At 47.6% G+C, this 144,179-nt stretch overlaps 1 protein-coding gene, 1 long non-coding RNA gene and 2 pseudogenes across 2 annotated transcripts; 2 read left to right on the top strand and 2 right to left on the bottom strand.

The window, feature by feature from the left end:
* Positions 1-63,269: 63,269 nt before the first annotated feature.
* On the bottom strand, positions 63,270-64,316 carry LOC130266093 (uncharacterized). Its single transcript, XR_008842739.1, has 2 exons — positions 64,245-64,316; positions 63,270-64,152 (listed from the first exon to the last, which is right to left on the bottom strand). It is a non-coding gene; the product is annotated as an uncharacterized LOC130266093 (long non-coding RNA).
* A 423-nt stretch (positions 64,317-64,739) lies between these two features.
* On the top strand, positions 64,740-80,794 carry LOC130265964 (uncharacterized). The gene is made up of 9 exons (XM_056515306.1): positions 64,740-64,775; positions 64,932-64,983; positions 67,682-67,720; positions 68,905-69,213; positions 72,627-72,926; positions 73,419-73,733; positions 74,863-75,156; positions 78,580-78,687; positions 80,349-80,794. The coding sequence occupies exons 1-9, from the start codon at positions 64,740-64,742 to the stop codon at positions 80,426-80,428; spliced, it is 1,533 nt and encodes a 510-aa protein (XP_056371281.1). The 3' UTR covers positions 80,429-80,794.
* A 20,880-nt stretch (positions 80,795-101,674) lies between these two features.
* On the bottom strand, positions 101,675-102,739 carry LOC130266089 (olfactory receptor 14J1-like; annotated as a pseudogene).
* A 24,598-nt stretch (positions 102,740-127,337) lies between these two features.
* LOC130265963 (olfactory receptor 14J1-like) lies at positions 127,338-128,269 on the top strand (annotated as a pseudogene).
* The last annotated feature ends 15,910 nt before the right edge of the window (positions 128,270-144,179 follow it).

Genomic DNA, 144,179 nt, shown 5'->3' with positions numbered 1-144,179 from the left:
CAACACATCAGGCTCTCGTAAATCTAAGGAGAACATTGTGATGCAATGGATTTTCATGGAACCAAGGCCCCATTGTGGCAGAGCCTGGCCTGATGGAAACCAGGTGCCACTGGGACATCTCCAGCCTTGGAGGAAGCAAGTGTCCATTGTGACACAGCACAGCCTCATGAATCACAGGAGAGCACAGTGACACAATGGCATCATGGGGAGCCTGAATTGTTAAAACCGATATCTTCATGGACAAAACTCTCTAACAAGTTAAAGTTAGAAAGTGGTCTGTTTATTAAGATGCCAGTGGGTTGCACGGGAGTTGTCCCCTTGAGACATGGCAGCCTCAGACAAGGTTCCTTGCCTTCTAATTTGTTTCTCAAAATCTTACATTCTATGCATATACAGAACCACAGCACCTCTCATCCCCACTCCGTATTAAAGTGAGGCTATTAGTCCTTCACGTGTGCACAATTCTACTCTTGAGTTGGGTAGGTGGTCTCAAATTGGGTCAGTGGTCTTGAAAGATGAAGTAAGAAAAGTCTTCATCAGGTCTCCTTGACCTTTTGGCACAATCTAAGGTCCTCTGCTTCGTGATAGATTGGTATGAAGTTCAGGCGTTAGCCATTGTTCTACTGGTTTCAACCTGTTCTTACAGTGGTTCACTTACTCCAGCTCTTTCTATAAACAAAACTGAAACAAGCTCATAATTGGAAACAATACCTCTATTATCTTTAGTTTAATAATCATTAACCTATCACTTGTTTATCTAACTTACACCCTGATCAATTTGAATTGCTTCTAACTCTCAGCTACAATTTTAACTCTTTAAAATCATGATTCAAACCAAGTGTTAATTGTAAACACAGTGGGTACTCATGAAAGCCAGGAGACCATTATGACACAGTAGAATGTCATGGAATCAAGTCTAAATTGATACAAAGAGGGACCTCATGGAACCCAGGTGTAAATTGATACAAAGAGGGATCTCATGGAACCCAGGAGACCATTGTAACACTGTGGAATCTTATGGATTCAAGTGTCCACAGTTTCACAGCACAGCCTCATAGAGCACTGGAAGCCATTGTGTCACAATGGAGCAATGTGGAACAAAGACCTCATAGTGACAATTCAGGGCCTCATGGAATCTGAGAGACCATTGTGATGGAATAGAAACTCATGGATTCAAGTATCCACTGTTTCACAGTGCGACCTAATGGAACCAAGGAGACCATTGTGGTGGATTAGAATCTCAAGGAAACAAGAGCTAATTGTCAACCTATTACCAATAAGTAAAAGACACAAAATCAGCAAGGTTGGAAAATACCTTGGAGATCATCAAGTCCAACCTGTGCCCTGACACCACCTTGTCTCCCTGAGCCTCTTCATCTCCACGATAAACAGCCCCAGCTCCTTCAGCTGCTTCTCACAGGACTTGTGTTCCAGACCCCTCACCAGCTTTGTTGCCCTTCTCTGGACATGCTCCAGCCCCTCCATGTCCTTCCTAAATTTGGGGCCCCGAACTGGACACAGCACTCAAGGTGCTGCCCAACCAGTGCTGAGCACAGGGGAAGAATCACTGCCCTTCTCCTGCTGGCCACACCATTCCTGATCCAGCCCAGGAGCCATTGACCTTCCTGGCCACCTGGACAAACTGCTGGCTCATGTCCAGCCTGCTGTCCATCAGTGCCCCCAGATCCTTTTCTGCCTGGCTGCTGTCCATTCCCTCTGTCCCCAGCCTGTAATGCTGCAGGGATTGTTGTGGCCAAAGTGCAGGAGCCAAGACTTGGTCTTGTTAAACCTCACCTTGTTGGATTTGGGTCCTGGATCCAGCCTGTCCAGATCCCTCTGCAGAGCCCTCCTACCTTCCAGCACATCTACACTCCCAGGCAACTTGGTGCCACCAAGGTTCCATGAGGCTGTAGAGTGTCACAATGGTCTCCATGATTCCATGAGGCCTCCCAGTGATACCGAAATAATGAGAAAAAGGACTAATGTAGATATAGTACTAGTCATGCTAAGGCTTAGAAAACTGCAGTTCTTGGACAGGCCCTGGGAACCAGCCCTGGGAATGAGCTGGGGACTGTGAAAGCAATAATTAAAGATAATTAAAGAATTTAGTAGAGCATATAGGACATTTGGAAACTTTCAAGATAAGGCTAAAGTATAATAATAAATAAAGGGTTCTGGTGACGGGAAAACATGCAAGGGGGATTAAAGGGGGGTAGCCTATAGTTTTGAATAGACAAGCATGCAGAATTTATAACTTTTAGGAATGATATCTACAAGATTTATGTATCTGTATTGTCTTGAAGAATGTGTACCTCTGCACGTAGACTACTTTGTAAAAAAGGTATAAAAACCTGACGAAAAAGGGAACTGCGGGATCCTGACTTAGGACGCTAGTCCGCAGGTTCCCCGGGCCCTGAATAAAGCACCGCATAAACTAACTCTGTTAGTTTGTTTTCTTTTTGGGGCATCGGGCAACAGTTTTCTGGCGACCCAGATGGGACTCCGGAGGCGGCAGGGGCGGTTCGTGGGCTGATCCACTCCACGCCGGCACCAGGTGATTTCTGGGGAGGACATCAACCCGTGCCCGAACCCGTGCCTGACGGACGACCAGGAGGTAAGCCCGAAGGTGCTTTATTCCTTTTATCGAGGGAAAGGGGGGCCTGCCGATTAAGTCGGAATGGCGTTTCTGCACGGGGGTCACAGACGTCTTTAAGGTTGTGGAAAAGCCTAGGCGCTGACCGTCAGATGCGGCAGTGACCGCGCAGGTTCAGCATTTGCCACTCGCAGAGACGAGAAAGGCAAGGTTTGTGGAAAGGGTGTGAGTGTTGTGTGTGGTGTGTATTGTAAGAGGAAAAAAAAAAAAAAAAAAAAAAAAAAAGGTGTAATGATGCCTTTAAAAACGTTTAAAACTCTAGCAAGTTCCGGGATGGAAATCCCGGACGATTCACCTTTGGGCTGTTTATTACAACATTGGAATGCGGGGAATTTTGCTCAAGAATTAAGTAAAAAGAAGTTGATTGATTTTTGTAATCATGTATGGCCTTTATATGAACCCGATGGTATGCAATGGCCTAGGAACGGTACACTGAATCCTGACATTATTACACCTTTGATGCATTTCTTGCAAAGTAATGAAAAATGGGATGAAATACCGTATCTAGACCTCTTTTATTATTTGAAAGATAAACCGGAGTGGCAAAAGGAGTGTGGGATTATGGTTTTGAAAACATTAAAACTGAATTGTGAAGGATGTAAGGGGTGGCAGAAAAAGAAGGAATGCTCAGTTAAGTTTTCAGAACCTGAAGAGGATGTTTCTTTGCTGATAGCCCCTAGTGCCTCTCCGATGGAAGAACGTGGAGAAAGTATGCTAGAGGTAGAAAGGGAGGATCAAGAAGCAAAAATAGAAACCACAGATATACCACGAACCCCCTTAAGCGAAAGAACTCGGAGAGGGCGGTGGGAGGTAGAAAGGAAGAAAAAGGAGGGAGGTGCTCATTTAATGGTGCTGCTGCGTGAAGCAGTCGGGCCGCAGGGGGAACGGGTCATAGTGAAAGTTCCCTTTTCTCCAAATGATTTGCTAATTTGGAAACAATCAGCAGGGGCCTATTGGCAAGATCCTGAACGGACTGCGCGGGTGGTAAAAATGGTAATTAAGACTCAGAACCCAGATTGGAATGATTTACAAGTTTTGTTAGACACAATAATGGATTCTACTGAGAAGGAAATGGTGTTTAAAGCCATGACAGAGAAAGCACGGGAAATGATTAGGTTGCGGGTTGAGGATGGTACAGTAAATGACTTAGTGCCTAGGGAAGATCCGGAGTGGGATCCAAACTTGACAGGCGGGTCTCGGAGACTTAAAGCTTATCAGGATTTGTTAACAGAAGGAATACGGAATGGAATACCAAAAACTTTGAATTGGTCTAAGTTATATTCGGTCAGACAGGAAAATAATGAGTCTCCATCAACCTTTTTAGAGCGGCTTAAGGAGACAGCTCGTAGATACACTAATTTGGAAGTTGAGGGAGAATCGGGAAAATTACAGCTAGCATTAATTTTTATGGGGCAGTCCCAGGAAGATATTAGAAAGAAATTACAAAAATTGGAGGGAGAAGATACTCGGAATTTAGATAAACTATTGGAAGTTGCATGGAAGGTATATAATAACAGGGAAAAAGAAACAGCCAGGAAACAACAGGCTACTATGTTAGCGGTGTTACAGCAAGTGGCTGGAAATAATATGAGAGGAGGGAGCCGTGGACGTGGACGAGGAAGGGGAAGAGGAATAGCAAAAGGGGAAATGCCAATGGGTGCGGGAGGACTCATGGGTCAATTGAATATGGGAAGAGGAAGAATGCAGCTGGGGATAGACCAATGTGCTCTATGTAAAAATAGAGGACATTGGAAAAATGAGTGTCTTCTCAACCAAGGAATGGGTTTTGGGGGAGGAATTATAGCCAGTGGGGATGGAAATCAGGGACTGATGAATAATACAGGTGCTTTCCCGGGAAATCCACAAGGTGTTGCCCAGGCCTTTATGATGGGGAATTACCAGAATCAGAGCTGACTAGACCAGGATTTAAAGGTAATAATGGAAGTAGATGGGGAACCGTTAGAATTTAGAGTAGATACGGGGGCATCATTCTCAGCTGTCAACACTAAGATAGGACCTTTGAGTGATTCTACTATTCAAGTAGTGGGAGTTACGGGACAAGTTGAAGAATGAACATTTTTGCGGCCATTAGATATAAAATTTGGGGGGAAGGAATTTGACCATCAATTTTTATATATGCCAAATAGCCCAGAATCACTATTTGGGAGGGATCTATTGTCAATGCTAGAAGCAAAGATAATATTTGAAAAAGGTAGAGTAAGATTGGAATTTCCCGAGGAGAATATTGCTAAGCTGTTTGTAGTGAAAGAAGTAGAAGCAGTAGAAATACCACAAGAAATAGAGCAAGCTATGGTACCATGGGTATGGGAAACAGGAGTACCTGGAAAATCAAAAGCGGCACAACTGGTTGTAATAGAACTAAAAGAAGGAGCCTCCCCAGTAAGGGTAAAACAATATCCTTTGAAATTGGAAGCACAAATAGGAATAGCACCCATGATTGAACAATTCCTTAGCTTAGGAATTTTACAGGAATGTGAGTCAGAATTCAATACTCCGATATTCCCAGTTAGAAAGCCAAATGGTAAGTATAGATTAGTTCAAGATTTAAGAGCAATTAATAATATCACTAAAGATATACACCCAGTAGTAGCTAATCCGTATACATTGTTGACAGCTGTGTCGGAATAGTTTAAGTGGTTCACAGTGATTGATTTGAAAGATGCGTTTTTCTGTATCCCCTTGGCACTTGAAAGTAGGAAATACTTTGCCTTTGAGTGGGAGAACCCAGACACGGGATGCAAGAAGCAGCTCACCTGGACGCGTCTACCACAAAGATTCAAAAACTCACCAACTATTTTTGGAAATCAATTGGCTCGAGAGTTAGAAAAATGGAAGATGACTCAGGTAAAAGAATCACCTTTTTTATATGTTCTCCTACAATATGTTGATGATATCTTTATAGCCTCCGCAGAAAAGGATGTTTGCCTTAGAGTCACCATTGAATTACTTAATATGCTGGGACAAGCTGGATACCGAGTATCGAAAGAGAAAGCCCAGCTGGTAAGAACCCAAGTGATTTACCTAGGCTGCGATATTTCACAAGGGGTGCGAAAGTTAGGAATCAATCGAGTACAAGCAATTTGCACCATACCCACACCACGAAATCCGCAAGAGTTAAGATCCTTTTTGGGCATGATAGGGTGGTGCCGCTTGTGGATTCCGGAATTTGGACTGAAAGCAAAACCCCTGTATGAAGCAGCCAAAGGCCCTGTGTTTCAGTGGGGACAAATGCAAGAAAAGGCATTTCAGAGTTTGAAACAAGCTTTAAAGGAAGCCCCAGCACTAGGATTGCCAGATCTCACAAAACCTTTTCAACTATACATAAATGAGAGACAGAGACTGGCAATAGGGGTTCATGGAAACGCCCGGTGGGGTACTTCTCAAAGCAGCTAGACTGTAAGTACCGGATGGCCCAGTTGTCTTAGGGCTGTGGCAGCAACAGTGCTTCTAATTCGAGAAGCCAGAAAATTGACTTTGGGAAAAAGGATGGAAGTATTTGTTCCCCATATGGTTATTGCAGTTTTGGAACAAAAAGGGGGGCATTGGCTCTCGTCAAGTCGCATGTTACAATACCAGGCACTCCTCCGAGAACAGGATGACATTGAATTAAAAATAACCAATCATCTCAACCCAGCAGAATTTCTTAGGTGCAGCAGCCAGGAAGAAGGAGGCGAATTGACACATGACTGCGTAGAAATCATTGAACAGGTGTATGCCAGCCGGAAAGACCTGAAAGATGAGCCTTTGGAAAATCTGGAATGGGAACTGTTTACAGATGGATCCAGCTTTGTGGAAAACGGAACCAGGTATGCGGGATACGCAGTAGTGACTTTGACACAAATAATAGAAACTCGAGCTTTAACCCCGGGAACTTCAGCCCAGAAAGCCGAGATACAAGCTCTGGTAAGAGCCTTAGAATTGAGTCAAGGGAAAAGAGTAAACATTTGGACTGATTCAAAATATGCCTTTGGAGTAATACATGTACATGGAGCACTGTGGAAAGAAAGAGGACTGTTAAATTCTCAAGGATCAGAAATTAAGCACAAAGAACAAATATTAGCACTATTGGAAGCAGTGCATAAACCTCAGGCAGTAGCAGTGATGCATGTAAAAGGACATCAAAATGAAGAGGGAAAAGCGTTCCAAGGAAACCAGCTGGCTGACAGAGTTGCCAAACAGGTTGCCCGAGAGGTATGGACACAATTAGCTTTATTGCCAGTGCGAATTAACCCTGCCACTTCTTTTCTTGAGCAGAAACCATGGTATACACATGAAGATGAGAAGCTTGCTCAATTTGTTCAGGCCCAGAAGAACGAAAAAGGATGGTATGTCACAGCTGAAGGTCAGGTTGTACTGCCAACAAAAGTAATGAAAACAATTTTAGAAATCGAACATAACAAGTGCCATTGGGGAGCAGACGCATTGGTACAATTTTTAAAACGTGAGGTGATTTCCAATCAGATGTTAACAATGGCAAAACGGATTAACGCCATGTGTCCAGTCTGTATTAAAAATAACCCAGTGACACGAAGGCAAATACAACTAGGAAAGTTACAAGTGGGGCCGCAACCAGGAGACTATTGGCAAATAGATTTCTCAGAGCTACCAAAACCACAAGGGTACCATTATTTACTGGTGTATGTGTGTACCTTTTCAGGGTGGCCAGAAGCCTTCCCATGCAGGACTAACCAAGCAAAGGAAGTAATTAAAACTTTACTACGGGAAATCATCCCTAGATTTGGAATCCCATTAGGAATGTCCTCAGATAGAGGACCTCACTTTGTAGCTAGAGTAGTCCAAGAGGTAGCCAGAGTGTTAGGGATAGTTTGGAATCTCCATATGCCCTGGAGACCACAATCTAGTGGCCAAGTGGAACGGATGAATCAGACATTAAAAGGGCAGATTAAGAAAATTTGTCAGGAAGCGAAGATACAGTGGCCTCAGGCACTACCTCTAGCCTTGCTAAGAATCAGGATTAAACCCAGAGAAAGGATAGGAGTAAGTCCATACGAAATTTTGTATGGCAAACCATATCATGCTACAACCTACAAAGGGGACCCTCACTTAGTAGGAGATCAAGTATTGTTGAGTTACATTTTGTCTTTAAATAAAGTCCTTACAGCGCTGCGAGGAGCATTGCAGTGGAACCGGCCCCTGCCCTTGGAGAATCCTGTCCATGACATACAGCCAGGAGATCAAGTATATGTGAAAAACTGGAATACGGAACCCTTGAAAGAAGTATGGGACGGTCCTCATCAGGTGATCATGACTACCTACACGGCAGTGAAAGTCCAAGGGATCGAAAACTGGATTCACTACACTCGAATCAAGAAGGTCCCGTCAAGATGGGAAGTACAGCCTCTGTCAGCAACAAAGCTGGTGTTCAGGGCAAGGCCTTAGTTCTTTTAACATTAGTCTGTATAATGCAGGTGGGAGAAGCATTTGTTAAAATTACAGTTCCGGAGCCAGATGTAATGGTGCCTGAGGGTGCGGGAGTAAATTTAACCTGTTTGTTTTCTGACAACCAGAGAACTGGATTAAAAGAAGTACATGCAGCCTGGAGACAAATCACCACAGATGAGGTATTTACAGAAGGAATCGTGACACTTTGGGATATGGAACAGCAAAGAGATAACACCACATTGACAATATCTCATATGCAAGCTGATCAGGTAGGACAATTCTCATGCATTGTGCGGATTAGAGAAAGTTTTGATTATGGGGACATAAATGTAGGTATTCTAAAAGAGAATGGGAGAACATGGCAGGTGACAGAAGCTGGAAAAACACAACAAGAATTGGGACCAGAAAATTTAATAGTGGGATTAGTTAGAGATTTTGGACAAGTACAAAATACTACGTCCATCACTGCATGTTTACCTTTACCTAAAGCGGCGGGAGATCCAATACCATGGGGCATCATTCCCATTGGGGAAATGCCTCCAGTAACTATAAATGGGACAAAAAGATGTAATAAAGAAATACGGAATCATACTAAGATGATAGAGGAAACCTATACAATTCGAGGGAAATGGTCAACACCGGGACAAAAGAGTGAGTGCCTAAAATTACTAAATCCAGTTTTTACAAGAATTGGACAGTTCAAGAATGTAGGATGGTGTACTTATGACATAAGACAAAAAAGACAAAAACCAGTCACAGAATTTTCTTATGAGATAGTATGTCAAGAAGGGAAGGAAGAATGGGAACATTGGAAAACGATTTGGGGTCGTAGTTTGTTAGAACCTTACAGTTACATAGGACCAGTACATTGGTGTGTCGAATGGTCAGGCCAGAGAGAGCAAGAACATCTAGGAGTGTTAGGAACTGAAACAGTAAGACGGGATCGAGTGACCCTCACACCTAGCTGGAATTGTAGCAAAATCATCACCTGTGATACCCCTGAATCCCAAATTGGTTTAGTGCCAGTACAGATACTATTAAAATGGGGCTGTGAATGTCAAAGGTATAATCATACAATAACAGGTGAAATAAAAGGGGCACGGAAAGATTGTCAGGCGACTACCATCAGGAGTCCAGGGCATTCAGTGTGGGTAATGGGGCACGGACAGTGGACTACTCATATGCCCATTAACGGCCCGGTCTCGCAGATTACTTTAGGAGTCCCTACACTTTGCCCTTTTTGGAAACAGTCTAAATTAACGCAGAAAGAGATGCAGTCACGAACAAAGAGAGAAACAAATGAAGTGGTAGAAGAACTATGACTGGGAGATGAAGATGAATGGCATGAACCCTCATCAGGAGTTAAATTTGGATGGGTATTGGAATCCTTGTTTGCACCAATTTCTACATATAGAAACCGGGAGATGCTGTACAAATTATTAGGACAAACTGAGAGGCTAGCCGCAGTTACAAAGAAAGGATTTAGGGATCTAAACTTACAGTTGCCGGCAACGACAAGAATGACAATCCAAAATAGAATGGCATTAGATTTGCTTTTATTAAAAGAACATGGAGTCTGTGGGTACCTCCAAGGAAAGGTTGACCATTGCTGCGTACATATCCCAAATGTCACAGAAGAAGTAGAAAAGGACATAAGTCAATTAGAACAAATTGAAACAAAAGTGCATGAAGTCCAGGAGGAAGCTGAACATAACTGGGTAGGAGCACTGTTTAGCTCCCTAGGAATCCAAGTCTCTGGTTGGATATCATCAATTGTACAATATGTAATAATGATTGTATTGATTATTGTAGTATGCATGATTATGTATAGATGTCTTTTAGGAATGATTGCCAGAGAAGGAACTCATACTCGACGTGTTATGAGAGCACTGACCCGGAAAGAAGTAATCCTGCCAACTCGAAAAGAAGACTCACCATCCTACTTAGAAACCATAACCTGAAGAATTGAACATCCTTGCAGAAAATCTGAAGAATGCTCAAAAGGGGGGAGTTGATACCGAAATAATGAGAAAAAGGACTAATGTAGATATAGTAGTAGTCATGCTAAGGCTTAGAAAACTGCAGTTCTCGGACAGGCCCTGGGAACCAGCCCTGGGAATGAGCTGGGGACTGTGAAAACAATAATTAAAGATAATTAAAGAATTTAGTAGAGCATATAGAACATTTAGAGACTTTCAAGATAAGGCTAAAGTATAATAATAAATAAAGGGTTCTGGTGACGGGAAAACATGCAAGGGGGATTAAAGGGGGGTAGCCTATAGTTTTGAATAGACAAGCATGCAGAATTTATAACTTTTAGGAATGATATCTACAAGATTTATGTATCTGTATTGTCTTGAAGAATGTGTACCTCTGCACGTAGACTACTTTGTAAAAAGGTATAAAAACCTGATGAAAAAGGGAACTGTGGGATCCTGACTTTGGACGCTAGTCCGCAGATTCCCCGGGCCCTGAATAAAGCACCACATAAACTAACTCTGTTAGTTTGTGTTCTGTTTGGGGCATCGGGCAACAATTGTGACACTGTGGAACCAAGGAGAGCATTGCTGCACTACGAGACTTCATGGAACCAAGGATTCATTGTGACACTGCAGGGCCTGCAGGACCTTAGGGTACCAGGGCACCATTGTGACACTGCAGGGCCCAAGGATCCAGGGGACATTGTGACACATCAGGCTCCAATGGAACCAAAGGGACATTGTGACACTGGGAGGCCTCCTGGAATCATGGAGATCCTTGTGACACTCTACAGCCTCATGAAACCTTGGTGGCACCAAGTTGCCTGGGAGTGTAGATGTGCTGGAAGGTAGGAGGGCTCTGCAGAGGGATCTGGACAGGCTGGATCCAGGACCCAAATCCAACAAGGTGAGGTTTAACAAGACCAAGTCTTGGCTCCTGCACTTTGGCCACAACAATCCCTGCAGCATTACAGGCTGGGGACAGAGGGAATGGACAGCAGCCAGGCAGAAAAGGATCTGGGGGCACTGATGGACAGCAGGCTGGACATGAGCCAGCAGTTTGTCCAGGTGGCCAGGAAGGTCAATGGCTCCTGGGCTGGATCAGGAATGGTGTGGCCAGCAGGAGAAGGGCAGTGATTCTTCCCCTGTGCTCAGCACTGGTTGGGCAGCACCTTGAGTGCTGTGTCCAGTTCGGGGCCCCAAATTTAGGAAGGACATGGAGGGGCTGGAGCATGTCCAGAGAAGGGCAACAAAGCTGGTGAGGGGTCTGGAACACAAGTCCTGTGAGAAGCAGCTGAAGGAGCTGGGGCTGTTTATCGTGGAGATGAAGAGGCTCAGGGAGACAAGGTGGTGTCAGGGCACAGGTTGGACTTGATGATCTCCAAGGTATTTTCCAACCTTGCTGATTTTGTGTCTTTTACTTATTGGTAATAGGTTGACAATTAGCTCTTGTTTCCTTGAGATTCTAATCCACCACAATGGTCTCCTTGGTTCCATTAGGTCGCACTGTGAAACAGTGGATACTTGAATCCATGAGTTTCTATTCCATCACAATGGTCTCTCAGATTCCATGAGGCCCTGAATTGTCACTATGAGGTCTTTGTTCCACATTGCTCCATTGTGACACAATGGCTTCCAGTGCTCTATGAGGCTGTGCTGTGAAACTGTGGACACTTGAATCCATAAGATTCCACAGTGTTACAATGGTCTCCTGGGTTCCATGAGATCCCTCTTTGTATCAATTTACACCTGGGTTCCATGAGGTCCCTCTTTGTATCAATTTAGACTTGATTCCATGACATTCTACTGTGTCATAATGGTCTCCTGGCTTTCATGAGTACCCACTGTGTTTACAATTAACACTTGGTTTGAATCATGATTTTAAAGAGTTAAAATTGTAGCTGAGAGTTAGAAGCAATTCAAATTGATCAGGGTGTAAGTTAGATAAACAAGTGATAGGTTAATGATTATTAAACTAAAGATAATAGAGGTATTGTTTCCAATTATGAGCTTGTTTCAGTTTTGTTTATAGAAAGAGCTGGAGTAAGTGAACCACTGTAAGAACAGGTTGAAACCAGTAGAACAATGGCTAACGCCTGAACTTCATACCAATCTATCACGAAGCAGAGGACCTTAGATTGTGCCAAAAGGTCAAGGAGACCTGATGAAGACTTTTCTTACTTCATCTTTCAAGACCACTGACCCAATTTGAGACCACCTACCCAACTCAAGAGTAGAATTGTGCACACGTGAAGGACTAATAGCCTCACTTTAATACGGAGTGGGGATGAGAGGTGCTGTGGTTCTGTATATGCATAGAATGTAAGATTTTGAGAAACAAATAGAAGGCAAGGAACCTTGTCTGAGGCTGCCATGTCTCAAGGGGACAACTCCCGTGCAACCCACTGGCATCTTAATAAACAGACCACTTTCTAACTTTAACTTGTTAGAGAGTTTTGTCCATGAAGATATCGGTTTTAACAATTCAGGCTCCCCATGATGCCATTGTGTCACTGTGCTCTCCTGTGATTCATGAGGCTGTGCTGTGTCACAATGGACACTTGCTTCCTCCAAGGCTGGAGATGTCCCAGTGGCACCTGGTTTCCATCAGGCCAGGCTCTGCCACAATGGGGCCTTGGTTCCATGAAAATCCATTGCATCACAATGTTCTCCTTAGATTTACGAGAGCCTGATGTGTTGACAATTGACCCTTTGTTCCTTGAGGTTCTATTGCATCACTGTGGTCTCTTGGATTCCATGGAGGCCCTGCTGGGTCAAAGAGGAGCCTTTGTGCCATATGTTTCCATTGCAGCACAATGGTCTCCAGCATTCCATGAGGCCACACTGTAAAACAGTGGGCACTTGGTTCCATGAGTGTCCATTCCGTCAGAATGATCTCGCGCATTCCATGATGCCCTGCTGGGTCACAGTGGAGCCTTTGTTCCATGTCTTCCCATTGTGACACAATGGTCTCCAGTGCTCTATGAGGCTGCACCATGAAACTGTGGACACTTGGTTCCATGAGATTCCATGTTGTCACTGTCAGGAAAATCCACAAATGCCAGAGCTTTATGTCCAAAAATGAGACAGAGGAGTCCTTCCACTTTATTTGAATAAATGGAGAGAGTTCAGTGGATGACATTCCTGCAGGGTTTTCTCTCTCAAGGTTTCAGAGGGTGCAGCCTCCTTTTATCTTAAACTCCTGGCTGCACGTTGCCCTCTTCCTTTCCCCACTGGTCAAGCCACAGGGAAGGTACAGCCTTTCTGACTCACCTGCCCCATATCCCTTTTGAACCTGGCATTTTCCCCTGAAGTTCAGCCTCATGCAGACAATTGTCTGTTTCAGGAGCCAAGCTCTATGTGCCCAGTAATAAACCTGCTGCCCAAAGGCAGTAGAAAAATTATGGCCAATTTCAAAGACCCGGACTCTCATCCCTCACTCATGAAATGATTTGTATAGACATTATCATACATGTCTCCTTTCAGATTGATGTTTTCTGTGCTGGTGACAGTCTTTTAAGCCCAGCCTTCTGCCTGACTTCCCTGCTGTTGTAGTTCCATGGACAGAGGTTGTTGTCTCTTACCCCTTCCATGGGCAGGCTGGTGTTCAGCCATCTCCAGGACAGCAGGGCCCCACCCCACGTCACTGCTACCTGGGAAGATGAAAACCATCATTCCAAATGTCCCCCTCCTCCTTTCTTCCAGGCATTTGGCCCTGCCAGGGGGGGTTGCTGCTGATTGCCATAGGGAAAAGGAAACCCCTGTGACACTGTGCAGCCCCATGGAACCAAAGGGCCAGTATGACACCATGGGGCCCCATAGAACCAAGGACACCCTTATGACACAGCAGGACCTCCTGGAACCAAATCTCCACTGTGACACTACAGAACCTCACAGAGCCAAGGGGCCATGGTGACACAGCAAAGCCTCGTGGAACTGAGGAGTCCAAAGGTCTAAAAGAGTTCTTGCAGGGTTGTGCCTTGGGAAGGGAAAACTCCTTGGTGGCAGCTTGGGCTAGGCATACCCTTAAGGATGGTGTCTGTTTGTAATGGGGGAACTCAGGAGTTTTAGATTGCTTCAAAAAAGAAAAGGGAAAAACCCTGTTTGCCTGAGTGCAGCCAGTTCTCCAAGCAAAGCAGGTCCCAGGTGAGGGAGGACAGACAGGATGGAATTGGGGATAGTGGAGCCAGGTTGTCCACACTGGGTCAGATATCAAGGCACAGCTTCTCTGAGCAGGCCAGACCTCCTGAGGAGACACCCTGGATTATTATCAATCACAGAATGCTGCAATCACCTCTTCCCAAAAGAGAACAGCTATGTCCTAGTTTGGACAAACTTAGGGGAAAAAACCCCCAGAAGAGCTCCCCAGGGAATAAACCCCCAATTCTTTATCCCACTGGACTTAAGAAAAAAAATACTTCACTCAGGGGAAAAGTGGAAAAAACCTATTTATTTACACATACAAGGGAAACACTTCCCAGCACAGATCCAGATGAAAAAAAAATTTCACCGAGGGAGAAACAAAGAGACGTGGACGATTCGATCTTCACCAGAAGGACGAGATGCTTCTCTGGCCGGTGTCCAGAGGCAGGCCGGTGTCCAGAGGCAGGCCGCAGGGTTCCTCTGGAGCGAGCTGGTGCTGATCCTCGGGAGGTGAGGGGGGGGGGGAAGGGAGAGGGAGAGAGAGAGAAAGGAAAGAAAAAAACAGCCAGCAAGCCTTAAACAACAGCGAGCTAAAACAAATAATTCAAGCGATATATAGCCAAAAAAAAAATCAAGGAAAAAAACAGCAAACTAACAAACCAGGCAACGAACTACTACCACAGCAGCGAAAAGCCAGCAGCAGCAGCAGTAGCAGCAGCCAGAGCCAAGCGAGCCACCGCAAGAAGAGAGAGAAAAAAACCAAGGCCAGTCCACAGAGCCGAGCCCAGGCGGCCCCTCCCCCGGGAGCAGACAGCTTCATGGCCAAGGGGGGCAGGGTGAGGAGTCAGTCAAAACACCAACCCAGGACATTCCACCCCTTATCCCATATCGTGATCATTGACACACGATTGGGATATACACTCATTAAACACAATATGAACACTTCCTCTGACTTGCTCAAACCTTCAACATTTACATATTCCTTCTGTCTCATCCCACAGTCAGATCTCCCTGAGGTACACAGCGGGTTGTTCCATCTTTCTGCATTATCCACCAAGTACATCCAGGTCCTTGAGCAAAGGCAATCCCCCGAATGGGTTTGCCTGTACTCGAGGTAGGATTAATCCATACTGTCTTCCCTAGCAATCCTCTGACATGGGCCGCTGGGACTTTGTCTCCATCTACTGTATTAAGGCACTCAGATTGGGCAGGACCTGCTCGGTTGGTGGAACCTCGAGTGTTGACTAACCAAGTGGCCTTTGCCAAATGCTGCTCCCAATTCTTAAAGGATCCCCCACCCAATGCCTTTAAGGTGGTCTTTAACAATCCATTGTACCTCTCCACTTTACCTGCAGCTGGTGCATGTTAAGGGATGTGGTACACCCACTCAATACCGTGTTCCCTAGCCCAGGTGTTGACAAGGTTATTCTTAAAATGAGTCCCATTGTCTGACTCGATCCTCTCAGGAGTACCATGCCTCCAAAGGACCTGTTTTTCCAGGCCCAGGATGGTGTTGCGGGCAGTGGCATGAGATACAGGGTAAGTCTCCAACCATCCGGTGGTGGCTTCCACCATGGTCAGCACATAACGTTTACCCTGGCGGGTCTGAGGCAGTGCGATGTAATCAATCTGCCAAACCTCCCCATACCTGTACTTGGACCACCGTCCTCCATACCAGAGGGGCTTCACCCGCTTGGCCTGCTTGATGGCAGCGCAAGTGTCACAATCATGAATAACTTGAGTAATGCTGTCCATGGTTAGATCCACCCCTCGGTCTCGTGCCCACTTGTAGGTAGCATCCCTCCCCTGATGGCCTGAGGCATCATGGGCCCATCGAGCCAGGAACAACTCTCCCTTATGTTTCCAATCTAAATCTATTTCCAACCCCCCTATTTTTGCTGCTTGATCTACTTGATGGTTATTTTGCTGTTCTTCGTTAGCTCTACTTCTGGGAACATGGGCGTCCACATGGCGAACCTTCACGGGTAGCTTGTCTAACCGAGTAGCGATGTCTTTCCACTCTTCTGCAGCCCAGATTGGTCTTCCTCTGCGCTGCCAGTTCGTCTCTTTCCATCTCTGCAGCCATCCCCACAAAGCGTTGGCTACCATCCAGGAATCAGTGTAAAGATAGAGCTTTGGCCACCTTTCTCTTTCGGCAATATTCAAAGCCAGTTGGACAGCTTTGAGTTCAGCGAATTGACTAGACCCTCCTTCTCCTTCAGTAGCTTCTGCAACCCGTCGTGTAGGGCTCCATACAGCTGCTTTCCATTTCCGATTTGTCCCTACAATGCGACAGGAACCGTCGGTGAACAGGGCATAACGGATTTCCTCTGCCGGTAGCTGGTTGTAAGGTGGTGCTTCTTCAGCCCGGGTCACTGGTTCTTGTTCCTCGTCTGTCACACCAAAACTTTCTCCCTCTGGCCAGTTGGTAATTATTTCTAAGATCCCTGGGCGATTTAATTTCCCGATCCGGGCGCGCTGCGTAATGAGGGCTATCCACTTGCTCCATGTGGCACTGGTGGCATGGTGGGTGGAGGGAACCTTCCCACTGAACATCCACCCCAGCACTGGCAACCGGGGTGCCAGAAAGAGTTGTGCTTCTGTGCCAATCACCTCTGAAGCAGCTTGGACTCCCTCATAAGCAGCCAGGATTTCCTTTTCTGTCAGGGTATAATTACCTTCAGACCCTCTGTAACTTCTGCTCCAGAATCCCAGGGGTCGGCCTCGGGTCTCACCTGACACCTTCTGCCACAGACTCCAAGACAGACCGTGGTTTCCAGCTGCAGAATAGAGCACATTCTTCACATCTGGCCCCGTCCTGACGGGACCAAGAGCTACTGCATGGGCGATCTCTTGTTTAATCTGCATGAAGGCTTGTTGTTGTTCTGGGCCCCAATGAAAATCATTCTTCTTCCGAGTAACCTGGTAAAGAGGGCTCACAATCTGACTGTACTCGGGGATGTGCATTCTCCAAAAGCCTATAGCACCCAAGAAAGCTTGTGTCTCCTTCTTGTTAGTAGGTGGAGACATAGCTGTGATTTTATTAATAACATCAGTAGGAATCTGACGTCTTCCATCTTGCCACTTCACTCCTAGGAACTGGATCTCACGAGCAGGTCCCTTAACTTTATTCTTTTTGATGGCAAAACCGGCTTCCAGGAGAATTCGGATAATTTCCTTTCCTTTCTCAAACACTTCTTCTGCGGTGTTTCCCCACACAATGATGTCATCGATGTACTGCAAATGTTCTGGAGCCTCACCCTTTTCCAGTGCAGCCTGGATCAGCCCATGGCAGATGGTGGGGCTGTGTTTCCACCCCTGGGGCAGTCGGTTCCAAGTGTACTGCACGCCCCTCCAGGTGAAAGCAAACTGCGGCCTGCACTCTGCTGCCAAAGGAATGGAGAAAAACGCATTGGCGATGTCAATGGTGGCATACCACCTTGCTGCCTTGGACTCCAGCTCGTACTGCAGCTCCAGCATGTCCGGCACAGCAGCGCTCAGCGGTGGGGTGACTTCATTCAATGCACGGTAGTCTACTGTCAATCTCCATTCTCCTTCAGACTTGCGCACAGGCCAGATGGGACTGTTGAAGGGTGAGTGGGTTTTGCTCACCACCCCTTGGCGCTCCAGCTCCCGGATCATCTTATGGATCGGGATCACAGCATCCCGAGTTGTCCTATATTGCCGGCGATGTACTATTGAAGTGGCAATCGGTACTCTCTGCTCCTCTACCCTCAGGAGTCCCACGGCAATTGGATTCTCACATAGTCCGGGCAGGGTGTTCAATTGCTGGATTCTCTCCGCCATCACAGCCGCTATCCCAAATGCCCACTTGAAGCCTTTTGGGTCCTTAAAATACCCACTTCGAAGGAAATCTATTCCCAAAATACACGGGGCCTCTGGGCCAGTCACAATCGAGTATCTCTTCCACTCTCCTCCAGTTAGACTCATTTCCGCTTCCACTATGGTAAAGTCCTGTGATCCACCTGTTACACCAGCAATAGAAACGGTCTCTTCTCCGACACATCCTGATGGAAATATAGTACATTGCGATCCAGTGTCCACTAAAGCTTTATACTTCTGTGGTTTCAATGTGCCAGGCCACCGAATCCACACGGTCCAAAACACTCGGTTTTCCCTGGCCTCACCCTGGCTAGAGGCAGGGTCTCCCTAAGCCTGTTTATCCTTTTTGACGGGGGCATAGGTCTTAGAAGTTCCTTCAAGTGAATCAGACATGTCGTCATCATCCTCCTCATACGTGGCACTGTGATTCTGGGCGACTGGAGCTGCTCTCTTTCTGATGGAACCTTTTTGTTGAGCCTTGTCTTTTTTTAAATCACGCACTCGTCGTGCCAGAACAGCTGTGGGCTTTCCATCCCACCTCTTCATGTTTTCTCCGCAGTCACGCAAGAAAAACCACAACTCCGCACGTGGGGTGTACCTTCTCTCCTCAGTAGAGGAGCGTCTGCATTGACTGCCAGGACGTCCGATTTGCACAGCTGAGATCCTCCTTGATTTCCTCTCTCAGCTTCTTATGGTTTTGCTCCAACTTATCCTCCAAGTTCTGTAAACGTGTTTCTACGTCTGCAATCCTGGCATGCGTTGGGCCATGCACAGCATCAGCGTACGCCCGAAGCTTCTTTGCCATATCAAGCACTGTCTCGTATATGTCTTCTCGTTTCATGATTGCAAGAGCTGAGGCATATTCAGATGGTCCAAGCCTCACAAGCTTCCTCCACATAATCGGTGTGCATGGTACCAGATCTGGATTTCTAGTTGTTACGTCATCTGAGAAAATAATTTCTGTCACCGCCATCTCTCTCAAACGTTGGACTCCCTGCTCGATGGTTTTCCATTTGGTCTGCTGCATGTACAGGTCATCAGCACAGAGATATCTTTGTGCCACACTGTCCAATACACGTGACCAGAGGCTCTGAGGATTAGCTCCCCTCATCATACCTTGATCGATGACTGGATCTTGAGACAGGGATCCCAAATGTCTCGCTTCCGTGCCATCCAGGATGGTTGCCTCACCAGCCGCATCCCAAAGCCGGACTAGCCAACTAATTATGGATTCATCAGGTCGCCTTGTATAGTCTTTTCTTAGACCACGAAGATCTTTCAGAGAAAGGGACTCATTATTAGTTTCTGATCTCCCATCAGTCACTTTAGCTTCAGATTTTACATCAGGGGGAGTTGAAGGTCCTTCTCCTGCATCCTCCTCATCCTCATCCTCCCCCGGCCGATCTGTTTTCTTTGTGCACTTCCTACTCCTGGTACTGGTAGCCACAGCCATAGGTTGAAGCTTGCTGTCTAATTTTTCCCCTGTCCTGGAGCCTGAGGAGTTAACTGCAGTCTGAGTAACTGGAATAGTGGCTACGTTATCTCCCTGTTCCCTCTCCTTTGTTTGTTGTCCTGCACTATCTAACAGGGTTCGATAAGCGTACGCCAGAGCCCAGCTCACTGCCGTGATTTTCTTTTCCTTAGAATTGTCCTGACACTTTTCTTTTAAGTACTTTGCAATCTTGACTGGGTCTTGAATTTGTTCAGATGAAAAATCCCAGATTATAGGTTCAGAAAACTCTTTTAGAATTTGGCCCAGTTCCTCCCATTTGCCACACCACTCAGAATTCTTCCTACTCTGCTTTGCTACCAAATCAGGGGTTGTAACACCTGCATCCCTAGAAATCTCAGCTTTCATTCTGTATAAACTGCCCCTCCAGGTGAAAGCAAACTGCGGCCTGCACTCTGCTGCCAAAGGAATGGAGAAAAACGCATTGGCGATGTCAATGGTGGCATACCACCTTGCTGCCTTGGACTCCAGCTCGTACTGCAGCTCCAGCATGTCCGGCACGGCAGCGCTCAGCGGTGGGGTGACTTCATTCAATGCACGGTAGTCTACTGTCAATCTCCATTCTCCTTCAGACTTGCGCACAGGCCAGATGGGACTGTTGAAGGGTGAGTGGGTTTTGCTCACCACCCCTTGGCGCTCCAGCTCCCGGATCATCTTTTCTGCACCAGGGCCTTTAGAATGTAACTCTTTACAATCTCAGCCATTTTCCCCCCTTATTTGTCCATTTTTTTTTCAGTTATTTTTCCTAATGTTGCTCTGGTTTTTAAAAAAATACTGGAACATTACTCTTTTCATTTCTACATTATTATCTACCCTTTGAAACACAAATATGCTCAAGAGGTCTCTTCCATATGCATTTAAATAAAAACAAGCGCATGCCCTAACCTGTGTGTCCAGGATCCTTCCTCAGCCCTTCTCTGTCTCTGCAGGGCGGTGCCTGTGCGCAGAGGCAGAGGTGAAGAGACTCCCAGCACAGCAGCACAGCCAGGGACAATGGCCCTGGCTCTTCCCACATCTGCTCTTCCCAACTCCACCCTCTCCTTGACAGCCCTTCTGTGGCTGTAAGGCTGCAGTGCTCTGGCAGCTTGGTCACTGTCCTGCTGCGTGTCCGTGCTGTGAGCACAGGCAGGGACAGGCCATGGGCACTACTGGGACACAGCTGGGCTCCAGCACAGCAGCTCCATCAGCAACGGGCATCTCCTGAGGGCAGGGCAGGAAGGGTTTCCTCTCCTCCAGAGCTGCTGTCAGCAATGTGCTCCAGGAATGCAAAGCAAAGCCCAGTGCCTGGGGCAGAGGGGCAGTGTGCAGGGGGCACACAGCAGTGTCCTGGCACAGCCAGAGCTCCTGGCATGGACCTGAGGGAGCAGCAGAGCAGGGCCTGGGCTGTGTCTTTGTTCTGGCCACAGCCTGGGAAGGTGCCCCAGGCCAATTGTCCCACACCAGCCCCTCCAACCACCACACCCATCACTGGCCTCTGCCCCACCTGCAGGAGGTTGTTTGTCCCTGCATGGAGGGACACCAAGTGACCAGTGAGCAATCTGAGTTTGCTCTGTACTGAGGAGATTTCAGCAGTGCATCCTGTGTGTGTGTGGGGAGATAAACCCAAGTGAGCACAAACACCATCATCAGCACTCGGGGCTGGCACAGTTCTGGTGGCACAAACGGTGCCTTGAGGCCACAAAACTCTGGGAAGCCACCTGAATTCATTGCTGGGCTGTGGGTAGGATTCCATAGAGAGAAACTTCCTGGGCAAGGAGGCTCCAGGAGAAAATGCTCAGGACAGCCATGGACTGCACAGAGAGACCATTTGGGTGGGGGTTTGTGGGGAGGAATCAGAGCTGCCTCCCTTCTGAAACACCCTGAGCACCTGGACAGGGCTGTGCTGTGTTCTGGGCACTGCCTGGAACTGAGGGATGTGGAAAAGGCCTTTGGTGTCAGGGATGTTGAGAAGGCTGGGCAGTGTCACTGTGAGACCTCTCTCAAAGCCCTTGGAAAGGCCAGAGCCCTCCCAGAGGGTATTGGGCAATTGGGAAGGGCAGACATGGAACCAGTCTGCAAACAGGGCAGGGAGGGGCACTGGGACAGTCACAGACTGGTCAGGCTCAGCAGGGAAGGGCATGTGGCAAATCCTCCTGCAGCCATTCCAGGCACTGGTGGTACAAGGCAAGGATGGCAAAACCCCAATGGGAGGGAAAAGAAGGGAATGTTGTGTGCCCAGATTTTAGCCAGGCCTGGGACATGGTCTGCTGTGCTCTCCTCAGAGCCAGACTGGACAGAGCTGGGCTGCAGGAGTAGAAAAAAAAAAAAGATTTGTGATAATGGGTACCACTATGTCAAATAAAGTCAAAGGAAGTGGGGATAGCTAATGAGGACGTAATCAGCATGTCTGATAAATCACTGTTTACCTGATGACCAATACACACAAATGGATGAAGGATTACCAGAGTGACCACTATGCTGTATTAAAGAATACTCAAAACTGTGTTCAGAAGTTTCTATCCAGCACATTTCAGTATAAGTGCTGTCCTTGACTCCATTATGTCCCTTGTACAGTTCCACAATAGCCCCTTGGTTCTATTTGGGTCCATATTTTCAAAATGGTTCCTTGGTTCTGCACTGCCACAATGCTCTCCGTGGTTCCACGAGGCCTTGGTATGTCACAACTTCCTTGGCTGATGAACTGCCATAGTGTCTCTTGGATCTGCAGTATAGCAATGGACAATTGGTTACAAGCAGCCTCGCTGGGTCACAATGAATATTTGGTTCCATGGGGCCCCAGTGTCCCAATGGCCCCTTGGTTCCATGAGGCCTCGCTGTATAACAATGGCCCCTCAGTTCCATGAGGTTTTGTACTGTCAACAATGGTCTCCATGGTTCTGCAGTGTGAAAATGGCTGCTTGGTTCCGTGGGGTTCCTCAGTGTCACAGTGGTGCCCTTGGTTCCATGAGGCTCTGCAGTGTCACAATGCCCCAGAGTTTCCATGAGCTTTTGTCCCCTTACCATGTCCTTTGTTCCAGTGAGGCTCCTTAGTGTTCCATTGGATCTGTGATTCCATGAGGTTCCATAGTGTACCATGATTGCCTTGATTCCAAGAGGTTCTGCTGTGTCACACTGGACCTTTGGTTCCATGAGGTTCCAAAATGTCACCATGGTCTCCCTGGATCTGCAGTATCACTATGGACCATTGGTTCCATGCAGCCCTGCTGTGTCACAGCTCCTTGGTTCCATGAAGCCCCACTGCATAACAATGGAATCTTGGTCCCGTGAGGTTCTGTACTGTCACAATGCTTTCCTTGGTTCTGGACTGTAACAATGGACCCTTGGCTCCATGAACTTCCAAAATGTCACCATGGTCTCCTGGCATCTGCACTGTCACAATGGACAATTGGTTCCATGGGACCCTGCTGTGTCACAATAAACCCTTAGTGTCATGAGGTTCTGGAGTGTCATAATGGTATCCCTGGTTCACTGAGGCTTTGGAGTGTCACAATGGCTGTTTGGTTCCATGAGCTTCCATAGTGTCACAATGGTCTCCTTGTTTCTGCAGTGCCATAATGGACCCTCGGTTCCATAGGGTTCCTAAATGTCACAGGTCTCCTTGGTTCCATGTGGCCCTGCTGTTTCCCCACGGTCCCTGGGTTCCATGAGTTTCTGTGCTGTCAGCAATGGTTCTCTTGTTCCAAGGAGGCGTCACTATGTCACACTGGACCCTGGGTTCCATGAAGTTCTTGAGTGTCACAATGGCCCCTTGGATCCATGGGGTTCCACAGTGTCACCATGGTCTCCTTGGATCTGCATTGTCACAATGGAACATTGGTTCTATGTGGCCTGGCTGTGTCACAATGGTCTTCTTGATTCCATAATTCCCTCAGTGTCACAATGGAGTCTTGTTTCTGTGAGGCTCTGAACTGTCACAATTGTCTCCTTGGATCCATGAGACCCTGCTGTGTCACAACGGTGTTCTTGGTTCCATGAGGATACAAAAGCTTTGCATGAACATGGAGCAGCAACTGCTTAACACACCTGGGAACATCTGTCTGCATTCAAAAGAGGGGTTAAAGGTGAGAATGGCACCAGCAGCTTCCATCTGCAACAGAGATCCCGGGAAAGGACAGGGACAGAGAATTCAGCTGAAAGACTCAGAGAATTCTGCTTACAGAGATCAGTTCTGGTCACACTGTCCCTTGTAAAAAGGTGCCATCATTCCAGGCAACCTGTACTAAGAATGTGGTTCCTGATTGGTGTTTGTTGTTCAGGAAACCTGCTCAGGCATTTCCATTCTTTCCTCACCAACAGGAAAACTTCTGCTGGGCCTGTGTGCAGGCAGAGCCCTGAGGAGAGCAGGTGGGACATGGTAACAATATGCGTGTCTTTCTATAGAGCTTCTCTTATTCTGCCTCTCTTTCTTGCTCTTCTAATGCTCTTTATATGAAACAGTTTTGGGTACCTCAACTACTTAAGTATTTAAAGGTTTGGAGGTTAAATGGACAAAGTTTATGAAGTTACTGCTATGGGAAGTTTTTTTATGATAATTTGGATTCTATATTAAATAGTTTTCCAAAATTCCTTGACTTTCTATACTTTGCCAGTAAAACTTTTGTGCCATTTTGACCTCTTGAGAATATCTGGCTGGTGTTTCTCCAGTGCACCAAATTCAAGTAAAGGAACCTTTGGTCACCCTCAGCATTTCAGTGTTCTGGGGTGTTACAGCCCCGCAGGCTCACAATGGCCTCTTGTTTCCATGAGGCCCTGCTGTGTCACACTGGCCTTTGGTTCCATGAGCATCTGCAGTGTCACACAGGTTGGTGCCATTTGTCCTTGCTGCCCCTCCCATCCCAGTGCCCCAGGAACAGCCCCGAGGCACCCGTGAGGGACAGGCCCTGCTGGGCCAGGCCTGGGCTCAGCCCTTGGCCTTTCTGCTGCCTCCAAACAGCCCAGGCCTTGCTCAGCATTGCAGTTCCTGCTCACAGCCTTTGGCTCCTGTAGTCCTGCCCTCCAGGATCTGCTCTCACCAGTGCCTGGGGAGCCTTTGGCAGTCCCTGCCCTCAGTGGGGCCACTGATGCTCCAAGGGACTTGGAGTTTTGCTTCTGACTCCTTGAGCATCTTCTTCAACCTTCTCTCAGTGCCTGGGGCTCCTGGACTCAGTCCCAAATCCAGCCTGGGGATCATTAAAATACAGAAAGCCCTCAGGAGCTCCTTGTTTTCCTTTCATTGTCTTCAAGTCTCCAGGGCTTGTGCAGCTGCTTGGAGTCAGTTTGGAGTTCTGCTAAGGAAGGAGATTTCAAAGTGCACCTCATGATTTCTTTATCTTTAATCACATACCAATTTTCTTATTTTCCAGTTCAGAGAGTGTCCTGGGTTGATGTTTTGACTAAATTCTCGCCCTGTCCCCCCTTGGTCATGAAGCTGTCTGCTCATGGGGGAGTGGCCGCCTGGGCTGCTCGCTTGGCTCTGGCTGCTGCTGCTTGTGGCTGTCGCTGCTGTGGTGGTAGTTCGTAGCCTGGTTTGTTAGTTAGCTGGTTTTTTTTGCTTGATTTTTTTTGGCTTTATATTGCTTGAATTATTTGGTTTAGCTCGCTGCTGTTTAAGGCTTGCTGGCTATTCCGGCTGGTTTTTTTCCTTTCTCTCTCTCCCCCTCTCCCTTCCCCCCACCCTCACCTCCCGAGGATCAGCACCAGCTCGCTCCAGAGGAACCCTGCGGCCTGCCTCTGGACACCGGCCAGAGAAGTGTTTCGTCCTTCTAGTGAAGATCGAATCGTCCACGTCTCTCTCTCTCTCTCGGTGAAAATTTTTTTGTCATCTGGATTTGTGCTAGAAAGTGTTTCTCTTGTATGTGTTAATAAATAGGTTTTTTCCACTTTTTTCCCCCTGTGTGAAATATTTTTTTCTTAAGTCCAGTGGGATAAAGAATTGGGGGTTTATTCCCTGGGGAGCTCTTCTGGGGGTTTTTTTCCCCTAAGTTTGTCCAAACTAAGACATTTCTTATTTGGTGGCCCGTACGAGGAGGAGAAAGTGGAAAAACTTTAATAACATCTTGTTTTTAATTTGCCTGTATTGATATCAGTATGTTTTTTGAAGCCATGATGTCTTTTGGATTGGAAGCCTGCCTGTATATTTGCTCTTTAGAGTTTTTTGAAATCCTAATACCCCTGTGGTCATTGGGCCTGTTCTCTTACTCAGAGATAGCCCCAGTGTTGTCTCTAGCACGTAGTTTTTTCATGAAAGGGGTATTAACCAAAATACTCATTGGGCTAGGCTTGGTTGTTATGATCTGCCAGAAGTTTATGAAGGTGTTAGAATCCACTTCAGGGATGTACAAGTCGTGGTTTGTGTTGTGCACTCAATTCATTAAAAGAGAAGCAAGCAAAGAGGATTTCTTGCCTTTATTTTCCTTCTTCTCCCGTGAATTATTTACATCTCTGTTAAAAAATGTTCAGCTCTCCCTGAGTGTAAAGGAAACCATCTTTCTGGTATTTACTTTAGTAAGTTTTTTCTATACTGTCTGCAGTTTATACAGAATGAAAGCTGAAATTTCTAGGGATGCAGGTGTTACAACCCCTGATTTGGTAGCAAAGCAGAGTGGGAAAAATTCTGAGTGGTGTGGCAAATAAGAGGAACTAGGCCAAATTCTAAAAAAGTTTTCTGAACCTATAATCTAGAATTTTTCATCTGAACAAATTCAAGACCCAGTCAAGATTGCAAAGTACTGAAAAGAAAAGTGTCAGGACAATTCTAAGGAAAAGAAAATCACTGCAGTGAGCTGGGCCCTGGCGTACGCTTCTCGAACCCTGTTAGATAGTGCAGGACAACAAACAAAGGAGATAAAACAGGGAGATAACGTAGCTACTATTCCAGTTACTCAGACTGCAGTTAACACCTCAGGCTCCAGGACAGGGGCCAAATTAGACAGCAAGCTTCAACCTATGGCTGTGGCTACCAGTACCAAGAGTAAAAAGTGCACAAAGAAAACAAATCGGCCGGGGGAGGATGATGATGATAAGGATGCAGGAGAAAGACCTTCAACTCCCCCTAATATAAAATCCAAAGTTAAAGTGACTAATGGGAAATCAAAAACAAATAATGAGTCCCTTTCTCTGAAAGATCTTCGTGGTCTAAGAAAAGATTATACAAGGCGACCTAATAAATCCATAATTACTTGGCTAGTTCGGCTTTGGGATGCGGCAAGTAAAGCAACCATCCTAAATGGCACAGAAGCGAAACATTTAGGATCCCTGTCTCAAGATCCAGTCATCAATCAAAGTATAATGAGGGGAACTAATGCTCAAAGCCTCTGGTCACGTGTATTGGACAGTGTGGCACAAAAATGTCTCTGCTCTGATAACCTGTACATGCAGCAAACCAGATTAAAAACCATCGAGCAAGAAATCCAACGTTTAAGAAAGATGGCAGTGACAAAAATTATTTTCTCAGATGACGTAACAACTAAAAATCCAAATCTGGTACCATGCACACCAATTATGCAGAGGAAACTTGTAAAGCTTAAACCATCTAAATATGCCTCAGCTCTTGCAATCATGAAACGAGAAGACATATACGAGACAGTGCTCGATATGGCAAAGAAGCTTCGGGCGTACGCTAATGCTGTGCATGGCCCAACGCATGCCAAAATTGCAGCCGTAAAAACACGTTTACAGAACTTAAAAAATAAGTTAGAGGAAAACCATAAAAAGCTAAAAGAAAAAATCAAAGAAGATCTCCTCCAAATCTCAGCTGTGCAAACCGGACGTCCTGGCAGTCAACGCAGACACTCCTCTGCTGAAGAGAAAAGGTACACCCCACGTGCGGAGTTGTGGTTTTTCTTGCGTGACTGCGGAGAAAACATAAAGAAGTGGGATGGAAAGCCCACAGCTGTTCTGGCACGACAAGTGTGTGATTTAAAAAAAGACAAGGCTCAACAAAAAGGTTCCATCAGAAAGAGAGCAGCTCCAGTCGCCCAGAATCACAGTGCCACGTATAAAAAAAAATAATGACGACATGTCCAATTCACTTAAAAAAACTTCTAAAACCTATGCCCCCATCAAAAAAATTAAACAAGCTTAAAAAGGCCCTGCCTCTAGCCTGGGTGAGGCCAGGAAAAACCGAGTGTTTTAGACCGTGTGAATTCGGTAGCCTGGCACATCAAAACCACAAAAGTATAAAGCTTTAGTGAACACTGGAGCACAGTGTACTATATTTCCATCAAGATGTGTCGGAAAAAAAACCGTTTCTATTGCTGGTGTAACAAGCGGATCACAGGACTTTACCACAGTGGAAGCGAAAATAAGTCTAACCAAAGAATAGTAAAAAAAATACCCGACTGTAACTGGCCCAGAGGCCCCGTGTATTTTGGAAAGAGATGTTCCTTCAAAGCAAGTATTTTAAGGACCCAAAAAGCTTCAAGTGAGCATTTAGAATAGTGGCTGTGATGGCGAAAAAAATCCGGCAATTAAACACCCTGCCCGGACTATGTAAGAATCCAATTGCCGTGGAACTCCTAAGGGTAAAAAAGCAAAGGGTACCGATTGCCACTTCGATAGTACATCCCCGGCAATATAGGACAACTCGGGATGCTGTGATCCCGATCCATAAGATGATCTGGGAGCTGAAGCGCCAAAAGGTAGTAAGCAAAATCCACTCACCCTTCAACAGTCCCATCTGGCCTGTGCGCAAGTCTGACGTAAAATAGAAATTGACAGTAGACTACCGTGCATTAAAGTCACCCCACCGTTAAGCGCTGCTGTGCCAAACATGCTGGAGCTCCAGTACGAGCTGGAGTCCAAGGCAGCAAGGTGGTATGCCACCATTGCCAATGCGTTTTCTCCATTCCTTTGGCAGCAGAATGCAGGCCGCAGTTTGCTTTCACCTGGAGGGGCGTGCAGTACACCTGGAACCGACTGCCCCAGGGGTGGAAGCACAGTCCCACCATCTGCCATGGGCTGATCCAAGCTGCACTAAAAAAAGGTGAGGCTCCAAAACATTTGCAGTACATCGATAACATCATTGTGTGGGAAAACACAGCAAAAGAAGAGTTTAAGAAAAGAGAAGAAATTATCCAAATTCTCCTGAAAGCCAGTTTTGCCATCAAAAAAAAATAAAGTTAAGGGACCTGCTCGTAAGATCCAGTTCCTAAAAGTAAAGTAGCAAAATGAAAGACGTCAAATTCCTACTAATGTTATTAATAAAATCACAGCTATGTCTCCACCTACTAACAAAAAAGAGACACAAGCTTTCTTAGGTGCTATAGGCTTTTAGAAAACGCACATCCCCGAGTACAGTCAAATTGTGAGCCCTCTTTACCAAGTTACTCAGAAAAAAATAATTTTCATTAAGGCCCAAAATAACAACAAGCCTTCATCCAAATTAAACAAAAAATCGCCCATGCAGTAGCTCTTGGCCCCGTCAGGACGGGGCCAGATGTAAAAAATGTGCTCTATTCTGCAGCTAGAAACCACGGTCTGTCTTAAAGTCTGTAGCAAAAAGTGTCAAGACCCAAGGCCAACCCCTAAAATTCTGGAGCAAAAGTTACAGAGGGTCTAAAAGTAATTATACCCCAACAAAAAAAAAAATCCTAGCTGCTTATGAGGGAGTCCAAGCTGCTTCAGAAGTAATTGGCACAAAAGCACAACTCTTTCTGGCACCCCGGTTGCCAGTGCTAGGGTAGATGTTCAGTGAAAAAGTTCCCTCCACCCACCATGCCACCAGTGCCACATGGAGCAAGTGGATAGCCCTCATTACGCAGCGCGCCCGGATTGGGAAATTAAATCGCCCAAGAATCTTAAAAATAATTACCAACTAGCCAAAAAGAAAAAGTTTTAGTTTGACAAACAAAGAACAAGAACCGGTGACCCGGGCTGAAGAAGCACCACCTTACAACCAGCTACCGGCAGAGGAAATCCGTTATGCCCTGTTCACCGATGGTTCCTGTCGCATTGTAGGGACAAATCAAAAATAAAAAGCAGCTGTATAAAGCCCTACACAACGGGTTGCAAAAGCTACTAAAAGAAAAGAAAAGTCTAGTCAATTCGCAAAACTCAGAGCTGTCCAACTAGCTTTAAATATTGCCAAAAGAAAAAAGTGGCCAAAGCTTTATCTTTACACTAATTTCTAAATAGTAGCCAACGTTTTGTAAAAATGGTTGCAAAAATAAAAAAAAACAAACTGGCAGCGCAAAGAAAAACCAATCTGGGCTGCAAAAAAGTAAAAAGACATAGCTACTCAGTTAAACAAGCTACCCGTAAAAGTTTGCCATGTAAACGCCCATGTCCCCAAAAGTAAAGCTAACAAAAAACAGTAAAATAACCATCAAGTAAATCAAGCAGCAAAAATAAAAGAGTAGTAGTTCGTTGCCTGGTTTGTTAGTTAGCTGGTTTTTTTTGCTTAATTTTTTTTAGCTTTATATTGCTTGAATTATTTGGTTTAGCTCGCTGCTGTTTAAAGCTTGCTGGCTATTCCAGCTGTTTTTTTTTTCTTTCTCTCTCTCTCCCTTTTCCTTCCCCCCCCCCCCCCCACCTCCCGAGAATCAGCACCAGCTCGCTCCAGAGGAACCCTGCGGCCTGCCTCTGGACACCGGCCAGAGAAGCGTTTCGTCCTTCTAGTGAAGATCGAAACGTCCACGTCTCTCTCTCTCTCTCAGTAAAAATTTTTTTGTCATCTGGATTTGTGCTAGAAAGTGTTTCTCTTGTATGTGTTAATAAATAGGTTTTTTCCACTTTTTTCCCCCTGAGTGAAATATTTTTTTTTTAAGTCCAGTGGGATAAAGAATTAGGGGTTTATTCCCTGGGGAACTCCTCTGGGGTTTTTTTCCCCTAAGTTTGTCCAAACTAAAACAGAGAGAAAGTGACAGAATCATTCTCCAAGTGACTTTAATGCTGAAGGTCTCCTTAGGAGGTCTGGGCACAGAGATGAATAAGCCCCTGGCTTTCTGATCCTGTTTGGATAACCTGCTCCTCACCTCCATCCTCACCATTTCTGACATTGCCCATTATGGAATGGCATTCCAAAACATAATAAAAAAAACTATTATTTTTTTCTTTATAATACAATCTTATTATACAATAAAATATTTCCTTTTATGAAATTCTGTATTTCTATTACCTAATTTTTCTTTTTTTATTAAAACACCTATACTTTTTTAGCAACTAAAAATTATTAGTCCTTGGTTCTAAGCAGCACAATTCCTTCCATTAATTAATTGACTAAAATTGGCTATTATTTCACCTTTTTTTTTTTTAATTCTAGTTCTTCCCATTTTTAGTCCTTCTGTCTTCTTTTTTATAGTTTTCTCACACATGTTAAAAGGAGCCACCTTGGGGTCCATTGAGACATTTCTGGGGAATATTTGGGGCAGATTTGGGTTTGGGGATGGCAAATAGAAGGAAGTTCAGGATCGGGATGACACTTGGGGGAGCCGGGTGGTCACTTGGAGGGGTATTTAGAGATTCTGACGGATTATTTGGGTCCGGTGGAGCATTTGGGGGTCCGTGGGAGCACTTGGAGGCCAGAGAGGGGAATGTGAAGCCCTTTGGGGTCCAGGTGGGCACTTGGGGGGCTCTAATGAACTCTCTGGGGCGCGGAGAATGATGGGATTTGTAGGCACTGGTATAATGCACTTTAAAGGGGCTGTGGAGCATCACGGGAGTTGTACGCACAGTTGAACTGGTTGTTTATTTGCACCACAGAGCATGATGGGAGCTGTAGTCCCGGAAGTGGCTCGGACGGGGCATCTGGGTGTCTGGGAATGCACTTGGGGACACTTTTGCATCCAAGGCATGACTGGAGGTCCTAAGGGCGGAACATATACGGTTCAGGAGAACTTCGGGGGTGGTCGGGGAGCTCTAACCGGGCTTCTTAGGACACAGGGCACGGCGAGAGTTTTAGGCGCTCCAATGAGGCTCTGTCGGGCTGCAGGCTATGATGGGAGTTACAGGCAAAATGAAAAGATGGCGGCGACACCAGGAACATCCCCCGAGGCCCCGATCCCCCGCTCTTATTGGCTGCAGGTGGTGATGGGCAGGGTTATCGGCAAATGGGAGGCGGCAGAGGCGAGAACAGCCCATTCAAGCCCTGCAGTCCCTCCCAGTACAGCCCAGTTCATCCCCAGTACAGCCCAGTACAACCCCAGTGCCTTTCCAGGCCCTCCCAGTACAGCCCAGTACAGCCCAATACAACAACAGTGCCCCTCCATTCCCTCCCAATACAGCCCAGTTCATCCCCAGTACAGACCAGTAAAGTCCCAGTGCCCCTGCAGTCTCTCCCAGTACAGCCCAGATCATCCGCAGTACACTGCAGTCCCACCCAATACACCTGAGTTTATTCCCAGTCCCCTCCAGTTCCCCGGAGTGTCATCCATCATAAGCCTCAGTGTCCCCAGTTTGTCCCAGTATTTCCCAGCATCACCCCAGTATGGCCCAGTGTCTCCCAGAGGGTTCCCAGTGTTCCCCAGTATGTCCCAGTCCTCCCCAGTGTTTCCAAGGAAACTTGAACTTCTCACGGTTGCCGTGGCCCCCAAACCCAGCAGTGGGGTCAGTGCAGTGTCCATGGCCACAGCCCCTGGCAGTGGCCAGTGCAGGTTGGGATGATGATCCACCCTCACAGCTGGCCCAGGGCAGCTCTGGGGTGGATTTGGTGGCACAAACCTGAGGAGTGTGTCTGACTGCAGTGGAGAAAATTAGGAGTTTTAGACTGCTTAAAAAAATAAAAAACTCAAATAAATAAATAAATAAATAAATAAATAAATAAATAAATGGAAAAAAAATCTGTTTTTCTGAGGGCAGCCTAGGGAATGTAGAGCAAGGGTGTGTACCATGGATCAGACCTCAAGGCACAGCTTCTCTGAGCAGGCTAGAAATCCTGAGGAGAGACCCTGGATCAATATCAAACATTGAATGCTGCAGTCACCTCTGCTCTGAAGACAACAGTATAGAATAAACCTTTCAAAATAGGAATGTGTATTTCTCAGAAGCTCTTTGAAATATTTCTCCATAACTGGAGTTGAAAACCTTCCTGATGAACTGCAACAGACCAGAGGGAAATCAAGGCACAGCCATGGTTTGTTAGGAAACCTCAAGAATTCAGTCATAATCGAACTCCAAAGTTTTTGATACAATTCATGGGTCCCACTGAGGGACACGACTGAGAAAGTGTCCCCAGGTTCCAGTTAGAGCACGAAATTGGAGGCAGAGAGGACAGGTGGGGACAAAGAGAAGCCAAGTCTTGGTGCCCTGGGGCACAGCAGGGTCTGTGCCACCAAGGGCTGGGAGGAGACACCTTGTCCTGAGGCACTGGGGCCTCCTGGCACAGCCCCAGCAAGGCTGGGCACTGTCACCCCTTGTGCTGCCCTCAGCATCTCCCCACATCCCAGTGGCCTCAGGGATCTGCTGGGACCAGTCTCTGGGGAGCCTTGGTCAGGAATGGCCCTGGGGGCTCCTTCATGCTCCCAGGGACTGCAGGTTTTTCAAAGGACTTTGGGTTTTGCTTTTGCCTTGGAGTCTCTGAGAGCTTTGTGCAATCATGGCCTCCAGTTATCTGCTTTAATTAGTCTCTTGAGAGCCTTTGTCAGTAACAACACTGAGTAGGGATTAATGCCTCTAGGTGCTTCAGTTTTTTAAGATGCTTTAAATTTTCCTTTCCAGTGAGTCCCTGAGAACTGGTGGAACTCAAAAAGGGGGTTTCTTTTTGTTTTTTTGGAAGCAATCTCAGGCTCCTAAATTTTCCTACTGCAAACTGACATACTACTTCTTTGTGTGCCAGCCCAAGTTTCCACCAAGGATGTTCCCCTTCCCCAAAACAGAATCCTGCAAGGAATGTTTCAGACCTTTTCACTCCTTGGTTCCCTGAGGCCTTGCAATGACACAAAGGCCCCTTTGGTTCCACCAGGTTCTGTACTGTCACAGTGGATATTTGGGTCCATGGGGCCCCACGGTGTCACAATGCTCATTTTGGATCCATGAGGTCTTGATCTGTCACAATGGACTCTTGGTTCCATGAGGTTCTGTGCTCAGCAATGGTCTCTGTAGTTCCAAGGTGTCACAATGGACCCTTGGTTCCATGAGGTTCATTGGTGTCACCATGGTCTCCTTGGTTCCAGGAGGCATCACAATGTCACAATGCACCCTTGGTTCCATGAGGTTCCTGCAGGAGGACTTCCCCTGTGGCCCAGCAGAGCTCATCTGTTCTGTCCATCAGCTGGGGCCATAACTCAGGGCATCTTCCCCCTCTCAGGAATTGCTGAGATAACCCAGGCCAGACATCTGTCCTGTCCTGAGTTCTCTCTGGTGCCAGGCAGGTGGAATTCCCAGCTCACCATGAACAGCTTGCTTTGTGAGCAGCTCAAGGGAGATAAGCCTTGAATTTCTGAGTGACTCACATTTCACTGTACAAACTAGAAAAGCCACTCAAAACTTTGGCAAAGCAGAATTCTTCTGCATAGTCCCTGGAAATGGGTAGGGCTTCTCTCCCAAGTCTGGATGCATCTTCATGGTTCCTTTTCTGGAAGCTGAGTGAAAGGGCTCCATGTGTAGTCCCTCATCAATTCAGTGGTAAATTACATTGACTCCTGATCTGTGCTATTTCTTCACTAGCTGTAATAGAGGTTACCTCTTTATTGTGCACTGTGTTTGTATCTACCTGCATTTTTTTATTTCTCCTGTGCAGTAAGTAGTCCATTTATAGTCTTGTATCTGTTAATTTTGAGTCCATTCAGTAAAAAATTCATTTTATAGTAAACCTTATCTGCCATTCTAAAGAACTTGTGAGCAAGAGCAATTTGGGTGCAGATTGCCTGAAACAGAGCTACTGCCAGAAACCTGAGCATAAGGCAGAACTTGTCTAAGCTTTCACAACATTCAAAACATATTTCATTTAAAAACAGAAAAAGAGAAGACTTTTTTCCCTTTCGTTCCTTTTTTGTTTATAGATTGATATAATCAATATCCAGTTGATATTGATCCCAAGATCCTCCTAAAGCAGTTTGAATAGATACGAAATTCAAGACCTTTATGGCTGACAATCAACCACACTTTGTCCCTACCCCCACCCCACCATTTCCCCCATCCAGCCCCTGGCACTCAGAGCAGCCTTGTGCAAATCTGAGCTTCCTCCACTCCAGGCTGAGCCTGCAGCTTTCAGCTCCTTGGCACCAACTCCCACCTGCTTTCCTTGCAGAAGGAGCTGCCAGAGACACAGAGGGATGTTCATTTATTTTGAGCAAACAAACCAAGGGAAGGCACAGATCCATAAAAACATGCTGCATATTGCATTCACTTCCCACAGCAGACAGTCTCAGACCAATGGAAAACACGTTCGTGCCCAGTGTTGATCCCAAGATGCCCCAAACCGTCCCTGCCCCGATTCTGCCCAGATTTGCTCTTTGCACTGGAGTAATGCTGGACAAGGTTTAGGCCACGGCGGACATGTCTGTTCAAATCTGGGCCTTGCATGCACCAGCCAAAAACTCTATTCAGTTGCTATGTTTTGCTGTCTAGTTATTTTTGAATATTTTACTGTTCGTTCACACGCTTCTTTCACACACTAGCTGTTTTTGTGTGTTTCTTAGTTTAGACCAGTGTTTATAACAGGTGCATGGTGTGAGAAAACTTCAGGAGTTTTTCAAAAACTTGTTGAAACCCCCATCCAAGACCGCTAAAACATCAACTATGCTAAATCAGGAGAGAAAAAGTTGAAAACACAGAACACCAAGATTAGAAAATTCAAGATAATGGGAGGTGACGAAGATCCTGAAGAGCGCCAATTACAGACTTTTAGGGGTTTGAATGTGTGGATCAATACCCTAAAATTACCAATTGTAAAGTGTGTCTCCACGTGGGTGATGGTTCTAGAAATGTATAACTAGGTTGAATTGTAAACAATAAATGGGCTTCTGCAAAACCATATTGGTTTGCTGTCCAGAAGTCCTGTGTTTTTTCCCACATTGCACACACAAGTCACACACTGAAGTCAGGAGCTCCATCCATGCCCAGAAGGAGGAAAAGAGAGTGGCTGGAGAGCTCTCTTGTGCATAGCTAGAGCTGCACTAATGCCAATATTCTGGGCTCACAGGAACTTGATCCATCAGCCTGTGCAGCATCTGTTCCCTGGGTAGGAATCCGGCTGCATGGCCAGGCCCAAGGAGTGCTGGGCACTGAAGCCACATCCAGGGGTGTCCCCAGGGCTCAGGATTGGGGCCAGGGCAGTTCAATCCCTTTCTTGCTGATCTGGACGAGGCCATCGAGGGCACCCTCAGTCAGTTGCCAGGTGAGCCCCAGCTGGGTGGGAGTGTGGCTGTGCTGCAGGGCAGGAAGCTCTGCAGAGGGATCTGCACAGGCTGGAGCCATGGGCCCAGGACAATGGGATGAGGTTCACCAAGGCCAAGGGCTGGCTCCTGCCCTGGGCTCACAGCCACCCCAAATCCCTGGCTGTGCCCTGCCCCTGATCCCCACAGCCTGTCCTGTTTCCTTCATCCCTGCATGGCCAGGGACTTTCTGGGACAAGGGAGCTCTGCTGTGGGGATGGAGGGAGGTGCAAGTGCCACCACTGCAGTGGGAACCACAACTCATCAGGTTTGTGTCCTTTGGGCTCAGGAACTGGTGAGACTCAGAGGCGTAGACAGGTTTCTCTTCATGGCCAACATAAAAAATGTAACAATCGTATAATTTTAATAAACATTAAAATCCTTCCCTCAGCTCTGTGCAATGTCAAAGCATTATCTGATGTGTTCTTCATGCACAAGGGATTTCCATACAGGAACAGTTTTAGACAAAGACATTACAAAGGGTGATTCTGTGATAGATGTGGACACAGTTAATATGTTGACTACTGTGGAACATTAGAGAACAACTGGAGGAGGCAATCTGGGAGCAATGGGATGGACATAGAACCACATGGTCTGGTGAAGAGATGTCCTTAGACATGGCCATTTAAACAGGAGAGGTGGAATCACCCAAATGAAGAAGGACATGATATAATAGACAATATGGTGGCAACACAGGTAGAAGGGGAGATCAGTATTTCTTCTCCTACCATCAGTAGAGTTCCAGGAAATTTCTGTACTCTCCTGGTGGGAAAACTTTGACATTTCTTCAAGTACTCAAATGCTCCAGCTTATGAGATGTGCTTGTGCACTGTGCAGGCTGCAGGTCTGCTACAACCCCAGAGGGCTCCTGTCCCATAAACATCTGCTCCGGCCCATTCCAAAATGGGGAGCAGCACGTTCCTGGGATCATCAGGGAGCTGAGGTTGGAAAAGAACCTCAGCAGGTCTGCAGCCCAACTTGTTAGAAACTGGGTCAGACCAAGTGGTTTAAAGCTTGCTTTGGTGTGAATTTGAAAATCCCAAAGGACAGGGAAGGGGCAGCATCTCAGAGCCTGTCTGAGCCCATGAGAACAAAGGTTTTCCACATGTCCTGTCTGATCTCCCCTCATTCCCCTTCCACCCATAGTGTTGTGTCTCCCCCCAGGCCCCCAGTGAAGAGCCTGGCTCTGTGTTCTCCATCAGCTCCTGGCTGGCACTGCCAGGCTGGCATGAGGAGCCCCTCAGCCTTCCCTGCTCTGGGCTGGACAAGCCCAGCTCCCTCAGCCTCTCCTCACAGCCAAAGGGCTCCAGCCCCACCTTGGAGGCCCTTCCCTCACCCTGCTCCAGCTGCCAGACACCTTTCCTACCCAAACCAGCCCACAGTGACCTGGATAATCCACGTCCTTGATGTCCTGGTCAGACAGCCCTGGCCCCTTGTCCCTGTGTCAGGCTCTGGGGTTTATCTGTGGAACATCCTTGGGGGAGGCTGTGGCTCCAGGTGGACCTGGGGGATACAGAGGGACAGGGGACCCTGCTGGGCATGAAGAGCATTGGAATTCTCTGGGGAAACTGTGAGGAGGGCTGGGGCAGAGTGACCAACCCAGTGACCTCACACAGCCCTGCTGGGATGTCACAGACCCCCCTGTGAGGTCACAGTCTGCTCTGTCATGGCACAGACACACCCTATGATGTCGTAGCTGCTCAGTGACCTCACATAGCCCACTCTGTGATGTCATAGCCGACTCTGTGATGTCACAGCTCACTCTGTGATGTCATAGCCCACTCTGTGATGTCATAGTCCACTCTGTGACCTCGTTACCAGGTGATAAATGATAACACAATGCTTGTTCTCCAAATCCACTGGCCTCTGGAAACCACACAATGTAAGTGTAAGAAGGGGAACTGGAATTCACCAGCCTCAGTGTCCTGCCAGCTCAGCCAGGCTGACTGGAACATTGGGGTCCATGACCACCAGGGACCACCAGAGAGACTCCCAGGATAGAAGAACAATGGGTAGAGGGGAGGGGAAATATGTTAATGATCTGGGGAAAATGATTATCATATGCGTTTAGTCCAGGATAATCAATGGATATGTGTGCAGAACACAGAATATAAACAGAAACTTTCCTGTACTCAGCATGCACAGCTTCAGGAGGAGCTGGCCCCTGAGCATCCAGCCAAACAAAGAATGCTGCTTTTTAATGCTGCTTTTTAATGCTGCATGGGTGTTAAGGGGTTTTTTATGTTGCTGAATTTTTAGCAACACTGCCACTTCCCAGGAAAGCTCTGTCTCCTGCTGTTCACAGACAGAGAAGGGCTGGTGGGAGATGGGGTGGTCGGAGGCTGCCTGGGGTACAGTGACCATGAAATAATGGAGTTTTCAATACTGTGTGGAAGGAGGGCATCAACAAAATTTCTTCCCCAGACATAAGGGAGAGCGGACTTTGGCCTGCATTCATGATACAGATTTGGAGAGTACCAAAACAGGTACTGATTTTTAAAGTGAAACAGCCCTTAAAAACAAAGGTGTCCAGGAAGAAATCTTAATGGAGAAGGAGCATTCGGTCCTAGTGTGCAAAAAGGTGAGACAGCAAGGAAATTGAATGGCCTTGCTGCACATGCAGCTGTTTGGAGGAACCTGGGGGAGAAAAAGAGGATGCATCTTGTTTGCACAGAAGGGCAGGCAATTGAGGTTATGATTAAGGATGTTGTTAGGTCATGCAAAAAGGAAATTAGAGAGGCAAATTAAGAATTAGGACTTAACCTGGACAGGTCTGTGAAGGATAACAAAAGTTATTTTATAAATACATTAATGGCAAAAGGAGAGGTGAGACCAACCTCCATTCCTTATTGGCGGGGATATGGACACCAAAGATGAGGAAAAGGCTGAGGTACTTAACGCCTTCTTTTCCTCAGTTTTAAACAATAAGCCAGGTTGTTCTCAGGACAAGTGTTCTGAGCTGCTAGATGGGGACAGGGAACAGAACAGACCCCCTGTGTTTTGGGGTGAATTTATGATGCTTGTATATCCCCAGTCGTCTGTTCTGTTAGCGTTGAATACTGAGTGCTGCAGCTTTAAGACTGGTTCCAGGAGTGAAGGGGGAGAGAAGAGGTGCAGAGTTTTTTATCAGAGACTGCACTTGTTCCCCTGCATCTTTCACACAGACTGTGTTGTCTGCAGTGGACAGCAGGAGAGAGCTCTCCTTTGCTCTTGGTTAGTTTTTGGCTGAGGCAGAGAAGTTATCTGAACTGTGTTTTTTTTTCCTTTTTTTTTGGAACAGTTTGAACCTGCTCTGGACTGAAAACCCAGAAGAGCACCAGGAACTCACACCTGTGGCCCACCAGACCTGGCCTGGCCGTGGCATTTCCAGAGCTGGAGGGACTGAGAACAGACTGAGTGAGCTGGGCTGCAACCCACAGAAGGGACATTCTGAATTTGTCATCTCTTCAGAGCAGCGAGAAGTTTTGCTCTCTCCAAATTGTTGAGTTAGCAGCAGTTGTCAGAAGTTTTCAACTCTTTCAAGAAACTTTTGATTTAATTACAGATTCCGCTTATGCTAATGTTGTTAGAATAGAAGTTTCAGTTTTAAAAGAAGTTAGTAATGATGATCTGTATTGTTATCTCACATGTCTTTACAGAATTATACAACAGAGAATGAACAAATATTTTGTTTCCCATATTAGGGCACATTCCTCGCTTCCAGGATTCTTAGCAGAAGGAAATGCAAGAGCAGATAAATTGACAATGGCTGTTACAAGAGCCTTGCCGAACATTTTTGAACAAGATAAATTAATTCATGCCCATTTTCATCAAAATACGGAAGCACTTATGCAAACGTTTCGTATTTCTAAGGATCAAGCACAAGCAATTATAAATGCTTGTCCTGACTCTCAACTTGTGCAACCTCCTATGTCCACATGAGTTGTCAATCCATGAGTGTTGAAAGCCAGCAATTACGACAAAAAGATATGACCAAACATCCATCTTTTGGGAAATTTATAAACATGTATGTATCAGTAGACACTTTTTCAGGTGCAGTTTTTGCCTCCTTACACACAGGAGAAACATCTAATCATTCCTGTCAACATGTTTTACGATTATTTGCTTTGTTAGAAGTACTTCTGGAAATAAAAACAGACAACAGTCATGCACATATAGCTCAAAATTCAGCCACATTTTTAATGGATTGGAGTGTTTACTACATTTTGGTTATTCCCTACTCTCCCATGACTCAAGCTATTATTGAAAGAAATCTCTTTCAGATAAACAGAACGGCAGGGTAAGACAGGCAACTCCCCAAATGCAGTTAAATAAAGCTTTGTCTGTTTTTAATTTTTTTAACAGTTCAATTACTATGCCAGATCTGACAATTCTAGGTTTTTCCCCAATAGTACACAGGCAATGTTAAAAGAAAATCCTTTCATTTTAATTAGAAACCCAGAAAAAGGGCAAATTGAGGGTCGGTTTTCTCTAGTAACCTGGGGGAAAAGGGTAATGCTTGTGTTTCCACAGGAACAGGACCTAAGTGGATTCCAGCAAAGAATGTGAAGCCATATTACGCTCAGAAACACACTGACAACTACACAAGCAGAGAAAAACGCACACAGAGATGAGAAACACAGAGACTGTAGTTAATGACTGATGGTTTTTGCCCCAACTGCAAAAATTGTGAACCTTGGGTTTTATGTCAAAGGAAAAAGTGTGGGAATCACTGGTATCATAGAGCTTCTTTAGCAAAAGCCTGGTGTATATTGTGTTATTTTATTTTAGAGCCAGAAACAAGGTATAAAGAAATTGAGTTTTTGGTTGTAGTAGGTCACGAAGAAAGAAATAGCCCCTGTATCTCCACTCTCAGAGAGGAATACAGAAAAGAAATTTTGAAAGAATCAGGAAATATTCAAATTTGTAAAGTTGAATGCAAACAAAATAACACGGTGCCTTATCTTTGTTCTCTCCCAGAGCAAGTTTGGGAAAGAACAAAAAAGAAATGTGTTGAAAGATTTTCTGGAGATAAAAGTGAAGCATGGAACTAAATCAAATATTAGACTTACAGTGTTTTATTGTTGTGTTTGCTTTTAGTAGTGCAACATTGCCCATTAGTCAGCCCAGAACAAAAGTTTAGGTGACTTGAGGAAATGCATCGGGATTGAGCACTGTATGTTTAGGCACTACAACCCCAGAAAATCCCTTTTCCACTTGTTTAGTGAGGCTTCCTGGGGATGCATGGCCAGAAAAGATCAAGACAACTTGTGCTTTAGGAAGTAAAAGCACTGGCAGCATGTGGATGCCTGGAATTATTGAGCAGGAGACCTTTCCCAGGCACCCTCAAAACCTCAGGAAATAGATCTTCTTAGCTCAGTAAAAATGGACTTTTGTGTTAAATTCAGCTATCCAGGGAAAGAGTCTTTGGTGATCAAAGATGTTTCCCCTCATCACCAACTGTATAGAAACCAGACTTCTTGGTGTAACTATACTTCCCCAATACTTGCATGGCCTGTTGACTCACCTTTACTATTGCCACCAGGGATGTGTTTTATTTGTGGAGATAGAGCTTGGCCTGCGATTCCATCACTATTAATAGGTTGTCCATGTAGCTTGGGGAGGCTTACTTTGCTAACACCGAGTAGAAAAATGATCACTAAAAGTAGATGCAGAGGAAAAAGATTTGTTCATCAGTATGAATCAGAATGTAACGAGGATTTCAAACCTTGGGGTTTTGGAAAAAGGCTTTCAGCATCCACACTTTTACCTTAACTTGCCTCTGCAGTAGCATTAAAGCAGTTGGATACATTGGGTTGTTGGCTAAGTAAGCAAACCAATGCTACTTCTCGTGCACTGATGGTTTGTTAGCTGATGTCAAAGACGTGAGACATGCAACTTTGCAAAACAGGGCTGCAATTGATTTTCTCTTACTAGCACATGGACAAGAGTGTGAAGAGTTTAAAGGAATGTGTTGTATGAATCGATCTGATCATTTGGAAATCATCCATAAAAGCATACAGCAATTAAAAGGAGGAGTTTCCAAGATTAGGGTTAACCATGGATCTTGGTTAGATGGCTTGTTTAATGGATGGAATTTTGCACCTTGGTGAAAAGAACTTCTAAAATTGTATCTGTATTTATTAATTGTCATAAGAGTTGTATTAATAATGGTGCGTTGTCTGTTTCAGTGTTGTCCTAGTTTGGACAAACGTAGGGGAAAAAACCCCCAGAAGAGCTCCCCAGGGAATAAACCCCCAATTCTTTATCCCACTGGACTTAAGAAAAAAATATTTCACTCAGGGGGAAAAGTGGAAAAAACCTATTTATTAACACATACAAGAGAAACACTTCCCAGCACAAATCCAGATGACAAAAAAATTTTCACCGAGAGAGAAAGAGAGACGTGGACGATTCGATCTTCACTAGAAGGACAAGATCCTTCTCTGGCCGGTGTCCAGAGGCAGGCCGCAGGGTTCCTCCGGAGCGAGCTGGTGCTGATCCTCGGGAGGTGAGGCGGGGGGGAAGGGAGAGGGGGAGAGAGAGAAAGGAAAAAAATACAGCTGGAATAGCCAGCAAGCCTTAAACAGCACCGAGCTAAACCAAATAATTCAAGCAATGTAAAGCAAAAAAAAAAAAAAAATCAAACAAAAAACCAGCTAACTAACAAACCAGGCTACAAACCACCACCACAGCAGTGATAGCCACAAGCAGCAGCAGCCAGAGCCAAGCGAGCAGTCCAGGTGGCCCCTCCCCCAGGAGCAGACAGCTTCATGGCCAAGGGGGGCAGGGTGAGAAGCCAGTCAAAACATCAACCCAGGACAAGTGTATACAACAAATGACTGACAAAGCTCTCAAGAGAGTATTCCTGGTTCAAGAAAGAGGGAGAGATTTGGGAATTGCGAGCACAGAGAGCTCTCAGGGCCTTGTGCTTTCAGGCTCAGAGACAGAAATGGAAACAATGTGTGATCTAAGGCCTTGGAGAAGGCTTTGAGAATTAGAATATTGAAACAAACATGAAACAAGGATATACGTTTGTTGTTTAAGTAGAAATATGTTTTTAGTAAACAGAGATATGTATTATGTAAGCAAAGCAATTTGCTAATAAAGAGAGTAAAAGATTTTAAAGTTTAGCAATGAAACCTGTTAAAAAGTTAGACAGTTAAGATATATGAGCGTAGGTTTGTGGCGTGTTACATGATTGATTAAGAAACGATGCATTGCGGCAATGCCACGAAAAGGAAAGTAATTAATGATTGGCATAAAAAGATGCTACCAAGTTCCATAGAAGTATGTGGTTGGCTGAAAAACTAACATAAGGCATTCTAACTAAGAATTAGATGATTTCTGATACTATGGCATTGAATGTAACATCTTTCTTATCTCATCCTTCTATGAGATTAACACCATGAGGCAATAAATAATCTTTTAAAAAGTCTCTCAGTTACCTCATCTTTTATAATTTTGATTTCCCAACACAGAAAAATGGAAGGAACTGTATATTTAATAAGCAAAGTACTCACGCACATAAGAAATTGAATAATATGAAACAACGAAACCTCTTGTTCCTTTTAAGATATTGCAAATTCAGAAATTCCTTCTGTGGTTGGAAAGAGTCCTTTTGTGGGGTGTGGCTCAGCTCACTCAGTCTCTCTCAGCCCCTCCAGTGCTGGAATGCCACGTCTTGGCCCCAGCGGGACACAGGTGTGAGCACCTGGTGTTCTTCTGGGTGGTTGTACCTTAGCAGGGCTGAATAGTTCCATGAAAGGAAATAGCCACAGTCCAGGGAACTTCTCTGCCTCAGCTAGCTAAAAAAACAAGTAAAAGCAAAGGAGAGAGCTCTCTCCCGCTCACTGTCCGTGCTGCAGAACAACATGCACCAAGAGAGCGAAAAAATTCCAGGGAAGTGAAAATGAAACTTCAGCCCATGCAAACTGTGTCTGTGTCTTTCCCCCCTTCACTCTTGGAACCAATCCTAAAGGTGCAGAACTTTTTTCCGGGCCAAACAGATGGATGGGGATATGTTACAGCACGAGCAGGTGGTAGGTTGCTGCAAGCTTCCTGAAGCATCCCCATGAAGGGAGTGCTACACCAAGCACACAGCAAACACCACACTCACACACAGCAGCTGGTTATCTGAAATGCTAGAGGAAGGAAGGGTCTTTGTATGGGTTTCCAGTGGTAGTTTCTTTCACCTACACACTGAAAGAGTCCAGGGACAAAAGACAGGAACAGGTAGAGGGTCCAGGATTATATACTGGTACAAGAAGGAGGAGCCAAACAGCCACATCCAATCACCTGAAGGGGTGGGCAGGAAAAGAATTACACTGACCTGTAGGGAAACACAAGGTAAACAGACAGGGATACAGACCAATGAGGGTACAAAGAACAAAGAAACTGCTAGAACCTTGACCATGTATGTAGGATCATATTTAGAGGAAAATGGACATATACTAAATGAGACATCTTAAGCCATCTGAAATAGGTCCTCTTAGTGGTTAAAAAAGCTGATGCTGCAAGAAGAAAGAAGCAGAAAGTTGCCAACAGAACATAGGTGTGTCAACCTGAGTAAAATAATTTGGTATCAACCAATTAGATGAAGAAAAAGGGCATGTGTGTGCCTCAAGGACAATAGAGAGCTACCAATCAAAAGATGTGTGGACAAAGCAGAGCAACCAATAAAATAAAGTGTGACTGTGTAAAGGAAGCAAATATAAACAATGTTTAGAAGCAAAATAAATGGCTTTTGCTTGATTCACATTAATTCATGCACAATCCTTTGTCATCCCTCCTCAGATGGTGCCAGTGACATGATCTGATTTGGAAGGAAGGTGGCAGAAGAACCCAGAAGGAGAGAGTGGCTGGAGGACGGCTCAGTGGGGCTGAGATCCACAGGTCAGAGGACAGCCTGGGACTGACTAACGGATGTTGCAACGGGTGCCCAGTGAGAGGAGCAGCTGGGAGGAGGTGATGGGACAAAATCTGACTAAAGAAGAATGTCTTGAGTGAACTTTAGTGAACTTTCTCGTCCATATCCTTTCTAAGAGAGGGATTAAGCATGAAGAGGGTATCCTCAGAAAACAGTTATTATGAATTTGGGAACAATTAGTGTCTGTAGAAGCAAATGTTGCGTTTAAAATAAAGACATGGGAAGAAATAGGAGAGTTTCTGTGGAATGAAGTAAGTGATGGATCAAAGGAGGCAAAAGAACTAGCAACAGCTTGGAAACTGATAATGACTGTAATCTGGGAAATGAAGGCAGAATGCAATGCTGCCGCTGGAGCATTTGCCACTCTGGGCCTGAACTCGCTGTCCATATATCCGACATGTATTTGGCAATGACCCTGACATTCCTTCCTTTGCTCCTCCATCGGCACCACCTCTGGAAGAAAGAAAAGGAGGAGGGCCACAGACTGTGCAGAACTTTTCTCCAGCACAAGACCCAGACGTATGCCCCCCAAGGGTCACCGAGCCCAGCACAAAATGAGCTGATGGAAATTGAGCCCGAGGGAGAGAGCTGCAATCATTCCAGCACAACCTGCCCCTCGCACCTGCCACCTGTACCCACGAATCCCCTTGCCAACTCCACCATCACCCATTGGCCAGTATACACAGCATGCAATGGGTGATCAACCTGTATGGGCAGTGGAGTTATTTAAGATATTGCAAGATTTGGAAAAACAAAAAACACCTGCATGAGCAATTCATACCAGACAACATGGCAGCCTGGTATCAACCAATTAGATTAAGAAAAAGATGTGTGCTTGCCTCGTGGAAAATATAGAGGCACTAACCAAGAGATGCATGGACAAAGTGGAGCTACCAATTAAATATTGTGTGACTTATCCAAGATATGAAGTAAATATAAACAATGTTTAGAAGCACAATTCATGTTGAACCATGCACAGTCCTTTGTCTTCTCACTCGACATGCCAAGGCCATTTGGACCAGTCAGCCCAAGCCAATTAGACCTGTTATCTGTTCCCTTGGATCCATGGGGCCCCTCAGTGTCACAATGGTAGTGTCATACTGGATCCTTGGTTCCATGAGGCCCAGATGTGTCACACTAGCCTCTTGTTCCTGTGGTACTGCACAGTGTCACAATGGTCCCTTGGTTCCATGAGGCCACTGCGTGTCAGAGTGGTGTTCATTATCCCAGAAGGCCTTGCAGTGTCACAGGGGTCTCCTTGGTACCACAGTATTGGGATGTAAATATTATGAGAGACAGGGGAAACTGAGCCACCTTGTTAAAGATGATTTATGCTTTATGGCATCAGTCTCATCAAAGGTGTTAGATCCAACACCATAATAGCAGAAGCCACTTAATTCTTAATTACAACATAATGATAATTATATTATCATTAATATAATATTATTATAATGTGATTAATTATATTATAATTAATTATAATACATACTTCAATAATTTTTTAGCCTATCAAATACTTCTACAAAGCTTGCTAGTGTCTTTTTATACCAATCTTTAATTGCTTTGCTTTTCATAGCTTTACTGCAATGCATCATTTTTAACCAACCATATAACATTTCACAAACTTAGTGTGTTGTTTTCACGTCCTTGGGGGGAGGGGTGGATTCACCTCCGAGCAAGCTCCATGAGGCTGGGAAGTGGGAGAGGCTCTCCCGTCTCTGGCAGCTTCCCCTGTGAGCTGCTGGCACCAATCAGAGAGCTGATTTGGTGATGAGCGGCTCTGGAAACCAATGAAAAGTTATTTCGCTTTCGCAAATCACAGCGGATCAGCTTTGCTGGCTCTCTTTCGGCTTCCAGTCTCCGAGGGTGGTGGTCCCCGGCCGGGGGGCTGCGGCCCGGCTCTGGGCTCAGCCTGGAGTCAGGCCCCGTACCCTGGCTCTGCGGGGGGCCCGGCTTGGGAACCCGGTCCCGGCTTGGTGGGGGGCCCAGCCCAGCCGCATGGTCCCGACCCCACCTCCCTGGCCGCATGGCCTCACTCGGCCCGGAGCTCCCCTCTCCATGTGGCATGGCCGAGCAAGGAGAATCGGGGAGCCAGCAAAGGCTCTCCCTTCCCCCTTCCCTCCGCGTTCTGAGAGAAGAGGCCTCCAGCTGCCCATGCTGTTTCTTCACGATCTGGATACAATTGTAACTTCTTTATGCCTGGATAAGATCCTCGATTTTTCTAAGCTCTCCTGAATGGGAAGAAATAAAGCCTGGAGACTCCAGAAGTCAGCGCAATGAAGATAAAGTTCCTGGTGAGAAGAGATTGAAAAGATGCGAACTGATAAGTAGCTGAAAACCTTTGTGGGCTAAGGGGATTGTGACTTCACTAAAATTCCTTTAAACTGTGAAATATACTTGGGGAGGTTTTGGGTGCTTGAGAAGAACCTTATTTTTGCCTTGGAGAAATAAGAGCTCTCTGTTTTGGAACTGAAATGTGAACAGAGACATTTAAGAGAAAGAGATGACTTTTTGCCTGGGGGAATGAAGCTCTCTCTGTCCTGGGACTGGAATAAAGACAGAGACATTTGATAGTGAAGGAGATGAAGAGAATCTTGTTTTTTCAGCAGCCTGCCTTTAAAAGTACTACCCCATGTGTGTAACATAACCCATTGCACAGCTCTGGAAGGACTGTGACGGAATGAGAGGAAAGTCATAATCTGCAATATTTTTCCTGGGCGGATGTGGATTGTGAAGGTGAAGACCAAAACCAAAAAGGGACTTTTCTCTCTTAAGTAAACTGAACTGATTATTTGAATGTATCACTGACTGAAGTGCTCTCTGTATGTCTGTTGGTAAGAAATGTTGAATGAAGGGGAGGAGGAAGCAATCTAGGGATCTTATTCTGAATATTTTTGGTATTATTAATAAATTTCTTCTTGAACCTTTCTAAGTTTTAAGCCTGCCTTGTCTCTACTGCTGGGTCCCATCTCTAAAAGAAATTAAATATATTAAGGTTAGCAAACCCAAATCACACCGTGACACCCCTTGAAAATAGGAATTAATATTTCTAAGATGCTCTTTGACATATTTCTCCATAACTGGAGTTGAAAACCTTCAGAGTGAACTGCACCAGACCAGAGGAAAATCAAGGCAGAGCCATGGTTTGCTAGGAAACCTCTCAAGAATTCAGTCATAACTGAACTCCAAAGTTTCTGATACTGTTCACAGGTCCCATTGAGGGACATGACTGAGAATTGTCCCCAGGTTCCAGTTAGGGGAGGAAATTCGAGACAGAGATTATGGGTGGTGAGGGAAATGCAGGCACAGGGAGCTCTTAGGGCCTTGTGCATACAGGCTCAGAGATAGAGATAGATGCAATGTTTGACCTAAGACCTTGAAGAAGGCTTGGAGAATTAGAGCATTAAAATGAATATAGACATGAAACAAGAAAATTAGTTTTTAGTTTAAGTAGAAAAATGTTCTAAGCCAACAGAGATATGCATTATATATCCAAAGCAGTATGTTAAGATAGTAAAAGATTTTGAATTTCAGCAATGGAACCTGTTTTAATGTTAACTAGGAGCTTAATATGTGTCACTGTAGGTTTGTGTAGTGTTATATGTTTGGTTACAAAATGAGGCATTATAGCAAAGACATGACAACTAAAGCAATTAATGGTGGTGTAAAAAGACACTAGCAAAATTCATAGAAGTATTTGTTTGGCTGAAAACCAACATAAGGCATTGTAGCTTAGAATTAGGTGGCTTCTGATATTATGGTGTTGGATGCAACACCTTTAATGTCTCACCCTTCTATGAGACTGATGCTATCAAACACTAAACTATCTTTTACAAAATTTCTCAGTTCCCCCATCTTTTGCAATATTAACTTTCCATTAGGCAGTTTTTGGACATGAGGTCTACTGTTTGAAATCAATGGGGATATGGGAACATCACATCTATGCCATTAAAAATCAATAGGGATTCATGGACATCAGATCTCCCCCATTCAAGCCAAGGGGACCTTTTTTCAGCTCAAAATTTGGGAATTCCAAGCCAAAAATTGGGATTTTTTAGCACCAAAAGTTTGCAACATAAGGTCTACCCATATAAATCAATGGGCATTGAAGGACACCAAATGTAGTTTATTGAAATTCTTTGGGGATTGAGGAACACCAGGTGTGCCCATTAATAGGGTTTGGTTGGGAAGGTTTACTGGTTAAACTGGAAGCACTGGATGTGGCTAAGGTGGCCACTGGGATTTCTGGAAGCACTGGGGCAAAAGTGGGACCACTGGGAGGGTTTAGTAGAGAAAAATCAGGATAAACAGGAGCCTATTGAAGTCAATAGGAATTTAGAAACATTAGGTCTAACCATTAAAGGGATTTTGGGACACCAGGTCTACCCAGACAAAGAAATGATGACTTTTGGGACACCAGTTTTGGGCGGCCCCAGGGGTTTCTGGCCATCCAGGTATCCAAGGGGTACCCAGGTGTATCCAGGTGATTTTTGGGGTGATACAGGATATTTTTGGTGGTACCCAGGTGTACCCAGATGATTTCTGGGGATATCCAGATCATTTTTGGTGATATTCAGATGATGTTTGGGGCACTCAAGTGTCCTGACTCACTTTGAAAGGCTGGAAAAAGATGATGGCAAGTGTTGCATCCTCCCAGACAATGTGGGCACAGAAGATTCTCCGCTGGGGGTGGGGGTGTATCAGAAGCCACCCAACATTCAGAGGGAACTCCAAAACTCCAGGTGAGAGCCCCAGTGGTGGAGGGAGCCCCAAGCTAGCTCAGGAGAGGATGCAGTACAGGCACACCCAGGCGATTTTGTCTGTGGGGTCGGTGAAGAAAGCATTCTACACCAGCTCCAGCTCTGGGGAGGAGCAAAGGGGGCACCCCAAAATCTTAGGGGAGCAGAGGGGTCACCCAAGTTGATGCATGGAAAAACATTATACCCTGTAAAATAAATTACAGGTATGTATGTTATACAGCACTGAGGTTCATGGGGGATAGCTCCTCCAAAAACATGCACACCTTTGGCAATCTGCGCCCCTCTTTTTATTCTCTACAAACTAGGATTGCACAGTGCACTTAATACATATTCGTATCCTAACCTCACCTGTCCCCACTTCATATTAAAATTATCTCCACACCTCTTTGCGACTGTGCACTGCTCCTTGTTGGTCACCCAAGTGGTCGTCTGGGGTCTTTGCGATGACATAAACAGTCTTCTTCTCAGTTGAACTTTTCACCTCTCCCTCTTTGTGTATTTGTCTTTCGTCACTTTCCAGACCTTGATACCAGTTTTCACTGCCTCACGGGTCTAGGAATCCCCCTTATCTGGAAGGGGCCTCACTCTTCCATCCTGTTTGAGCATTCTTGGCCCTCAATCTTATCTTGAAGCCTTGCTCCGTCCTCCTGTTCTTGCAAAGACAGCGAATGTTAAACATTCATAGAATCTTGTCAGCCCCCTTCTAGTTAAAGCATCTTCTTGTACTTTTACCCTTAATGCTTTTTTAAAATTTTAATTTCACCAGTTTCAGTGTCACAATGGCTTCTTGGTTCTGTGGACCCCACTGCTTCATCCTTGACCTTTGGTTCCATAGGGGTCCTGAGTTTCACAATGGTCCCCCTGATTCCATGAGGGGCCAGAGTGTCACTATGGTCTCTTTGGTTCAATGACACTCCTCAGTGTCACCGTGGTGTCCATGAACCTGCATTGTCACAACTGACCCACAGTTCCATGAGGTTCTGCAGTGTCACCATGGTCGCTGTCAGAGCCCGGATGAGATCAATGTCCCAGACACCTTGGGATGAGCTGTCAGTCAGTCACACAGTGGGCTGGTGCTGACCCAGGCTCTGATTGCCTGAGCAATCCAGGTCCCACCTGGGGAAAGGGCCATGAAGGCCCAGGGGCATAAAAAAACATGGAGCACGTGCTCAGCCCATGGTCCATACCCTGCCTTCTCCTGGGGTCTGTCTCACACCAAAGGCAATGCTCCACATCCAACCCTGGATCCCCAGCCCAGCTCCTGAGTGACCAAATGACCAAAAGTCCCACCCGGGGGAAGGACCCAGGAAGACCAAGGAGAATTTTAAGCAATCTAAAACTCCGAATTTTCCCCACTGCAATCAGACACACTCCTCAGGTTTGTGCCAGCCCAAGAAACCACCAAATCCACCCCAGAGCTGCCCTGGGCCAGCTGTGAGGGTGGATCATCATCCCAACCTGCACTGGCCACTGCCAGGGGCTGTGGCCATGGACACTGCACTGACCCCACTGCTGGGTTTGTGGGCCACGGCAACCATGAGAAGTTCAAGTTTCCTTTGAAACACTGGGGAGGATTGGGTCATACTGGGGAATACTGGAAACCCTGTGGGAGACACTGGGACATGTGGATGCCATTGAAGCCTCAGGCTGCCAATGGCAAGGGCTTGAAACTTTTCTCAGGCAGGGAAGCTCCCAGGCTGAGACAGTTTCTCTCTCATGCAGAGGAGGTTTTCACAGGCTGAAACAGTTTCTCAGTTCCAGCCTGAGCCTTTCCCAGGGTGATAACGCTGGGGAAAAATAAAAAGGAATTAATAACAAGACTAACACCTGTGCTTCAATGATAAACAGTTCTCACGGTTTGTGAGAAAGTTTTGTTTTCTTCGATTATCCAATAGACTGCTGTTCTGTTTGTAGTTTGCGGAACACACTATAAGAATGTGGTCCGCGTCGTTCAATAAACCGCTTCTTTAGCCACCTAGCTAGAGGAGTCCGTGTCGTTATTTTAGCGAAATACATCGCGAGTAGCGACATTTGGAGGTTCCACCGAGATCGCCTTTCAGCGGAGCAGCGCGATCGGGATCGGCTTTGGAGCCTCGGATCGGTGAGCGAGATCCCGCAGACCCGCGGAGCCAAGCGCCGATCAAGCCCGGACGGGGAGAGCCGCGGACTGTTCTCCTTCCCTGCGAGAGAGGTACTGCGCTTTCCCCCCTCCCTCCCAGCATAGCGGCTAGGTGGGAAATTCCGGGATGATGGGGAATCAGCAATCTAAGCAAGAACGAACCATACTTTCCTTATGGAGGGACGTTCTTGAAGGCTTGGGTGCCCCAATCCCAGACCAGGACTTGGTAACTTTATTAGAGTGGGCAAAAGAAAGAGGATTCCCTGGGAATGAAGAAGTGGCTTTTTCTGAGAAAGCTTGGCGAGAGTTAGGAGACCGATTGTATGACGCTATATGTAACGGGGAACCCTCAGCTGTTCCTATAATAAAAACCTGGGGGACCATCAATGTAAAATTGATGGAGGGTGAATCAGGCTCTGAATGGAGGGAAACAGGACAAAGCGGGGATGAGTTTGACTGGTACCTGGAAAAACCCCTGCAGCCGGAGTTGCCCCCCCAAAAACCCCCGAGGGCGAAGCGTTTGTTGTTTAATGACTACGTTCCGGGCCCTCGATCAAAAGACTTTTTAGACGAACAAAGCACCAGCAGCACGGGAAGACCCCCCCCAGTCGCTCCGCAGCACACCGAGGAATTCATCCCCAGGGGGGCGGGATTGCAACGGGAACAGAGACAGTCACTCGCTGACGTTACCATACCCACCGCCCCTCCATGGCGGCAGAAACAGCCCAAATGCCAGTCATCCCGCTGGATGTTGTCGAGCAGTTACTCGTGGCAGCCGCAACAGGTCGGTCAGCGGCTTTGCGCTCGGCATTGCTACCTTACGCGGCTCCTACTTCCACGGAATCGCGCAAGCCCGAGCTTCGCATGGGTTTTTCCATCAAAATGCACACACCGTGCAAAAACAATTTCATTTAACAGCCAATGAGGCTCGTGACATTGTCACTTCTTGTGATGATTGTCATGGCCTTGCTGCACCTTTACCGACGGGGGTGAACCCTAGGGGCTTACGAGCCCTGCAGCTTTGGCAGACAGATGTCACTCATATTCCTGAATTTGGCAGGTTCAAGTATGCGCATGTGTCTATTGACACCTTTTCCTCCGCCATGTGGGCATCTGTTCACACGGGGGAGAAAAGCCGTGATGTGGCCTACCTTTTTGTGTGCAAAATGCAAAAAGCCAGGTCATTATGCAAACCAATGCAAATCAAAGAAACCTTTTTTTAGCCAGGGAAACGGAAAGACGAGCGCTGCGGGGTACAGTGCGCAGATACAAGCAGTACCCCAGAATCTGGCAATGACACAGGTTTCCTCAGGCAACATGCAGCCAGCACCCGTGGCTCAGCCGGCGTGGATGTATACACCGCAGACACAGTCATCCTAGACTCTGAGAGGGTACACAAGGTTCCTCTGAATGCCACTGGGCCTCTGGGCCAGGGGCTGAGTGCACTACTCATAGGAAGGTCTAGTGCCACTCTTCAGGGAATCTTTGTTCACCCTGGAGTCATTGATGCTGATTTCACAGGTCAAATTTCTGCTATGGTTTCTACGCCTTCTCCCCCTGTCACTATTCCGGCAGGAACTCGAATTGCTCAACTTGTGCCTTTTCATTCATCTGTTCTCAGGGCAGATCAACGAGATCGCAAAGACGGTGGTTTCGGATCCACAGGACCGCCACAAGTCTTTTGGACAATGAATATCTCCGATCAGTGCCCACAGATGATGTGCACTTTGACCCTCTCAGGTGCCACCCCATCTCAGGTTCAACTCAGAGGTTTGATTGATACCGGAGCAGATGTAACGGTGATTTCTCTTTCTGCCTGGCCTCCCACATGGCCACTGGCCCCTCTTGGCCAAGCCATTGCAGGCTTGGGAGGCACAGCACAGACTTTTATCAGTCAGAGGCCTGTGTTGATCAGAAATATGGAAGGGCAGATGGCTACAGTCCGACCCTACATCACTGCAGCCCCTATCAACCTCTGGGGACGGGATGTGTTGGCAGCCTGGGGTGTGCGCATGGAAGCAAATTTTTAATTGGGGTCACTGAAGCGAAGGGCAAAAGTTATCCAATGATGCCTTTACGGTGGTTGACAAATACCCCTGTTTGGCAAAACCAGTGGCCCCTGCCAAAAGAGAAGTTGATAGCCCTTCGTGAATTAGTGCAAGAACAGTTACAACAGGGACACATAGAACCCTCTACTAGTCCCTGGAATTCCCCAGTTTTCATAATAAAGAAAAAATCAGGTAAATGGAGGTTGTTACAGGACCTCAGAAAAATTAATGCAGTTATGGAAAGCATGGGGGCTTTACAGCCTGGTATGCCTTCACCCACCATGCTCCCTGCTGGATGGGAAATTTTGGTCATTGATTTGAAGGACTGGTTTTTTACAATCCCCTTGTGCCCTGAGGACAGACCAAAATTCGCATTTACGGTGCCCGCAGTGAACAATTCTGAGCCAGGACAGAGGTATCAATGGAAGGTCCTACCACAAGGTTGTCGTAATAGCTCAACTATTTGTCAATGGTAGGTGGCTCGGGCTTTGTCTGGAGTCCGTGAGCAGTTCCCTGATGTGTACTGTTATCATTACATGGATGACATTTTAGTAGCAGCTCCTACTCAAGATGAGCTGCTGAGGATAGAACCTCAGCTGCTTGCTGCTCTGCACAGTTATGGACTGCAAGTGGCTCCAGAAAAAGTCCAGCGGCAACCTCCTTGGAAATATTTGGGAGTCAGAATTTTGGATCAAATAATTCAGCATCAGGAGGTGCAATTCATTGATTCCATTCAGACTCTGAATGATGCTCAGAAATTGCTGGGTGTCATTGGTTGGTTGCGTCCCTCTTTGGGACTGACCACACAGCAGTTGTCCCCACTGTTTGACATATTAAAAGGGGACTCCCGATTGGATTCACCTCGGATGCTGACCCCTGAGGCACGAAAAGCGCTGCAGCAGGTGCAGCATGCTCTCTCTACTCGACAGGTATACCGAGTGGATTCTTCCATTGATATCTCTGTGTTTATCAGCACTCCGGATTTACATCCTACAGGTATCATTGGCCAGTTACCTGGGAGGATGAGTGGTTGGCAAATGCTGGAAGGCCATGAGACAGGTTCTGCTCAGATAATTGAGTTGAAAGCAGTCACAATGGCATTCCAACAAATTTCTCAGGTACTTTTGAATTTGGTCAAAAAGTTTTTATATAAACAGAAAAGGGGAGTGGCTGGTGAAGAACCACACAGCCGATTGGGAAAAGTTTTGTATACCTTCAATCACCTTACTGTGCCACAAGATTCTAATAATCTTGTTTTTGTGAGTTATTTCACTTTCTTACAGGCTGCAGATGATACATGCCTGCCTCATCGTTTGGGGAAGTGGGTATGCTTGCATCTCAACAGATACTGGGATGCACTGCCTGCCTGCAAGGTGTGTCCGCCCTGACCTGCGACATCAGGGACAGAATGCAGCCGAGGCACAGCCTTCAAATGCTGAACAATATGCCAATCACCAGCCAGACGATCCCTCTGCAAGCAGAGGATGAGCATTCATCTGTTTCTTTGGAAATGTTTTTAGCTTTGGGACATTGTTAAATGAGCTCTTTTGAAATATATTAAGAAATTATAAGTTTGGAAAATGGTGATGGGTTTTACTATCATGTTAGCACTGAGTTTTTTCAAAAAGCACCAGGTGTGAGGATTTCCCTGAGTGCTTCAGGCATCCACAGATCTCCAGAGTGGTGTTTGTTCTCCTCCACGTAGGGCCCCCGTGGAGGACTACAAGCACTTCTTTTCTTTTCTTTTTTTTTAAAAAACTATAAGGGGGACTTGTGGACGCCACTGAAGCCTCAGGCTGCCAATGGCAAGGGCTTGAAACTTTTCTCAGGCAGGGAAGCTCCCAGGCTGAGACAGTTTCTCTCTCATGCAGAGGAGGTTTTCCCAGGCTGAGACAGTTTCTCAGTTCCAGCCTGAGCCTTTCCCAGGGTGATAACGCTGGGGAAAAATAAAAAGGAATTAATAACAAGACTAACACCTGTGCTTCAATGATAAACAGTTCTCACGGTTTGTGAGAAAGTTTTGTTTTCTTCGATTATCCAATAGACTGCTGTTCTGTTTGTAGTTTGCGGAACACACTATAAGAATGTGGTCCGCCATTCAATAAACCGCTTCTTTAGCCACCTAGCTAGAGGAGTCCGTGTCGTTATTTTAGCGAAATACATCGCGAGTAGCGACAGGGACATAGTGGGAGTGATCGTGGGAAATACTGGGACAAACTGGGGACACTGGGAACACTTTGGGGAACTCTGGGGGACACTGGGGCTTATAATGGATGACACTGAGGGGAACTGTGAATAAACTCAGGTGTATTGAGTGGGACTGGGTTGTAATGGGAGGGACAGGAGGAGCACTGTGGATGTACTGGGCTGTACTGGGGATGAACTAGGCTGTACTGGGAGGGACTGCAGGGGTTGATTGGGCTGTTCCCGCCTTTGCCATCTCTTATTTGCAGAGCACCCTGCCTGTCACCGCCCAGAGCCAATCAGCGCCAGGGATCGGGGCCTCGGAGGAGGTGCCTGGTGTCGGCGCCATCTTTTCTCTTTTGCCTCTAACTCCCATCATGCCCCATGGCCCGATGGAGCTCATTGGAGTGCCTAAAATTCTTGCTGTGCCCTGTGCCCTAAGGAGACCGGTTAGAGCTCCCCGAGCTCCCCCAAGTGCTCCTGAACTGTACACGCTCCCCCGGAAAACCTCAAGTCGTGGCTTGGGTGCAAAAGTCTCCCCTAGGTGCGTTCTTGGACTTCCAGATACCCTGTCCGAGACACTCCCGGGACTACAGCTCCCATCATGCTCCGTGGTGAGCATAAACAACCAATGCAACACTGCCTACAACTCCCATGATGCTCCAAGGCCCTATTAAACTGTAATATACACAGCCCTACAACTCCCATCATCCCCCGCACCCCAGAGAGCCCCGTTAGAGCCCCTCAGTGCCCGCCTGGAACCCAAAAGGCCCCAGATACCCCTCCCTGAGCTCCAAGTGCCCCCCTGAATGCGTAAGTGCTCCCCCACACCTGGAATTGTCCATCAGAATCTTTCAGTGCCCATCCAAGTGCCCACCCAGCTCCCTGAGGTGTACTCCAGACCCTCAAGTTCTCCCTAAATTCCATCCCCAGTTGTGCCCCAGAAATGTCTCCCTGGACCCTGAAGTGGCTCCTTTGACACTGCCTAAAAAGAAGAGGATAAAAAAGATGACAAATGTACTACAAATATTACAAATTATAATAATGAGTGAGAAAAAAATAACAATTAGAGCTTAATTAATAAATGAAGGGAACTGTGTTACTTAGAACCTAAGAAGATTAATTTCCTTGGCTGAAAGAAATGTATGAATTTTTTTAAAAAAATATAAAAAACTAAGTAATAACAATTATATTTAGAAATATATATAACAAAATATTTAATAATTAAATATTAACACTAAAGAATAAATTACATTAATATTTATGGAAAATTTGGGATGCAGACATTGTTGCTCAGAGCCAGGGATGCCTGGCAGCCACCCCCAAATGGCCCTCAGCATTTCTTCATGCTTCACCTTTGCTTTCTTTTCTCTTCTCTTGTCCAGATTTCTTTCTCTTGCCCATCCCTGTCCCTTCCCCTACAAACAGCCCGTCCCTGTTTGCCCTTTCCTCTCTGGGCCCACTCCCAGTTCAGTTCCTGAGCTGGCATCATGGGAACGTCCCTTGGGGAGCAGGATCATCCTACAAGTTCTGCAGGAATTGTCTGCAGGGTCCTGCAGTGCCTCGTGCTGCTCCCTTGCCAGAGGCACCACAGGCCAGGGGGGCACATCTGGGCTGGTGTGTCTGGGTGTGGGGCTCCCTGTTCTGGGCACTGAGGAGGGGCTGGAGAGGCTCTGCAGGACTGACAGGATGGGCTTTGGGGCTGTGTGGAGAAACTGAGGGACCTGGGCTGCTACACCTTCTGAAGAGGAGGCCCAGGGCTCATCCTGCAACTGCTCCAGGAGTGGTTTCAAAGAATCACAGAATCAGCCAGGCTGGAAAAGACCTTGGAAATCATCAAGTCCAACCTGTGCCCTGACACCACCTTGTGTCCCTGAGCCTCCTCTTCTCCAGAATATACATCCCCAGCTCCTTCAGCCCCTCCTCACAGAATTTCTCTTTCACACCCCTCACCAGCCTTGTTGCCCTTCTCTGGACACACTCCAATCCCTCCATGTCCTTCCTAAATTGGGGGCCCAGAACTGGACACAGCACTTGAGGTGTGGCCTCACATTTGCTGAGCACAGGGGAAGAATCACTGCCCTTCTCCTGCTGGCCACACCATTCCTGATCCAGGCCAGGAGCCATTGACCTTCCTGGCCACCTGGGCACACTGCTGGCTCATGTCCAGCCTGCTGTCCATCAGTACTCCCAATGTCCCTTTCTGCCTGGCTGCTGTCCAGCCACTCTGTCCCCCGACTGTAGCACTGCAGGGGTTGTTGTGTCCAAAGGGCAGGACCCAGCACTTGGTCTTGTTAAATCTCATCTTATTGGATTTGGGCCCTGGATCCAGCCTGTCCAGGTCCTTGTGCACAGCCCTCCTACCCTTGAGCAGATGCACACTCACACCCAGCTTGGTATCATCACAGTTTTGCGAGTCCCTTGAGTGCCATGATCTCCATGATTCCATGAGACCTCCCACTGTCACAATGTCCCTTTGGTTCCATGGGACCCCTTGGTATCACACAGTCCCTCGGATCCTTGAGCCCTGCAGTGTCACAATGGTGCCTTTGTCCCTCAGGGCCCTGCAGTTTCACAGTGGATCCTTGGTTCCATGAGGTCTCACAGGGCAGCAATACTCTCCTTGGTTCCACAGTGTCACATGAGTGTCAAACAGGTTTCCTTCATTCCATGAGTCCCTGAGGAGCAGCACTGGTCCCTTGGTTCCATGGGGCCCTGCAGTGTCACAATGGCCACATCATCACACAAGGTCCTGCTCTGTCACAATGCTCTGCATGGTCCCACAAGGCCCTGCAGTGTCACTGTGGTCTCTTGGCTCCATGAGGCCTCTGAGTGCCACCATTAATTCCTTGGTGCTGCAGTGTCACAATGGAGCCCTGGTTCCACAAGATCCTGCAGTGTCACGAGGGACCCTTGGTTCCATGGGGCACCACAGTGTCACAATTGTTCCCTTAGTTCCAAGAGTCCTTGCAGTGGAACAATGGCCCCTTGATTCCATTGTGCCCCAGGCTCTCACAAGGCTCTCCTTGGTTCTGCAGTGGCACAGTGGCCCCTTGGTTCCACAAGGCCCTGCAGTGTCACAGTGGCCTCTGTGGTTCCACCAGGACCCAGACGGTCACAATGGACTCCTGGCTTCCATGTAGCCCCACAGTGTCGCAGTGGCCCCTTGGCTGTGTGGTGCCATGTCATACACAGTGTCACTCTGGTCCTCTCAGTTCCACGAGGCCCCACAGTGTCACAATGGCCCCTTGCATCCCCAGGGCCCTGCAGCGTTACAATCATCACAGAATCACCCAGGCTAGAAAAGACCTTTGAGAGCATCGAGTCCAACCTGTGACCTAAAATCACCTTGTCACCCAGACCATGGCACTCAGTGACACATCCAGTCTTTCCTAAAACACAGGGACAGTGACACACCCATCTGTCTGGGCACCCCATTCCAATGCCTAATCACTCTTTCAGTGTAGAATATTTCCTAATGTCCATCCTAAACATCCCCAGGTGCAGCTTTAAGGCTGTGCCCTCTTGTCCTGTCACTGTTTCCTGAGAAAAGAACCTGACCCTCACCTGGCTGCACCCTCCCATCAGGGAGTTGTAGAGGGTGATGAGGTTTCCCCTGAGCTTCCTCTTCTCCAGGATAAACAACCCCAGCTCCCTCAGCTTCTCCTCATGGAACTTGTGTTCCCGACCCCTCACCAGCCTTGTTGCCCTTCTCTGGACACACTCCAGCCCCTCCATGTCCTTCCTAAATTGGGGGGGGCAGATCTAGACACTGGAGTCGAGGTGCTGCCCAACCAGTGCTGAGCACAGGGAAAGAATCACTGCCCTGCTCCTGCTGGCCAGACCATTCCTGATCCATAGGAGTCCCAGGGGTTGGGTGGTGGAAATGGTGGGGATGAGTGGGGACAAAGTTAGATTGATTGTGAGTTATGAAGGTTCTTGTTTTTCATACCTATTATGACTGTATAACAAGGTGCAGGGAGTCAATATCAATGGAATATTGCTGATATCAATCTAAAAAATTGAAAATAAAACAAGAAAAAACAATTTTCTTTGCGTTGTTTTCAATATAGCACATTCACTTTAAAAAGACCTCTGAAATCAATCTAATTAACCAGAGAAGAATAGGAAAACTAAATTATTCCCATGGGCTTTTCTTCCTTGAGTGTTTTGAAAAAATGTTTATGATCTTTTGTCATTGAACTGCTAAATTGAGGAGCTCAAGAAAAAAGAGGCCTCTGAAGTTGTAAAATTAATCATCATCCTCCAAGTTTCTGAGGATCCATCCTCATCAGAGCAGGAATGAACAGCAATGGGCACAGCTTTGTGGCTGCCCCAGCTCTGGGATGGGCCCTGGGCCTGGAGCAGGAGCAGCTCTGCAGGGCCCCAAGGCCGGGGCTGTTGTGCTGGCCTGGGCAGATGGGATGGCAGCAGGGGCTGCAGAGCTCTCAGGAGCTCAGGGAGAGGGGAGCAGGGCACACAGGGAGCCTCCTTTTGCCTTGGCCAAGCACCTTGCCCTGAGTCCTCTCTGAGCTGCAGCTGCTGCTGTGCCCTTGCCAGGGGCTGAGGCCGTGGGGCCACTGCCCAGAGCCCCCTGCCCTGAGCAGAGCTGTGGGGCCAGAGCCGGCTGGGCTGTGCTGGGAGAGGCCCTTGGTGCTGCACAGAGCTTGCAGGGAGCTGGGCTGGCCTGAGAGAGCCTGCCAGAGAAAGCAGCAGTGTCCATCTCAGCCTGGCTGAGCGTGCAGGGGCAGGACTCAGCCCAGGCCTTGTGGGGCAGGGCAGCGCCTGGGGAAGGCAATGGAAACAGGCAAGTGGCCCAGAGAGGAGGCTGCTCTGTGCCCTTGGTGGCATGCACAGAGCAGGGAGGGGGCCCAGGACATTTGTCACCTCCAGCCTCTGTCCCCAGCCCTTGCCAGCCCTGGTTGCTCAGCCCAGGTTTGCCCTGGGCTGAGTTTGGCTGTGGCCCAGCTCCATCCTCCTGCAGGGCTCAGGGCCTGTTCCCGGCCATGGCCAGCCCTGCCCGGCCTCTCTGCTGGCCCAGAGCCCGGCAGAGCCCGGGGCAGGGCTGTCAGTGCAGCCCCACAGGTGCCACGGGCTGTGCAGGAGCTGGCAGAGGCTGCCCAGCAGGGAGGCCATGGGGCACAGAGCCCCAGGGCTGCTGTGGGCACTGTTCCACCCGCAATGATCCTGTCCTGGGCTGGGCCTGCACAGGGGCTGTGCCACCATGGCTGGGGCAGGGGAGCACAAATGGGCCACGGAGCCGCTGCTGGGGCTGACAGCAAGGACAGGCACACACAAGGAATTGCTCTGCATTGCCTGCGCTGGGCAGGGCTGGCTGTTGCAAGGGTAGAGCTCAGCTGGCCTTGGTGGCTGCAGGAAATGTCAAGAGCCCAAAGAGCCTCCATGGCTGTGCTGGAGACCAAGGCTGGGGAAGGGAAATGCATGGGTACTGGGGAATGGGGAAAGATTGAATTCCAGCAGACACTGATGTGAGGCTTTGGAAGGCTTGAAGAGAAGTTTCACAAGCCTCAAAGGGGGGATGTTACCTTACGAAAAGCCATCTCTACCTGGGGAGCACAGACAATGCTTCTTCTTCAAAACCCACTGGTCCATGGAACTGCACAATGCCCATTGTGTTAGAAGGAGAAAGGGACAGAGACCAACTCCAGTTGTGTCAACTTTTAGCAGTTTTTGAGCAATCAGTTGTGACTGGCATCACCAGCCACTAGAGACCACCAAAGAGACCCCCAGAACATAACAACAAATCTGTGCAGTGGACGGAAAATATGTTGATGATTTCAGAGAATTGATAATCATATGTATGTTTATTCTGGGAGAATCACTGAACATGTAAAAGACAGTCTGTATGCAGGAACTTCCCTGTACTCAGCATGCACACCTTTGGGTGGAGCTATTCTCCCCTTCTGTCTCTGGCTGAATAAAGAATGCTGCTTCTTACTGTTCCCTTGGTGTTAATATTCTTCTTTTTTTTTTTTTTTTTTTTCCTGATTTTTTGTAGCAGTGTCACAATGGCCCTTTGGTTCCATGAGACTCTGTAGTGTCATCATGATCTCCTTGTCTCTGCAGTGTGATAGCTGGATTCCTGCTTTCATGAGTCCTCAAAATGTTCCAATGGATTCCTGTTTCCATAAGGTCACGATATTCTGTGTCACGATATTCTCATCAGTTCAATCAGGCCCTTCAGTGTCCCGAAGTTCTACTTGGCTCTGCAGCTTTAAAATGGCCCTTGGTTCCATGAGGCCCTGCAGTGCCACTCTGACCTTTGGTTATACCAGACCCCACAGTGCCACAATGATCCCCTTGCTTTCAGCAGGCCCTGAAGAGTTACAATGGCCCTTTGGCTCCTTGAGGCCCCACAATGTCACATTAGACACTTGTGACCCCTCTGTCACTTGGGTTCCTTGATTCCATGTGCCCTTGCAGTGTCACAGTGCTCTCCTTGGTTCCATGGGGCTCTGCTGTGTCACAAGGGTCTCCTTGGTTCCACAGTGTGACAATGATCCCTTGGTTCCAGGAAGCCCTGCTGTGTCACAAGGGTCTCCATGGTTCCACAGTGTGACAATGGACCCTTGGTTCCAGGAAGCCCTGCAGTGTCACAGTGGACATTTGCAGGGCTGGAACCCCTCAGATGTGCAGCCAGGCTTAAAGAGCTGGGGCTGTTGAGCCTGGGCACAATATGGCTCAGGGAGACATTAGAGCCCCTTCCAGCACCTAAAGGAGCTTTGAGAGAGCTGGAAAGGGACTTCCAACAAAGGCCTGGAGTGACAGGAAAAGGGGGAATGGCCATGAGGTGAAGGAGGGCAGGTTGAGATGGGACATTGTGAAGAAATCTTCCCAGTAAGGGTGGTGAGGCCCTTGCACAGGGTTACCCATAGAGGCTGCAGATTCCCCACCTCTGGAGGTACTCAAGGCCAGGTTGGATGAAGCAATCTGGTCCAGTGGGAGCTGTCCCTGCCCATGGCAGGAGATTGGAACTGGGTTATCTTTAGGATTCCAATCCAAGCCATTCTATGATCCTAGATTTGCCCCTCCCTGCCTCATTTAGCAGCAAGTTGACATGTTCCTTTTGCAGCCTTTTACTTCAAACACAGTGACTGAATTGACTTTACTCTGATGTTGCCTGCAGCCTCCATCAGCTCCACTTGAGCTTTGGCTTTCCTAAACACATGAACACATACTGAGGTCAGATTTCTGAATTCCTCTTCCTGGTCATTGTGTTGTTTCAAAACTACTTGCCAGGCACTTATAAGATTTTTCTATTCTCTCCTGTCCTGGTTTGAAGGACAGGTGTCTGCCAATAAAGGCAGAAGTTTTCCTTTGAAACAGAAACCTGAATTCCACTCCCCCAAGTATTATAATTGTTTGAATCAAGGACTCTGAGGCAGAGATAAGGGGGTAGGAATAACAGCTCTTTTACTAATATATCTAACCGTACAAGCAGAAACAACAGCAGTTGTTAAAATTACCAACAAAACAGAACAGATTACTCGGTTCCAGTCCTTTCTTTAGCTGTGGGCACACTCTCTCTCGGCGGGAGCGGAGGTGGGAGGAGGTGGCAGCGGCCGCTCCAGTCTCGGGTGGGAACAGGCTGGAGCGGGCAGCTCCTCGCTCACCGTTTGGGTTTTGGTGCTCAGCTGTGTCTGTAGAGGCAGGAGGCTGTAGTGGGGCAGATGCAGGGCAGGTGATCGCAGACGGTCTGGCTCTCCTGTGTTCGGGTGCATGGCTGGAGATGGGAGCAGTCCTCCTCCGAGGTCGCTGGAAACACGAGTCCCCTCCAGAAGCACAAGAGCCCCTCTGGAAGCTCAGCTCCCACCTATCCCTTTTGTCTAGAGTTGTCAAAGGTCCTGGGTGTAACCCGGCCAGCTCCATTGGCATCATAATGGTAAAAATTCTTTAAATTGACACAGTGATAGAAAAACACTCAACCCCAAACACACCCTCACCTTGGTGTCCACCCTAATTGATGTCACCCTCAACTTGGTGTCACCTCCTCCTCAGTGCCACCTTGCCCTCAGTGTCACCAACCTTGGGGCCACCTCCCCCTTGGTGCCACTCTCACCTTTGTGTCACCAACCCCGGTGTCACCAGCCTCGGTGTCACCCTGACCTGGTGCCACCATCAGTGTCACCCTCCCCTCAGTGCCACCTCCTCAGTGTCACCAACCCTGCTGATGCCTTCACATTGGTGTCAGGATTCTTATGTCACCAACCTTGATGCCACCCCCACCTTGGTGCCACCACCCCCTCCATGCCACCGTCACCTTGGTGCCACCTGCTCAGTGTCACCGACCCTGGTGTCACCAACCTTGGTGTCACCCTCCTGCTGTCACCTTCTGCTTGAAGTCACCCTTACATCAGTGTCACCTTCTCAGTGTCACCAACCCTGGTGTCACCCTCACATTGGGGTCACCGGGACCTTGGTGCCACCAAACTTGATGTTATCTTCACCTTGCTGCCACCACCTCCTTGGTGCCGCCCTCACTTTGGTGTCACCATCTTAGTGTCACCAACTGTCCTGCCACCCTCAACTCAGTGTCACCAACCCTGGGGTCACCCTGTCCTTGGTGCCACCTCCTTGGTGTCACCCTCACTTTGGTGCCACTTCTCAGTGTCACCAACCCTCCTGCCACCCTCAACTTGGTGCCACCTCCTCCTTGGTGCCACCTCCTCAGTGCCACTCTCACCAGTGCCACCCCCTCCCGATAGTCACCTTCCCCTCAGTGTCACCAACCTCGGTGTCACCTCCTCGTTGTCACCCCACCAGTGCCACCCCGCCCCCCCAAATTCCCACTTCCCTCCCCCAAAAATCCCCTCGGGGTCCCTCCCAACCCCTTTCCCCAAACCGTGGGATGTCCCCAAATGTCGCAAGAGCGGCCCCTGAGTCACCTCCGGGCGGTGACGTCACCCTTGCGCAATTTGTCCATCGGATTTGGGGCCACTTCCCCTTTTTCCAAGAGTTTTGGAGTCACGTGGGGGGAGGGGACGGCACCAGGGAGGGGTCAGGGACAGGGACAGGGACAGGGACAGGGACAGGTACAGGGACAGGGACAGGGAAAGGGAGGAGATACAGCCATGGGGCTGCTGACCTTCATCCCGCTGTTCGGTAAGGCCTCCTCCTCCTCTTCCTCATCCGATTTTTCCCAATTTTTCTCTTTTTCTTCTTGTTTCCATGTCTTTCATCCCAACCCCTCTTCCTCTCCATCCTTTTTCCCCAATTTTCCCCTTTTTTTCCCATTTCCCCATTTCCTTCCCCTTCATCCCAACTTCTCCTCCTCTTCGTTCTCCTCCATCCCCAATTTCCCCCTTATTTCCCCCTTTTTTTGCTCTTTATCCCAACTCATCCTCCTCCTCCTCCTCCACCCTATTTTTCCCAAATTTTGCCAATTTTCCCCCATTTTCCATCCCCATTCTCCCAACTCTTCTTCCTCCACTTCCTCTTCCTCCTCCATCCCCATTTTCCCTCAAATTTCCCATTTTTCCCCATTTCCATGATCTTTATCCCAACTCCTCCTCTTCCTCCTCCTCCACCCTATTTTTCCCAAATTTTTCTAATTTTCCCCCATTTTCCATCCCCTTTCTCCCAACTCTTCTTCCTCTACTTCCTCTTCCTCCTCCATCCCCATTTTCTCTCAATTTTCCCTTTTTCCCCCCAATTTCCATGCTCTTCATCCCAACTTTTCATCCTCTTCCTCCTCCTCATTCCATTTTCCCAATTTTTCCCAGTTTTTCCCCCATTTCCATATCCTTCATCCCAACCCCTCTTCCTCCCCATCCCTTTTTCCCTCAAATTTTTCCCAATTTTTCCCGATTTTTTCCAATTTCCCCCAATTTTTCCCAATTTTTCCCACTTTCCCCCACTTCCATGTCCTTCATCCCAACTCCTCCTCCTCCCCATCCTTTTAACCCAAATTTTTTTCTTTTTTCCCCCATTTCCATGCCCATTTTCCCAAATATTCATCTTCTTCCTCCTCCATCTCAATTTTTTCCAATTTCCCTTTTCCCCCTATTTTTTCCAATTTTCCCCAATTTTCTACCATTTTTCCCAATTTTTCCCCATTTTCCCCAATTTCCCCAATTTCCCTCAATTTTCCCCATTTTTCCCAATTTTCTCCCATTTTTCCAAATTTTTCCCCATTTTCCCCAACTTCCCCCAATTTTTCCCATTTTCCCCAGTTTTCCATAATTTTCTCCAATTTTCCCCAATTTTTCCCGAATTTCCCCCAAATTTTCCACAAATTTTCCACAAATTTTTGCAATTTCCCCCAATTTTTCTCACTTTTTCCCAATTTCCCCCATTTTTTCCCTTTTCCCCCATTTCCATGTCCTTCATCCCAACCCCTCTTCCTCCCCATCCTTTTTTTCACATTTTCCCCCCATTTCCTTTCCCTTCATCCCATCTCATCCTTCTCCTCTTCCTCCTACACCCCCATTTTTCCCAATTTCCCCCTTTTTCCCTCATTTTATTGCTCTTTATCCCAACTCCTCCTTATCCCATTTTCCCAATTTTTCCCTTTTTTCCCCAGTTTCCCCCATTTTCCCCAGTTTCCCACAATTTTTCCCCATTTTTCCCAGTTTTCCATAATTTTCTCCAATTTCTCCAATTTTTCCCCTATTTCCCACCAATTCCCCCAACTTTCCCCCCAATTTTTCCAAATTTTTCCCAGTTTTCCCCCAATTTCCCCCTAATTTTCCCAAATTTCGTCCCAATTTTCCCCAAATTTTCCCAAATTTCCCCCAATTTTCCCCAAATTTCTGCAATTTCCCCTAATTTTTCCCATTTTTTTTTCCACATTTCCCCCAGTTTTTCCCATTTTTGGGCTTTTCCTTTTATTTTCACTTTTTTTTTACTTTAAATTTTTATTTGATTTATTTTAAATTTTAATTAAGTTCATTTGTAATTTTAAAATTTCTTTTTGTTTCCTTTTGTTTTAAAATTTATTTTTAATTATTGATTTGTATTTTCTTCTAATTTTTCATTTATTATTTTAAATCTTAAAAATTCTAAATTTCTTGTAGTTTTAATCTATTTTTGTTATAAAATTTTCTTTTACATTTAATAATTTTTCTATTAGTTTAGTTTTTCAGTTCCTTTTTATTTTTAGTTTCATTTTAAATTTCCTTTTAAAATTTAATTTTTAATTTTTAATTTATTTTCATTTTTTAATTCTTCTTTTTGTTTTCTTTCTACTTAAATTTCCTTTTTAATTTTTAATTTTTAATTTTTTTATTATCTTTCATTAAAGTTTACTTTAAACTTCCTTTTTATCTTACCAATTTTTATTTTTAAATTACTTTTATTAATTTTTTGAATTGCTTTTAATTTTTATTTCATTTTATAAAAGTTTATTTTTAATTTTCTTTTGATTTTTGATTATTTTTATTGTTAATTTCTTTTAAATTGCTTCTACATCTTACATTTAATATTTTGAATTTACAACGACTTATTTTAATTTTTTTTATTTTTAAATTTCCCTTCAGTTTTTATATCAACTTTTAAAATTATATTTTAATTTCCTTTTTATTTTAAAATTATTTTTATTTTAAATTTCTTTTCTATTTTCCTTTCATTTCCATTTTTCTTTCATTTTTTCTATTAATTAATTAATTAATAATTTTATTATTTTTATTCTCAATTTTTCCTTTTCCACTTTTCGTTCCCTACCCTTTTTCCCTTTTCCACTTTTTCCCAATTTTTATCATTTTCCTCTTTTTCACCCCAATTTTCCCTTCACATTTTTTCCTTTCCATTTCCCCTCTTTTCCCAATTTTTTTCACTTTTCCCATTTTTTCCTTTTCTCCAGCCTCTCTCCTGATCCTTTTCCCGTTGGCCGTGCCTTCAGGTAACACAAAATTATGACAAGAATCATGATTTTGGGGAAAAAAAAACCACTCAATTTTCTCCACTCCCACCTCTTAAAGACAAAATTTTGGGCCATCCAAGCCCAACTCAACCAGGGCCATGGTGGAACCTTCTTGGTTCAAAAAAATTGGTATTTTGGGAAAAACTGGGTGGTTCCTCTCCATCTTCTTCATTCCTATCTCCAAAATATTAAATTTTTGAGCCATTTTTAGACTTTTTTAACCCAACCCAACCAGGGTCATGGTGGAACCTTTTCCAGCCAAAAAAAATCAGGATTTTGGGAAAAACTGGGTGGTTCCTCTCCATCTTCTCAGTTCCCATGTCCTCCAGCCACAGAAAATATCAAATTTTTGGGTCATTTTTAGGCTTTTTTGACCCAACCCAACGAGGGTCATGTTGGAACCTCCTCAAGTCAAAAAAATCATAATTTTGGGAAAAATATGGTAGTTCCTCTCCATCTTCTCCATCTTCTCTATTCCCATTTCCAAAATATTAAATTTTGGAGCCATTTTTCACCTTTTTTTGACCCAATCCAAGCCACATTCAACCAGGGTCATGATGGAACCTCCCTGGGTGAAAAAAATTTGGATTTTGGGAAAAACTGGGTGGTTCTTCTCCATCTTCTTCATCTTCACCATTCCATCTCCAAAACATTGAATTTTTGGGCCATTTTTTGGCTTTTTTTCACTCAATTTGAGCCCAGCCTGCGCAGAGTCATGGTGGAACCTCTTTCAGCCAGAAAAAAATTAGGATTTTGGGAAAAACTGGGTGGTTCCTCTCCATCTTCTCAGTTCCCATGTCCTCAAGCCACAGAAAATATCAAATTTTTGGGTCATTTTTAGGCTCTTTTGACCCAACCCAATGAGGATCATGGCGGAACCTCCTCATGTCAAAGAAATTGGGATTTTGGGAAAAATTGAGTGGTTCCTCTCCATCTTCTCCATGTTCTTCATTCCCATCTCCAAAATATTGAATTTTTGGGCCATTGTTCACCAGTTTTGGACTCAGTCCAAGCCCAACCCAACGGGCTGGTAGAACCTCTTCCAGCAAAAAAAAAAAAAAATCCGGATTTTGGGGAAAACTGGGTAGTTCCTCTCCATCTTCTCCATTCCCACCTTCTAGAGATGCAATTTTGGTCCTTTTCTCACATTTTTTGTCACCCAGACCTCCTTCCCCCCGCCCCTGACATCTCAGTGACGCCGGCCAAGCCGCGGTTCCTCATCGGCGACACCGTGTCCATCCTCTGCGCCGTGCCGGGCCCGGCAAACCAGGACCGGATCCAAGGATTTCGTTTCTCCAGGATGTCAGGTTCGGTCACCGATGTCCGGACGTCCAAGAGGAGTTTCGTCCGCACCTTCAACGTCACCGACCCGCAAGATGGCGGCTTCCACACCTGCTCCTACATAGTGCTCCGGCGTGGTGGCGGCCATGTCATCTCCCTGCCCAGCCAGGCCATGCTCATCAATGTCCAAGGTCTGGGGATGTCCCAAAATGTTGATCACAGTGTTGGGGTTTGGTCCAACCAGGAGTTGGTTGGGTTTGGTTGTGTTGAGTTGGGTTAGGTGATGGTTGGGTTTGGTTTGGTTTGGTATGGTTGGGCCATGGCTGAGTTTGGATGGGCCATGGTTGGCTTGGGTTTTGTTAGGCCATGGTTGGGTTGGGTGGGGTTTGGCCATGGGTGAGTTTGGTTGTGTTGGTTTGTGTTAGGTTGGGTTTGCTTTGGTTTGCTTTGGTTTTGTTGGGCTTTGCTGGGTTTGATATGCTTTGGTTTTGTTTGATTAGGCCATGGTTGGGTTGGGTTGTGTTGTGTTGGATTGGGCTTGCTTTGGTTTGGTTTGGTTAGGTTGAGTTTGCTTTGGTTTGGTTGGATTGGATCGGGTTGGCTTTGGTTAGGCCATGGTTGCATTGAGTTGGGTTTGTTTGGGTTGGGTTCTGTTTGGTTGTATTGGGCTGGGTTGGGCCATGGCTGAGTTTGGTTGAGTTTAGTTGAGTTGGTTGGACTTGTTTGAGTTTGGTTAGGACATAGTTAAGTTGGGTCGGGTTGGGTTGGGTTGGTTGGTGTTTGGTTGGTTGGGTTTGATATGCTTTGGTTGGATTTGGTTAGGCCATGGTTGGGCTGGGTTGGGCCATGGTTTAGTTTGGTTGTGTTGTGTTGGGTTGGGTTTGGTTGGGTTTGGTTTGGTTACACCATGGTTGGGTTGAGTTGGGTTTGTTTGGGTTGGGTTTGGTTTGGTTGGGCCATGGTTAGGTTTGGTTTGGTTTGGTTTGGCCATGATTGGGTTGGATTTGGTTGGGTTTGATTTGTTTTGCTTTGGTTGGTTTGAGTTGGGCTAGGCCATGGTTGAATGGTTGGGTGGGTTGGTGTTTGGTTGGGTTTGGTTAGGCCATGGTTGGGTTGAGTTGGGATTGGTTGGGCCATGGTTGAGTTTGGTTGGGTTGAGGTTAGTTGGGTTTGGTTAGGCCATGATTGAGTTGGCTTTGGTTGGCTTTGGTTGGATTTTGTTTTGTTTGGGTTGGTTGGGTTGGGCCATGGTTGAGTTTGGTTGAGTTTCGTTGAGTTTGTTGGACTTGGTTGGGTTTGGTTTGGCCATGGTTGAGTTGGGTTTGGTTTGATTTGGTTTGGTTGGGTTTGGTTAGGTCATGGTTGGGTTGGGTTGGGTTTGGTTTGTTTGGGCCATGGTTGGGTTGGGTTGGGTTTGGTTTGGTTTGGTTTGTTTGGGCCATGGTTGGGTTTGGTTTGGTTTGGTTTGGTTGGATTTGGTTTGGGTGGGTTTGGTTAGGCCATGGTTGGGTTGGGTTGGGTTGGATTTAGTTTGGTTGGGTTTGGTTAGGCCATGGTTGGGTTGGGTTGGATTTGGTTGGGTTGGGTTTGGTTTGATTTGGTTTGGTTGGGTTTGGTTAGGCCATGGTTGTGTTTGGTTAGGTTTGGTTTGATTGGGCCACTGTTGCGTTTGGGTTTTTAACCCAAAATTTGTCCACATTGAACCCCAATGCTGACTTCCATCCAACATTGACTTTCCTACTCAATTTTTGGGCATTTTGCTCCAAAAATCCATCCCTGTTGAGGTCCAACCTTGACTTTTCCACACATTTTGCTTTTTTATCCCAAAATTCATCCCTGTTGACAGGGTTGCTGGGTTTTGGTCCAATGGGGGCATTTTTATCCCAAAATTCAGCCTCATGGAGATCCAACCTTGACACTTCCAACCAACTTTGACTTTTCCACCCAATTTGGCTTTTTTACCCCAAAATTAATTGCCATTGACAAGAATGCTGGGTTTTGGTCCAATGTGGCCATTTTTACCCCAAAATTCATTCTCATGGAGGTCCAACCTTGTCTTTTCCAACCAACCTTGACATCTCCACACATTTTGCTTTTTTATCCCAAAATTCATCCTCATGGAGATCCAACCTTTACTTTTCCAGCCAACATTGACTTTTCCACCCAATTCAGCATTATTACCCTAAAATTCATCCCTGTTGAGGCCCAACATTGACTTTTCCACCCAATTTGGCTTTTTTATACCAATATTCATCCCTGTTGACCAAAATGTTGGGTTTTGGTCCAACGGCGGTGTTTTTATCCCAAAATCCATCCTCATGGAGTCCAACCTTGACTTTTCCAACCAACCTTGACTTTTCCACCCAATTCAGCATTGTTATCCCAAAATTCATCCCCGTTGACAAAAATGTTGGATTTTGGTTCAATGTGGGCGTTTTTATCCCAAAATTCACCCTCATGGAAGTCAAACCTTGACTTTTCCAACCAATCAGGACTTTAACACCCAATTTGGTGTTTTTACTCCAAAATCCATACCCATTGAGGCTCAACATTGACTTTTCCACCCAGTTGGGGCGTTTTTACCCCAAAATTCATCCCCATTGAGCAAAATGTTGGGTTTCGGCCCAACGGGGAGGCCTAGCATTGGCTTTTGTGACCAATGAGGTGTTTTTATCCCAAAAATCATCCCTGTTGACCAAAATGTTGCGTTTTGGTTCAATTTGGGCGTTTTTATCCAAAATCCACCCTCATGGAGGTCTAACCATGTCTTGTCCTACCAACCTTGGCTTTTCCACCCAATTCAGCATTTTTATCCCAAAATTCCATCCCCGTTGAGGCCCAATCTTGACTATTCCACCCATTTTGGCTTTTTTTATCCCAAAATTCATCCCTGTTGACCAAAATGCTGGGTTTTGGTCCAATGTGGCCATTTTTACCCCAAAATTCATTCTCATGGAGGTCCAATCTTGACTTTCCCAACCAACCTTGACTTTTCCACACATTTTGCTTTTTTATCCCAAAATTCATCCCTGGTGACATCGTTATTCGGTTTTGGTCCAATGGGGGCATTTTTATCCCAAAATTCATCCTCATGGAGATCCAACCTAGAGTTTTCCAACCAGCCTTGACTTTTTTACCTAATTCAGCATTTTTACCCCAAAATCCATCCCCTTGAGGCCCAATCTTAACTTTTCCACCCAATTTTGCTTTTTTATCCCAAAATTCATCCCTGTTAACAAAAATGTTTGGTTTCAGTCCAACAGGGGAGTTTTTATCCCAAAATTCATTCTCATCGAGTCCAACCTTGACTTTTCCTACCAACCTTGACTTTTCCTTCCAATTCAGCATTTTTATCCCAAAATTCATCCCCGTTGACCAAAATGTTGGATTTTGCTTCAATGTGGGGGTTTTTATTCCAAAATTCACCCTCATGAAGGTCCTACATTGACTTTTCTAGCCAACCTTGACTTTTCCACCCAACTGGAGCATCTTTTCCCCCAGAATTCATCCCCAGTGAACATAACTTTGGGTTTTGGTCCAACAGATCCCAAAATCCATCCCCGCTGAGGCCCAACGTTGACTTTCAGTCTTCTCCTCCCACTAGATCGCCCAACCCAACCCAACTTGACCGTGACTTCCTCCAGGGTCACTGTGGTAGGGCAGCCCCTCATCTTCCTCTGCACAGTGCGACCTGGCACTGCCGAGCGGAGATTTGGGTTCTTCCAGGATGAGCTCGAGGTCACGGATGGGATCCAGGAAGGTTCCGGAGCTGCTGGCATCTGGCTGCAGGTGGAGAAGACCGGCCGGAACAGGACCGGGAACTTCAGCTGCAGCTACGAGGAGATGACCGAGGGGCGCTGGATCATGTCCTACCCCAGCGACTCCATCCAGCTCATCGTTGAAGGTGAATTTGGGGATTAATTTGTAATTTTGGGGATAAATCTGTGATTTTCAGGGTAAATTTGTGATTTTCAGGGATTAATCTGTGATTTAGTGGATAAATCGGGGATTTTGGGGATAAATTTGTGATTTTGGTGATAAATCCGTGATTTGGGGAATAAATCTGTGATTTGGGAAATAAACCTGAGATTTTGGGGATAAATCTGTGGTTTTGGGGATAAATTGGTGATTTGGGGATAAATCTGTGATTTGAAAGATGAATCTGTGATTTGGGGAATAAATCTGTGATTGGGGGGATAAACCTGAGATTTTGGGGATAAATATGTGATTTTGGGGATAAATATTTTATTTTGGGGTTAAATCCCTGATTTTCTGGGCACTGGGATGGGCGTGGAGTAACCTCAGTGTTGGGCTTGGAGGAATTTGAGGAGATGCCAAAGTTGGGCAGTAGTTGGGTTCCACAGAGTTTTCCCCGTTTCTTTTCCCTCCCCCTCAGATCTGTGTCTGGCCCCCATCCTGTCTGTGGAGCCGCCCTCGGGCATGGTGGCCGTGGGCCACCGGCTGCGGCTGAGCTGCGCCGCGCCCCGGCACCGATTCCGGCAGCGCTTCGGGTTCTACCGCGACGGCATCGAGGTGACACCAAATGCTGGTGACATCATTGGTGACGTCATCACCTGGAACGGGTCCGAGCTAATCTTTCTGAATATTTCCCAAAATTTCGCTGGGAATTTCAGCTGCCAGGTGGAGGAAGAGGTGGGCGGGGCCTGGCTGGAGGCTCCTCCCAGCCAGGGCGTGACTGTGGTGGTGAGGGGTAGGGGGGGATTTTTTGGGGAAAGGGAGGGGGTATTTGGGGTGGGAAGGCGAGATTTTCGGATTTTAGCTGTGGCCACGCCCACAGAAATGGTCAATCCCGCCTGGCTGACCACACCCACTGTGATGACCACTGCCTGTGCATTGACTTCTCCATTGGCCGCACCCACCTCAGTGACCACACCCCAATGACCACACCCATCCACTGACCACACCCACTGACCACACCCAACTGACCACACTCATTGACGACACCCACCGACTGACAATACCAACTGACCACACCCACTGATTACACCCAACTGACCACGCCCCCTGACCACATCCACCCACTGACCAAACAAACTGACCACACCCACCGACCACACCCATTGACCACACCCAATTACCAAACTCACTGACTGCATCCAACTCACTGACCACACCCATCAAAATGGCTGAACCCACACAATGAGTACACCCAAGACCAACCAATGACCACACTCGTACCACTAACCACACACACCTCACTGACCACATCCATCAAAGTGGCTGAATACAATGACCACACCCACTGACCACACCCACTGACCACACCCAACTGACCACACCCACTGACTGCATCAAACCCACTCACCACACCCATAAAAATGTTTGAACCCACACAGTGACCACACCCACTGACCACCCCAATGACCATTCCACTGATCCTACCCACCCACTGACCACACACATCCCATTGACCACATCCATCAAAATGGCTGAACACAATGACCACACCCAATGACCACACCCACTGACCACCCCAGTGACCACACCCAACTGACCACACCCACTGGCCACACCAAACTGCTCACACCACAGACCACACTTCAATGACCACACCCACTGACCACCTCAGTGACCACATCCCACAGACCACACCCACAGACCACACCCAATGACCACACCCAATGACCACACCCACTGACCACACCCAACTTACCACATCCAACTGACCGCATCCACTGACCACACCCACCTCAGTGACCACACACTGATCGCACTCACTGCCCTCCCCAATGACCACCCCAATGACCATGCCAATGACCAAACTCAACTGACCACACCCACTGACCACTCCTACTGACCACACCCCCTGTATCCCCCAGCCCCTCCCACCCAGCCCATCCTCCTCCTGACCCCTCTCTCGGCCTCTCCGGACAGCTCCGTATCCCAAATTTTCCTCATCTGCCTCGCCCCCGACCCCTCCGGCCACGTCCGGCACCGCTTCCACTTCTACTGCGATGGCTATGAGACAACCGAGGCCAGCCCCTGGCCACAAATTTCGGTCACCGTCTCCTCTGCGGCCACGGCTGGAGCCGCACACTTCAGCTGCCGCTACGAGGAGGAGCTGGACACGGGCTGGGTGCTGTCCCCGCTCAGCGCTGCTGTCAGAGTACCCAGTGAGCCTCAAAAAAACCCTAATTTTCCCCCAAAATCGAGCTCCCCAAACCCCTAAATTTAGCCCATAATTGAGCCCCTAAATTACCCCAAATTAGCTTTAATTTGAGCCCCCCAAATCCCCAAATGACTTTTAATTTGAGCCCCCAAAGCCCCAAATTACCTTAAATTGCACTCCCAAAATCGCCAAATATTCTCCAAAACAGAGCCCCCAAACCGCCCAAATTACCTTTAATTTGAGCTCCCAAAATCCCCAAATTTCCAGCCAAAATTGAGCCCCAAAGTCCTAAATTTTCTCCCCAAATCCACCCCAAATTTTCTAAAAATTGAGTCCCAAAACCCTCCAAATTTCCCCCAAAATTGAGACCCAAAATTGAGCCCCCAAAATCCTCAAATTACCACAAAATTCAGTCTCCCAACCCCTCAAATTACCTTGAATTTGAACCCCCAAAAATCTCAAATTTCCGCCTAAAATGGAGCCCCAAAATCCCTAACGTACCGTAAAACTGAGCCCCCAAAATCTCCAAATATCCCCTAAAACTGAGACCCAAAATCCCAAATTTCCCCCCAAATCCACCCCAAATTTTCTGAAAATTGAATCCCAAAACCCTCAAAATTTCCCCCAAAACTGAGACCCAAAATTGAGCCCCCAAACTGCCAAATTACCTTGAATTTGAACCCCCTAGAAACCAAATTTCCGCCCAAAGTTGAGCCTGCCAAAATCCCTAAATTGCCCTAAAATTGAGCCCCAAAATCCCCGAATATCCTTCAAATCTGAGCCCCCAAATCCCAAATTTTCCCCTCAAATCCACCACAAATTTTCTGAAAATTGAATCCCAAAACCCTCAAAATTTCCCCCAAAACTGAGACCCAAAATTGAGTTCCCAACCCCCTCAAATTACTTCAAAATTGAGCCCCCAAACTACCCTAAAATTGAGCCCCCAAACCCCCCAAATTTCCATCTTAATTGAGCCCCCCACATCCCTCAAATTAGCTTTAATTTGAGCCCCCAAAATCCCCAAATGTCCTCCCAATTTTTCTTAAAATTGAGTCCAAAAACACTAAAATTTCCCCCCAAATTTCCCAAATTTCCCAAAAATTGAGCCTTAAACACCCAAATTGACCCAAAAGTGAGCACAAAACCTCTACATTTCCCCAAAAATTACCCTCCAAAATCTCCCAATTTTTCCCAAAATTGAGCCCCCAAACCCTCTAGAATTTCACCCCAAATTGCCCAAAATTGAGTGTACATAACCCCCAAATTTTCCCCAAATTGAGCCCCAAAATCCCTAAATTACTCCCCAAATTTCCCCAAAACTGAGCCACCAAAACCGCTCAAATTTCCCCCAAAATTGAGAGCCCAAACTGCCAAATTTCCCGAAAATTAATCCCCAAATCCCCCAAATTTCTTTCTGAATTACCCCAAAATTGAGCCCCAAAACCCCCAAATTTTCTCCCAAAGCTGAGCTCCAAACTCTCCAAATTTCCCCCAAAACTGCGTCCTGCAAACACCCAAGTTTCCACAAATGTCCCCAAATATCCCCAAAATACCCAAATTTCCCCCCAATTTTCCGCAAACTGAGCCCCAAAGCCCCCCAAATTTCTCTCCAAATTTCCCCAAAATTGTGACCCCAAAAATCCCCATATTACCCCCAAACTGAGAATCAAAATCCCCAAATTTCCCCCATAATTTACCTAAATTTCCACCAAATTTCCCCCAAAATTGAGTCTCCAAATCCCCAGTTTTCCCTCCCAGATTTCCCCAAAAATTGAGCCCTAAACCCCCCAAAATTCTCCCCGAATTGAGCCCTAAAACCCCCATTTTCCCCCAAACTTCCCCAAAATTGAGCCTCCAAAGCCCCGAAATTTCCACCCCAAATTTTCCCAAAATTGAGCCCCAAAATCCCCAAATTTCCTCAAAATTTCCCTAAAATTTCCCCAAAATTGAGCCCCCAAACCCCCAAATTTCCACAAATTTGAACCCAAATATCCCCTAATTTCTCCCCAAATTTCCCCAAAATTTGGCTCCAAAACCTCCAAATTTCTCCAAAATTGAAGCCCCAAAACCCCCAGATATTTTGGGGTGTGGGGTCCTGAAAGGAGGCCAGAATTGGGGTCGGAATTGGAGCGTCTGAAATTTGGGGTCACCACGAGGGTTTTGGGGAAGTTTTGGGGTTTTTGGGGCATTTTTGGAGTATTTGCTGACCTGGGTTTGTTATTTTGGGGGAAAATGTTGGGGTTTTTGGGTGCCCATTGACACAGTGTTTTTGTGGGGTAGTTTCGAAGTTTTGTGGGAACTCGCTGACCCAGGATTTTTTGGGGGTGAAATTTTTGTGTTTTTGATGGAGAAATTTCGGAGTTTTGGGGTTTTGGGGTATTTGCTGACCAAGGTGTTTTTTCGTGGATAGTTTTGGGGTTTTTGGGGTGTTCACTGACCTAGGGGTTTTTTTGGGGAACATTTTGGGGTTTTTTTGATATTTTCTCACCCAGGGGAGTTTTTGGGGCAATTTTGGGGTGTTTGCTGATTCAAGATTTTTTGGGAGGGAAATTTTGAGGTTTTTTGGGGTATTTGCTGACTCAGGGACTTTTTGGGAGTAAAATTTTGGGATTTTTTGGGATATTTCCTGATCCAGTGGGTTTTTTTGGGGGCAGTTTTGAGGATTTTGGGATATTCGCTGACCATAAACGGTTTTTTTGGGGGTGTTTTTTTTTTTGTTTTTTCGGGTGTTCACTGACCCAGGAATTTTTGGGGCAGTTTTGGGGTTTTTGGGGTGTTCACCAACCCAGGGTTTTTTTGGCAGAAAATTCTGGGGTTTTTGGGGTATTTTCTGACCTGGAGGGGTGTTTTGGGGATGTTTTGGGGTTTTTGGAGTATTTGTTGACCCAGGGGGGCATTTTGGGGAAGTTTTAGGGTTTTCACTGATCCAGGGATTTTTTGGGGGGCATTTTTTTAAATTTTTGGGGTATTCACTGACTCAGGGGGTATTTTCAGAAAAATCTTGGGGGTTTTGGGGTTATTGCTGACCCAGTGGTTTTTTGGGGAAAAATTTGGGTTTTTTTGGGGGTATTTGCTGACCCAGGGGGGTTTTCGATGGCAAATTTGGGGGTTTTTTGGATGTTCATTGACCCAGTGGTTTTTTTGGGATGGTTTTGGGATTTTTTCTGACCCAGGGTTTTTTAGGGGATTCAGTTGTGGGTTTTTTGGGGAGTTTGGTGAACCAGGGGGGTGTTTTGGGGTTTTTGTTGACCCCGGGTTTTTTTGGGGTGAAATTTTTAGGTTTTGGAGGTGTTCACAGACTCAGGGGTTTTTTTGGGTGAAAATTTTGGGGGGTTTGGGTTATTTGCTGACTCTGGGGTATTTTTGGGGAAATTTTGGTGTTTTTGGTGTTTTTGCTGACCCAGGTTTTTTTGGGGGGGTTTCTCAGCCTCAGCTCAGTTCAATCTCCTCCCATTGGTCGTCGGCGGTGTCGTGGGCGTGGCCTCGCTGCTCCTCGTGCTCCTATTGGCTGCTTGGATTTGCCGGAGGAGGAGGGGTCAGTACGGGGGAGGGGAGGAATTCGCCCCCAGATTTTCCCCAAATCTTCCATTTTAACCCCAAAATTTCCCGTCAGTCCAAAAGTAGGAAAAAAAATATTCCCCCTGAATTACCAATTTGAACACAAATTTCTCGACTTTTGTCAAAAATTTGCCAAAAATTTGCCCATTTTGACCCCAAATTTCCTGCTTGAATTCCCAAATTCCCCACTTTGCTCCCAAAATTGCCCCCAAATTCCCCACTTTAACCCAAATTTACCCATTTTAGACAAAAAAAAGACCCTTTTGTCCCCAAATTGTTCTTTTTGACCTAAAGTTCTACATTTTACCCCAGAATTGGCCATTTTGCTCCAAATGTTTTCATTTTGACCCCAAAATTTTCCCCAAAGTGCCCATTTTGACCGAAATTTCACAGTTTGGTCCAAAAATTGACATTTCTGCCCCTAAACCACCCATTTTTACTCCAAATTCCCATTTTGATCCAAATTTCCCCTAAAATCTCTCCAATTTTGACTCAAATTTTTTCATTTTAAGTCTCAAATCTCTCATTTTGACCTCAAAGTTCTCTCCATTTTTATCCAAAAATTGGCCTTTTTTCTCCCAAATTGCCCATTGCACCAGGATTGTCCATTTCACTCCAAAATTCTCTGTTTTGACCTCAAATTCCCAATTTTAATCTAAAATTGCCCATTTTGCCCCCAAAATAGTCAATTTCAGTCCAAAACTGACCCTTTTGGCCCAAATTACACATTTTGACTCCCAATTGCTCATTTTGACCCCCAAATTTCCTTGGAACCTCCAATTTTAACCCAAATCTATCAATTTTATCCCAGAATCGGCCATTTTGGCCGCATTTTGATCCCAGATTTCACATTTTCACCCCAAATTTCTCATTTTAGCCCAAAAATTAACACTTTTGCTCCCCAGTTGTACCCTCTGGTCCCAAAACTGGCCATTTTGCCCCAAATTCCCAATTTTTTTTCTCCAGATTTGCCCCTTCTCTCCCAAAACTCCCATTCTGCTCCTCAAATTCCCCAAAATTGCCAAATTGTTCACCAAAAAAATCCTTTTGCCCTAAAATGCCCCTTTAAAGCCCCAAATTTCTGATTTCTGACTAAAATTTCCTGTTTTGCCCCAAACTTTGCCCTTCTGCACTCAAATTACCCATTTCTATCCCAAATTCCCTATTCCCCCAAGTCTCTACAGTTCCCCCCAAATTTCTCATTTTTACCACAGATTTTTCATATTCCTCCCAAACCAAACCCATCCACCCCCACACTCCCAAATTTCAGCCCGAAATCACCCCAAATTTCCATTTTTGCCCCTCAAATCTCCCATGATTTATTCCAAATCTTCTTTTTTGAGCCCAAAACCTTGATTTTACAGTTACAAATTCTCATTTTATCCCCAAAACTCCTGTTTTACCCCCAAAATCACTAACTTTGCTCCAAATTTCCTGTTTCCCCCAAAACTGCCTCGTTTTGTCTCCGAACCACCTCAACCCAACGCCAAAATCCCCATTTTATCTCCTAAAATCTCCTTTTTGCACCCCAAAAATCCTCAATTTCCTCCAAATGCATTTTTGTGCTCACCAAATTGCTCTTTTCTTCTCAAAAATGACTCTTTTTGCCCAAAATGTTGGATTTTCACCCAAATCCAGGGGGTTCTCTCTGGCAGGGGCTGAGCCCTGGTGACGACATCGGGACTTTGCCCATGGGGGACCTCGAGGTGGCCGCCTGAGCCGGGCCACATCTCAGCCGGTGCTGCTGACACCACACCCCCTAGATGGCTTATGAAATGTTGAGACCACGCCCCAAAATGGCTGAAAAAATGCTGAGACCACGCCCCCAAGATGGCCGACAAAATTCTGAGACTACGCCCCCAAGATGGCTGAAAAAATGTTGAGATCATACCCCTAAGATGGCCGACAAAATTCTGAGAATACGCCCCCAAGATGGCTGAGAAAATGCTGAGACCACGCCCCCAAGATGGCTGACAAAATGCTGAAACTATGTCACCAAGATGGCTGACTATGTGCTGAGACCACACCCCAAAGATGGCTGAAAAAATGTTGAGATCATGCCCCTAAGATGGCCGACAAAATTCTGAGACTACGCCCCCAAGATGGCTGACAAAATGCTGAGACTACGCCCCCAAGATGGCCGACAGTGTGTTGAGACCAATCACCAAAAATGGCATCCAGACCATGCCCAAATATGGCTTCCAGTTCAAAGGCCACACCCCCAATATGGCCGACAAAAAGACCACTCCCCCAAAATGGCTGCGGTGGGTGGGGCAAGGCCATGGCAGCCAATGGGGATTGGTGGATTCGATGGCACTGTGTCCTGATTGGCCGACTCAGACTTGGGGGGAAATCGTTTTATGCAAATGAGATACTAGTGAGGGGCGTGGTGTTCTGCGGATACTAGTAATTATTTATGTAAATTAGATGTAAATTAGGGGCAAAGGAAAGGAATTGATTATGTTCTTATGCAAATGAGATGCTAATTGGGGTGTGGCTATTGGGAAGTCGGGGGTGTTAGTGTTAATTAGAGGATAATTAGGGGACTGCATTGAAATTATTGGTGTGTTTATGCTAATGAGATGCTAATTAGGGGTGAGGCTGTTGGGAATATCTGGGGTGTTTCTGCTAATGAGATTCTAATTAGGGGGTGGGTGTGTCTCTAGAAGTGTTTTTGAGGAGTTTTTAAGGGCAATGAAAGTGTTCCTATGCAAATGAGATGCTAATGAGATGCGTGAGGTTTGGGAATATTAATGCGTGTTTATGCTAATGAGATGCTAATGAGGGGAACTGGGAGGTTCCTTGGTGGGTCCTGGGACAGTTAGGCATCATTTATGCAAATTAGATGCAAATTAGCGACACAGGGAGGGTCCCTGGGGTATTTTAGGGGAGGGAATTGAGGCAGTTTCATGCAAATTAGATGCTAATAAAGGGGTTGGCCATGGGGATCTTCTGGGATCTGCTGGGATGGGATCTTTGGGTCTGGGATCTGCTGGGATGGGATCTGCTGGGCCTGGGATCTGCTGGGATCTGGGATCTGCTGGGCCTGGGATTTATTGGGATGGGATCTGCTAGCATGTCCATTGCCCTGGGAGAGGGGGCTGCAGTACCATGCTATGTCCAAAAGGGAGCAGCACTGCTCTGAGGGGCTAAGAGCAGCAGTACTGGGTTGTGACCACAAGAGGGCAGAACTGCTCGGGGGGGGGGGGGGGGCTGTAATTACAGGTTCTGTCCACAAGGGAGCAGCACTGCCTGGGGGGGAGGGGGCTGCACTTCTATATTGTGTTCAGAAAGGTGCAGCACTGGTGGGGTGTGGGCTGCAGTACTGGGTTCTGTCCACAAGGGAGCAGCACTGCCTAAAGGAGTGAGGTACTTCAGTATTTGGACACAGCATAGAACTGCAACCCTGTGCCCTGAGCAGTGCTACCTCCTTGTGGACGCCACCTGGTACTGCAGCCTCCCCCCCCTCCCAGTGCAGACAGCGCTGCCCCGTTGTGTACACAAGCCGGTGCAGCAGCCCCCTCATTCTTAGCAGTGCAGCCCCCTTGTGGACATAGCATTGTACTCCCCCCCACCCCCCCCCCCCCACCCCAACTCCGAGCAGTGCTGCCCCTTGTGTACACAGATTGGTACTGCAGCATCCCCCTCCTCTGAGAAGGGCTGTCCCCTTGTGGACACAGCATCTTACTGAAGCCCACTCACCCCCAAGCAGTGCTGCCCAGTTGTGGACAAAACGCAGTACTGCAGCCCCTAACCTCCCTGAAGTGTCCCCCCTGCCGTAGATAAAACTCAGCACTGCAGTCCCCCTTTTCCACAAGCAGTGCTGCCCCCTTGTGGACACAATCTCGTACTGCAGGATCCCCACTCCCAGCAATGCAGTCGCCTGTAGGACAGAACCAAATACTGCAGCACCTTTTTCTCCCTAAGCTGTGATGCCCCATTGTGGACACAACAAATACTGCAGTCCCCCACCCCGAGCAGTGCTCCCCCCTTGTGGACACTGCACAGTACTGCAGCCCCCACTTTCCCCGAGGAGTGCTGCCCCCTTGTGGACAGAACATGGTACTTCAGCCACAACACCTCCCGATCAGTGTTATCCCATTGTGGACACAGCATGGTACTGCTGTCCCTGCCCTCCCTGAGCAGTTCTGCCTGCTTGTGGACACAGCTCGGTAATGCAGCCCCTCCTCCGAGCAGTGCTGCAGCCTTGTGGATGCAGCATAGTATTGCAACCCCATGCCCTGAGCAGTGCTACCTCCTCGTGGACACCACCTAGTACTGCAGCCCCCCCACCCCAAGCAGTGTTCCCCCGTTGTGTACACAAAGCGGTGCAGCAGCCCCCTCATTCTTAGCTATGTCCTTGTGGACATAGCATCATACTAACAAACCCCCCTCCCCACTCCGAGCAGTGCTGCTCCTTGTGTACACAGATTGGTACTGCAGCATCCCCCTCTTCCAAGCAGTGCTGCCCCCTGTGGACACAGCCCAGTACTGCTGCCTACCACCAAAGCAATGCTGTCCCCCTGTGGGCACAGCCTGGTACTGCAGTGCCTCCTTCTTCCTAGATGTGCTGCCCCCTTGTGAACACACCATGGTACTGCAGCTCCCCCCTCTGCTGAGCAGTGCTGCTCTCTTTGTGGAAAAAAACCCGGTACTGCAGTCCCTCTCCCAAGTAGTTCTGCCCCTTTGCAGACACAGCATGATACTCCAGCACCCCCCTGCCCCTTGAGGAGTGCTGCCCCCTTGTGGACACACCCATGGAGTTTTCTCTCTTGAGGTTTCAGAGGGTGCAGACTCCTTTTATCCTAAACTCCTCTCTGCCTGTTGCCCTCTTCTTTTCCCCATTGTCTGAGGTACTAGGAAAGTACAACCTTCCCGACCTGCATCCTCCATATTCCCTCTTGAACCTGGCATTTTCCCCAGAAGTTCAGAAGTTCAGCCTTGTGCAGACCCTTGTCTGTTTGGTCCCAGTAAAAAATGTGCTGCCCAAAGTCAGTGGAAAAGTTATGAACCTTTTCACAGACCTTAACACCCATCCCTTCACTCACCAAATGATTTGTGAAGACATTAGCACACATCTTTCCTCTCACATTGATGTTTCCTGTGCTGGTGACAGTCTTTTAAGCCCAGCCTTCAGCCGGACCTCTCTGCTCTTGTAGTCCATGCACAGAGTTGTTTCTTACCCCTTCTATGGGCAGGCCTGTGTTCAGCCATCTCCAGGGCCCCACCCAACGTCACTGTGCCCTGGGAAGACAAAAACCATCACTCCAAATGTCCCCATTCCTCCTTCTTCCCAGGCATTTGGGTCTGTCAGTAGGGTTTGCTGCTAATTACCACAGGAAAAAGGAAACCCCTGTGACACTCTGGGGCCCCATGGAAAAAACATCCATTGTGACAGAACCTCACAGAACCAAGAGTTCATGGTGACACAACAAGGCCTTGTGGAACCAAGGAGTCCAAAGGTTTAAAACACATCTTGCATGGCTCTCCCTTGGGAATGTAAATCTCCATGGTGGCATCTTGTCCAAGTTTAGGACAAAACTGGGGGAAGCCTCCAAAGGAGCCCCCCAGAGAATAAGCCCCCCTTACAATTCCTCCCTCCCACTGGGCTTGGAAAGAATTTTACTCGGGGAAAAAGTGGAAAAAACCTATTTATTAACAAACACAAGAAAAACACTTCCCAGCAACAGGAAAGTACAATCCCAGATGACAAAAGAAATGTTTTCACCGAAGTGAGAGATGGTCGCTGCTGGGAAGGGCGAGAAGCTTCTTGGGCAGGTTCCGGAGGCAGTCTCTGATGCTCAGGTCCTGTCCGGAGCCGGTACAGATTTTCGAACTGAAGGAGGCGGGGGGGGGGGGTGAAAAAACAGCAGCTGGAGCAGCAGCAGCAGCAACAGGGCAGCAGCAGCCGCGGAGGCAAAAGCAGTGGGGCAGAAGCAGCGGGGCAGAAGCAGCGGGCAGCAAGCAGCAGCAAGCAGCAGCCGGGCAGCCTGGCAAGCCAAACAGCACAGCTCCCGGGGCACCATCCCCCCGGGGGGTGGGGAAAGGGCACCGGCGGCAGCTCCATGCAGACAGAGAGGTGTGGGGGCGGGAGAGGAGCAGACATAACACCAACCCAGGACATTCCACCTCTTATCCCACATCGTGAACGTTACACACGATTGGGATATACACCCACTAACTACAACGTAAAAGCTTTCATCCGACTTGCTCAAACCTTCATCACTTACACATTTCCTCTCATTTCACTTACTCAGACCTTCAACACTTACATATGTCTTTCTGTCTCATCCTACAATCAGTTCTCCCTGTGGTACACACAGTGTTGTTCCATCTTCCTGCATTATCCACCACGTGCATCCTGGTCCTTGAGCAAAGACAATCCCACGAATGGGTTTGCCTGTACTCGAGGCAAAATTAACCCATACTGCCTTTCCTAACAAACCTCTGACATGGGCCACTGGGACTTTATCTCCATCCACTGTATTAAGGGAGTCAGACTGGGCAGGACCTGCTCGGTTGATGGAACCGATGATGTTGTTCCCAGTTTTTAAAAGACCCCCCACCCAATGCCTTTAAGGTGGTTTTCAGTAATCCATTGTACCTTTCCACTTTACCTGCAGCTGGTGCATGGTAAGGGATGTGGTACACCCACTCAATACCATGTTCTCTAGCCCAGGTGTTAATGAGATTGTTCTTAAAATGAGTCACATTGTCTGACTCGATTCTTTCAGGGGTGCCATGCCTCCACAGGACCTGCTTTTCCAGGCCCATAATGGTGTTGCGGGCTGTAGCATGAGACACTGGGTACGTCTCTAACCATCCAGTTGTGGCTTCCACCATGGTCAGGACATAGTGCTTGCCTTGGCGGGTCTGAGGCAGTGTGATATAATCAATCTGCCAGGCCTCTCCATACTTATATTTAGACCACCACCCCCCATACCAGAGGGGCTTCACCCGCTTCACCTGCTTGATGGCAGCGCACGTGTCACAGTCGTGGATAACCTGAGAGATGCTGTCCATGGTTAGATCCACCCCTCGGTCTCGTGCCCACTTGTAGGTGGCATCTCTGCCCTGATGACCCGAGGCATCATGGGCTTATTGAGCTAGGAACAATTTTTCCTTGTGTTCTCAATTTAAGTCTATCTTCGACACCCCTATCCTTGCAGCTTGATCTACTTGCTGATTATGTTGCTGCTCCTCATTGGCTCTCTTTTTGGGGACATGGGCATCTACATGGTGAACTTTCACAGGTAGTTTCTTTAATTGAGTAACGATGTCTTTCTACTCTTTAGAAGCCCAAATTGGTTTTCCTTTGTGCTGCCAGTTCGCCTCTTTCCATTTCTTCAACCATCCCCACAAAGCATTGGCTACTACCCAGGAATTAGTATATAAATAGAGTTTTAGCCATTTTTTTCTCTCTGTGATGTTAAAGGCCAGTTGGACGGCTTTGAGTTCGGCGAATTGACTAGTTCCCCCTTCTCTCTAGGTAGCCTCTGCAACCCGTCATGTGGGGCTCCATACAGCTCCTTTCCATCTCCGGTTCATCCTTACAATGCGACAGGAAACATCAGTGAATAGAGCATAGCGTGTTTCCTCTGCCAGTAGCTGGTTGTACGGTGGAGCTTCTTCAGCCCGTGTCACTGATTCTTGTTCCTCATCCGTGACACCTAAACTTTCAGCTTCAGGCCAGTTTGTAATTATTTCCAGAATCCCAGGGTGATTTAGTTTCCCAATTCTGGCTCGCTGAGTGATGAGGTCAATCCATTTGCTCCATGTGGCACTGGTGGCATGGTGGATTGAGGGAACCTTTCCGCTGAACAGCCATCCCAGCACTGGTAGTGGGGGTGCCAGGAGGAGCTGTGCTTCCATACCAATGACTTCTGAAGCAGCTTGGACTCCCTCAAAGGCGCCCAAAATTTCCTTCTCCATTGGGGTGTAATTGGCTTCAGACCCTCTGTAACTTCTGCTTCAGAATCCCAGGGGTCGGCCTCGAGTCTCACCAGGCACCTTCTGCCACAGGCTCCAGGACAAACCATGGTTCCCAGCTGCGGAGTACAGTACGTTCTTCACATCTGGTCCCGTCTTAATTGGGCCAAGAGCTACTGCATGGGAAATCTCCTGTTTAATCTGGTCAAAAGCTTGTTGTTGTTCAGGGCCCCAGTGGAAATCGTTCTTCTTGCGAGTGACCTGGTAGAGAGGACTCACAACCTGGCTGTATTCAGGAATGTGCATTCTCCAAAAGCCTTTGCCCCTAGAAAAGCTTGTGTCTCCTTCTTGTTAGTAGGTGGGGACATAGCTGTAATCCTGTTAATAACATCAGTAGGAATCTGACGCCGTCCATCTTGCCACTTCACTCCCAGGAACTGGATCTCACGAGCAGGTGCCATAACTTTACTCTTCTTGATGGCGAAGCGGCTTCCAGGAGAATTTGGATAATTTTCTCTCCTTTCTCAAACACTTCTGCTGCTGTGTTCCCCCATACGATGATGTCATCAATATATTGTAGATGTTCTGGAGCCTCACCTTTTTCCAGTGCAGCCTGGATCAGCTCATGGCAGATAGTGGGGCCATGTTTCCACCCCTGGGGCAGTCGGTTCCAGGTGTACTGCATGCCCCTCTAGGTGAAAGCAAACTGAGGCCTCCACTCTGCTGCCAGAGGAATGTAGAAAAATGCATTGGCAATGTCAATGGTGGCATACCACCTTGCTGCCTTGGACTCCAGCTCGTACTGCAGCTCCAGCATGTCCGGCACGGCAGCGCTCAGCGGTGGAGTCACTTCATTCAAGGCACGATAGTCCACAGTTAGTCTCCATTCTCCATCAGATTTGTGCACAGGCCAGATGGGGCTGTTGAAGGGTGAGTGGGTTTTGCTGACCACCCCTTGGCTCTCCAGCTCACAGATCATCTTATGGATTGGGATCACAGCATCTCGAGTTGTCCTATATTGCCGGCGATGTACTATTGAAGTGGCAATGGGCACTCGTTGCTCTTCTCCTTTCAGAAGTCCTACTGTAATCGGATTCTCGGACAGTCCAGGCAAGGTGTTCAATTGCCAAATGTGCTCTGCCATCACAGCTGCTATCCCGAATGCCCACTTAAGGCCTTTTGGGTCCTTAAAATAGGTGCTTCGAAGGTAATCTATGCCCAAAATACATGGGGCCTCTGGACCAGTTACAATAAGGTGTTTCTTCCATTCCCTTCCAGTTAAACTCACTTCATCTTCCATCATGGTGAAGTCCTGCGAGTCACCTGTCACACCAGCAATAGAAACAGATTCTGCCCCCACGAATCTTGATGGAATTATTGTACATTGGGCACCTGTGTCAACTAAAGCTCTATACTTCTGTGGTTTTGATGTGCCAGGCCACTGAATCCACACAGTCCAAAATACACGGTTCTCCCTCGCCTCACCCTGACTAGAGGCAGGGCCCCTCTAAGCCTGTTTATCTTTCTTTCCTGGGGCATACATCTTAGAAGTTGCTTTGAGAGGGTCAGACATGTCATTATCACTATCATATTTGGCACTGTTTTAGTTTGGACAAACTTAGGGGAAAAAAACCCCCAGAAGAGCTCCCCAGGGAATAAACCCCCAATTTTTTATCCCACTGGATTTAAGAAAAAATATTTTACTCAGGGGGAAAAGTGGAAAAAACCTATTTATTAACACATACAAGGGAAACACTTCCCAGCACAGATCCAGATGACAAAAAAAATTTCACCGAGAGAGAAAGAGAGACGTGGACGATTCGATCTTCACTAGAAGGACGAGAAGCTTCTCTGGCCGGTGTCCAGAGGCAGGCCGGTGTCCAGAGGCAGGCCGCAAGGTTCCTCTGGAGCGAGCTGGTGCTGATTCTCGGGAGGTGAGGGGGGGGAAGGGAGAGGGAGAGAGAGAGAAAGGAAAGAAAAAAACAGCCAGCAAGCCTTAAACAACAGCGAGCTAAAACAAATAATTCAAGCAATATAAAGCCAAAAAATCAAGAAAAAACAGCTAACTAACAAACCAGGCAACGAACTACTACCACAGCAGCGAAAAGCCACAAGCAGCAGCAGCCAGAGCCAAGCGAGCCACCGCAAGAAGAGAAAAAACCAAGGCCAGTCCACAGAGCCGAGCCCAGGCGGCCCCTCCCCCGGGAGCAGACAGCTTCATGGCCAAGGGGGGCAGGGTGAGGAGTCAGTCAAAACACCAACCCAGGACATTCCACCCCTTATCCCATATCGTGATTATTGACACACGATTGGGATATACACTTATTAAACACAATATAAACACTTCCTCTGACTTGCTTAAACCTTCAACATTTACATATGTCTTTCTGTTTCATCCCACAGTTAGATCTCCCTGAGGTACACAGCGGGTTGTTCCATCTTTTTGCATTATCCACTAAGTACATCTAGGTCTTTGAGCAAAGGCAATTCCCCGAATGGGTTTGCCTGTACTCGAGGCAGGATTAATTTATACTGTCTTCTCTAGCAATTCTTTGACATGGGCCGCTGGGACTTTGTCTTTATCTACTGTATTAAGGCACTTAGATTGGGCAGGACCTGCTCGGTTGGTTGAACTTCGAGTGTTGACTAACCAAGTGGCCTTTGCCAAATGCTGCTCCCAATTTTTAAAGGATTCCCCACCCAATGCCTTTAAGGTGGTCTTTAACAATCCATTGTACCTCTCCACTTTACCTGCAGCTGGTGCATGGTAAGGGATGTGGTACACCCACTTAATACCGTGTTCCCTAGCCCAGGTGTTGACAAGGTTATTCTTAAAATGAGTCCCATTGTCTGACTCGATCCTCTTAGGAGTACCATGCCTCCAAAGGACCTGTTTTTTCAGGCCCAGGATGGTGTTGCGGGCAGTGGCGTGAGATACAGGGTAAGTCTCCAACCATCTGGTGGTGGCTTTCACCATGGTCAGCACATAACGTTTACCCTGGCGGGTCTGAGGCAGTGCGATGTAATCAATTTGCCAAACCTCCCCATACCCGTACTTGGACCACCGTCCTCCATACCAGAGGGGCTTTACCCGCTTGGCCTGCTTGATGGCAGCGCAAGTGTCACAGTCATGAATAACTTGAGTAATGCTGTCCATGGTAAGATCTACCCCTCGGTTTCGTGCCCACTTATAGGTGGCATCCCTGCCCTGATGGCCTGAGGCATCATGGGCCCATCGAGCCAGGAACAACTCTTCCTTATGTTTCCAATCTAAATCTATTTCCAACCCCCCTATTTTTGCTGCTTGATGTACTTGATGGTTATTTCGCTGTTTTTTGTTAGCTTTACTTTTGGGGACATGGGCGTCCACATGGCGAACCTTCACGGGTAGCTTGTCTAACCGAGTAGCTATGTTTTTCCACTCTTTTGCAGCCCAGATTGGTCTTCCTTTGCGCTGCCAGTTCATTTCTTTCTATTTCTGCAGCCATTCCCACAAAGCGTTGGCTACCATTCAGGAATCAGTGTAAAGATAAAGCTTTGGCCACCTTTCTCTTTCGGCAATATCCAAAGCCAGTTGGACAGCTTTGAGTTCAGCGAATTGACTAGACCCTCCTTTTCCTTCAGTAGCTTCTGCAACCCGTCGTGTAGGGCTCCATACAGCTGCTTTTTATTTTCGATTTGTCCCTACAATGCGACAGGAACCGTCGGTGAACAGGGCATAACGGATTTCCTCTGCCGGTAGCTGGTTGTAAGGTGGTGCTTCTTCAGCCCGGGTCACTGGTTCTTGTTCTTCGTCTGTCACACCAAAACTTTCTCCCTCTGGCTAGTTGGTAATTATTTTTAAGATCCCTGGGCGATTTAATTTCCCGATCCGGGCGCGCTGCATAATGAGGGCTATCCACTTGCTCCATGTGGCACTGGTGGCATGGTGGGTGGAGGGAACCTTTCCGCTGAACAGCCATCCCAGCACTGGCAACCGGGGTGCCAGAAAGAGTTGTGCTTTTGTGCCAATTACCTCTGAAGCATCTTGGACTCCCTCATAAGCAGCCAGGATTTCCTTTTCTGTCGGGGTATAATTACCTTCAGACCCTTTGTAACTTCTGCTCCAGAATTCCAGGGGTCGGCCTCGGGTCTCACCTGACACCTTCTGCCACAGACTTCAAGACAGACCGTGGTTTCCAGCTGCAGAATAGAGCACATTCTTCACATCTGGCCCCGTCCTGACGGGACCAAGAGCTACTGCATGGGCGATTTCTTGTTTAATCTGGATGAAGGCTTGTTGTTGTTTTGGGCCCCAATGAAAATCATTTTTCTTCCGAGTAACCTGGTAAAGAGGGCTCACAATTTGACTGTACTCGGGGATGTGCATTTTCCAAAAGCTTATAGCACCTAAGAAAGCTTGTGTCTCCTTTTTGTTAGTAGGTGGAGACATAGCTGTGATTTTATTAATAACATCAGTAGGAATTTGACGTCTTCCATCTTGCCACTTCACTCCTAGGAACTGGATTTTACTAGCAGGTCCCTTAACATTATTCTTTTTGATGGCAAAACCGGCTTCCAGAAGAATTCGGATAATTTCCTTTCCTTTCTCAAACACTTCTTTTGCTGTGTTTTCCTACACAATGATGTCATCGATGTACTGCAAATGTTCTGGAGCCTCACCCTTTTCCAGTGCAGCCTGGATTAGCCCATGGCAGATGGTGGGACTGTGCTTCCACCTTTGGGGCAGTTGGTTCCAGGTGTACTGCACGCCCCTCTAGGTGAAAGCAAACTGCGGCCTGCATTCTGCTGCCAAAGGAATGGAGAAAAACGCATTGGCAATGTCAATGGTGGCATACCACCTTGCTGCCTTGGACTCCAGCTCGTACTGGAGCTCCAGCATGTCCGGCACGGCAGCGCTCAACGGTGGGGTGACTTCATTTAATGCGCGGTACTCCACTGTCAATCTCCATTCTCCGTCAGACTTGCGCACAGGCCAGATGGGACTGTTGAAGGGTGAGTGGGTTTTGCTCACCACCCCTTGGCGCTCCAGCTTCCGGATTATCTTATGGATTGGGATCACAGCATCCCGAGTTGTCTTATATTGCCGGCGATGTACTATTGAAGTGGCAATCGGTACCCTCTGCTCCTCTACCCTCAGGAGTCCCACAGCAATTGGATTCTTACATAGTCCAGGCAGGGTGTTCAATTGCTGGATTCTCTCCGCCATCACAGTCGCTATCCTAAATGCCCACTTGAAGCCTTTTGGGTCCTTAAAATACTCGCTTCGAAGGAAATTTATTCCCAAAATACACGGGGCCTCTGGGCCAGTCACAATCGGGTATCTCTTCCATTTTTCTCCGGTTAGACTCATTTCCGCTTCTACTATGGTAAAGTCCTGTGATCTACCTGTTACACCAGCAATAGAAACGGTCTCTTCTCCGACACATCCTGATGGAAATATAGTACACAGTGATTCAGTGTCCACTAAAGCTTTATACTTCTGTGGTTTCGATGTGCCAGGCCACCGAATCCACACGGTCCAAAGCACTCGGTTTTCTCTTGCCTCACCCTGGCTAGAGGCAGGGCCTCTCTAAGCCTGTTTATCCTTTTTGACGGGGGCATAGGTCTTAGAAGATCCTTCAAGTGAATCGGACATGTCGTCATCATCATCCTCATATGTGGCACTGTGATTCCGGGCGACTGGAGCTGCTCTCTTTCTGATGGAACCTTCTTGCTGAGCCTTGTCTTCCTTCAAATCACGCACTTGTCGTGCCAGAGCAGCTGTGGGCTTTCCATCCTACCTCTTCATGTTTTCTCCGCAGTCACGCAAGAAAAACCACAACTCCGCACGTGGGGTGTACCTTTTCTCCTCAGCAGAGGAGCGTCTGCGTTGACTGCCAGGACGTCTGATTTGCACAGCTGAGATTTGGAGGAGATCCTCCTTGATTTCCTCTCTCAGCTTTGTATGGTTTTCCTCCAACTTGTCCTCCAAGTTCTGTAAACGTGTTTCTACGGCTGCAATCCTGGCATGCGTTGGGCCATGCACAGCATCAGCGTACGCCCGAAGCTTCTTTGCCATATCGAGCACTGTCTCGTATATGTCTTCTCGTTTCATGATTGCAAGAGCTGAGGCATATTCAGATGGTCCAAGCCTCACAAGCTTCCTCCACATAATCGGTGTGCATGGTACCAGATCTGGATTTTTAGTTGTTACGTCATTTGAGAAAATAATTTCTGTCACTGCCATTTCTTTCAAACGTTGGATTTCCTGCTCGATGGTTTTCCATCTGGTCTGCTGCATGTACAGGTCATCAGCACAGAGATATCTTTGTGCCACACTGTCCAATACACGTGACTAGAAGCTCTGAGGATTAGCTCCCCTCATCATACCTTGATCGATGACTGGATCTTAAGACAGGGATCGCAAATGTCTCGCTTCCGTGCCATCCAGGATGGTTGCCTCACCTGCTGCATCCCAAAGCTGGACTAGCCAACTAATTATGGATTCATCAGGTCGCCTTGTATAGTCTTTGCTTAGACCACGAAGATCTTTCAGGGAAAGGGACTCATTATTAGTTTCTGATCTCCCATCAGTCACTTTAGCTTCGGATTTTACATCAGGGGGAGTTGAAGGTCCTTCTCCTGCATCCTCCTCATCATCATCCTCCCCCGGCCGATCGGTCTTCTTTGTGCAATTTCCACTCCTTGTACTAGTAGCCACAGCCATAGGTTGAAGCTTGCTGTCTAATTTTGCCCCTGTCCTGGAGCCTGAGGTGTTAACTGCAGTCTGAGTAACTGGAATAGTAGCTACGTTATCTCCCTGTTCCCTCTCCTTTGTTTGTTGTCCTACACTATCTAACAGGGTTCAAGAAGCGTACGCCAGAGCCCAGCTCACTGCAGTGATTTTCTTTTCCTTAGAATTGTCCTGACACTTTTCTTTTCAGTACTTTGCAATCTTGACTGGGTCTTGAATTTGTTCAGATGAAAAATCCCAGATTATAGGTTCAGAAAACTCTTTTAGAATTTGGCCCAGTTCCTCCCATTTGCCACACCACTCAGAATTTTTCCTACTCTGCTTTGCTACCAAATTAGGGGTTGTAACACCTGCATCCCTAGAAATCTCAGCTTTCATTCTGTATAAACTGCAGACAGTATAGAAAAAACTTACTAAATTAAATACCAGAAAGATGGTTTCCTTTACACTCAGGGAGAGCTGAAAATTTTCTAACAGAGATGTAAATAATTCAGGGGAGAAGAAGGAAAATAAAGGCAAGAAATTCTCTTTCCTTGCTTCTCCTCTAATGAATTGAGTGCACAACACAAACCACGACTTGTACATCCCTGAAGTGGATTCTAACACCTTCATAAACTTCTGGCAGATCATAACAACCAAGCCTAGCCCAATGAGTATTTTGGTTAATACCCCTTTCATGAAAAAACTACGTGCCAGAGACAACACTGGGGCTATCTCTGAGTAAGAGAACAGGCCCAAAGACTACAGGGGTATTAAGATTTCAAAAAACTCTAAAGAGCAAACATACAGGCAGGCTTCCAATCCAAAAGACATCATGGCTTCAAAAAACATACTGATATCAATACAGGCAAATTAAAAACAAGATGTTATTAAAGTTTTTTCCACTTTCTCCTCCCCGTAAGGGCCACCAAATAAGAAATGTCTTAGTTTGGACAAACTTAGGGGAAAAAACCCCCAGAAGAGCTCCCCAGGGAATAAACCCCCAATTTTTTATCCCACTGGATTTAAGAAAAAATATTTTACTCAGGGGGAAAAGTGGAAAAAACCTATTTATTAACACATACAAGGGAAACACTTCCCAGCACAGATCCAGATGACAAAAAAAATTTCACCGAGAGAAAAGAGAGACATGGACGATTCGATCTTCACTAGAAGGACGAGAAGCTTCTCTGGCCGGTGTCCAGAGGCAGGCCGCAAGGTTCCTCTGGAGCGAGCTGGTGCTGATTCTCGGGAGGTGAGGAGGGGGAAGGGAGAGGGAGAGAGAGAGAGAGAGGAAAGAAAAAAACAGCCAGCAAGCCTTAAACAACAGCGAGCTAAAAGAAATAATTCAAGCAATATAAAGCCAAAAAATCAAAAAAAACCCAGCTAACTAACAAACCAGGCAACGAACTACTACCACAGCAGCGAAAAGCCACAAGCAGCAGCAGCCAGAGCCAAGCGAGCCACCGCAAGAAGAGAAAAAACCAAGGCCAGTCCACAGAGCCGAGCCCAGGCGGCCCCTCCCCCGGGAGCAGACAGCTTCATGGCCAAGGGGGGCAGGGTGAGGAGTCAGTCAAAACACCAACCCAGGACAGGCACTTTGGGTACGGGCAACAGGAGCGGCTCTCCTTCGGATGGAACTTCCTCTTTCAATCTTGCCTTCCTTCAAATCCATCACCCGTTGTGCCAGAGCAGCCGTAGGCTTTCCATCCCACCTCCTCCTGTTCTCTCCAGAGTCCTGCAAGAAAAACCATACCTCGGCCTGGGGAGTGTACCTCCTCTCCCCATCTGGGGAACGTCTACGTTGGGTGCCAGGACGCCTAATTTGCACAGCTGAAATTTGGAGGAGGTCCTCCTTAATTTCCTCCCTGAGCCTCTTATGATTTTCCTCTATCTTGTCCTCTAAATTTTGTAAGCATGTTTCCACTGAGGTGATTCTGGCATGGGTTGGGCCATGCACAGCATCCGCGTATGCCTGGAGCTTCTTCGCCATGTCGAGCACCGTTTCATATATCTCTTCCCACTTCATTATTGCTAAGGCAGAGGCATATTCAGATGGCCGGAGTTGCACAAGCTTTCTCCACATTACCGGGGTGCATGGTACCAGGTATGGTTTCCTAGTTGTTGTATCATCAGAAAAAATAATCTCCGCCACCGCAATCTCCCTCAAATGTTGGATCCCTTGCTCTATGGTTTTCCACTGGATCTGCTGCATATACAGGTCATCGTCACACAGATATCTTTGTGCCACGTTATCCAGAACACGTGCCCAGAGGCTTTGAGGGTTAGCCCCCCCTCATCATTCCTTGATCAATGACTGGATCATGAGACTGGGATCCCAAATGTCTCGCTTCAGTGCCATCTAGGATGGTAGCCTTGCCTGCCGCATCTCAAAGCCAGACCAGCCAACTAATTATGGATTCATCAGGCCGTCTTGTATAATCCTTTCTTAAACCACGAAGATCTTTTAGGGAAAGGGACTCATTATTGGTTTCTGATCTCACAGCAGTTGCTTGGACTCTTGATTTTATGTCAGGAGGCATTGGGGGTCCTTCTCCTGCATCTTCATCATCATCCTCCACTGGCCGATTCATCTTCTTCGTGCACTTCCCACTCTTTGTACTAGTAGCCACAGCCATGGGTTGAAGCTTACTTTCTAATTTCGTCCCTGTCCTCGAGCCTGGGGTGTTAACTACAGCCTGAGTAGCTGGCATAGTAGCTATGTTATCTCCCTGTTCCCTTTCCTTTGTTTGTTGTTCTACACTATCTAACAGGGTACGATAAGCATACGCCCGAGCCCAGCTCACTGCAGTGATTTTTTTTCCTTAGGGTCATCCTGACACTTCTCTCTCAGGTATTTTGCAACCTCGACTGGATCCTGAATCTGGTCAGATGGGAAGTCCCAGACTATAGGGTCAGAAAATTCTTTTAGAATTTGGCCCATGTTCTCCCATTTCCCATTCCTCTCAAAATTCCTTCTGTTCGGCTTTACTCCTAAATCAGGAGTCTCACCAGCCCCTCTGGAAATCTCAGCCTTCATTTTATATAAGTTGCAGAGAGTATAGAAAAAACTTACCAAATTAAATACCAGAAAGATGGTTTCCTTAACATTCAGGGAGAACTGAACATTTTCAAACAGAGATGTAAATGATTCAGAGAAGAAGAAGGAAAATAAAGGCGAGAAGTCCTCTTTGCCTGCTTCTGCTCTAATAAATTGAGTGCAGAACACAAACCATGAATTATACATCCCTGAAGTAGATTCTAACATTCTTATAAGCCTCCTGCAAATCATTACAACCAAGCCTAGCCCAATAAATATTTTGGTTAAAACCCCTTTAATGCAAAAACTACGTATAAGGGACAACACCAGGGCTATCTCTGGATAAGAGAACAGGCCCAAAGACCACAGGCGTATTAACACTTCAAAAAGCCCTAAAGACCAAACATACAGGCAGGCTTCCACTCCAAAAGCCATTATGGATTCAAAAAATATACCAATACCAACACAACCAATTGAAAACAAAATATTATTAGAGTAAGGTTTTTTCCACTTTCTCTGGTTTCCCCGTACATGCCACCAAATTATTTGTCTAAGTTTAGGACAAAACTGGGGGGGAAACCTCCAAAGGAGCCCCCCAGAGAATAAGCCCCCCTCACAATTCCTCCCCCCACTGGGCTCGGAAAGAATTTTACTTGGGGGGAAAAGTGGAAAAAACCTATTTATTAACAAACACAAGAAAAACACTTCCCAGCACCAGGAAAGTACAATCTCAGATGACAAAAAACGATTTCACCAAAGTGAGAGACAGTCGCTGCTGGGAAGGGAGAAAAAGCTTCTTGGGCAGGCTCCGGAGGCAGTCTCTGATGTTCAGGTCCCGTCCGGAGCTGGTAAAGATGTTCGAGATGAAGGGGAGAGGGGGGGTGGGGGGAGGTGCGAAAGCAGCAGCAGCAGCAGCCGAGCAACAACAAGTTGGGGCAGAAAGCAGTGGGGCAGCAAGCAGCAGCAGCACAGCCCCAGGGCACCAGCCCCCCAGGCGGGGGAGAAGCAGCACAAGCGGCAGACAGAGTAGTGTGGGGGCGGGAGAGGAGCAGACACAACACCAACCCGGGACACTGTTGCAGATGGAAGCTGCTGGTGCCATTCTCACCTTTAACCCCTCTTTTGAATGCAGACAGATGTTCCAGGTGTGTTAAGTAGTTGCTGCTCCATGTTCATGCAAAGCTTTTGTATCCTCATGGAACCAAGGACACACTTGTGACACAGCAGGGGCTCATGGAACCAAGGAGACAATTGTGACAGTTCAGAGCCTCACAGAAACAAGGCTCCATTTTGACACTGAGGGGAATTGTGGAATCAAGGAGACCATTGTGACACAGCCAGGCCACATGGAACCAATGGTCCATTGTGACAATGCAGATCCAAGGAGACCATGGTAACACTATGGGACCCCATGGATCCAAGGGGTCATTGTGACACTCAAGAACTTCATGGAACCCAGGGTCCAGTGTGACATAGTGGCACCATTGGAACAAGGGAACCATTGCTGACAGCACAGAAACTCATGGAACCAAGGGACCATGGCGAAACAGCAGGGCCACATGGAACCAAGGAGACCTGTGACATTTAGGAACCCTATGGAACCGAGGGTCCATTATGGCACTGCAGAACAAGGAGACCATTGTGTCACTATGGAAGCTCATGGAACCATGCAGCCATTGTGACACTCCAAAGCCTCATTGAACCAGGGAGACCATTGTGATACTCCAGAACCTCATGGCACTAAGGGTTAATTGTGACACAGCAGCGTCCCATGGAATCAATTGTCCATTGTCACAGTGCAGATCCTAGGAGACCATGGTGACATTTTGGAAGCTCATGGAGCCAAGGGTCCATTGTTACAGTCCAGAACCAAGGAAAGCATTGTGACAGGACAGAACCTCACGGGACCGAGATTCCATTGTTATGCAGAGGGGCTTCATGGAACCAAGGAGCTGCTGTGACACAGCAGGGCTGCATGGAACCAATGGTCCATAGTGATACTGCAGATCCAGGGAGACCATGGCCATACCACGGAACCTCATGGAACCAAGGGTCCAGTGTGACACAGCAGAACCTCTTGGAATCAAGGCAATCATGGTACACTATGGAACCTCATGGAATCACAGATCCAATGGAACACTGAGGAGCCTCACTGGAACAAAGGACATCATTGATGGGACAAAAGCTCATGGAAACTCTGGGACATTGTAATGCTGCAGAGCCTCATGGAACCAAGGGCACCACTGTGACACTGAGGAACCTTGTGGAACCAAACAGCCAATTTCACACTGCAGAACCATGGAGACCATTGTTGACAGTAAAAAACCTCATGAAACTGAGGGGCCATTGTTACACAGCGAGGCCTCATGGAACCAAGGGGCCATTGGGACACTGGGGCCCCATGGAACCAAATATTCATTGTGACCCAGCAAGGCTGCTTGTAACCAATTGTCCATTGCCATGCTGCAGATCCAAGAGACACTATGGCAGTTCATCAACCAAGGGGAAGTTGTGACACACCAAGGCTTCGTGGAACCAAGGAGAGCATTGTGGCAGTGCAGAACCATGGAGCCATTTTGACAATATGGACCCCAATAGAACTAAGGGACTATTGTGGAACTGTACAAGGGACATAATGGAGTCAAGGACAGCACTGATACTGAAATGTGCTGGATAGAATCTTCTGAACACAGTTTTGAGTATTCTTAATCGCAGCATGGTGGTCACTCTGGTAATCCCTCATCCATTTGTGTGTACTGGGCATCAGGTAAACAGTGATTTATCACACACGCTGATTACGCACTCATTAGCTATCCCCACTACCTTTGACTTTATTTGACTTAGTGGTACCCATTGTCACAAATCCTTATATGGTTCATTGGGGTCTGTCTTCAACATCTGGCAAAGGTGGCTGTTCCTTGACCCCTGTTTTTGAATGATGGCAATTTCTTGGTTTTGCATAATTTCTGCTTTATCAGCAGTCTTTCAGAGCTGAGCTGGCATCCTGCTTGCATTTTGAATGACTTCTGTTTGCCTGAGTGACATCTTTGATCTGTTTCTCCAAGGCTGTGCTCTTCTGTTCTACTGTCCTTGATAAAACTAAATGTTCTCCTCTCCTGTCCTTATCACAGTGCTCACCCCACATGAGACATGCCAGCAACCCCCTCCAACCCATGGGCTTGGGGTCGGCAACTGTTCCTGAGAGAACAGCAATGGGACAGCTGGGCTGGACTGACTAGGGGGATGTTCTGTTTTGTGTCACATAAACTGAGAGATGTGGTAGGGACACAAAGAGAATAGGGGATTTCTTTATTTTTTATGACATCTTTATTTCAGAACACCACCTACACTTCTGCCCATGGGTAGTTAAACATTTTCCACTGATAGGAGATTTCCTCTGCATTTGTTTGCTTCTGTTTGTGGCATTAGCTTATTGTAGTTAGTTAGTTTGTTTGTAGGCTTGTTTTTTTGTGGGTACGCTTTGCTTTGTTGTTTATTTTTGGTCAGGTTTGGTTTTTTTTCCCTATTTAATCTCTTCTGATGCATAAGTTTTTTCTCCCTTTTCATGCTGCTTGGTTTGCACATGATGGCAAGGCAAATTTACCCAACTCAGTCATCTTGCCCAATTATGTTTTGCAGTCATCATTAACTGGACAAGTTTGATCACAGACTGCCTGCAACTTGGGAGCATCCACAAAGGAATTGAAAGTGCATTTCATGCCATTATAGAGATAATAGAAATGTTCCCCAGTGGTGGTCAAGGGCTGGTCACTGAGGGATGTCACCAGGGAGTGGCTGCCAAGGGGATTCTGTGCCTTGGATGATATTCGACCCTCATTGATCAGCCAAATTCCCACCCACCCCATCTTCCACCCTGTCAACCCAGCTCTGTCCAGTCTGGCTCTGAGGAGAGCACAGCAGACCATGTCCCAGGCCTGGCTAAAGTCTGGGCACACAACATCCCCTTCTTTTCCCTCCCATGGGGGTTCTGCCATCCCTGCCTTGTGCTGCCAGTGCCTGGAATGGCTGCAGGAGGATTTGCCACATGCCCTTCCCTGCTGAGCCTGACCAGTCTGTGACTCTCCCAGTGCCCCTCCCTGCCCTGTTTGCAGACTGGTTCCATGCCTGCCCTTCCCAAGTGCCCAGGACCCTCTGGGATGGCTCTGGCCTTTCCAAGGGCTTTGAGAGAGGTCTCACAGTGACAGTGCCCAGCCTTCTCAACATCCCTGACACCAAAGGCCTTTTCCACATCCCTCAGTCCCAGGTCAGTGACCAAAACAAAACACAGCCCTGTCCAGGTGCTCAGGGTAGTTCAGAAGGGAGGCAGCTCTGATTTCTCTCCACAAACCCCCACCCCAATCGTCTCTCTCTGCCGTCCATGGCTGTTCTGAACATTTTTTCCTGGAGTCTCCTTGCCCAGGATGTTTCTCTCTATGGAATCCTAACCACAGCCCAATAATGAATTCAGGTGGTTTCCCAGAGTTTAGTGGCCTCAAGGCACCGTTTGTGCCACCAGAACTGTGCCAGCCCCGAGTGCTGATGATGGTGTTGTGCTCACTCGGGTTCATCTCCCCACACACACACGATGCACTGCTGAAATCTCCTCAGTACAGAGCAAACTCAAACTGCTCTCTGGTCACTTGGTGTCCCTCCATGCAGGGACAAACAACCTCCTGCAGGTGGGGCAGAGGCCAGTGATGGGTGTGGTGATTGGAGGGGCTGGTGTGGGACAATTGGCCTGGGGCACCTTCCCAGGCTGTGGCCACAACAAAGACACAGCCCAGGCCCTGCTCTGCTGCTCCCTCAGGTCCATGCCAGGAGCTCTGGCTGTGCCAGGACACTGCTGTGTGCCCCCCTGCACACTGCCCCTCTGCCCCAGGCACTGGGCTTTGCTTTGCATTCCTGGAGCACATTGCTGACAGCAGCTCTGGAGGAGAGCAAAGCCTTCCTGCCCTGCCCTCAGGAGATGCCCTTTGCTGATGGAGCTGCTGTGCTGGAGCCCAGCTGTGTCCCAGCAGTGCCCATGGCCTGTCCCTGCCTGTGCTCACAGCACGGACACGCAGCAGGACAGTGACCAAGCTGCCAGAGCACTGTGGTCTTACAGCCACAGAAGGGCTGGCAAGGAGAGGGTGGAGTTGGGAAGAGCAGATGTGGGAAGAGCCAGGGCCATTGTCCCTGGCTGTGCTGCTGTGCTGGGAGACTCTTCACCTCTGCCTCTGCCCACAGGCACTGCCCTGCAGAGACAGAGAAGCGCTGAGGAATGATCTGGGAAACACAGGAGAGGGCATGCACTTGCTTTTATTTAAATGCATGTGAGAGACACCTTGCATGTCTTTGTCTTCCAAAAGAAAAGTAGATATAAATGTAGAAATGCAAGGAGTAATTTAGAGTATTTTTTACACAACACAACAGTAGAAAAAGTTACCAAAATAAATGGACAGATAAGGAAAAAAAGAGAGATTGTAAAGAGTTACATTCTAGAGGCTCTGCAGAAGAAAAGAGAGCATTTAATGCTTCTGAAAATATAGAGTCATCAGTTTTCTCGAGGCTCCTTTGAGCTCCTGGTTCCTCAGGCTGTAGATGAGGGGATTCAAGGCTGGAGGCACCAGTGAGTACAGAACTGACAGGGACAGATCCAGGGATGGGGAGGAGATGGAGAGGGGCTTTAGGTAGGCAAATGTGCCAGTGCTGATAAACAGAGAGACCACAGCCAGGTGAGGGAGGCAGGTGGAAAAGGCTTTTTGCTGTCCCTGCTCAGAGGGGATCCTCAGCACAGCCCTGAAGATCTGCACATAGGAGAAAATAATGAATACAAAACAGCCAAGTGCTAAGGAAATAGTAAAAGCAGAAGTCCCAAATTTCCTGAGGTAGGAGTGCGAGCAGGAAAGCTTGCTGATCTGGGGGATTTCACAGAAGAACTGGCCCAGGGCATTGCCATGGCACAGGGGCAGGGAAAATGTATCGGCTGTGTGCAGCAGAGCATTGAGAAAGCCACTGGCCCAGGCAGCTGCTGCCACAAGCTCTGCTGCCCAGGAGGGTCCCGTAGTGCAGGGGTTTGCAGATGGACACGTAGCGGTCGTAACACATGATGGTCAGGAGGGAATATTCTGCTGAGATAAAGAAGAGAAAGAAGAACACCTGTGCAGCACATCCTGAGTAGGAGATGTTCCTGGTTTCCCAGAGGGAATTGTGCATGGCTTTGGAGACAGTGGTGCAGATGCAGCCCAGGTCAGTGAGGGCCAGGTTGAGCAGGAAGAAGAACATGGGGGTGTGCAGGTGGTGGCCGCAGGCTACGGCGCTGATGATGAGGCCGTTGCCCAGGAGGGCAGCCATGGAGATGCCCAGGAAGAGGCAGAAGTGCAGGAGCTGCAGCTGCCGCGTGTCTGCCAATGGCAGCAGGAGGAAGTGGCTGATGGAGCTGCTGTTGCACATTTCTTCACTCTGGGCATGGTGGACTGTTGGAAGAAGACATAGACAAGTTGGGAGAGGTTTCCTTGTGTGAATTCAATGTTATTTTCTTAGAGATTTACTCAAAATTGCTTCTCTTTCAGTGGGGAAATTTCAATCACTTTTTTTTTAATCTTTGAGCTTGGGATTTTGCTTTCTTTAAAAGAGAAGAAATCCTCTTTAAGCATTGCTCTGATGCTGAACACTGGGGAGCCCAGAGGGAACACACGGCTCCCTGTGCCCTAGTGTAGTCATACCTGCTGGACCCACTCAGCTGCCCTTTGCTCATATACACCTGCCTGTATTTCAGAATGATTGCACTAAAAATGTGCTTGAAAAAATAAAGAGGACATTTTGAAAGATCTGGTTTCATAGTTAGTTCCTCTAAAGCCACCTCCCTTTCCCTGTGCAGCTAGACAGGATGGGATATCCAGGTTTGGTGTGGTTCTCAGCTGCCTGGAGTTGTTCCTACTGGGAGCTGTTTCTCTCTATCCAAGCCTTGTCCCTGCCATGCTCCCAGAGCCCAGCCCAGCCCTGGGGGCTCAGCTCTGCCCTGCACACCCCTCCCAGCACAGGGCACTGCCCATGGGCATCTCCCTCCCAGCAGGGCCTTAAGGGCAGATCAGACAAACTGAGATGCTGCAAGCCAAGGTGCTGCTGCTGCTGTCTGTAGGCACAGGAGGGTGAGGAGGCATTTTGTGAGGGAGATGTGAGGCAGATCTGCTGATGCCCAGTGGGACAGTGCAGGAGTCTCAGTGACACAGACACCTGACAGCCCCTTTCCCTTCCCTTGAGGAGAAAGCTGAGAGCAGCCCTGGCCATGCAGCACCATCTGCACAGCAGGAGGAATCTGCCCTGATGGGGGTGGCTCCTTCCACTCCAACTTCTCCCTGCAGGCCATGGGGAGCTGCCAGGCAGGCTGAGAGCTGCCCCTGGCAGGTGGCACATGCCCTGGGCTGGCCAAGAGCCCTGAGGGCTGCAGGAGCTGCTGTGCAGGACAGCCCTGGGCAGCCCTGGCTGCAGCCCCAGCTTCAGCCCCTGCAGCCGTCTCTGGCAGCAGGAGCCGTCCTGCCCTGTCCCTCTGATGGTGCCCAGGGCAGCCCCGCTCTGCAGCACATCCTCCTCTTCCTCTCCTCTTTATCCTCCTCTTCCTTCTCCTCCTCCCCCTCTATTAATTGTTTATGATTTTTGGGTATCTGTTGTCCATGACTCTTTAGCTGAGAAGGGACTGCTTTTTTGAACTACCCTGTGAAGTAAACTTACTGGCATGTAATTGAAGCTTCAGAGTTGGACATTAAGCAGCAGAAAATTTGAAAATTATAAAAGTTAAAAGCTAAGGTATCATTACCTCCACATACTCACCATGTAGAGAGCTGTAAAGATGCTCCCCTAAGTGATAAGTCAGCTCAGTGTCTTCTCACTACTGATTGCCTTTAGCCTGTCTCTGCCTTGCCCTTGTCCTCTTTGTTCCTACAGGCAGTGCCCTCAGCCCTGCTGGGCTGGGAAAGGTGCTGCTCCTCAGCAGGGCAGCCCTGCTCTGCAGCACATCCTCCTCTTCCTCTGCCTCTGAGAACCTGGGAGAGTCCTCCTGACATATCCCCCAGGCTGTGGGGTGTGCTGGCTTCAGGAGATCCCACCAGGAGCACAGGGAACATTGCCCTGCACCCACAGACTCACAATGTCCAGAGCTGTGAGGATGTTTCCCAAGTGAGGTCTCAGCTAAATGTCTTCCCAGTCCTGATAGTCTTTAGCCTGTCTGTGCCTGGCTCCTGTCCCCTCAGTGCTGCAGGCAATGCCCTCAGCCCTGCTGGGCTGGGAGATGAGCTGCTCCTCAACAGAAATGTATTTTTGAAGTTCTTCTTGCTTGCCAGTAGCTGTCTCTGTGCCAGGAGCCCAGCCCAGCTCAGCAGCACAGACACAGCACAAGAAATTTAATGACTCTCTCAGGGCTTTGGTGCTGTTTACATCAGACTCAGTCCCTGAGAGAGTGTTCAAACAACTTCTCAAGATTTTAAAGTCACAATCAAACTCCATAGTTTCTTGAAGTTTTAATGGGTCCCAAAGAGGAACACAGCTGAGAAAGTGTCCCGTGGTTCAAGTTAGAGTAGAACACTGGTGGCAGTGATGAAAGGTGGGGACAAACAAGGAAAGGTGTCTCTGATGCTGAGCAAACCTGGATGTGTTTCAGGAATGCAAAGGGCCAAGGGCTGAGCCCCAGCCCCTGGCAAGGCACATCCTGTCCCTCCCTCATTGCTCAGGGCTCTTCCCGGGGCACTGGGCTCTGAGGATGTGCAATGCTAAGGGCAGGACCATGGGGCAGCCCCTGCCAGGCTGCTGAGCAGAGACAAGGAGGCAATGAGGCTCCAGCACAGCAAGGCTCACTTGTCCCCTGCTGGCCTCAGGCCCAGGGCCAGCAGCCATGGCCCAAGTGCTGCAGCAGTTGGCTCTGGCAGGGCCTTTCAGCTGCTGCCCATCCCTGTGCCCTCTGCAGCCCAGGCTGTCCTACGGTGTCCATGCCCTGCGCCTCTGTCCCTGCAGGCTGTCGTCATCCCCCAGCTGCCCCACCTCGCTGGCCCCTTCCTTTGCTGACAGCTCTGCGTCCTGCCTGCCTCTGCCTGGCCACACAAACCTTGGCCTGATTCTAAATGTTTTAACTCAAGGTTTACTGTGCCTGTGACGTTTTATCACAGGAACAAGATATGCCAGGTCTCCTTTCCAGGAGGGACAATTGAAAGAGAAGAAGACATCTGGCTTAAGGGTGCGGTGATAAAAAAAACAAGGACAGGTCTCGGGAATTTGGGTTGGGTTTTATGGAAATGTGTAAATTGTTATACACATGTGGTGACTGAATACATAGAACACACTTGTAGAATTAGGTGTCCACATAAGGTTAGGTGTTTTCCCGGGTTAAACCTAAGGCATAAATAAATGATGTCCTCTTCCACAACAAATTGGTGTCAAGGAGTCTTATTCTGATACTTCAAGACTTGGCAGTGTGGCCTCTCAGAACTGAGGGTTTAACTGTGACACCTTAGAACCTCATGGAACCAAGGGGCCATTGTGATGCAGGAGACCCTCATGGAACCAGGGACACCACTGTGACACTGTGGAACTTCATGGAAACAAGGGGCCATTTTGATACTTCCGTGCCTCCTTCAAACAGGAGCCATTGTGACACCACAGGGCCACAGGGAGCCAAGGGGCCATTGTGACACTGAGGATTCAAGGAGATCACTGTGACACTGAGGAAGCTCATGGAACCAAGGGCCCATTGTTACCCTGTGGGACCCTGTGAACCAAGAGGACCGTACAGACACTGTGGTGCTTCATGAAACAAAGGGGCCATTCTGATACTGCCTGGCCTCATGGAACCAAGGGGGCAATTGTGACACTGTTGGGCTTCGTGGAACAGTGGAGACTATTATGACACCAAATCACAGAATTAATGAAGTTGGAAAAGACCTTTGAGACCTTTAAGTCCACCTATGACCTATTATCACCTCATCAACTAAACCATGGCACTGAGTGCCACATCCAATCTTTTTATAAATTCTGCCAGGGACAGTGGCTCCACCACCTCCCTGGGCAAAAGATTCCAGATCCCAATCACTCTTTCAGTGAAGAATTTTTTCTGGATGTCAAACCTAAACTATCCCTGGCTTATCTTAAGACTGTGTCCTCTTGTTCTCTCAGTGGTGTCCTGGGAGAGGAGAGTGACACCCACCTGACTACAACCTCTGTTCAGGCCGTTGCAGAGAGTCTCACTGAGACCATTGTAACCATTGGGGCCACTGTAGCATGGCAGGGCCTCATAGAATCAAGGGGACCACAGTGACAGTGTGGGGCTCCATGGCACAAAGGAGCCATTCTGACACCGTGGAACCAAGGAGAGCTTTGTTACACTACAGGGCACCATGGAACCAAGGAGACCATGATGACACTTTGAGGCCTCGTGGAACCAAAGGACCATTGTGGCACTGCAGGGCCTCATGGAACCAAGGGCACAAGAGCGACACTGTGAGCTCCAAGGGACCAAGGAGGCATTCTCACACTGCAAACCAAGGAGACCATTGTGACACTGTGGGGCATCATGGAACTGAGGGTCCATTGTGACACAGCACGGCCTCATGGAAACATGGAGGCCATTTTTACAATTTGAGTCTTTGTGAAACAAAAGGGACATTGTGGCATTTCAGGGCCTTCTGAAACCAAGGAAACCTTACTGACACTGTGGGGCTCAACAGAACCAGGGGGCCATTGTGACTCTGTGGGGTGTCATGGAATCAAAGTCTGTTGTGACACTTTGCAGCCCCATGGAACCAAGGAGTCCATTGTGACACTGCAAGGCCTCATGGAAGCAAGGAACCGTTGTGACACTATGGGTCTCCTCAGGCCAAGGGGCATTTGTCACACTGTGTGGCACCATTGAACCAAGGATTCCATTGTGACACTAGAGGGCCCCATAGAACTAAGGATTCATGTAATAGTGCGGGACCCCATGGAACCAAAGGTCCATTGTGACACTGCAGGGCCTCGTGGAATCCTGGAGTCCATGATGACAGTTTGAGGCCTCGTTGAATCAAGGGGCTCTGCAGGGCCCTATGGAACCAAGGAGACCCTTCTGCTATTGTGAGTCCCCATGGAACCAAGGGTCCATTGTGATACTGTGGTGTGGGAAATGCAGGCACGGAGAACTCTCAGGGCCTTGTGCATACAGGATCAGAGATAGAGATGGATACAGGGTTTGACCTAAGACCTTGGAGACGGCTTAGAGAAGTAGAGCATTAAAGTGAAACAGACATGAAAGAAGAATATAAGTTTGTAGTTTAAGTAAAAATATAGAGAAATATGTATTATATAAGCCAAGCAATATGGTAAGTAAGATAGTGAAAGATATTAATGTTTAGCAGTAGAACCTGTTATAAAGTTAGCTAAAAACTTAAGATATATCAATCTAAGCCTGTGAAATGTTATATGGTTGGTTAAAAATGACAAATAGCAGCAAAGCCATAAAAAACAAAGCTATTAATGATTGGTATAAAAAAAGCACTAGCAAGCTTTGTAGAAGTATTTGTTTGGGTAAAAAATTATATAAGGCATTGTAATTAAGAATTAGGTGGCTTCTGATATTATGGTGTTGGATCTAACACCTTTGATGAGACTGATGCCGTAAAGCAATAAATCATCTTTAACAAGGTGGCTCAGTTTCCCCTGTCTCTCATAATATTTACATCCCAATACTGTGGTTCCAAGGAGAACCCTGTGACACTGCAAGGCCTCATGAAATAATGAACACCATTGTGACACTCAGTGGCCTCATGGAACCAAGGGGCCATTGTGTCATTGTGCAGTCCCATGGAACCAAGGAAAGCATTCTGACACTGCAAGGCCTCATGGAAGCAAGGGACCATTGTGACACTGTGCAGTACCACAGGAACAAGAGGCTAGTGTGACACATCTGGGCCTCATGGAACCAAGGATCCAGTATGACACTACCATTGTGACACTGAGGGGTCCCATGGAAACAAGGGAACACGTAATAGGTCTGATTGGCTTGGCCTGACTGGTCCAAATGGCCTTGGCATGTCGAGTGAGAAGACAAAGGACTGTGCATGATTTAACATGAATCAAGCTAAAGCCGTTATTGTGCTTCTAAACATTGTTTATATTTACTTCTTATCTTGGATTACACAGTCACATAATATTTAATTGGTAGCTCCACTTTGTCCATGCATCTCTTGGTTAGTACCTCTATATTGTCCGCGAGTCAAGCACACATCTTTTTCTTAATCTAATTGGTTGATACCTGGCTGCCATGTTGTCTTGTATGAATTGCTCATGCAGGTTTTTTTGTTTTTCCAAATCTTGCAATTTCTTAAATAACTCCACTGCCCATACTGTTTGATCACCCATTGCATGCTGTGTATACTGGCCAATGGGTGATGGTGGAGTTGGCAAGGGGAGTCGTGCGTACAGGTGGCAGGTGTGGGAGCAGGTTGTGGTGGAAGGATTGCAGCTCTCTCCCTTGGGCTCAGTTTCCATCAGCTTATTTGGTGCTGGGCGCGGTGACTCTTGGGGGCTTACAATGTCTGGGTCCTGTGCTGGAGAAAAGTTCTGCACAGTCTGTGACCCTCCTTCTTTTGCTTCTTCCAGTGGTGGTGCCGATGGAGGAGCAAAGGAAGGAATGTCAGGGTCATTGCCAAATACATGTCGGATATATGGACAGCAAGTTCAGGGCCAGAGTGGCAAATGCTCCAGCGGCAGCATTGCATTCTGCCTTCATTTCCCAGATTACAGTCATTATCAGTTTCCAAGCTGTTGCTAGTTCTTTTGCCTCCTTTGATCCATTACTTACTTCATTCCACAGAAACTCTCCTATTTGTTCCCATGTCTTTATTTTAAACGCAACATTTGTTTCTACAGACACTAATTGTTCCCAAATTTATAATAACTGTTTTCTGAGGATACCCTCATCATATTTAATCCCTCTCTTAGAAAGGATATGGACGAGAAAGTTCACTAAAGTTCACTCAAGACATTCTTCTTTAGTCAGATTTTGTCCCATCACCTCCTCCCAGCTGCTTCCCTCACTGGGCACCCGTTGCAACATCCGTTAGTCAGTCCCAGGCTGTCCTCTGACCTGTGGATCTCAGCCCCGCTGAGCTGTCCTCCAGCCACTCTCTCCTTCTGGGTCCTTCTGCCACCTTCCTACCAAATCAGATCATGTCACTGGCACCATCTGAGGAGGGATGACAAAGGATTGTGCATGAATTAATGTGAATCAAGCCATTTATTTTGCTTCTAAACATTGTTTATATTTGCTTCCTTTACACAGTCACACTTTATTTTATTGGTTGCTCTGCTTTGTCCACACACATGCCCTTTTTCTTCATCTAATTGGTTGATACCATCTTATTTTACTCAGGTTGACACACCTATGTTCTGTTGGCAACTTTCTGCTTCTTCTTTCTTCTTGCAGCATCAGCTTTTTTACCCATTAAGATGACCTATTTCAGATGGCTTAAGCTGCCACATTTAGTATACGTCCATTTTCCTCTAAATATGATCCTACATACATGGTCAAGGTTCTAGCAGTTTCTTTATTCTTTGTACCCTCATTGGTCTGTATCCCTGTCTGTTTACCTTGTGTTTCCCTACAGGTCAGTGTAATTCTTTTCCTGCCCACCCCTTCAGGTGATTGGATGTGGCTGTTTGGCTCCTCCTTCTTGTACCAGTATATAATCCTGGACCCTCTACCTGTTCCTGTCTTTTGTCCCTGGACTCTTTCAGTGTGTAGGTGAAAGAAACTACCACTGGAAACCCATACAAAGACCCTTCCTTCCTCTAGCATTTCACGATAACCAGCTGCTGTGTGTGAGTGTGGTGTTTGCTGTGTGCTTGGTGTAGCACTCCCTTCATGGGGATGCTTCAGGAAGCTTGCAGCAACCTACCACCTGCTCGTGCTGTAACATATCCCCATCCATCTGTTTGGCCCGGAAAAAAGTTCTGCACCTTTAGGGACTGGCTCTGAGAGTGAAGGGGGAAAGACACACACGCAGTTTGTGTGGGCTGAAGTTTCATCTTCACTTCCCTGGAATTCTTTCGCTCTCTTGGTGCGTGTTGTTCTGCAGCACAGGACAGCGAGCGGGAGAGAGCTCTCCTTTGCTTTTAGTTGTTTTTTTAGCTAGCTGAGGCAGAGAAGTTCCCCGGACTGTGGCTGTTCCTTTTCTTGGAACTGTTCAGCCCTGCTCAGTTGCAACCAACCAGAAAAACACCAGATGCTCACGCCTGTGTCCCACTGGGGCCAAGACGTGGCATTCCAGCACTGGAGGGGCTGATAGAGACTGAGTGAACCAAGATACACCCCACAAAAGGTGTCTTTCCAACCACAGAAGGAATTTCTGAATTTGCAATATCTTAAAAGCAACAAGCGGTTTCATTGTTTCATATTATTCAATTTCTTATGTTTGTGAGTACTTTGCTTATTAAATAAACAGTTCCTTCCACTTTTCTGTGTTGGGAAATCAAAATTATAAAAGACGAGGCAACTGAGAGACCTTTTAAAAGATGATTTATTGCCTCATGGTGTTAATCTCATAGAAGGATGAGACAAGGAAAGGTGTTACAGTCAATGCCATAGTATCAGAAATTGTCTAATTCTTACTTAGAATGCCTTATGTTAGTTTTTCAGCCAATCACACTACTTCTATGAAACTTGGTAGCATCTTTTCATGCCAATCATTAATTGCTTTCCTTTTCGTGGCATTGCCACAATGCATCATTTCTTAATCAATCATGTAACACGCCACAAACCTACGTTGATATATATTAAAGGTCTAACTTATTTTATAACAGGTTTCATTGCTAAACTTTAAAATCTTTTACTCTCTTTACTAACATATTGCTTTGCTGACGTAATGCATATCTCTGTTTACTAAAAACATATTTCTATTAAACAACAAATGTATATCCTTGTTTCATGTTTGTTTCAATATTCTAATTCTCAAAGCCTTCTCCAAGGCCTTAGATCACACATTGTTTCCATTTCTGTCTCTGAGCCTGAAAGCACAAGGCCCTGAGAGCTCTCTGTGCTCGCAATTCCCAAATCTCTCCCTCTCTCTTGAACCAGGAATACTCCCTTGAGAGCTTTGTCAGTCATTTGCTGTATACACTGAAGCAAACAAGGCACCGTTCTAATACAACTCTTATGACAATTAATAAATACAGATACAATTTTAGAAGTTCTTTTCACCAAGGTGCAAAATTCCATCCAATTAACAAGTCATCTAACCAAGATCCATGGTTGACCCTAATCTTGGAAACTCCTCCTTTTAATTGCTGTATGCTTTTATGGATGGATTCTGAATGATCAGATAGATTCATACAACACATTCCTTTAAACTCTTCACACTCTTGTCCATGTGCTAGTAAGAGAAAATCAATTGCAGCCCTGTTTTGCAAAGTTGCATGTCTCACGTCTTTGACATCAGCTAACAAACCATCAGTGCACGAGAAGTAGCATTGGCTTGCTTACTTAGCCAACAACCCAATGTATCCAACTGCTTTAATGCTACTGCAGAGGCAAGTAAAGGTAAAAGTGTGGATGCTGAAAGTCTTTTACCAAAACCCCAAGGTTCAAAATCCTCTTTACATTCTGATTCATACTGATGAACAAACCTTTTTCCTCTGCATCTACTTTCAGTGATCATTTTTATACTTGGTGTTAGCAAAGTAAGCCTCCCCAAGCTCCATGGACCACCTATGATGTGTGATGGAATAATAAGGCAAGCAAGTATTGGGGAAGTGTGGTTACACCAAGAAGTCTGGTTTCTATACACTTGCTGATGGGGGGAAACATCTTTGATCACCAAAGACACTTTCCCTGGATAGCTGAATTTAATGCCAAATCCCATTTTTACTGAGCTAAGAAGATCTGTTTCCTGAGGCTCTGAGGATACCTGGGAACAGTCTCCTGCCCCATGATTCCAGGATCCTACAGGGTTGTGATCCCAACTCCACATGCTGCCAGTGCTTTTACTTCCTAAAGCACAAGTTGTCTTGATCTTTTCTGGCCATGCATCCCCAGGAAGCCTCACTAAACAAGTGGAAAAGGGATTTTCTGGGGTTGTAGTGCCTAAACATACAGTGCTCAATCCCGATGCATTTCCTCAAGTCACCTAAACATTTGTTCTGGGCTGACTAATGGGCAATGTCACACTACTAAAAGCAAACACAACAATAAAACAGTGTAAGTCTAATATTTGATTTAGTTCCATGCTTCACTTTTATCTCTAGAAAATCTTTCAACACATTTCTTTTTTGTTTTTTCCCAAACTTGCTCTGGCAGAGAACAAAGATAAGGCACTAAGTTATTTTGTTTGCATTCAACTTTACAAATTTGAATATTTTTTATTCTTTCAAAAATTCTTTTCTGCACTCCTCTCTGAGAGTGGAGATACAGGGGCTATTTCTTTCATCGTGACCTAATACAACCAAAAACTCAATTACTTTATACCTTGTTTCTGACTCTAAAATAAAATAACACAATATACACCAGGCTTTTGTTAAAGAAGCTCTACAATACCAGCAATTCCCACACTTTTTATTTGACATAAAACCTAAGGATCACAATTTTTTTCAGATAGGGCAAAAGACGTCAGTCATTAACTAGTCTCTGTGTTTCTCACCTCTGTGTTTTTTATTACTCTGTTCATGGAGTTGTCAATGTGTTTCTGCACATGATATGGTTTCACATTCTTTGCTGAAATCCACTCAGGTCCTGTTCCTGTGGAAACATAAGCATTAACATTTGCCCCAGGTTAGTAGAGAAAACGGACCCTCAATTTGCCCTTTCTCTGGGTTTCTAATTAAAACGAAAGGATTTTCTTTTAACATTGCCTGTGTACTATTAGAAAAATACCTAAATTGGCAGATCTGGCTTTGTAATGTAACTGTTTAAAAAATTAAAAACAGACAAAGCTTTATTTAACTGCATTTGGGGAGTTGCCTATCTTACACTGCCATTCTGTTTATCTAAAAGAGATTCAAAGTGTGATGTGTTCTTTGAATAATGGCTTGAGTCATGGGAGAGTAGAGAATAATGTAGTAAACACTCCAATCCATTAAAAATGTGGCTGATTTTTGAGCTGTGTGTGCACGACTGTTGTCTGTTTTTATTTCCAGAAGTACTCCTAACAAAGCAAATAATCGTAAAACGTTGACAAGCATGATTAGCTGTTTCTCCTGTGTGTAAGGAGGCAAAAACTGCACCTGTAAAAGTGTCTACTGATACACTGAATTTTTTAAATTTCCCAAAAGATGGATGTTTGGTCATATCTGTTTGCCATAATTGCAGGCATTCAGCACTCATGGGTTGACAGCTCATGTGGACATAGGAGGTTGTGCAAGTTGAAAGTCAGGACAAGCATTTATAATTGCTTTTGCTTAATCCTTAGAAATAAAAAACGTTTGCATAAGTGCTTCCGTATTTTGATGAAAATGGGCATGAATTAATTTATCTTGTTCAAAAATGTTAGGCAAGGCACTTGTAACAGCCATTGTCAATTATCTGCTCTTGCATTTCCTTCTGCTAAGAAGTGAGGAACATGCCCTAATATGGGAAACAAAATATTTGTTCATTCTCTGTTGTATAATTCTGTAAAGACATGTGAGATAACAATACAGATCATCATTATTAACTTCTTTTAAAACTGAAACTTCTAACAACATTAGCAGCATAAGCAGAATCTGTAATTAAATCAAAAGTTTCTTGAAAGAGTTGAAAACTTCTGACAACTGCTGCTAACTCAACAATTTGGAGAGAGCAAAACTTCTCGCTGCTCTGAAGAGATGACAAATTCAGAATGTCCCTTCTGTGGGTTGCAGCCCAGCTCACTCAGTCTGTTCTCAGTCCCTCCAGCTCTGGGAAATGCCACAGCCAGGCCAGGTCTGGTGGGCCACAGGTGTGAGCTCCTGGTGCTCTTCTGGGTTTTCAGTCCAGAGCAGGTTCAAACAATTCCAAAAAAAAGGAAAAAAAACACAGTTCAGGGAACTTCTCTTCCTCAGCTAGCCAAAAACTAACCAAGAGCAAAGGAGAGCTCTCTCCTGCTGTCCACTGCAGGCACCACAGTCTGTGTGAAAGATGCAGGGGAACAAGTGCAGTCTCTGATAACAAACTCTGCACCTTTTCTCTTCCCCTTCACTCCTGGAACCAGTCTTAAAGCTGCAACACTCAATATTCAACACCAACAGAACAGACGACTGGGGATATACAAGCATCATAAATTCACCCCACGACACAGGGGCTCTCTTCTGCTCCCTGTCCCCGTCTAGCAGCTCAGAACACTTGTCCTGAGAACAACCTGGCTTATTGTTTAAAACTGAATAAAAGAAGGCGTTAAGTACCTCAGCCTTTTCCTCATCTTTGGTGACCATATCCCCTGCAATAAGGAAAGGAGGTTGGTCTCACCTCTCCTTTTGCCATTAATGTATTTATAAAATAACTTTTGTTATCCTTCACAGACCTGTCCAGATTAAGTCCTAATTGTTAATTCACCAGTTGCCTGCCCTTCTGTGCAAAGGAGATGCATCCTCTTTTTCTCCCCCAGGTTCCTCCAAACAGCTGCATGTGCAGCAAGGCCAGTCAATTTCCTTGCTGTCTCACCTTTTTGCACACTAGGACAGAATGCTCCTTCTCCATTAAGATTTCTTCCTGGACACCTTTGTTTTAAGGGCTGTTTCACTTTAAAAATCAGTACCTCATTTCGTACTCTCCAAATCTGTATCATGAATGCAGGCCAAAGTCTGCTCTCCTTATGTCTGGGGAAGAAATTTTGTTGATGCCCTCCTTCCACACAGTATTGAAAACTCCATTATTTCATGGTCACTGTACCCCAGGCAGCCTCTGACCACCCATCTCCCACCAGCCCTTCTCTGTCTGTGAACAGCAGGAGACAGAGCTTTCCTGGGAAGTGGCAGTGTTGCTAAAAATTCGGCAATATAAAAAATCTTCTTAACACCCATGCAGCATTAAAGAGCAGCATTCTTTATTTGGCTGGATGTTCAGAGGACAGCTCCTCGTGAAGCTGTGCATGCTGAGTACAGGAAAGTTTCTGTTTATATTCTGTGTTCTGCACACATATCCATTGATTATCCTGGACTAAACACACATATGATAATCATTTCCCCGAGACCATTAATATATTTCCCCTCCCCTCTACCCATTGTTCTTCTATCCTGGGAGTCTCTCTGGTGGTCCCTGGTGGTCATGGACCCCAATGTTCCAGTCAGCCTGGCTGAGTTGGCAGGACACTGAGGCTGGTGAATTCCAGTTCCCCTTCTTACACAACAGGCATTGTGTGGTTTCCAGAGGCCAGTGGATTTGGAGAACAAGCATTGAGTTATCTCACCTGGGGTGGGGAGCTGATCATCTGGTAACATGAGGTCACAGAGTGGGCTATGACATCACAGAGTGGGCTATCATCACAGAGTGGGCTATGGGAGGTCACTGAGCAGCTATGACATCATAGGGTGTGTCTGTGCCATGACAGAGCAGACTGTGACCTCACAGGGGGCTCTGTGACATCCCAGCAGGGCTGTGTGAGGTCACTGGGTTGGTCACTCTGCCCCAGCCCCCCTCACAGTTTCCCCAGAGAATTCCAATGCTGTTCATGCCCAGCAGGGTCCCCTGTCCCTCTGTATCCCCCAGGTCCACCTGGAGCCACAGCCTCCCCCAAGGATGTTCCACAAATCAACCCCAGAGCTGACACAGGGACAAGGGGCCAGGGCTGTGTGACCAGGACATCAAGGATGTGGATTATCCAGGTCACTGTGGGCTGGTTTGGGTTCCCCAGGGCAGGAAAGGTGTCTGGCAGCTGGAGCAGGGTGAGGGAAGGGCCTCCACGGTGGGGCTGGAGCCCTTTGGCTGTGAGGAGAGGCTGAGGGAGCTGGGCTTGTCCAGCCCAGAGCAGGGAAGGCTGAGGGGCTCCTCATGCCAGCCTGGCAGTGCCAGCCAGGAGCTGATGGAGAACACAGAGCGAGGCTCTTCACTGGGGGCCTGGGGGGAGACACAACAAAATGGGTGGAAGGGGAATGAGGGGAGATCAGACAGGACATGTGGAAAACCTTTGTTCCCATAGGCTAAACTAAGAAACACACAAAAACAGCTAGTGTGTGAAAGAAGCGTGTGAACGAACAGTAAAACATGCAAAAATAACTAGACAGCAAAACATAGCAACTGAATAGAGATTTTGGCTGGTGCATGCAAGGCCCAGATTTGAACAGACATGTTCACTGTGGCCTAAACCTTGTCCAGCATTACTCCAGTGCAAAGAGCAAATCTGGGCAGAATCGGGGCAGGGACAGTTTGGGGCATCTTGGGATCAGCACTGGGCACGAACATGTTTTCCATTGGTCTGAGACTGTCTGCTGTGGGAAGTGGATGCAATATGCAGCATGTTTTTATGGATCTGTGCCTTCCCTTGGTTTGTTTGCTCACAATAAATGAACATCCCTCTGTGTCTCTGGCAGCTCCTTCTGCAAGGAAAGCAGGTGGGAGTTGGTGCCAAGGAGCTGAAAGCTGCAGGCACAGCCTGGAGTGGAGGAAGCTCAGATTTGCACAAGGCTGCTCTGAGTGCCAGAGGTTGGATGGGGGAAATGGTGGGGTGGGGGTAGGGACAGAGTCTGATTGATTGTCAGCCATAAAGGGTTTTGATTTTCATATCTATTCAGACTGCATTAGGAGGTGCTGGGGATCAATGCCAACTGGATATTGGTGATATCAGTGTATAAACAGGAAAGGAATAAATGTGGAAAAGAAAAGGTCTTCTCTCTTTTTGTTTTTAAATTAAATCTATTATAAATGGAATGAAAGCTTAGAGAAATCCTGTCTTATGCTCAGATTTCTGGCAGTAGCTCTGTTTCAGGTGATCTGCAGCCCAAATTGCTCTTGCTCACAAGTTCTTTAGAATGGCTGCTTAGGTCTAGTCTAAACTGAATTATTTACTGAATGGAATCAACATAAACAGAGAAGAATCTTTAAATGGACTACTTACTGCACAGAATAAACAAAAGAAGTGCACGTTGATACAAACACAATGTTACCTGTATTACAGCTAGTGAAGAAATAGCACAGATCAGGAGCCAATGTAATTTACCACAGAATTGATGAGGGAGTACACATGGAGCGCTTTCACTCAGCTTCCAGAAAAGGAACCACAAAGATGCATCCAGACTTGGGAGAGAAGCCCTACCTGTTTGCAGGGACTATGCAGAAGAATTCTGCTTTATCGAAGTTTTGTGTGGCTTTTCTAGTTTTTACTATGAAGTGTGAGTAACCCAGAAATTCAAGGCTTAGTCTCCCTTCAGTCTTCTCCCGAGACAAGCTGTTCATGGTGAGCTGGGAATTCCACATGCCTGGCACCAGAGAGAACTCAGGACAGTACAGATGTCCGGCCTGGGTTATCTCAGCAATTCCTGAGAGGGGGAAGATGCCCTGAGTTATGGCCCAGCTGATGGACAGAACAGATGAGCTCTGCTGGGCCATAGGGGAAGTCCTCCTGCAGGAACCTCATGGAACCAAGGGTGCATTGTGACATTGTGATGCCTCCTGGAACCAAGGAGACCATGGTGACACCAATGAACCTCATGGAACCAAGGGTCCATTGTGACACTTTGGAAATACAGAGACCGTTGCTGAGCACAGAACCTCATGGAACCAAAAGTCCATTGTGACAGAACAAGGCCTCAGGGAACCAAAAAGAGCATTGTGGGGCCCCATGGACTCAAATATCCACTGTGACAGAACAGACGCTGGTGGAAACAAAGGTGCCTTTTTGACATTGCAAGGACTCAGGGAACCAAGGAGTGCAAAGGTCTGAAACATTCCTTGCAGGGTTCTGCCTTATGCATGAAGAATTCCCTTGGTGGCACCTTGTGCCTGTTTGCAGTGGGGAAACTTAAGATTTTTAAAATGCTTGAAAAAAAAATTAAACTCCATCTTTGCCTGAGTGGTGTTAGTTCTTAGAAACTAAGCGTGGAAAGAAAAATGTAAAGAAACTTTGAAAGATGAAGCACCCAGAAAAATAGAGCCCCGCTGAGTGTTGTTCCTGACAAAGGCTCTCAAGAGACTCATTAAAGCAGATAATTGGAGGCCATGATTGCACAAAGCTCTTAGAGACTCCAAGGCAAAAGCAAAACACAAAGTCCTTTGAAAAACCTGCAGTCCCTGGGAGCATGAAGGAGCCCCCAGGGCCATTCCTGACCAAGGCTCCCCAGGGACTGGTCCCAGCAGATCCCTGAGGCCACTGGGATGTGGGGAGATGCTGAGGGCAGCACAAGGGGTGACAGTGCCCAGCCTTGCTGGGGCTGTGCCAGGAGGCCCCAGTGCCTCAGGACAAGGTGTCTCCTCCCAGCCCTTGGTGGCACAGACCCTGCTGTGCCCCAGGGCACCAAGACTTGGCTTCTCTTTGTCCCCACCTGTCCTCTCTGCCTCCAATTTCCTGCTCTAACTGGAACCTGGGGACACTTTCTCAGTCGTGTCCCTCAGTGGGACCCATGAATGGGATCAGAAACTTTGGAGTTCAATTCTGACTGAATTCTTGAGAGGTTTCCTAACAAACCATGGCTCTGCCTTGATTTCCCTCTGCTCTGGTGCAGTTCATCAGGAAGGTTTTCAACTCCAGTTATGGAGAAATACATTAAAGAGCTTCTGAGAAATACACATTCCTATTTTGAAGGGTGTATTCTGTACTGTTGTCATTAGAGCAGAGGTGATTGCAGCATTCAGTGATTGATACTGATCCAAGATCTCTCCTCAGGTGTTCTGGCCTGCTCAGAGAAGCTGTGCCTTGAGGTCAGACCTAGTGTGGACAGCCTTGCCCCAGCCCCATCCTGTCTGTCCTCCCACACCTGGGAACTGCTTTGTTTTGAGAACCAGCTGCACTGAAAGAAAGAGAGGTTTTTCTTTTTCTTTTCCTTTTCTTTTTTTCTAGCAGTCTAAAACTCCTCATTTTCCCCACTGCTATCAGACACACTCCTCTAGTGTGTGCCAGCCCAAGGTGCCACCAAATCCACCCCAGAGCTGCCCTGGGCCAGCTGTGAGGGTGGATCATCATCCCAACCTGCACTGGCCACTGCCAGGGGCTGTGGTCATGGAAACTGCACTGACTCCAGTGCTGGGTTTGGGGGCCACGGCAACTGTGAGAAGTTCAAGTTTCCTTGGAAACACTGTGGTGGACTGGGACATACTGGGAGTGATACTGGGAACCCTGTGGGAGACACGGGGACATACAGGGGGTTATAGTGGGAAACAGCAGGACAAACTGGGGACACTGGGAACACTGTGGGTAACTCGTGAGGACATTGGGGCTTACAATGGATGACACTGGGGGGACCTGGGGGGGACTGGGAATAAACTCAGGTGTATTGGGTGGGACTGGGCTGTACTGGGGATGAACTGGGCTGTACTGTGATGGCCTGGAAGGGCTCTGATATTGCACGGGGCTGTACTGATGATGTACGGGCTGTACTGGGAGGGAGTGAAGGGGCACTGGTTTTGTACTGGGCTGTACTGGGATGGACTGCAGGGGTTGAATGGGCTGTTCCCGCCTCTGCCGCCTCCCATTTGCCCAGGACCCTGCCCATCACTGCCCTCAGCCAATCAGCGCCGGGGATCGTGGCCTCAGGAGAGTGCCTGGTGTAGGTGTCATTTTTTCTTCTTTCCTCTAACGCCCATCATGCTCCGGGCCCGATAGAGCCCCGTTGGAGTGCCTGAAACTCCAGCCGTGCCCTGTGCCCTAAGGAGCCCAGTTAGAGCTCCCCGAGCTCCCCCCAAGGGCTCCTGAACCGTATATATTCCTTCTGAGGACTTCAAGTCGTGGCTTACATACTAAAGTGTCCCCAAGTGCTTTCCCGGAGCCTCAGATGCCACGTCCGAGCCACTTCTGAGACTACAACTCCCATCATGCTCTGTGGTGCACATAAAACAACCAATACAGCAGTGCTTACAACTCCCATGATGCTCCACAGCCCCATTCAACCGTAACATACTGCCGCCTACAACTCCCATAATCCCCCGCGCCCCAGAGAGCCCCGGTAGAGCCCCCCCAAATGCTCCCCGGTTCCAAATTGTCAGTCAGAATCCCTAAGTGCCCCTCCAAGTGCCCACCCAGCTCCCCAAAGTAAGCTCCAGACCCTCAAGTTTCCTCTTAATTCCATCCCCAGATCTGAAACTGCAGCAAATTTTCCCCTGAAATGTCTCCCTTGACCCCAAAGTACACCCTTTTACCCTGGCTGAGAACAAGATGATAATAGAGATGACAAAAGGACTACAGATATAACTAACTATCATAATGAGGGAGAAAAAAAAAATCAATAGAGATTAATTAATTAATTAAGGGAATTGTGTTACTTAGAACCAATGGAGAATAATTTCCTTGGCTGTAAGACATGTATAAATTATTTATTACAAATATAAAAACTAAACAATAAAAAGCATTAGAAATAGAAATAAATAAATAATTAAATACTAATGCTAAAGAATAAGTCACATAAACATAGGTGGTTATTTTGGGAGATTAGCCTGAAAACGTGGACAATGTCAGCCGTGGAGTGCTGGAGATGAGAAGCGGGTTCTTCAAACAAGATCAGCCAGCAAGGGGCTCTTTCTTGTCTGTGCCCAGAGGTCCTAAGGAGACATTCAGCATCAAGATCACTTGGGGAATGATTCTGTCACATCTTTTCCAAAATCAAAAGTAGGATAACATTCCATAGATTAAAAAATATACATATCATGAGGAGCATTTTGAAATCTTCCTCCTTAACAGAACTCAAAAACTGACTCCAATCACCTGCACAAGCCCTGATGACACTCGGAAACACTTGAAAGAAGACAAAGAGCTCCTGAGGGCTTTCTGTATTTTAATGATCCCCACGGTGATTTGGGGCTGAGTCCAGGACTCCCAGGCACTGAGAGAAGGTTGAAGAAGCTGCCCAAGGAGTCAGAAGCAAAACTCCAAGTCCCTTGGAGCATCAGTGGCCCCACTGAGGGCAGGGACTGCCAAAGGCTCCCCAGGCACTGGTGAGAGCAGATCCTGGAGGGCAGGATTGCAGGAGCCAAAGGCTGTGAGCAGGAACTGCAATGCTGAGCAAGGCCTGGGCTGGTTGGAGGCAGCAGAAAGGCCGAGGCCTGAGCCCAGGCCTGGCCCAGCAGGGCCTGTCCCTCACGGGTGGCTCGGGGCTGTTCCTGGGGAACTGGGATGGGAGGGGCAGCAAGGACAAATGGCACCAACCTGTGTGACACTGCAGATGCTCATGGAACCAAGGGCCAGTGTGACACAGCAGGGCCTCATGGAAACAAGAGGCCATTGTGAGCCTGTGGGGCTGTAACACCCCAGAACACTGAAATGCTGGGGGTGAACAAAGGTTCCTTTACTCTGGTTTGGTGCACAGGAGAAACACCAGCCAGATATTCTCAACATGGCCAGACACAAAGAATATTCTTAGTAGGAAGGGACCCACAAGGATCATCAATTCCAGCTGTTAAACAAATGGCCCAGTGATACAAGCACCATGCTTTAACCAGCTCAGCTAAGAGGCCAAAATGACACAAAATTTTTCTGGCAAAATATAGGCAGTCAAGGATCTTGAGTAAAGGGTTTAATACAACATCCAATTCAACATAAAACTCTTACCATAGCATTAACTTCATTAACTTAATTCAACCTAAAAACTTTTAACACTTTAGATGTTTAATCACTCCAAAATTTTCCAGATAAATAGGACTAGATAGAGGACAAATAGAGAACAACAGAAGATCTATAGAAAGACACACATAGAGGCACCAGCTGCTCGGTTTCCAGCACTATTCACAGAAAATACCCAGCAGAAGGCAGGATCCAGGCCAGGGGCTGACCTCCTGCTCTGGGTTTAACCCCTGGGCCAGCATAGGTCCACCCCTTTGGACAGACTGCCAGCTGCTTGTCCAATCAGAGTCAGGGTTGGCACCCGTTGTTAGTGTGTGATTGATTGGCAGTTCCACCAATCAGAGCTGGGTGAGCTCTGCCTGCTGTGTGATTGATAGACAGCTCGGCCAATCAGAGCTGGGGAGTACCATTGCTTTGGGCAGGGCTATGTCCCCTCACAGACCAAGGCCTGAGCCAACCCGAGTCCCACACAGGCACTCTGATCATCACAGGGTGTCTGGGACATCGATCTCATCCAGCCTCTGACAGCGACCATGGTGACACTGCGGAACCTCATGGAACCAAGGGGCCATGGTGACACCGTGGGGCCCAGAGTGTCACAGAGGAGGCGTTGTGACACAGCAGGACCGCATGGAGCCGAGGGGCCATGGTGACACTTTAGGGCTTTGTGGAACCAAGAACCCATTGTGACATTGCAAACTGTCATGGAAGCACAGGGCCATTGTGCCACTTCAGAACCAAGGAGAACATTGTGACACTGTGGGGTCCCATGGAACCAAGGGAACATGGAACAGGTCGGGCTGGCTGGGCCTCCCAGGGGACACCTGACAGGTCTGGCTGACCTTGAAATGTCGAGGGCTGCTGCTCATCTGCTGCTGAAGCACTGGGGCTCTGTGCTTTCCATCCTATGGAAAAGAACTGTCCTTCTCCCTGAGGTGTACAGGGCCAAAACTGAGATTCCTTCTCCAAATTTCCTCATTTGTAAAGATTTTCCCCAAATGAAATCGGCCAAGAGAGACAGATCTGGCTGGCTGTAGCTTTCTAAGGGCTGGCTCTCATCTGCCTTTGAAACACTGGGGCTTCGTTCTTTCCTTCCTAATGAAAAGAACTCTCCTTCCTGGCCAGGCGACCACAGCCAAAACTGAGATTCCACCTTCAGAAATCTCTCTATACAAGGAGAGGCCCCAGATGAAAGACAGGATAGACTGGCTGGCTTGCCCTATGGTCCCTACCCATCATCTTCTTCCAAAACATCTGGGCATCACACTTTTCTTTCTTATTGGAAAAAATATCAATTTTGACCAGGCACCCATGGCCAAAACTGGGATTTCACCTCCAAAACTCTGTATATCCAAGGATTGTTCCCAAGTGCAAGCTGCCAGGACAGACAGGTCTGGCTGCCCTTGGCCTCATGGGGGCTGCTGCTCAATGTCTTTTGTAACACTGGGGCTCAGTGCATTCCTTCCTATGGGAAAGAACCATCCTTTTCATCAAGGTGTCCCTGGTCAAAATTGAGACTCAGCCCACAAAATCCTGTACATTTAAGAACTTCTCCATGACAAAAGGTGCCAGGAAAAACAGGCCTGGCTCTCTTGGCTTCCCAGTAGCCACCTGTCTCCTCTTCCTTTGAAACACATGAGCTCTGTGCTTTCCTTCCTATAGAAAAGAGCCACCAGTCTTATCAGTGAAGAAATGCAGAAATGGCTGAGTGTGGGATTCCACCTCCAAAATTCCCTATATCCTTTACTATAGAAAACACAAATTCCCATTCCTATAGAAAGGATTTCTTTCATACAGAAGCTTCCAGAACAGAGAGGTTGGGATGGCCTTGGCCTCTGATGGCCGCGTTTCATGTGCCCCTGAAACAACAGTGTTCCATGCTTTCCTTCCTATGGAAAAGAACCCTCCTTTTCCTGCAGGCATCCATGTCTGAAATTGGTATTTCACCTCCAAAATGCTGTGCATCCAAAGATAGCTCCCAGACAAAACCTGCCACTACCATCTAATCTGACTGTACTTGGCCTCGGTGTACTGCCCGTCACCCACCCCTGCAACACTCCTTCCTGTGGAGACCATGGTGACACTTTGGGGACCCCATGGATCCAAGGGACTATTGAGACACTGAGAGGACTTCATGGAACCATGAGCACCATAATGACACTTCAGGGCCTCATGGAACCAAAAGGCCACTCTGACCCTTCACGGCCTCATGGAACCCAAGTGCCATTGTGACACTTCAGAAGCAAGCAGAACATTGTTACACTGTGGGGCTGCATAGAACCAAGGGGACATGGAACAGATCTGGCTGGCTGGGCCTCCCAGGGGAGACCATAAAGGTCTGTCTGATCCTGGCGTGTTGAGGGATGCCTCTCATCAGCCCCTGGAGAACTGAGGCTCTGTGCTTTCCTTCCTAGGGAAAAGAACCTTCTCTCTTTCCTGGTACCCATGGCTGAAATGGGTACACCCCCTAAAAACTTCCCTATATGCAAGAGTTACTCCCAGCCAAGCCATGTCAGATAGATCTGCCTGGCCTTGGCCTCCTGAGGGGTATCTTTCATCTACCACCAAACACTGGGGCTCAGTGCTTTCCTTCCAGTGGAAAAGAACTGCCCTTCTCACCCAGGCGTCAATGGCCAAAGTTGGGAATATACCTCCAAAATGGCACCTATCGAAGGATTGTGCCCAGACAAAGGTATCCAGGACACACAGGACGGGCTGCCTTGTCCTCTGGTGATTTTCTTAAAATATGAGCAGAACGTTTTATTTGCCAACAGCTTGGAGAGAGCCCAGAGATCTCCCAAAGTGGGGTTTGGAGGCTTCCAGCACATGACCACTATACAGAGACAAAAGAGTTCTGTTCTCAGTAGAGTGGATACTGAGAACAGCAGAGATGAGCACTAGAAAGAATCGAAGTGCGATTTCAGTGACAGAGGATCCTTTTGACATAGTAAAGATCAGCCAGAGAAAGAAAGAATTAATGCCACGTGCAGCTGGGGAGGCCTGGACTGAGAAAAAAGAGAAAGGAATTCCTCACCCAGAGCAGGGCTGGGGTGCAACACATCCCCCAGGAGTCTGGTGCAGCCCAAGGCGTTGTGTGGCCAGGCAGAGGTAGGCGGACGCAGAGCTGCCAGCAAAGGAAGGGGCCAGCGAGGTGGGGCAGCCGGGGGATGATGACAGCCTGCAGGGACAGAGGCGCAGGGCATGGACACCTGGGCTGCAGAGGGCACAGGGATGGGCAGCAGCTGAAAGGCCCTGCCAAAGCCAACTCCTGCAGCACTTGGGCCATGGCTGCTGGCCCTGGGCCTGAGGCCAGCAGGGGACAAGTGAGCCTTGCTGTGCTGGGGCCTCATTGCCTCCTTGTCCCTGCTCAGCAGCCTGGCAGGGGCTGCCCTATGGTCCTGCCCTTGGCATTGCAAATCCCCAGAGCCCAGTGCCCTGGGAAGAGCCCTGAGCAATGAGGGAGGGACAGGATGTGCCTTGCCAGGGGCTGGGGCTCAGCCCTTGGCCCTTTGCATTCCTGAAACACATCCAGGTTTGCTCAGCATCAGAGACACCTTTCCCTCATTTGTCTCCACCTGTCATCACTGCTCCAGTGTTCTGTTCTAACTGGAACCACGGGACACTTTCTCAGGTGTGTTCCTCATTGGAACCCATTAAAACTTCAAGGAACTTTTGAGCTTGATTGTTATTTTGAGACCTTGAGAAGTTTATTAAACACTCTCTCAGGGACTGAGTCTGATGTAAACAGCAAGAAAGTCCTGAGAGGGTCATTAAAGGCCTTGTGCTGTGTCTGTACTGCTGAGCTGGACTGAGCTTCTGGCACAGATGCAGCTCCCAAGGTAAATCAAGAAGAGATTCAAAAAGACATTTCTGCTGAGGAGCAGCTCCTCTCCCAGCCCAGCAGGGATGAGGGCACTGAGTGCAGGCACTGAGGGGACAGGAGCCATGGACAGACAGGCTAAAGGCAACCAGGACTGGGAAGACTTTGAGCTGAGACTTCACTTGGGGAAACATCCTCACAGCCCTGGACATGGTGAGTCTGTGGGTGCAGGGCAATGTTCCCTTTGCTCCTGGTGGGATCTCCTGGATCCAGCACACCCCAAAGGCTGAGGGATATGTCAGGAGGACTCTCCCAGGTTCTCAGAGGCAGAGGAAGAGGAGGATGTGCTGCAGAGTGAGGCTGCTCTGGGCACCATCAGAGGGACAGGGCAGGACGGCTCCTGCTGCCAGGGACGGCTGCAGGGGCTGAAGCTGGGGCTGCAGCCAGGGCTGCCCAGGGCTGTCCTGCACAGCAGCTCCTGCAGCCCTCAGGGCTCTTGGCCAGCCCAGGGCATGTGCCACCTGCCAGGGGCAGCTCTCAGCCTGCCTGGCAGCTCCCCATGGACTGTGGGGAGAAGTTGGAGGGGGAAGGAGCCACCCCCATCAGGGCAGGTTCCTCCTGCTGTGCAGATGGTGCTGCATGGCCAGGGCTGCTCTCAGCTTTCTCTTCAAGGGAAGGGAAAGGGGCTGTCAGGTGTGTCTGTGTCACTGAGACTCCTGCACTGTTCCACTGGGCATCAGCAGATCTGCCTCACATCTCCCTCACAAAGTGCCTCCTCACTCTCTTGTGCCTACAGACAGCAGCAGCAGATCTTGGCTTGCAGCATCTCAGTTTGTCTGAGCTGCCCTTAAGGCCTTGCTGCAGTCTGTAGGCACACGGAGATGCCCCTGGGCAGTGCCCTGTGCTGGGAGGGGTGTGCAGGGCAGAGCTGAGCCCCCAGGGCTGGGCTGGGCTCTGGGAGCACTGGCAGGGACAAGGCTTGGATAGGGAGAAACAGCTCCCAGTAGGCACAACTCCAGGCAGCTGAGAGCCAGACCAGCCCTTTCTATTGCTCCCTGTCCAGCTGCATAGGGAAAGAGAGAAGTGTTTGGAGAAAATTATTTTTAAACCAGACTTCTAGAATACTCCACTTTATTTCCAAGTATGTTTTAATTGAGATCACCCTAAAATAGAGGGAGGAGTAATGAGCAAAGGGCAGCTGTGTGGGATCAGCAGGTCTGACTGCACTGTGGCAAAGGGAGCCCTGTTTTATCTGGGCTCTCCAGTGCTCAGGCTAAGAGCATTGATGAAGATGGGGCTGCAAATCACCATCAGAAACCTGAACTAAAATTCAAAAAAAAATAGGTAATTAAATTTCTGAGAGAAATACGGTTTTCCATGAATGTGTAAGAAAATAGGATACAATTGACCATGGAAAGATGTTCCAGCTTCTCAGTGTTTTCTTCCAACAGCCCACCATGCCCAGAGTGAAGAAATGTCCAACAGCAGCTCCATCAGCCACTTCCTCCTGCTGCCATTGGCAGACACGCGGCAGCTGCAGCTCCTGCACTTCTGCCTCTTCCTGGGCATCTCCCTGGCTACCCTCCTGGGCAACGGCCTCATCATCAGCGCCGTAGCCTGCGGCCACCACCTGCATACCCCCATGTTCTTCTTCCTGCTCAACCTGGCCCTCACTGACCTGGGCTGCATCTGCACCACTGTCCCCAAAGCCATGCACAATCCCTCTGGGACACCAGGACCATCTCCTACTCAGGATGTGTTGCACAACTATTTAGTTTTGCTATTTTCATTTCAGCAGAATATTCCCTCCTGACTGTGATGTGCTACGACCGCTACGTGTCCATCTGCAAACCCCTGCACTACAGGACCCTCCTGGGCAGCAGAGCTTGTGCCCACATGGCAGCAGCTGCCTGGGCCAGTGGCTTACTCACTGCTCTGCTGCACACAGCGAATACATTTTCCCTGCCCCTCTGCCATGGCAATGCCCTGGGCCAGTTCTTCTGTGAAATCCCACAGATCCTCAAGCTCTCCTGCTCGCACTCCTACCTCAGGAAATTTGGGGCTTCTGCTTTTACTACTTCCTTAGCACTTGGTTGTTTTGTATTCATTATTTTCTCCTATGTGCAGATCTTCAGGGCTGTGCTGAGGATCCCCTCTGAGCAGGGACAGCAAAAAGCCTTTTCCACCTGCCTCCCTCACCTGGCTGTGGTCTCTCTGTTTATCAGCACTGGCACATTTGCCTACCTAAAGCCCCTCTCCATCTCCTCCCCATCCCTGGATCTGTCCCTGTCAGTTCTGTACTCAGTGGTGCCTCCAGCCCTGAATCCCCTCATCTACAGCCTGAGGAATCAGGAGCTCAAAGGAGCCTCGAGAAAACTGATGACTCTATGTTTTCAGAAGCATTAAATGCTCTCTTTTCTTCTGCAGAGCCTCTAGAATGTAACTCTTTACAAACTCATTTCTTTTTTCTTATCTGTCCATTTATTTTTGGTAACTTTTTCTACTGTTGTGTTGTGTACAAAATACTCTAAATTACTCCTTGCATTTCTACATTTATATCTACTTTTCTTTTGGAAGACAAAGACATGCAAGGTGTCTCTCATATGCATTTAAATAAAAGCAAGTGCATGACCTCTCCTGTGTGTCCCAGATCCTTCCTCAGCCCTTCTCTGTCTCTGCAGGGGCAGTGCCTGTGGGCAGAGGCAACGAGACTCCCAGCACAGCAGCACAGCCAGGGACAATGGCCCTGGCTCTTCCCACATCTGCTCTTCCCAACTCCACCCTCTCCTTGCCAGCCCTTCTGTGGCTGTAAGACCACAGTGCTCTGGCAGCTTGGTCACTGTCCTGCTGCGTGTCCGTGCTGTGAGCACAGGCAGGGACAGGCCATGGGCACTGCTGGGACACAGCTGGGCTCCAGCACAGCAGCTCCATCAGCAAAGGGCATCTCCTGAGGGCAGGGCAGGAAGGCTTTGCTCTCCTCCAGAGCTGCTGTCAGCAATGTGCTCCAGGAATGCAAAGCAAAGCCCAGTGCCTGGGGCAGAGGGGCAGTGTGCAGGGGGGCACACAGCAGTGTCCTGGCACAGCCAGAGCTCCTGGCATGGACCTGAGGGAGCAGCAGAGCAGGGCCTGGGCTGTGTCTTTGTTGTGGCCACAGCCTGGGAAGGTGCCCCAGGGCAATTGTCCCACACCAGCCCCTCCAATCACCACTCCCAGCACTGGCCTCTGCCCCACCTGCAAGAGGTTGTTTGTCCCTGCATGGAGGGACACCAAGTGACCAGGGAGCAGTCTGAGTTTGCTCTGTACTGAGGAGATTTCAGCAGTGCATCGTGTGTGTGTGGGGAGATGAACCCGAGTGAGCACAAACACCATCATCAGCACTCGGGGCTGGCACAGTTCTGGTGGCACAAACGGTGCCTTGAGGCCACTAAACTCTGGGAAACCACCTGAATTCATTGCTGGGCTGTGGTTAGGATTTCATAGAGAGAAACAGGCTGGGCAAGAATACTCCAGGAAAAAATGCTCAGGACAGCCATGGACTGCACAGAGAGACCATTGGGGTGGGGGTTTGTGGGGAGAAATCAGAGCTGCCTCCCTTCTGAAACACCCTGAGTGCCTGGACAGGGCTGTGCTGTGTTCTGGGCACTGACCTGGGACTGACGGATGTGGAAAAGGCCTTTGGTGTTAGGGATGTTGAGAAGGCTGGGCACTGTCACTGTGAGACCTCTCTCAAAGCCCTGGGAACGGCCAGAGCCATCCCAGAGGGTCCTGGGCACTTGGGAAGGGCAGACATGGAACCAGTCTGCAAACAGGGCAGGGAGGGGCACTGGGAGAGCCACAGATTGCTCAGGCTCAGCAGGGAAGGGCATGTGGCAAATCCTCCTGCAGCCATTCCAGGCACTGGCGGCACAAGGCAGGGATGGCAGAACCCCCATGGGAGGAAAAAGAAGGGGATGTTGTGTGCCCAGACTTTAGCCAGGCCTGGGACATGGTCTGCTGTGCTCTCCTCAGAGCCAGACTGGACAGAGCTGGACTGCAGGGGTGGAACATGGGGTGGGTGGGAATTTGGCTGAACAATGAGGGTCAAATATCATCCAAGGCACAGAGTCCCCTTGGCAGCCACTCCCTGGTGACATCCCTCAGTGACCAGCCCTTGACCACCAGTGTGGAACATTTCTATTATCTCTATAATGGCATGAAATGCACTTTCAATTCCTTTGTGGATGCTCCCAAGTTGCAGGCAGTCTGTGACCAAACTCATCTAGGTGATGATGACTGCAAAACATAATTGGTCAAGATGACTGAGTTGGGTAAATTTGCCTTGCCATCGAGTGCAAACCAAGCAACGTGAAAAGGGAGAAAAAACTTATGCATCAGAAGAAAGTCAATAGGGAAAAAGAAGAAACATGACCAAAATTAAAAAAAAAAGCAAAACCTAACCACAATAAAAACCCCCACAAACAAACCAACTACAAAAAGCAAAGACCACATACAAAAGGAAACAAATCCATAGAAAATCTCCTATCAGTGGAAAATGTTTAACTACCCATGGGCAGAAGTGTAGGTGGTGTTCTGAAAGAAAAATGCCATAAAAAAGAAATAAATCCCCTATTCCCCTTGTGCCCCCACAACATTTCTCAGTTTATTGCTGATCACAGTGTGACAAGGAATGGAACATCCCTCTTGTCAGTCCAGCCCAGCTGTCCCATCCTTGTTTTCTCAGGAACACTTGCCCACCCCAAGCCCAAGGGTTGGAGGGAATTGCTGGCATGTCTCATGTGGGGTGAGCACTGTGATAAGGACAGGAGAAGAGAGCATATACTCTTATCAAGGAGAGAAGAACAGAAGAGCACAGCCTTGGAGAAACAGATCAAAGATGTCACTCAGGCAAACACAAGTCATTCAATATGCAAGCAGGATGCCAGCTCAGCTCTGAAAGACTGCTGATAAAGCAGAACTTATGCAAAACAAGGAGATTACCATCATTAAAAGGCAGGGATTGAGGAACAGGTGCCTTCAACAGATGTTGAAGACAGACCCCAATGAACCACATAAGGATTTGTGATAATGGATACCACTATGTCAAATAAAGTCAAAGGAAGTGGGGATAGCTAATGAGGACGTAATCAGCGTGTGTGATAAATTACTGTTTACCTGATGCCCAATACACACAAATGGATGAGGATTACCAGTGTGACCACCATGCTGTAATAAAGAATACTCAAAACTGTGTTCAGAAGTTTCTATCCAGCACATTTCAGTACCAGTGCTGTCCTTGACTCCATTACGTCCCTTGTACAGTTCCACAATAGCCCCTTGGTTCTATTGGGGTCCATATTGTCAAAATGGCCTCCTTGGTTCTGCACTGCCACAATGCTCTCCTTGGTTCCATGAAGCCTTGGTGTGTCACAACTTCCCCCTGGTTGATGAACTGCCATAGTGTCTCTTCGATCTGCAGTATCACAATGGACAATTGGTTACAAGCAGCCTCGCTGGGTCACAATGAATATTTGGTTCCATGGGGCCCCAGTGTCCCAATGGCCCCTTGGTTCCATAAGGCCTCGCTGTATAACAATGGCCCCTCAGTTTCATGAGGTTTTTTACTGTCAACAATGGTCTCCATGGTTCTGCAGTGTGAAAATGGCTGCTTGGTTCCACAAGGTTCCTCAGTGTCACAGTGGTGCCCTTGGTTCCATGAGGCTCTGCAGTGTCACAATGCCCCAGAGTTTCCATGAGCTTCTGTCCCATCAATGATGTCCTTTGTTCCAGTGAGGCTCCTCAGTGTTCCATTGGACCTGTGATTCCATGAGGTTCCATAGTGTACCATGATTGCCTTGATTCCAAGAGGTTCTGCTGTGTCACACTGGACCCTTGGTTCCATGAGGTTCCGTGGTATGGCCATGGTCTCCCTGGACCTGCAGTATCACTATGGACCATTGGTTCCATGCAGCCCTGCTGTGTCACAGCAGCTCCTTGGTTCCATGAAGCCCCACTGCATAACAATGGAATCTTGGTCCTGTGAGGTTCTGTCCTGTCACAATGCTTTCCTTGGTTCTGGACTGTAACAATGGACCCTTGGCTCCATGGGCTTCCAAAATGTCACCATGGTCTCCTGGCATCTGCACTGTCACAATGGACAGTTCCATGGGACCCTGCTGTGTCACAATAAACCCTTAGTGCCATGAGGTTCTGGAGTGTCACAATGGTCTCCCTGGTTCATTAAGGTCTTGGAGTGTCACAATGGCTGCTTGGTTCCATGAGCTTCCATAGTGTCACAATGGTCTCCTTGTTTCTGCAGCGCCATAATGGACCCTCGGTTCCATAGTGTTCCTAAATGTCACAGGTCTCCTTGGTTCCATGTGGCCCTGCTGTTTCGCCACGGTCCCCCTTCGTTCCATGAGTTTCTACACTGACCAACAATGGTTCTCTTGTTCCAATGGTGCCACTATGTCACACTGGACCCTGGGTTCCATGAAGTTCTTGAGTGTCACAATGGCCCCTTGGATCCATGGGGTCCCATAGTGTTACCATGGTCTCCTTGGATCTGCATTGTCACAATGGACCATTGGTTCCATGTGGCCTCACTGTGTCACAATGGTCTCCTTGATTCCACAATTCCTCTGAGTGTCACAATGAAGCCTTGTTTCTGTGAGGCTCTGAACTGTCACAATTGTCTCCTTGGATCTGTGAGGATACAAAAGCTTTGCATGAACATTGAGCAGCAACTGCTTAACACACCTGGGAACATCTGTCTGCATTCAAATGAGGGGTTAAAGGTGAGAATGGCACCAGCAACTTCCATCTGCAACAGTGTCCCGGGTTGGTGTTGTGTCTGCTCCTCTCCCGCCCCCACACCTCTCTGTCTGCATGGAGCTGTCGCTGGTGCCGCTTCTCCCCCGCCCGGGGGGGTGGTGCCCTGGGGCTGTGCTGCTGCTACTTGCTGCTCCACCTGCTTGCTGCCCCACTTGCTAGCTACCCCTGGCTGCTGCTGCTGCTGCTGCTGCCCCACTGCTTTCTGCCCCAGCTTGTTGTTGCCCCGGCTGCTGCTGCTGCTGCTGCTTTCCCGCCCACCCCACCCCCCGCCCCTCTCCCCTTCATCTCGAAGATCTGTACCAGCTCTGGACGGGACCTGAACATCAGAAACTGCCTCCGGAGCCTGCCAAAGAAGCTTTTTCTCCCTTCCCAGCAGCGACTGTCTCTCACTTTGGTGAAAACGTTGTTTGTCATCTGGGATTGTACTTTCCTGGTGCTGGGAAGTGTTTTTCTTGTGTTTGTTAATAAATAAGTTTTTTCCACTTTTCCCCCCGAGTAAAATTTTTCCACGCCCAGTAGGTGGAGGAATTGTGAGGGGGGGCTCATTTGGAGGTTTCCCCCCAGTTTTGTCCTAAACTTGGACAAATAATTTGGTGGCACGTATGGGGAAACCAGAGAAAGTGGAAAAAACCTTACTCTAATAATATTTTGTTTTCAATTGGTTGTGTTGTTATTGGTATGTTTTTTGAATCCATAATGTGGGTGGAAGCCTGTCTGTATATTTGGTCTTTAGGGCTTTTTGAAGTGTTAATACCCCTGTGGTCCTTGGGCTTGTTCTCTTATCCGGAGATAGCCACAGTGTTGTCCCTAATACGTAGTTTTTGCATAAAGGGGTATTAACCAAAATATTTATTGGGCTAGGCTTGGTTGTAATGATTTGCAGGAGGTTTATAAGAATGTTAGAATCTGCTTCAGGGATTTATAATTCATGGTTTGTGTTCTGCACTCAATTTATTAGAGGAGAAGCAGGCAAAGAGGACTACTCGCCTTTATTTTCCTTCTTCTCCTCTGAATCATTTACATCTCTGTTAGAAAATGTTCAGTTCTCCCTGAATATTAAGGAAATCATCTTTCTGGTATTTAATTTAGTAAGTTTTTTATATACTGTCTGCAGCTTATATAAAATGAAGGCTGAGATTTCCAGAGGGGCTGGTGAGACTCCTGATTTAGGAGTAAAGCCAAGCAGAAGGAATTTTGAGTGGAATGGGAAATGGGAGAACATGGGCCAAATTCTAAAAGAATTTTCTGACCCTATAGTCTGGGACTTCCCATCTGAACAGATTCAGGATCCAGTCGAGGTTGCAAAATACTGAGAGAGAAGTGTCAGGATGACCCTAAGGAAAAAAAATCACTGCAGTGAGCTGGGCTCTGGCATATGCTTATCGTACCCTGTTAGATAGTGTAGAACAACAAACAAAGGAAAGGGAACAGGGAGATAACATAGCTACTATGCCAGCTACTCAGGCTGTAGTTAACACCCCGGGCTCGAGGATAGGGGCGAAATTAGAAAGTAAGCTTCAACCAATGGCTGTGGCTACTAGTACAAGGAGTCGGAAGTGCACCAAGAAGACCGATCGGCCAGTGGAGGATGATGATGAGCATGCAGGAGAAGGACCTTCAACGCCTCCTGATATAAAATCAAGAGTTAAAACAACTAGTGTGAGATCAGAGACTACTAATGAGTCCCTGTCCCTAAAGGATCTTCGTGGTTTAAGAAAGGATTATAAAAGACGGCCTGATGAATCCATAATTAGTTGGCTGGTCCGGCTTTAGGATGCGGCAGGTGAGGTTACTATCTTAGATGGCACTGAAGCGAGACATTTGGGATCCCTGTCTCATGATCCGGTTATCGATCAAGGTATGATGAGGGAGGCTTACCCTCAAAGCCTCTGAGCACGTGTTTTAGACAGCGTAGCACAAAGATATCTGTGTGCCGATGACCTGTATATGCAGCAGACCCAGTGGAAAACCATAGAGCAAGGGATCCAACGTCTGAGGGAGATGGCGGTGGCGGAGATTAGTTTTTCAGATGATATAACAACTAGGAACCCAGACCTGGAACCATGCACCTCGGTAATGTGGAGAAAGCTGGTGCGACTCGGGCCATCTGAATATGCCTCTGCCTTAGCAATAATGAAGCGGGAAGAGATCTATGAAACGGTGCTCAACATGGCAAAGAAGCTCTGGGCATACGCGGATGCTGTGCATGGCCCAACCCATGCCAGAATCACCGCCGTGGAAACACGCTTACAAAATTTAGAGGACAAGATAGAGGAAAATCATAAGAGGCTCAGGGAGGAAATTAAGGAGGACCTCCTCCAAATTTCAGCCGTGCAAATTGGACGTCCTGGGAACCAACGCAGACGTTCTCCCGATGGGGAGAGGAGGTACACTCCCCGGGCCGAGCTATGGTTTTTCCTGCAGGATTCTGGAGAGAATATGAGGAGATGGGATGGAAAGCCTATGGCTGCTCTGGCACAACGGGTGAGGGATTTGAAGGAAGGCAAGATTGGGAGAAGAAGTTCCATCCGAAGGAGAGCCGCTCCTGTTACCCGTACCCAAAGTGCCAAATATGATAGTGATAATGACATGTCTGACCCTCTCGAAGGAACTTCTAAGATGCATGCCCCAGGAAAGAAAGATAAACAGGCTTAGAAGGGCCCTGCCTCTTGCCAGGGTGAGGCGAGGGAGAATTGTGTCTTTTGGACTGTGTGGATTCGGTGGCCTGGCACATCGAAACCACAGCTGTACAGAGCTTTAGTTGACAGAGGAGCACAATGTACGATAATTCCATCAAGATATGTGGGGGAAGAATCCGTTTCTATCGCTGGTGTGACAGGTGGCTCGCAGGACTTCACCCTGGTGGAAGATGAAGTGAGTTGAACTGGAAGGGAATGGAAGAAACATCTTATTGTGACTGGTCCAGAGGCCCCATGTATTTTGGGCATAGATTACCTTCAGAGCGGTTATTTTAAGGACCCAAAAGGTCTTAAGTGGGCATTCGGGATAGCAGCTATGATGGCAGAGCACATCCGGCAATTGAACACCTTGCCTGGACTGTCTGAGAATCCAATTACAGTAGAACTGATGAAAAGAGAAGAGCAGCGAGTACAAATTGCCACTTCAATAGTACACCGCCGGCAATATAGGACAACTCGAGACGCTGTGATCCCAATCCACAAGATGATCCGTGTTGTCTGGTGGCCCGATCCAGGTCCGGCACGGTGGCCCTAACCCAGGGCCACTCGGTCCATCAGCTCCAGGACACCAATGTGGTGGACAGCAAATGGCATTTATTGAGGGGTTACAAGGGTCTTTATAGCCTAGATAGTGGTGGTCATTTCCCCTAGCTCACGTCCGGCTGTGAGCTCAGATCTGGAGCAGTGGATCTCTGAGGGGAGAGGGGTCCCTATCTTAACCGTACATCCCGATATCTTCCGCACGCTTTTCCCTAACTCTCCACAGTTCCCCCCTCTCTCATGATTAGTAAAATTTATATGAAATTATAAAGTGTAGGTATCACAAAATTTTCGTGGGTTAGTAAAGTTAGTATAAAATTGTAAATTTGTTAGTAACAGGCACACTTTAAAGCAGTTGTCGACGTTCGACGAGCATAATATTAACTGTTTCTAAACGCTTTTTGACAAATAGCACCAATCTGTTAAATATGCAAGGCCCGAAAATTAGTGTAAGTAGGATTATAGTGACCGGGCCGATTAGGGTAGAAATCAGGGTGGTGAGCCATGGGGACTGGTTGAACCACGATTCAAACCAGCCCTGTTTAGCTTCTCTGTCCATTTTTCTGAGGTTCAGTCGTTCCTTCAGCTCGGCCATGGAGTCTCTAACGACTCCGGTGTGGTCTGCATAAAAGCAGCATTCCTCTTTCAAGGTGGCACACAGGCCTCCTCGCTGCATGAGCAGAAGGTCCAATCCTCGCCTGTTTTGGAGGACGACTTCCGAGAGTGAGGAAAGGGATTTTTCCAGGGCAGAAATGGATTTCTCGATTCTCTGCAAGTTGTCGTCCACTGTCATCTGCAGTTGGGCCAGGCCTTGATGTTGTGTTGCGAGGGCCGAGGACGCCTGTGGCAGCACCGGTAGCTCCTAAGCCCAGGAGCATTGCGATGGTGATGCCCGTTATCACTTCTCGCTTGTGGAGCCGGTCGGGTTCCTCAAGCAGGCGGTACACTTCTTCTTCCTGGCGATATAGAACTCTGGGGACAATTAAAACTTGGACACAGAAGTCGGTAGAATGATTGAATTTGTCAAGGAGCACACACGGGCTCATCCCGGATTGTTGACAGACCCACATCCCCGATGCAGCTGGGATCACCCACTGGAACTTCCCCCCTTTTAGTTTGACGAATTCCCGGCAGACATTGCCCATCTGCATTGCCAGGGTTGCATTGCCAAAGCATTTGCCTTGGCCCGTGATTTGGCTTAGGGTAATGCTTCTCCGGGGGGTGTCCCATCTAGACTGGCGTGGACTGTCTGACTTGGAAAAGATGAGTGGGAGATCAAGGGCAACACCTTCGTAGAAAGGGGGTTGTGCATCATAGCATAGCCAGCATGATTCTGTGAGGTTTGGGTTGGACTGATTTAACGATATAAAGGTTGCATTTAACACACTGAGGAATGGATTGGAGAGGGTCGGTGTGGTTAAGAGATTGGATAGAGAGGAGGTATATTTGTGCATTTGTGTTTGTGACTGGAGCTGTGGTTAGCTGTGATCTCTTTTTCGAGTTCACTCAGTACAAGAATCGGATTGGGTCCAACTGATTGGGATATTGAAGGTGGGAGTCTGAAATTTGTAAGTTTGCCCAGATGCGGCGAGAAACGTGAACAAACACTGTCCACACTTTGCCGGTGGTCCAACCATCATGGGTTGGTTGCAGGATTGTCATTGTGTAGTTTGTGCAGGTGTGCTGCTTTATGCCTTGAGGCGTGAGTATATACCCATCCATATCAAATTTTGGTTCGAGACAGCCGTGGGGAGCAAACTTAACTTGCAAGAACTTATCTGGCTGTTATGGTTTCCACCTATTGCCCGTTACAATTGTTTCACACCCCCAATATCCACAATATCCATACCCTGGGTAATTACAGTAACTTTTTCCTGGGTTGGAAGCAGGGCACCAATAAGTCTGAAACAGTGTTGTCTCCTGAAATTTGGGGAACCCCGTATGTGAGGGAAAAATGTCCTTTAGTCTGAAATGAAAAACTGGAGTGTCAGCTGTAACCATTTCTTTGACGACCCTCTCACCTGAGAGATGGCGTAGAACCCACCTGAATATGGCTGGTGAGGGTAATGCTTTGTGTCTGCCTGTCCTCCGCCCACTAACCCTAGGAACAGGATAACACAGAGATACCGTTGCTGCTTTGACTTTGAAGGTGTGAGCTTCTCAGGTGATGCCGGGTTGCTCGGTGTTCCCTCTCTCTTTCTGGTAGTGGGGTGTACGGGTTGCGGGGGGGTCCGATGATCCAGTCCTGCAAACAAAGTCTCACAATTCTCATTATCTCCACTCTGAAGGTCTGGTTGATAGATTTGAGTGGACACCATTTAATGTCCCCATCTTTTTTAACTGCCGCGTACCCCCGCCCCGTGAGTACTAGCCTCCAACTTTGTTCCCACTCCCCTAGTTCATTTCCGATTACAACCCGTGGGCCATTCTCTAGTGCTCGAGTGGCCCAGTGTCTCTGAGCCTGGACTGTTTGTCTCATCCCCCCTAGGGAATTGATTCAACGCTAGCAGCACAGTTGCTAGTAAACGCGCCTGGTCGCTTGAGGGAATGGCATTGGTGAAGCCTTCTGCCTTTGCTAGTACTTCCAGTTTAGTTTTAGAGTCTGATTTGCCCTTTCGACGATGGCTTGTCCGGTGCTGTTGTATGGGATGCCGTGTACCAAGGCGATGTTCCATTTCGAGACGAATGCTTGGACTGTCTTCAAGGTAAAATTTGTGCCATTGTCTGTCTTGATCTGTTTCAGGATTCCAAGCCATGCCATGGCTGTCAGCCAATGTTGGATGGTGGCTTTGGAATCTGTCTTGGAATGCTGTGTGGCCACGATCATACCGCTGTATGTATCCACGGTAACTGCAAGCCACACTCGGGGTTTTAATAGCTGACATTGGGTAAAGTCTGTTTGCCATATTTCCGAGGCTTTGAGGCCTCTGGGGTTGACGCCGCTGGACCACAGCGGTGATTTTTGACAGTGAGGGCACGTGGCAACTTCGTGCTTTGCGTCTGCAGCAGAAATCCCGCACTTCTTCGCGAGAGCTTTTGCTCCGATGTGAAGGGATTCATGCAACTGACGAGCTTCTTTCAGCGTCCATACGCATTTTGCGGCTGCGTCAGCCTTGTCATTGCCAAACTGTAGAACCCTTTGGTCAGGTTGTGGCTGTTGACGTGGATGACTGATATGGTGCCTTTCCGTGAATAGAGTGCTTCTTCTAGCATTATTGCTACCGGGGACATTGATACACCTGGTCCAGACATGGCTAGGAAGAGCTTGGCCACAAATATGGAGTCAGTCACAATGTTGAGGTGTTCTTCTGGGAACAGTCCACACGCTAGCACTACGGCAGCCGCTTCGAGTTGCTGGACTGAAAGCGTGGGGTCAGTTGTCTTGACACATTGCCATTGTTCTCCTGACTGCCACACTGCCGCTGCGGTGGAGGTCAGCGACGATGCGTCTGTGAAGACGGTCAGTCCTACCAGTGGTCGGTCGATTATTTTTGGTGGGAGATTGATGTCGACGACGGTGAGCAGCTGAGTCCAAGGGGGTTTTGCGGCGTAGCGAATCTCTCCTCCGAAGCCTGCAAGGGCCACAGCTAGGTATTCGGATACTGTTGTAGACTGCGCAGAGAGTTGTTTGCGGAAGGGCAAGTAAATCTTGGCTGAGCTGTTTGTTGGGCGACAAAGTTGGCCATTTCTTGAGGGGGTAATGGGCGTGGAAGCCCCGTGCCCCATTGAGGGTTGCTGTAGCTGGGCCGCTTGGTGTTCCAGGAGGGAGAGGGCTGGGTGCGGCCCGGCTGCCCCCTCCCCTTCCCGTGTCCCTAAGCCTTGGATCTGCATTCCTTAGCAAGATGCCCTTTCTTTCCACAAGCCCAGCATGGTCCTCTGATTTTCCCCTGGCGTGGTGCAGCAGCTGCTGGTGGGTGTCCTAACTGGGGACAGTTTACTGCCACGTGTCCTGCCTGGCCACACTTGAAGCATGCCATCACGCTGGTTATTGCAGTGCGAACTGCTGCTTGAATGGGAGCGAGGTGTTCTTCCTTTGCTACATGTCTGATCATGGTTGCGATATTAGACCCAGGTGGCAGTGATCTTAGAATGTCTCTAGTGGCTGAATTGCATTGCTGGCGCAGGCAGTCTGCTAGCACTGGTCCTTTTGCTTCTGAGGGCAATGCTGAGCAGTCTAATGCTGCCTGGAGACGGTCCACAAACTGAGTGAAGCTTTCACTCTCGCTCTGCTTTATAGTGGACCATGGTGATGGTCTGGCTATTGCTTAGAGGCAGTACAGATGGCTTCTCGGGCAGCACGGGTGGTAGTCATGACCTCATGGGCTCGCAGGCCCTCTGCCTGTGCTTGTGGGATGATCATGGCTGGATCTCTGCCCATCAGCCTCTGTATGCTGGAGCCATGCAGAGGATGGTTCTCCCCAGTTACTAGGGCTAGCTGTTTTGCACAATTGTCCTCCCATTCTTGTTTAAAAACGATCATCCCTGCCCCATCAAAGATTAATCTGCAAGTCTGTTTAATATCAAAGGGGAGCATATCATCGCCTCCAAAAATGCTATCAATAAGTGTGGAAACCATGGCAGAATTGATTCCTTTGTCAGCAACCGCTTTTACGATAGCCTGCACATCCTTCGGGTTTACCAGGGAATACATTCTCTGGTTTCCGCCAGCACCCCCACTCTGACCGGGAATACTAACTTGGCAGACGGAGCCCACTCTGCACATGCTATTTTTATTTTACACCAGTCTGTAAGGGGGGGTTCGATTTGTGTCTGGTGTCTCCCTAATCCATGCCGGAGGGTTATAGCTAGTGGTGTTATATTTTGCGGCTCCCTTCTCATGAAAGCTGTAGCCGATGTCAGGTTCCTCTTCCGACCATCCCTCCGACCGGCTGTCCCAGCTCCGGTCAGATTCAGAGCCGGAAGTCGACTGAGTGGACGTTTCCGGGCTGCTCAGCCTTTTTCTCGGGCTCCACCCCCGCCCCTTCCCTCGGGGGCCAGGCCTTTCCCTCCCCCTGGGATCCCCCCGCCTCCTGCTGGGGGAGGTTTTTGCCCTATAAGGACCTGATTTAAAATGAGCTCTGTGATTGGTCTCACGCTCCACCTCGGGGGCTGTCCCTCCTCCCTGCTCGTCTGCGCTTGCGCCGTTCAGCAAGCCCTTTGCATGCCCGCCCCCTGCCACGAGGCTCGGCGCCATTTTTTAATTCATAAGGCGGTGGAGATCTTTTATCTGCTGCTGTGAGCTCTGATATTATAGCAGCACTCTGTGCCTCCTCCGTTAGCCCCTGCCACAATGCTCCGCGCGCGTTCCCCCGCCTCCGGTGGTGGTGAGTCCGAACTGGGAGGGTGAGGAGGGGTTTCCGGGGACCGCGCATCCGTGCGGTCGGCTGGGTCTGCAGTTTGAGTAGCCGCCCCAATCCCCAGCTGCGGCGTGGCGAATAAACAAGTCCGCACGGCTTTCCAGGTCTCCTGCTCCTGCCGAGCAGCCCGCAAAGCCTGGATAACTTTGCCCCATGATTTAAGAGGTTTCCCTGAGCCGGAGGATATGGTGTCCTCAGCCAGGGCTGTGGTGCATTTATCCCATACCTCCAGATGGAGAATTTCTACCGGGCCCTCTATGGCCCCCAGCTTAATCAACCTCGGCACTGTGAGAATAAAATCCTTAAGCTTACAAATCAATATTCCACTGAGCGTGGATCTCTTACGACCTTCGCGACAGCTTCCATGCTCCTCGCTGGTCCAGGGACGTCACCCTCACTGCACTCGCCAGCGGTGGCAGTCGCCAGGTCCTGGCCAGGCGAACCCCAAAATCCGGGCAATCGGTTCCCGATGTTTTTTTCCCGGGTTTCGGCACCAATTTGTTGTCTGGTGGCCCGATCCAGGTCCGGCACAGTGGCCCTAACCCAGGGCCACTCGGTCCATCAGCTCCAGGACACCAATGTGCTGGACAGCAAATGGCGTTTATTGAGGGGTTACAAGGGTCTTTATAGCCTAGATAGTGGTGGTCATTTCCCCTAGCTCACGTCCGGCTGTGAGCTGAGATCCGGAGCAGTGGATCTCTGAGGGGAGAGGGGTCCCTATCTTAACCGTACATCCCGATATCTTCCGCACACTTTTCCCTAACTCTCCACAGATCCGTGAGCTGGAGAGCCAAGGGGTGGTGAGCAAAACCCACTCACCCTTCAACAGCCCGATCTGGCCTGTGCGAAAATCTAATGGAGAATGGAGACTAACTGTGGACTATCGTGCCTTGAATGAAGTGACCACCGCTGAGCGCTGCCGTGCCGGACATGCTGGAGCTGCAGTACGAGCTGGAGTCCAAGGCAGCAAGGTGGTATGCCACCATTGACATCGCCAATGCGTTTTTCTCCATTCCTCTGGCCGCAGAGTGCAGACCTCAGTTTGCTTTCACCTGGAGGGGCGTGCAGTACACCTGGAACCGACTGCCCCAGGGGTGGAAGCACAGTCCCACCATCTGTCATGGACTGATCCAGGCTGCACTGCAAAAGGGTGAGGCTCGTGGAACATCTACAATATATTGATGACATCATCGTATGGGGGAACACAGCAGCAGAAGTGTTTGAGAAAGGAGAGAAAATTATCCAAATCCTCCTGGAAGCCGGCTTTGCCATCAAGAAGAGTAAGTTTAAGGGACCTGCATGTGAGATCCAGCTCCTGGGAGTGAAGTGGCAAGATGGACGGCGTCAGATTCCTACTGATGTCATTAACAAAATTACAGCTATGTCCCCACCTACTAACAAGAAGGAGACACAAGCTTTCCTAGGTGCCATAGGCTTTTGGAGAATGCACATCCCTGAGTACAGCCAGATTGTGAGCCCTCTCTACCAGGTCACTCGCAAAAAGAACGATTTCCACTAGAGCCCTGAACAACAACAAGCTTTTGCCCAGATTAAACAGGAGATTTCCCATGCGGTAGCTCTTGGCCCAGTTAGGATGGGACCACATGTGAAGAACGTACTGTACTCTGCAGTCAGGAACCATGGTTTGTCCTGGACCCTGTGGCAGAAGGTGCCTGGTGAGACCCTAGGCCGATCCCTGGGATTTTGGAGCAGAAGTTACAGAGGGTCTGAAGGCAATTACACCCCAACGGAGAAGGAAATTTGGGCCACCTACGAGGGAGTCCGAGCTGCTTCAGAAGTGATTGGTACGGAAGCACAGCTCCTCCTGGCACCCGAACTGCCAGTGCTGGGGTGGATGTTCAGCAGAAAGGTTCCCTCAACCCACCATGCCACCAGTGCTACATGGAGCAGGTAGATAGCCCTCATCACTCAGCGTGCCAGAACTGGAAAACTAAATCGGCCTGGGATTCTGGAAATAATTACAAACTAGCTCAAAGGTGAAAGTTTCGGTGTCGCAGATGAAGAACAAGAACCAGTGACATGGGCTGAAGAAGCTCCACCATACAACGAGCTACCGGCAGAGGAAACACGCTATGCTCTATTCACTGATGGTTCCTGTCGCGTTGTGGGGATGAATCGAAAATGGAAAGCGGCTGTATGGAGCCCCATATGGCGGGTCGCAGAGGTTACCGAAGGAGAGGGTGGATCCAGTCAACTCAAAGCCTTCCAACTGGCCCTTAACATCGCAAAAAAAGAGAAATGGCCGAAACTCTATTTATACACTGATTCCTGGATGGTGGCCAATGCTCTGTGGGGATGGTTGAGGAGATGGAAAGAGGCGAACTGGCAGTGCAGAGGAAAACCATTTTGAGCTGCTGAAGAGTGGAAAGAAATCGCTATTCGGCTAGAGAAATTACCTGTGAAGGTTCGCCATGTAGACGCCCATGTCCCCAGAAAGAGAGCCAATGAGAAGCAGCAAAATAATCAGCAGGTAGATCAAGATGCAAAGATAGGGGTGTCAAAGATAGATTTTGACTGGGAGCACAAGGGAGAGTTGTTCTTAGCATGATGGGCCCATAATGCCTCAGGTCACCAGGGCAGATATGCCACCTACAAGTGGGCACGAGACCGAGGGGTGGATTTAACCATGGACAGTATTTCCCAGGTTATCCAAGACTGTGAGACATGCGCTGCCACAAAGCAGGCCCAGCAGGTGAAGCCGCTCTGGTATGGGGGGCGGTGGTCCAAGTATAAGTATGGAGAGGCCTGGCAGATCAATTATATCACACTGCCTCAGACCCACCAAGGCAAGCACTACGTCCTGACCATGGTGGAAGCCACAACCGGATGGTTAGAGACCTACCCAGTGTCTCATGCTACAGCCCGCAAGACCATCCTGGGGCCTGGAAA

This window comes from Oenanthe melanoleuca, unplaced genomic scaffold, assembly GCF_029582105.1.
Source record: "Oenanthe melanoleuca isolate GR-GAL-2019-014 unplaced genomic scaffold, OMel1.0 S001, whole genome shotgun sequence".
Taxonomy (NCBI): domain Eukaryota; kingdom Metazoa; phylum Chordata; class Aves; order Passeriformes; family Muscicapidae; genus Oenanthe; species Oenanthe melanoleuca.
This window is presented reverse-complemented; position numbering and strand designations above follow the sequence as displayed.

Coding starts and splice junctions, on each gene's coding strand:
- LOC130265964 (XM_056515306.1), top strand. CDS start 64,740: ATGTCGCAAGAGCGGCCCCTGAGTCACCTCCGGGCG. Junction 64,984..67,681: donor GACCTTCATCCCGCTGTTCG/GTAAGGCCTCCT, acceptor CCTTTTCTCCAG/CCTCTCTCCTGATCCTTTTC. Junction 78,688..80,348: donor GATTTGCCGGAGGAGGAGGG/GTCAGTACGGGG, acceptor ACCCAAATCCAG/GGGGTTCTCTCTGGCAGGGG.